Source organism: Ptychodera flava, chromosome 13 (assembly GCF_041260155.1).
Source record: "Ptychodera flava strain L36383 chromosome 13, AS_Pfla_20210202, whole genome shotgun sequence".
Classification (NCBI taxonomy): domain Eukaryota; kingdom Metazoa; phylum Hemichordata; class Enteropneusta; family Ptychoderidae; genus Ptychodera; species Ptychodera flava.
The window spans coordinates 16,442,746-16,553,861 of NC_091940.1; the positions used below are offsets into that span (position 1 = coordinate 16,442,746).

The 111,116-nt window shown below is 37.5% G+C and overlaps 3 protein-coding genes across 18 annotated transcripts; 2 read left to right on the top strand and 1 right to left on the bottom strand.

Annotated features, from left to right (window-relative positions):
* Positions 1-3,774: 3,774 nt before the first annotated feature.
* Positions 3,775-17,240, bottom strand: LOC139147591 (nuclear factor of activated T-cells 5-like). Of its 16 annotated transcripts, none has more exons than XM_070718735.1 (13): positions 15,769-17,240; positions 15,057-15,095; positions 14,836-14,922; positions 12,936-13,509; positions 12,302-12,497; positions 11,997-12,187; positions 11,456-11,631; positions 11,004-11,191; positions 10,642-10,795; positions 7,900-7,977; positions 7,277-7,537; positions 6,640-6,817; positions 3,775-5,590 (listed from the first exon to the last, which is right to left on the bottom strand). In XM_070718735.1, exons 1-12 carry the CDS (start codon positions 15,851-15,853, stop codon positions 6,654-6,656), a joined length of 2,193 nt encoding a protein of 730 aa, XP_070574836.1. In that variant the 5' UTR covers positions 15,854-17,240; the 3' UTR covers positions 3,775-5,590; positions 6,640-6,653. The 16 variants fall into 16 exon arrangements, with proteins under 16 accessions (XP_070574836.1, XP_070574835.1, XP_070574833.1 ...); XM_070718734.1 differs by having other exon boundaries at positions 7,277-7,540; XM_070718732.1 differs by having other exon boundaries at positions 12,302-12,500.
* On the top strand, positions 17,215-27,021 carry LOC139147594 (peroxisomal coenzyme A diphosphatase NUDT7-like). The gene is made up of 2 exons (XM_070718741.1): positions 17,215-17,362; positions 25,272-27,021. The coding sequence occupies exons 1-2, from the start codon at positions 17,358-17,360 to the stop codon at positions 26,005-26,007; spliced, it is 741 nt and encodes a 246-aa protein (XP_070574842.1). The 5' UTR covers positions 17,215-17,357; the 3' UTR covers positions 26,008-27,021.
* Positions 27,022-40,466: 13,445 nt separating this feature from the next.
* Positions 40,467-78,629, top strand: LOC139147596 (SHC SH2 domain-binding protein 1 homolog B-like). Its single transcript, XM_070718743.1, has 9 exons — positions 40,467-40,956; positions 41,951-42,153; positions 43,155-43,247; positions 48,209-48,442; positions 53,416-53,539; positions 58,636-58,783; positions 74,669-74,919; positions 75,769-75,879; positions 76,690-78,629. The coding sequence occupies exons 1-9, from the start codon at positions 40,669-40,671 to the stop codon at positions 76,915-76,917; spliced, it is 1,680 nt and encodes a 559-aa protein (XP_070574844.1). The 5' UTR covers positions 40,467-40,668; the 3' UTR covers positions 76,918-78,629.
* Positions 78,630-111,116: the final 32,487 nt, after the last annotated feature.

Consider the following 111,116-nt stretch of genomic DNA (forward strand, 5'->3'; position numbering starts at 1 on the left):
TGCAAACATATTTATTTACTGGTGGCACGTTGACTACACCTGGAGACGTTGTCACATTGAAGTATCACGTGACACCGAGTAGGGAACGAACAACGTGTCGTACCAGGCCTAGTCGTACCGCGTCGTCATTGTGTCGCATTAATGTTTATCGGATTTTTTTTTCTCAACAGGTAAATTTCTTTAAAAACTTTTATGGTATTGAATTCCTGGTCATTTCGGTTCATATTATGGGATATAACAAATAATCAAAGTCCTTTGATACATTCATGACACTGTCTTTGAGAAAACATGAACTCAGAACTAGAGGTTCTTGACCAAAACGAAAAAGAATTAAAGGTTCTCGACTTATCTATTATGAATAATGTGTCCAACATATCTATCACAACCTGTGATTTAGCAAAGACAGATGTTGCAATACGGGCGTATTCGATGGAGATTTAGGGCCTCAAGCATTTTCCGGGGAAAGGTAGAGGGTGGTGATTCTAACGAACGAGATCACTTAAACAGGTTTCGTAGACTAATACCATCTAAATGGCATTCACGTGCCTTTTTGAAAACAAAACAAAACAGTCAGGAAACGCCAGAGAGTGAAAGAAAACACGAAAAATTGTGATTACCACATCGCATGCCCATATCATAGAGCAAATCTCTATACAAGGTACATGATAGCTCGAAAAAAAAATGAATCAACGATGTCTGTACATTTTGTTCAAAAAGCTTAAAAAACAAACATATTTCGAGTTTTGTTAAATAAAAGAAAAACCTTTCAACATGGGAAAAAGGCAAAAAAATTATTAGCTTTAGACGTCTAATAGTAATCCATACATTGTAATGTTAAACTCATCGCCAAAAGGGATTCTGGGACGTGAAGATGCGAATTTTATTTAAAGCGTCTTATTCCATTTTGACAGCTATCCGTCCTGCACACGCATTTTTGTATGTTTTCATGTTTGTTTTTGTGTCGACAGAAACGACAATACAATCAACTGAAGAATCGCAGAAAGTAGACAACTTCTCATTTTAATGAAATTTTGGGCTGTAACATGTATGAAACCATGGAGCTTGGAAGAAAACTCTAATACCTGCACCAGCAACTCCGGTAGTTTCCCTGACCCCACATGATGCTTCGAATTTTGTGCACATGCATTGGCAAAAGCAGTGAGCCCTCAACGGACGCGTGTAGCAAAAGTCCCCGTTTTCGTTTTAGTAAGATACAGAGCGTGGCACATGCATTCTAAGGGACGTCTCGGATTGTCGCAGAAGTTCAAGAAACGAAATTTCTTCGTTTAGATCAAAACCCCTCCCCCCTCCCCCTAAACGAAACTTCAAAAGTGCGAAATGTCATGTCTGCCTGAGACTTCAATGTTGCATTTTGCTATAGCTACTAAAGACGTATGCCCCTTGCCACATTTCAATTAAAGTAATCGATCAGATTTGAGTGCTAACAGGGCATTTTACCGCATAAAAGTTTCATTTTATTTTATTTTCCTTTTTTGAATCTCTTGTGCTGTTCTTTGTCTTTGTGAACACGCAATTTGTACTTGGTAGGGGCGGTAAATAAGCGAGAAACTTTGACAAGGGAGCCCAGGCATGTTCAATCATATTAAAACGACTATGATCAGGTGCATTACAAGTGAGAATAAAGACATCTAGTGGTTAGAGCAGATGCTTATCAATAGCAGATTTAAAAAAATGATACTTTTGTCTTTGTATAATTTGATGAATGAAAGGTTTAGGATACAATATTACTATCGGTAAATTGTGTTTGTGGCACAAACGAGATGGAAACAGTAACAAAGTTGTTGGCAGAATGCAGTTTTTCTTTAATTTAAAATAAAACACACGAAACTTGTGATCACAAAATAAAAGTGCGAAAGTGAAGTTCACTAATTGAATGGAGGTCAAATCCCCTCCCCCCCCCCCTACACGAATGAATTTCGCTTTTTGAACTTCTGCGACAATCTGAGACTGTCCCTAATATATCACGGTATATTTGTGCAAGGGTAGCCAGGAAACAAACAGAATCACCGAAGGGAACTGCTGTGCACCCAATTTCAAAACACGTTATTTTCAAGCCAGTTACCCTCAATCCAAGTAGCCATGACTATTTGGGTCCCCATAGCTGTGGTGGTTCCCCCCCCCCCCCCCCCCCCCCGTTTTTTACGCCCCGCCACAGTGACAGCGTTAAAAAAAGTCGTCAAAGTCAAAATCAGCATGCAAAAGACATAACAACTAATTCAGCTACTATAACACATACTACATCGTCGCCTCCTATCACATGGGAATACTTACACGTTATGAACCTGAAATCTTAGTTCCACAATATTTTTTGCAAAATCATAAATATTAACATTCTGTGTGAATTGTAAATTTGGTAGTATGCTCTGAAGGTTGTATGCTCTTTAAAAGTGAAAGGCTTAAAACTTTTTCTCAAACTTTCATTATGCAAACTTCAAACCACTCTCTTTCAAAATTGAAAATTAAAATCGGGGTCACGACATGTAAGTTTTGGTACTAGAGAAACAATCTAATGTTTATAATATATATATATATATATATATATATATATATATATATATATATATATATATATATATATTATATATATATATATATATATAAATATTATATAATCATATATATATATATATATAATGTCCCTGTTAGACATTTATGTTGTGTTCAGTTTTCCTGACAAGTGTTTGAAGTCATCCTGTTTCCCAGCCTTTTTATGTGAACGCTGTTTTTCTGTTTTTACGAGATGAAGTTTTCCTGTATTAGAGAAAACGTCAAAACAGCGCCCTCTTTCCCTGAAAGAAAACATACGCACGCACACGTACACATCGAAAAAACCCGTCTACTTCAATATCAGGCGTAATTTTCAGGTTATAAAATTATTCCGCGTCAGAAGGGGAGCATTTGTTTTGAGTTTGTTAGGGGGGAAGTTGAAGAAATCCGAGAATTTTTTTTTTTTTTTTTTGGTGAGGGGTGGGGGTTCTCCCGCCACATCCTTCCAACTTGAAGAATTGCTGTTCACTGCCTTACTACAACACCTGCTTCTTTGTTTTTTATAGCTGTATCACAGAGAGGTTCAGCAAGGCTATATTGGACTATACAGGCAACCCATCTTGTCTTATCATTTTGCGGATATGGGAGTGAAGCTATGCAGATTCACAATATCCATTCTAAGGCATCATCCTTTTGTTCTGGTAAATGGGCTGAAAGGGCATATTCAGGGCTACATTGCACAATGTGGGGCTGGGCATATTCAGGGCTACATTACACAATGTGGGGTTGTCAAAGTGTATGCTTAGTCAGCACCTGATCCCCCTTAGTCAGCACCTGATCCCCCTGCAGTTCACTATTCTTGATCATTCCCATCAGATGAAAGATGTACCAGCAAAACAAAGCATGAAACAAAATGTTGCAGAATCTTTGGTTATGGGTAGGGTAGGTTCACGCTTCTGTGAGGTCCTTTTTTGTTGAAAATTAACCACTCAACATGTCCATTAATATGCCATATGCATATGCATATAGGGGGTTGCCATTCTTCCCTCAGCTACCACCAACAGACAAAGACTTTTACAGTGGAGCAAGTCTTCATCACCAATGTATCAACTCTTTCCTAAACAGACTATTCTTGAAAGACTATACTTCCATACTAAAATTGTGTGGAATATACTTTTGTGTTGAGGGTATATGCCGCTTAAACTGTTCACCAGACTAGCACTCTGGGAACTTCAAATGGGTAAATCAACATACGCAAACTAATAGTTCAATTCAGTTATTTCCTTTATTTCAAATATAACAAGAAAAGACAATCTTGGACCGTACGAAGTCGCTCAGCCAACAGAGGCTGTCACTACGAAGACAACAGACTTGTAGTCAAACCAAATGATCTTGTGTGGAAATTAGGACAGGGGTACACAAGTTTAACATAGATGGTACTTGTTGCATCTCTGAAATGCTTGGCAGCCTTAATACATGCTCACTAAAAAGCTTAATGTTGGCCACCTACATTTTGACAAATATCTAAATAAATATTCACCACCTCAAAAACTCACTAACATAACTAGGCAACTGTGAGTACATGGTATAACTACGTAGGAGATAAATTAACGACATGCCAAATGTTACAGTGCATACCTGTCCAAAGTTCAGCCTCTGTTGGCGAGGCTACACTTCAAATTTTTTAAACTCTTTTCTTAACTTTCACCATATTTATATTTCTTTACAAGCTGCATCAACTGTACACAAGCACAATGTGGGAAGATTTTACAGCTTTTCACATGGCCAAAAAAGGAGGCCAGCAGATTCAGTTATTGGTAGGTTAATTGACCCAAGGATGTAAAACAAAGACCAAACTTGGCCTTGAAACATACCACAAGAAAGATGGCAATCTGTGGAAGTTGGGAGTTTTTCACCTGGGTTAACGCCTTCAACCTTTGGCAATACAACAGCTATGCCCACAATTAAGAGCTTGTGTTCACAATAAATTTTACATAAAACTTATAAACTTTCAATGTGAAAGTTGACCCTACTGTCATTGAATTTACATGACGTAGCACCTTAACTGCCCTGGGTCTTGGATGGCTGCTTATTGAGAAAATTATATTACTAAATGTAGAGTTACATTTCAGAACCTCTAAAAATGTTTGCGAGACCATGAAAATGCTGGCAATGTTTCCTTTTAATTTAACAGACCCATAACCTGATGGGCTAACTCTTAGAAAATGTGGGGTGATCAGATTTAAGTAGTCCCTCATTGTAGTACTGGGCATCATATTTTTCTTTGCTTTTGGACCTTTTTCAAGATGAACCAAAATAAACAATTATTTGGCCTTAGGGCAGTGTATTCCTTATGAACAATTGGTCAGGAGAGTGGAAAATTCCAGTTGCAACAGACAATAGTCTGCTATGCGCCAGCATATCATGTGTTCCATAAACAAAGTAACTATTTCTTGGGAAAATGTACAAAACACTGACAAAAAACAAATAAGAAACCAGCTCCTTTGTACAAAAGTTAAAATATATAGTTTTCCTGTAAATCTTTAAACCATGTTTTTCATTCCATTTCTGGGTAGAAAATGTGGTATAAACTCTTGGTAAATAACTTTTCTTTCACAAAATTACATAAGCCTTGGAGTTGGTCCAAACTTTGAATGACATTTTGTCAAAGTGCATCAAAACTGGGTCTTTTGAATTCATCAAATATAGATGTTTACAACATCACTCTGCAGTTTGCGTTGTTTACAAAGATCAATCTGATTGTACAAAGAAATGAATTGTACATCACAATTTCAAAGTTGGAAAAAATTTCATGTTCCGTTTTCAACAGTCTGGAGCAAGTCCAAACTTTTTTTTTGGTTGTCGAAACTTTTGATGTTTGAGTAGACATCTTTGAAGGAATTGATACGTGTGCACGTTTTTTTTGTGCTTCAGAAAAAATGTCAACAAGACATACAAAAATAAATACTACTATGTACAATATATATACAGGATTCTGGGTAGACAGCTTCCATTGGCTGGAATCTTCACACCATTGGTTATTGCCACAGGAGTGGCCTGTCAAGCTGCTGTCCCAGTGAAGCTGAGGAAACAAGGGAGACAAAAAAGCGTACAAGTTAGTATGGTTGGACGCAACACATATCACATACTGATATGACAAATCCATCCAAGTGCATCTCCAAACTGTAACATGACTTCCACCGTTAAAAACCGCAGTTTTTGCAGCTGTTTGGTTACGCATAAGGAAAATGAGTTTGTTCCCACTTTTCATTTGATTTCAGTTTCACAACAGTAAATTAATCACAAAACTCCGGGAGGAATATTCGTACTACTGTGAAATGGACTAGAACAAAAGGTAAAAAAAATTAACGAAAAAAGAAAAAAGCAAAAAAAAACTTGCTTGGATCTAAGACCAGTTAATCAGATACTCCTTTGGGAGGACAAAAGCATAACCAATGCTGCAAAAACTGCTTGTCAAAATTTTTTATACAGTAAAACCTGTCCACTTGCACTACCAGAGACCATTCAGCTTTGACAGGGTTTGAGAGTTGAAATGCAGAATTGCCTTTACAACAATCACATAGTATTATGGTCCTTGGTGAATATATGTGGAGAGATTTCACTATATAAATACATATGTTGCTTTCAGTAATCCGGAGGTCACGCTCCAGTTTTCTCAACCCCCTCAATCCTGACTATAAGCTAAATCTGACAGAGAGTGGCTACTCCAGAACAGTGATGGCGAGAAGTCACACACTGCCAGCTGTTTACGGCAACCTGGTTCCATGTTTCATGAATGCCCATTTATCTGCTGAGCATGTCAGTTGCTGCAAGAGGAAGAGATTTTGTTTTCATTAGAGTTACACCAGTGATTTCTCTGGCTATGGCGCCCTTCTCACCAGCACTTGAATGCAGTTGTTCAAGCACCCAATCAAAAACAATCACTTGAATTTTTTTTTTTTTTTTCAGCGAGCAAAATAACACCACCCAATTTGCAAAATTATACCATTAATTTGAATTCATTTATCCCAAACGAGCAGCCACTAATCTGTCATGTCAAGGGGGGGTTTGGGTTTTCCCTGCTTCTCTGATTCACTGAAAGGAAAATGTTTCTGCTAGTTATACAAGTACCATCTGCTTCAGTTTCACGACTGTTGAGCCACATCAGAAGCTACTTGCTGTAAAGTATCAAGTATAGCATCAAGATCGTAATCAACACCAGGGACTCCTTGAAGGATGAGCTGTTCTAATGCTGCCTCATTATCTGCTTCATTTATCTCCGCAGAAGCTGTATTTTCAGTTTCAACACCTGTGTCAATGTAAAGTTGGGAACGCAAACTGTTAAAAGCATGTTTATGACTACACATACACACGCAGACATGGAATGCCATTTATTTCATGTTGTTTCCAGGTGACTGGAACACCACATTTCGACATGGTTCCAGGTGATTTCTCTGCCATGTTCGCCTCGCCAGCTTTGTGACCCTAGATATGTTGGGAAAACATGCACAGAATGACCAGGTCTACAGTGCTGGTTGTGTACAACTGTAAATCTATATTTTACTAGATTTTTGAAAAATACCATATGCAACCATGTATTTTCACCCATTTTTTTCACTGTGGATGTCTGGCTAGAGGAACCTAGCCTTACCAAAAGAGGCTGATGCACTTTTCTCTCAAATGGCAAGATAACCACTTGTTCTGGTGGCTCTTTCCAAATATGCTGGAAGGCAAAGTGTATCTTGCTCAAATCACATTGGATGCCTACCTATGTAACTCTGTTGCTGTTTTAATAGCGCTTGCTGCTGCTGTTGTTTCTGCTGTACTTTGTGATGGTTGATAACTGACAGGACTCGCTGGGCAAGGACGTTGCTGTTGTTGGCTTTATTCGTTTGACCAGTTGCGAGAAGTGCTACCAGTTTAAGCTGCTCGGCGAAACTAGACTGACTGGCGGAGGTCTCCTGGGTTGTTTGTGTGGCTACTGCCTCAAGACTGGCTATCTGTTCACGTATAATGGATATGCTCTCTGCTGCTGAGGAAATGCAAAGACATGAGTCAGTTACCCCAACAAACAGGTTTAAAATGTACAGATATTTCATGAACAACAAAATTACATAGCGGAAAGACAACATTTGACATTAAAGAAGTAACGTGAAAATGTGAACAGAACATTTATAAATCATACAACTTGTTATTCAATGAACAGCAGACAAGGGTAAAAAAGCCAACAAAATTCAACACTTCATAATGTAAATGTGAAAATAAACATGAAAGTCATCACATAGCACCTAAAATATGAATCTAAAAAGGCAAAAGACAAGTGGTCAGAGACAAGATAAAAACCTAAACCTACAGCAAACTTAAAAGAGCAAATGTTTGAAATGAACAAACCTTTCGTTGTGCTTGATGTTCCTGATAGACGACATGCCGAAGCTTCTGTTGGCTCGGCTTTCTCTTTCACAGTGGCATCTGAGGAAAGGTGGGAAAGAATCGTCAGAGAAGTGGCCAAGGGAAGGAGGGTGAAGCTTGTATTTGGAAGCAGACGAGTTGCTGTAAAAGAAGTCATTAACAGTGCTTTCTCACAACACTGGCAAGGTTCAGACAAGCCGTCAACCAACCCAACTATATGTATATGCCTGCCAGATGCAAAGAGCTCCACTTTTATAATTTACATACACAGTTGTCAAGATGTAATTAAAGTTTGGAAAAGGACAAACTTTTGTCATATTTTGTGACATGATTTTGTTCAAACGTCCTGAATGCCAGTAAGACATGAAGGGACAAAGTCAACAATTGGCAAAACTGTTGAATTTGTTCATCATCTAAAACCCTTGCAGAGATCAAATTTGCAGGGGTTGTATAACCAAAAGTTCAAGTGAAGCTCTTTCCAGTCTGTGCAGTTTCTGTCAGTTATTCTGGAAAAAACCTCCCCTTCTGAAAAACTCCTCTCCACACCTGACCAGAATGTCTCTTCTTATCACCAACAGCCATCGCATATGCATGTACAACAAATCACCAGTCACTCTCCACTGCCCTGTCAGCCAACTATCTAAAGCCTGAAATGTGACAAATCCTGGAATCCGGCATTCTCTCAACTCTGCCAGTGGATCCTGCAAAACTGACTGCAGTGTCCTACACTGTCAAACCAAAGTGAACAGTCAAATGTTTGTTCTTTGAAAATGACATTTTGGCCAAATTTTAACTTTTTTCCTTTCACAGTGAAAAAGCACCATTTGTGTGTAATTTTGCAGTGGTGTGTTACTCCTTTGTGTGATTGTGGGTCTTCTTCAGACATCTCATCTTAGTGATGTACAGAAAAGGATAGGTTTTTGATAGGAGTATGCATGCTTGTGTAGGTATAAATGAATGTTCGCTCTTCTTTTCCAATTAGGCAACAGCAGCGGCTGCTCTGAAACACAAATGTGTAGGTATGCATGGAAAGACAGATGCATTGCTGATATAACAGAGAAGGTACTAATAATATGCAACAATCACTTCCACACAATGTTTTTCCCTATGAATAGTGCCGAAACTTCCAAAACTGTCCATTCCAAATCATTTTGAACAAGAATGTTTCCATTCTGTCTTGTTTTTTTTTTCTATTTTATGCCATTAAATTTCATTTTTGGTTTCAGGAGCCAAATATGTGCATTATAATTGTCATATCAAGCTATGATTCCCATGCCCTGTGACAAGGATGTGGCGAGTTAATCACTGTCGGCGGTTTGGCCTGAACTTCCTACCTTATCTAGGACCTTTTAAGGAAAAAAGCTTACTGCCTGACTGACTTGCTTATTAAAAATTACAACACATATTGCACAAACATTTTATTGCCAGCAGAAACTAACAACCACAGTTGTCAACACGGGCATAGGACTTACAGCAAATATTAAGTATCAAAGTAGGTTACAAGTACCGCAACTGTGTTCTATTTTTTACCGCCTGAGAGGAGTGTTGGACAGACGTTAATGGCAAAGCCACTTAACGAGTCACCAACGTGCCGGTGACATATGCAAAATGCATCGCTTTCTTTTTATCCTGAAGGTAAAGAAGAGAAGTTTGTGGTGATCTTGAGGGGCCCGTTTCCAATGATGGCCAAGCATTTGAACTCCACAGAAACATTTCAGCAAAAATGAATCTTCTGCTTTTCAGCACCACCTTTGAAATAGTTACCAGTTGACCCACCAGCCCCCCTTCATTAACAGGCAGAAGGCAGCAATTCTTCAACTTCACACATTCACAAATGAATCATGTTTGCAAGTGCACTTCTGTAAATTAGTCAAGTCAATAATTGACAAGGTATTTTTTTTAATTTCATTTCAGTCTTATTGCAAATGGTATTTAAAATTGGCTATTAGAATCCGGAAATTTTTTTGCATCATCTTTGTCTGCCAAATTCCATGGGTCACAAGTGCACTAGCAATTTACAAAATATGGTCTTCTCCCACAAGGATGGAGGAACCTGGTCGCCAAAACACTTTAAAGAAACTGAAGAAACAATCACTGTAAACACAGAATGTTGGTGACATTCTCTTTCCCTCACCCCCAACACGTCTGTTCTTTTCTTCACGACAAGATTCCTCATTGCTCATGGGAGAAACCATAAAAATAATAGTGGAATGGTCAGCAGCAGCCTGGTATGGGTCACACATGAGATCCCCGTTTTATACCCCGCTTTGGCAACCCCGTGAGAAACAGAAATTAAACTGGAGTGTGTTGGGAGTATGGATCTTCAAAGAATTAATGATGCATTCAAGTAGACTTTTTTGTGGTCCCAAAACACTCCTTTTATATTCATCCCAACCAAACTGAGGAAATGTCCCATTTGAGATGGCTAGCAGAGATATTGGTTAGGTATTTGTCATGCAAGCAATTGTTTTTTTCTCCGGAAACTAAGGTTCAAGGCAAAAGAATGGAAAAAGCAACAGATGAAGAAAAACAAATAAAACAAAAAAAAGGCAAAGCCACCCCCGTTAGTGATGAAACTCCACTTAGAACTTGCCTATGAAAAGCATAATGATGAAAATGATGAAACAGGAGAAAATAAAAGTAAAGAGTGTGCATTGGGACATTTCCTTTTATGACCAAAAGCTTACACAGAACTGAAACGTGTGTTCTGGACATTGAACATACCTCCAGCAGGAACTTTAACAGGAGCTTTCGGAATATACGTAAATGATTGCGGATCACTTTCACGACCATTACCAGTGCTAATGACAATGGACACCTGAACAGGTTCGGTAACGTCCTTGCGTTTATAGGCTGGTATTTTACAAACCAAATGGCTCTGAAAAGGCAGCATGAAACAGTTCATGGTCAGATCAAGTTAAATTCAAGCGCAAACAATCTCGAACAAGCATGTTCTATTTGTGAACCTCACCAGAATGACAAATACAGTCTCAATCTTAACAAATACAATATTGTGAAAAGACAGGCAGAGGAATGCTGTAAACGGGTTATCAAATGCACACTAAAATTCATAGGATTGAACAAACCTGTTGGAAATGATCTCTGTCAATTTGGGCCTTCTCTTCCCATACCACTTTCTCACCAGAAAATTGTTGAAACTTCACAACTGTTCCCCTGACAAAGTTTTTACCAAGTATGAACAGTTCCTCACCACCTTCAACTGAACAGGATGTCAAACTTTTCTTGGATATTTCTGGCAGGCCAGTAGGTTGAGCTGCAGTGAAAGAAATGGAGGCAACATATAGGTAATTTCAATGTGGGAATATGTGGAAGACTGCAAAAATACTGTAATGCATGTACTTTTTTCTCCCATGATCAACAGTATGCAAGTGTTCGTGCTCAAAATGAATCAGTCATACATACAAAGTTTATTACATGAAGCAGTAACTTTATGTTGTTCACTTTAATGTAGCACTCAGTATGACAATATTAAGCTACAATTCTTGGAAAAACTTTGCTGAAGAAAACTGTCACTTACTGCAAGAGATTGGGGTTGATGCAACTTGAAGAGTTCGGTAAGTACCATCTGGTTTTGGGAGGTTTACTCTGAAAACCAGCCTAGCTCTGGTACTCCTTTTCTTTGATCTCGGCAGTTCAACTCCTTTGTGCTCCACATCAGCATTTCTAAGCTTCATGATCCCAACACAGTCAACACTAGAAACACAAAAATGATTATAAACCTACGTTAAAAGAGACAACATAAAACTAGTAAAGTATATTGTATTCTTTCGTTAAAAAGAACACTATGATGTAAAAAATTTGATTGGCAATGCACAGGACATATAAAGCTGATCAAGTGTCAATTTCATGTAAAAGAATTGGATACCTGATAAAGCTTATTTTATCCATCGTACGAAACCTTAAGAAAACACATTTGTCATGTGAGATTCAAGGACTTGTGCTAGATCCAATGTAGCATTTTCTGGCAATGAAAACTAAGCAAAATGCAGGATTTCTTCATGGGTGAAATCAGCAGAGGTACCATCATGTAAGCTAGTCGGTAACGTCTTTGTACTCACGTAGCGAGTGGGTCTTCTGAAGGATCAATCTGGATTTCTATCACTGATGTACCGTCGATGGTCTTTTCCTCACTTGGTGTATTATTCCTACCAGATACTTTACTGGCCTGGTAGAATCCATGCGGCTTTACTTTGCCTGTATCATTACCAACAAACACCTGCAAGCGGTACTTTTTATTGTAGCCGGTGAGCTGCAAGTACAAGAGACGGGACATTGATTTTGTTGACGAAATAGACAATTTGTAAAAACTTTGTAAAATAAAAATTGTCTTTCATTTTTGTAATGGATTACGAGTTCAATTTACCTTAACAGTTGGAAAACCATTTTGTGATTCATCCTTCACACATCCTCTGCTACCTTCAGTTTGATAGCGAGCCCTGTGGTGACTTTCTGGCTGTACAACAATTTTTAGCTCCATACCACTTTCCTTGGTTGGATACACTGCATTTAGGCTTGGTTCCTTCATTGGAGCTGCGGGTGGGCTCACATCCATTTCTTGGCTGCTGCGGTTCAGGGAAGAAAATAACATGTCCCAAAAATCAGACTCCATACCCTTACCGTCACTCATGTCTGTTTCTAGACTTGGCCAGCACGAGGACCTTGATTCATGACTGCTTTGATTATCTGGATTCATTACATTCTTGTCGGCCGTATGACCAGGTGTTCTACTGCTTTTGCATGCCTGATAAATTGATGTCGGATCCAGTTCATTACCAACAATACTGTAGAGATGGATTATAAAATGTCAGATACACAATTCTACTTTCCTTGTGCTTTCCTGTCAACAGCACTGTTTCTTCCCTACTCTCATCTTGGTACAAATGAAAATTTGTACAAGGTTTTGACAAGGTTTTGTGAAGAGGACACAGTGGAATGATTTGAACATATACAGATTAACTTTAATGAGAACTTAAACAGCACCTTAATATCCCATTTACCTGGCTTCACTTTCTGCTTTCTCTGAGAAGTTAAAGTCCTTTGGCGAGGCTACCGCTCCATCTGCGTCAAACACAGACCCGGAATCTTCTGATGAAACAGGACTTGAAGGAGATTGGTCCTCTGAACTCTTCCTGGATTTCCTGGGCTGCTCCAATTCCATGATATCAGACATAGATGCCAGGGAGTCCTCATTCAGGCTCATCAGTTCTTGTAGTGACTGCATGCTATTTTCATCAATGGGTTTCAATGGGGATGGGACAAAGTAACCATCTGAGTGGTCCATGAGGGGAGAACTTGGAGCTGGTGACGTCACTGCAGAACTGGCTGTTGACGATCCAATATCAGACAGCTCTGGAAATTGGAACAATCCAATTGGTGCCTCACTTACATTGGGCAAGAGGGGAAATGGACTTACCACCTCATTACTTACCCCTAAGCCTTTGCTTTGGGTCATGTCAATGCTGTCTAAAGCCCCTAAGCCATGTTGATTATTCTCAAAGGCTGGGAAAGTTGTGGTGGTAGTAGTAGACGATAAATATGACGGCTGGTCAAGGTTGGCCTCAAGACTTCGATCTATAGAATCACACACATGAATGAAATAATGAATTAATGGGAAGCCCTTTACTAGGTCCCTATGCTAGCCCCGTCCACACCAACAGCTTGCAACGACTTTCAAGGTCACCTGCGCCTGTGAAATAACAGCTGCACCAGCTCAATGATACTGTAATAAGTTGCTGCAATGTACAATGAACATTTTTCCTTTAAAGTTTTGTGAAATTGGTAAATGCTTTTTGTAGATTTTCTGCATGTCCAGTTAAGTCATGAGCTATTTCCTGCAACACTCGAGACTCATACCATTCACCACTAACAAACGCACAAGCACTTCAGAGATTTAGCTAAGTGTTCATTCAGTAAATTTCTGGAAGACTGTCCAGGCAAAGAGGCATTATCTGCTGTGGTTCATCATGTTAGGAATCTTCCTGAAATTTCCGAGAACGACTCTTACCACTGAAATCCCTTGAATCTTAACGCCAACTTAGGTTATGACATAAGCAAACCAACCTATTCTCCCTTCTCAAGTAGTCAAGAGATGGAAGTACATCTCCCTCAAGATTTCTCATCGAAGACACAAACTGGTAATTGTGACACTCACTGAACTGCTTCAACTTGGGTGTTGGGGGAAAACTTGTTCATTAATAACAGGGGATCAAACAACATACAATATATCTGGATACATCACATGCCTGAAGGCCACTTTCTCAGTTTCTTCCTCTTGGAATGAACATGCATTTTCAGTTTCATGAAAAATGCATATTTATTCAGTATAAAATTTTCTTCCAGGTTCCATTTACTTTAGTGTGTCCTTAGCGCTGCTCCAAATTTCCAATTTTGCTTTATTTAATTTTAATTTTATATTTTTTTGCTTCCAAAAGCCAAAAACGAAAGATAGAAATAGAAAAAGGAACATGAAAAGCTGCCATGACCAATGGGTAGTGAACCTGACTCTGACCTGAACTACAGCAATAATGCTCAATCGTACCAACTATTACACAAAACCACTGTTTCAATAAATACTGCAGATTTAAAATTAATATTATCTTACAATATCTTTGTACCACTTCACAGAACAAAAGGCTTTATATTAGAATTATTGTGGTAATTGAACATTTTTGCTTTAATTCAGGTTAGACCGCACTAAGATAATTGAAACTTCAAAAGTGTGTAATTACTTGTATATCTTCGGAACTAAACTTTTTTCATTTAATGAATTTCATTTAAATTCTTGGGAAGTTGCAGTACTACTTTGAATTCTTCTAGCACAGCCCAATGGTCATGTACGCTAAAGACACATAACAATATTTAGAAGTTTAAAAATTCACATAACACAAGAAAGCATACCATGATTATTCAATGCCTGCTCAATTTTTATCTGGCTCTTATTTTCAGAGAGTCCAAGCTCTTTTGATGACAAAGTGTCCACAGAATCTGTAAAAGAGAGAGAAAATAACCACTGTAAGTATACCATGAAATAACACTATACGGTCACATCAGTAATTCAAAAGCACAATGAAATGAAAATTAAATTTAAATATTTTTCACTTGGATAATGTGACACTTACACAAAAGCTGGTCCCCACTTTGAAGGTTGCAGCGTATATCTGAAAAATAGAACACGCAAAGCACATCTTTAATATTTATGAGAAGTGAACAAGCCCAAGCATGTGACTTCGATCAGTTGTTAGGACAACCTTTCATATGCAAATAAGCCGCTCTGGGGGCCGGCCCGCCACATCCATGACATCAAGGGATAAATTACAAGCAGATAAGCATGCGCGTCACCGGTTCCTGGAACACGTCATCAGTGGCCGCCTAGGCAACTTGGAACGTTGCCAGGTCCTGTCCCCAATTTGTCCCCGGCCCTGTAGGGCTTCTTCGCTCACACACCCGCTGTCATAATTAAAAACAATGCTGCATGTGATTGGGAATATTAAGTAGGGTTGATGGCAAATATCACCAGGACAGAAATTTTAGCGGGCAAAAAGCGGGAATTGACAATATTTCTAGCGGAACATTATCATAATGCTGCAAATGAGTACACGACAACTTAGGGCTAGGTAGAGCAAGTAAAAATAGATTTTAGAATGGAATGCATGTTTCCTTCGACACAACACAATGTAATTGACTGTACATAACAAATATATCCTCACTCTACGGAAAAATACAAGTATAGAATGTGCATTGTAAAATATCGAAGGCTGCTAATTTTAAACGCGAAAACGGCAATGTGATTCGCGCATCACGTGGCAAACGCCTGAACAAAGGCAGACATACCTAATGGGTAGAGACTGTCTGGCGAATTCAGGTCTTCGTAGCTGACGCTTTCAGGTCCAAACGATTCTTTGCATTCAGACTTCATGTTTTACCGATCAATTACCGTAGTTTACCCCTGTTTCAAAAGAATCTATGACAAAATATGAAAAATATTTGAAGATTTTACCGGAACTTCAGGCACAGAAACACAGTCTTCAACGGTCGGCGCCAAACTGAGAGCTTATAGGCTTGCCAACGAAAGAAGATGGGAGGTTCTCTCTACGTCATAATAATACTTGCGTGTGATTGGACAAGAAAAGGTCAGGCCCCTCAGAACAGAATATGCATAATTTTGCTCGGACACACGTGACACGTTTCTCATGTGGACACAGAGAGCGAACCCATAGCACATGCGCGCTCAATACATGCTGTATGCACGATATGCATATATGCAGTGCATGCAAACCATGGAATAAATTAGCACTCGACTATCCTCGGAAAAGATTCGAGACATAGTCTCGACCGATGCATTGACCTCTGCCTGCCTAGTGTCTGATGTCGACGTCGCGTGCTGGCCATCGAGCGAGACCCAAACAATGTCATCTTCCGATTCACGTTTACTCCTCTAGCCTGTGACATATTCGTGCGATTCGACTTGACTTTCGCAAGATTACTTTGGCTTGCTGAGCCTCACAATTTCTTTATTTGAAATATCAAAATAACGATATTTTGTGAAGGTAGGTTATCCAAACCAGTTTGCCAGTCTAAACCTCCATGCCTAGACTAGAGAGGTGGGCTCATTCTTGAGACCTACGGGTTCCCGCGACAGATATTGTGCTCTTGTTGTACAACGGAGTCGTGATCATCTTGAGTAGCGGACGGTGACACGTAGGAACAATCTGGTGGATCGTTGTGGCGTTGTATGTCTTTCATAACACACCACATCCCCTCGAGTCCGACGGTCTATGATCACCAGTGCACACACCCACTCCAGAGATTACACAACTTGAGCCTCTCTACTTCATAGCTCTTGCTCAGACCATTGACATCAATATACATACACCCATATGATCATTATAACGTCCAGGATCTACCTACTGAAAGTTCTGAAATTTTGCGTTTTTGACCCCAAGGTATGTTGTCTGTGCACATGGCTTCTGCTCTTTGAATGGACTTGGAACTTTTGCAACTTCCCGATGCTAATAATATATACACTGTCTGGCATACCTGTACCTAACCTGTACCAAGAGCTACGAGATAACAATGCCATACAAGTACACCTTCAGACTTCGGTGTCAAAGTAGCAAATGATAATATGGTTTACTCCAGACAAACCATGATGACAATGACACTGCCTGGTACTAACTTCTAATGCCACATAAAACATTCCCAGGAGATATTCCAAAATGAAACGTTTGACTAATTTCCAATTTATTTCTGCTTTGATTTTCATTTAGTTTTCTACTCCCAAACTCTTGTTGAAATGCCGGTATTCAGCTTTTCAACAAAGCCTTGAATGCAATTTCCAATTTGTTGTTGTTGACAACTGAACTTTTGTCTGGACTGGACAGTGTGAAGAGCTCATTCATCAATACTGCACATTATACAGAATGAGGTGTGTACTTTGTGTCTAAACATACTTATGGTATTGGAGAAGGAAAATGAAAATGTACCAGTCTTCTTGAACAAAAATATTTAAAATTTTATCAAAAGTTGTGAAAATTTATCCCTTTAGTACATAAAGCGATGATGAACCATGAATCCTTGCTACATTCTATGCATACAATTGAACCAATATACAAGAGACTCCTATATATAGTGATGGTCTACACAGTCAAAGTCTACCAATGTTATGTGCGGCAATGTAGGAGGGAGGGATGTCAGTGGTAGTGTACCAAGTTTTGTTCATCATACACAAATCCCATGTCTGCACTGAAAGGAATTGATTTAACATAAATTACAGCTGTACTGTCACTTCATGTGTTGCCCTGTGAGCTACATGCGAAATCTATACTATGGCTATGAATCTAACACTGACAGAGCCAAAGAGTAGCATCATCTCTGAGATCAAAACCGCACAACAAAGTACATGTAAGAAATCCATTTAGAAGCTGAGGAGCTCCCACACAAGAAATGTAACAAACTAGGCCGATTGTTTTAGTTCATACAACAAAGATGCCAGTTAACCAACATATTTTGGAGACCAGAGTGTAGTCATAGAGAAAGGGAGAGTCATTTTACACCTAATCATAGATCTTTTAAACTTAAATTTTCTCAGAAATTTTTCTAAAGAATAGTCAAAGTTAAACCCCCGCAAAATGTAAATTGCCCAGTAATTTCCTCGTGAATGTGAGGTGATGTAGTTACAGATCCCCTTTTTTACGTTCATTTTGCTGATGTTTATAAATAAACAAGGAAGTAGGTCATCTGATAGCAAGGACATGAGCAGAATACTCTAAATAGACTGTCAACCATTCCTCGTCTATACTCTAAGTAGTAAATGGAATACTGCATGTAGATCTTTGGCAGATGTGTAAATATGGACCAAATTCCCCACAGTATGGTAAGGACCATGGAATACTGGGCCTGTTCTAAAGTGTTGAACAATTTAACACAACCCTGTATGTCTGCATTTCTTCACTTTTGTGTGCACTGCAGTATGCCTGTGCTTAGTCCAGTGAAGAAACCTTGTTGGATGCATGCAGATTGCTAGACAGACGTGGCTATGCAGATAGAAAATGGTACTATCTGTTTAAGATCCAATCTTCTTGTGGTCTGTGCTTGATGTGTTGAATTGTAAGACTATCATTGAGAAATTACTAGTATACTCTGGCTGCTGTGCACTACACATGGTTGGAAGCTGCTATATGTAGCTGCAAAAACGTGACATTCACGGAATGTGTGTTAGCAAGAAAACTACTTTATCCCTGTGAAAATCACCCTAAGACCAGCAGTGAATATACCATCTGGAGGATGTGACCTTGTTTCTCTGGTGTTGCCACATATTCTCAACCAGATATAGTGTGCTAGTTAATTAGTTAATTAGGTAAAAGATATATGCTGATATTGTTTTTTCAAGGACAACAAAACAGTTATCTCACAGTAATATAGTCTATTCCCCTTAAGCTTGGCATTGAAGTAGGATCTCATTTTATTCTACTGCCTGTTGGTGGTTGCTACTTTTAGAAGTTGGCACGTACACGATGTGTAGGATTATTACTGTCATCAGAATGATACTGTGACATCACAGTTATTTTCAACTTCTGCTTCCTTCTGCCTAATTTTATCTGGTAAGAAGTATATTTTTAGAATTGCACTGATGGGGCAGTTTTAGGTTTGTTATGAGATACAGAATTTTATACCTGATATTGACTGCAGCTCAAAGAAATGTTGACATGTGTCATCTTTCTGGCGTGTTCTGTACTTTGTGGCAGGGATCTGTACTACTTGATCCCCTACTGGCATGGTAACGTTTGGAGTGAAAAACTACCAATTTTCTGCAACTCTTGTATGTGTAATTTCTGAAATTGTCCCGACAGGAATTTATGACAAACAGAACTCTGATGTCTTTGGAAACATCCTCAATTCCTGTGAATTTCATAATCTTCAGTGAGTGCTACGCTGATACTCCAACCAGTGAAAAAAATCAATTCTTGTACGGCTATTCTATTGCATAACCTGGCCCATCAATGACTGTCTGTGGCATACAATACATTGTTATGAAAGTATTTCCTTGTAGCTTGCGTCATGGAAAACTTTGGCAGGTGGATTACCCATTTCATTTGCATTGAGCGTCAAGTAAAAACTTGCGTACTGAAACTACGAAACATTGCTTTTTTTCAGTCAGAGACTGTCATGCGACATTTATTTACTGTGCCGGGTACACAAGTGATGGAAACCTGGAATTCATGATTGTAGATTTGAAAACATTCTGTAGTCATCAGTTTGAAATTTTGATGAATATACAGCAATTTTTTTACAGGCCTTAGATTTTTTATATCTCACATATTAAGTACTTAATATACTTTTAAAATATTAAGAAAGTTTTTTCTATGTAAGAAGGATATTTCTATTTGACGGCCAGCTGAACAAAATCAGTACAGTTTCTTTGATCACAAAGGACACTTTTTTAGCAATATGATCAGCCCTGTAGTTGTGTTATATTTTGTTTGTGTCCAGGTTATACCACAACAGGAATACTGAAGCTGAGGATGTGGTCCATGCGTTGGTTTCACTTCCTTTTTCGAAGTATGACAGGTCATGTTTATCTTTTGTCGCCGATTACATCCTTTTACGTGTATATTAGCCGGATCACCCTGGGGTCATTCACTTTAAAAACAGGACCAGGGTAAATGTGAAGGAGTGATCACATAGCTCAAAGGAACAGTGGACTTTGAAGGAAGCCACCGCCAAATGTCATTGACTGAAGGTGTCAATTCCAGAGTTTCCCCATGAACCAAGCCTAACCTCATCCTTGATTTGACCCCCACGGGATAGTAATTTGACAATATGTACCCACAGGGTGGTTTGTATATGCTCCTGAATCGAGATTATATCACCTAACCCAAGATAATTTTACAGATAACATGCATTGGTTCTGGGATGACTTGAAGTTTTAAGAAATTCCCTACTGAACCCACAGAAGTATTTTGATCTGTTCACCCCCAATTCCCTGTGAACAAGTCCAGGATCACCATTGATTAGACAGTGGGTATGGGCCAAGCCATGTCGGTGAAAGGGTTAATAGAACCAGCTCATTGTGAAGCTGCTGCGTCCACGTTCATTAAGCCTGCCATTCTAGTGATTTACATGTCATTATTGGCATAGCCTGGATGTAATTTTGTCCCTTGCAGTAGGAAAATAATTGCAGCCTCAGCAGTTGAAGTCTCAGTGGAATCCCCTTTGTATGACAAACCATTGAAATTTCACTCTTGTGATCACAGTAATGTGTAAAAATATTCTTTTTTCAGAGTTATTCAATGACAGTCTAGCTAGACAAGAAAAAGGGATGCATTATCCCATTCTAATGAAGCAGAATTCCTTTAGTTTGGATAAAATTTTTTGTCTTACCTTGCAAAGTATGTGTAATGAAAGGAATGTTATAACCCGGAATTAAATATTCATTCCCGATGATGAAAGTCCTTTTTTCCTGGAAAAAAATTCTTCCTCCAAGTTTCTGATTTTGAGGAACTTGCTCCCCTGTCACTTTCAACACACGTATTATGCAAATGTCAAGCAGGCATGCCTACGAGAAAACATTTTGTATATCATCATGTGATTCCAAGTAGCCAATGAGCTGTCTGATATATTTAGCCCTAACATGGCACGCCGACTGCTGCATTCCCATCAACTGCTGACAAGCGCATAGATTGCTCTTTGTACAATTCAGGGTCAAACAGAGGTTACCACATGTCTGGTCCCTCAGACAGAACACAATTCAATATATGAGGTCAACAGGAGGGTTCCTTTGTTCCAATTCTACTCAGTCATAAGAAGTTGAAAAATGCATTATTTTTTAGGCTGCCTGACATTGCCATTCCGTATTATACCTTTGTGAGAATATATATTACCGGCAAATGCTCCTTTCTTCAATGTGAATCTCATTTTCATCCCTGCAATCTAAAGCCATTGCTTCCCCACAGGGCAAATATGCTGTCTGCCAACTATGTCTTTTTTTGTACTACAAATATAACACTAGTGCTGTGCTTGGAAAGTTGTCAAGCATCTACCAATCTAAATTGATTGAGATATTGATGGTATTTATGCTATTCATGTCATTAAGTTGAAGGACCAGCAGCTGTAACTTTTTTCACTATTTTTGTCTTGTGCTCTAATTGCAAATTCTCTTTCCTCTCCCCAAAGCATGTTGAAAAACCAACTATTTTTACCTCCCATTTGCCATACATATATGGCAATGGGGAGGTTATATGGTTGAAAAAAGTCTGTATGTGAGATGTCTGTCTGTATGTATGTATGTATGTATGTATGTATGTATGTATGGATGTCTGTCCGTCCAACGCAAAAACTCAAAACCGCTGCACGTATTGAGCTGATTTTTTGTGTAGTGATGCCATACATGATGTAGATGTGCCGTTGTTAAAATGAACTTTTTAGTCCCATAGATATGCTAATGAGGTAGAAAAAAAAGCGAAAATGGTCAAAAATCAATAACTCAGGAACTACTCATCTGATCATTGTCATATTTGGTTTTAGGTACCTTGGGCCCAACTCATTTAAATATATAGATTTGATGTCAATATTTGATGCTTTCTATTTTTAATGAATTTTTCTTTCTTTTTTTGCCAGTTTAGTAAAAATCTTTTCCTCTTAAACCAATGGTTGGATCGCTTTAAAATTTGGTGTGCAGGTACCTTGTGAAAACTCAAAATAGAATTCATCAAAATTATGGCACAATTAGCATATTTGTATTTTTGGGCAATTTTTGCCATTTTTGGTTAAAAAAATCTTCTTTGAAACTGTGTATGCCATTACTTTCTAATTGGGTGTGCAGGTTCCTAGGAGTGACCTGAAGATGACTCTGTGAACTCAAGCTGAAATTTGCAAATTTTGTGGTACTTTTTGTCATGCTTTCAAATTTGGTACATAGGTGAAATGTAGTAGGTCATTCATTCAAAGTCAAGTACTGCCTGTGTGAATGAGCAGATTATGATTGTGCTGTTGCAGGCTGAGGTGCTATTTATAGGAATGATGCAATGTTAGACAGTAATTGATGTTTTAACTGAATTTGACTTACATTGTATGTAACTCTTGTACTGTATAAACCCTATCAATTCACCCAGAAAAAAATAATTAATATGATTTTAAATAATTGAATTAATAAGGAAATCAACAAAGCCAAAATAATTTTAGTGTAGAATTATTAGAAAGTTCAACTTTTTTGACAGTTCATTGTGAAATGCTTACCATCTTGGAGGATTAAAACATGTAAAGGCAACTTTCCTGAATCCCAACTTTGACATATTCTGAACTGTCATATATTGTGCTCTGTATGTTATCTGAAAGAAATTGCTCATAATAGTTTGTCATGATAGGTTGGTCAAATAAATAGAGATAGCAAAAGTTCCAATTTCCATTTATGGTTGACTCTGTAAGGATAAAATAAAATTACTTTTTGAGGAAAAAAATAGAGTGATCAATTAAAAGAGTGGTCAAAGTGATAAGGGTTTTTATGGTAAAGCTGGACTGTAAGATTCCTCATGTGCTATTTATAGCAATTATGCAATCTGTGTAAACAGTGCAATGAAAGTGTTACATGATTCCTTATAATGCTTTTGATGACCTTGAACTTCTTAAGTTGCAAACATTTGTCTCTTCTGTGTGCTTTCTCTGAGTACCTACAGGCTCAACTTATTCAACAGAACTTGCTTGCAATGTTAATTTGAAAGTTAAAATGTGCTTGGTTAATAGGATGAAATACTGATAAAGATAACCAGCTGAAGACTCTTTATAACCTGACAGATATGCTGTTTTTTTATGACGTAAATGTTGATAAGCAAGTCTTGTTTACTTTAATTAGAATGTAATTAACTCTCATTTATATTATTATAAGCAGTAGTATCAAGTTGATCAAGCTAATATTGACAAGTTGGTCGGCTGTTGGAAGTTAAAAGCTGTAAAAATAAATGTATGCATGAATGCATGTCTATCTGTTTGTCTGTCTGTCTGTCTGTCCATAGACCCGTGTTTTTTGGAGGGTCTATGGTCTGCCTGTATGTATGTATGTATGTATGTATGTTAGTTATTATGTGCGGATGTATGTCTGTCAACATTAAAAACTCCTAAATCGCAGCACCTACCATCTTAGTATTTGATGGACAGGTGCATCGAGGGGTGGAGATGTGAATTTGTTGAAATAAACATGTCAAAGTCAAAAATATGCAAATGAAGGGAAAAAAGGAAAAATCCTACAAATTGCTAAAACTTTGTAACCACTGGCCAGATTTGGTTGAAACTTGGTATGCAGGCTCTTTATGGTGACTTAAGTTACATTTCTTCAAATTGTGGTGAAATTTTGAAAGTTGCATTTTTTGGCGATTTTCCCATTTTTTGTCAAAAAATCTTTTCTGAAAGCACTCATCCCATTGCCTTGAAAACTTGTATGTACCGGTATGATCCTAGGGTTGACCTTTGTCAGATTTGTTCAAATTGTGGTGAAATTTTCATATTTGTATTTAGGGGCAATTTTTCCCATTTTTTGTCAAAAAATCATTTTCTCCCAAAGTATTTGTTGGATTGCTGTAAAACATGATAGTCTTGATCCTAGGGTTGTTTTCTGTCAGACGTTTAAAAGTCATTATGAGATGGAGCATTTCATATTGCTGGGGTATAAGATTAATTTGGACTTGCAATGGAATTTTCTTAGTCAACCTGTAAGAATGCAATGTCATGTGTGTACTAGTACTTAGTATCGCTGCAAAATGGGAGGACAGTGTCATTGACACTATTTTTTAACACTTGTTGAGACAGTGCCTATAGGTGTAAAACACATTGTTATTGTTTACATTTGAAACCCCTTATCAACAATAAGGATGCAGTTTACACATGTACATGCTGAGTTGACAAGCCTAACACTGTCTATCTCAACATGCTTTGAGGAGTAGAACAAGCGCATTAAAACAACTAAAGCTGTAAGCAGCGTTGGCGGGGCCGTAGCAGTTGCCATTACTGCGAGGATCAGCTAGCGGAGAGAGGATGACATTCGAATCCAATTTGTTGCCTGTAATTGTTGTGGAGAGATGTGAAAGTAGGTCAAAGGTCATCCAAGGTCAATCTCAAGTCCTTGGAGGAAAATTTTGTGGTGTACTGTCGAATATACAAAAGACCCCAAACTACAAGCTCTTTCAGTTACTGAGATACAGGAAAGAAAGTCAATAGAGATTACATTAAATGGTTTTCGATTCTGCGTTGTCAAAAAAGTTACTTGAGAAGAAGGCTGAATTCATGTAAAAACAATAGAGGCCCAAGCCGAGTTGGCTCAGGCACATAATAACACTGAAAAAAATCATCAAATGTTACAGATACTGGCCCTTCAGATTGAAAAACTTGAACACTAAATTTTGCAATCATCAAGTAGGTCATCAAGCACTAATTGATTTGGTGAAATATCTACCGTATGTAGAAATTCAGGGAACATCTTCATCAGCAAGATAAAGTTGAGCAATTGTTACATATACATAGCTTGCTCTGTGTTGAGAAAAGATTCTATAATTTTTGATTTGTGTATTTTATTGATTTTGCCCGTTCCATCCCAAATTAGAGGGTAGCCTTTTATTGCCAATGTCTATGGTTGCATTTGACCTTGGTGAAATGAAACTTTAAAAGGAAAAGGTTTATCTTGTTTAAATCGGTTTGCATCATTTATACATAAAGCCTTCCAAATACCAACATAGTGATTTGACACCATTGCAATAGATGTACATACTTTCTGAACAGAAAAGGAAATACCATAGCATTACTGATTCAGCAACTTCTAATTTGCCTTTGGGTTTTTTTTGCTTTTTCAGAGGTCTGTTTCAAGCAGAACCATTTGAGATGTTGTCCAAGGAGCAGATTGTGACTAGATTGAAAAAATATGACAGGCCAGATATTGTCGAGGTGTATGGAGAGATACCTTGTCCCAAGGCGGCAATCTTGGTGCCGTTGTTTTTCCGAGATGCAGAACTTCGCGTACTCTTAACTGTGCGATCCCCGAAACTACGCTCTCATGGTGGGGAAGTGGCATGTCCCGGCGGAAAGAAAGACAGCACAGATGCCACGCTTCTCGATACAGCACTGAGAGAATCATGGGAAGAAATAGGTCTCCCGAGGGAGGAAGTGGAAGTAGTCGCACAAGGGGTGCCGTTTTTTACAAAAAGCAAAATTGTCGTGACTCCATTCATTGGCTTCATAGAGGACAATTTTGTGCCCATTGCCAACGAAAGTGAAGTAGATGCTGTCTTCAGTATGCCGCTCATGGAATTCTTGTCCAAAGACAACCACACCTGTCAGAAATTCGAGGGCCATGAAGGCCCTTCATACATTCACTTTTTCTCTCACACAGAAAATGGCCGTACTTACCGACCATGGGGCATAACTGCACTCACCTGTATTGTGATTGCCAATATAATTTATGGCAAAGCTCCAGAGTATCCAATGAATTATGAATACGATTCTAATGAGCCAAACAAACTAGGTCTGACGTGGTACAAAAGAATTGTATCTATGTACAATACAACACAGCTAGAAAACAGCAAGCTGTAAGGCACTAGGTTCAAATACAGTGAACAGATGATACAAATGATTAAATAGTTGAGAGTAGCTCCAAGACCAGTTTCAGTTCAAGACTTGTCGGTACTTGGCTCAAAACAACCTAGGATCAATCATTGAAATTCTTAAAGGTATACTGTCACCTGTTCCAATTTTACCAATTATCATGGAAAGAGAAAATCTAACCAATCACAGACTTTAAGCGGGTGGCCACTTTTTTTAAAAATAGTGCCCTCACATGGGCATTTTTAATATCAAGGAACGCCCCTTTGACCATATATGGGCATATTTAGATTACAGATGACTGTATACCTTTAACACCAAATATCTAACTAAGGGAAGACACAACCAGATTTTAGACTCCAAGCTGTAAATGCCATCAAATTTACCACTTTTTGGAAATTTTAATCCAGACTTACTTTTTTTTTACACCTTGAAGAAGATAAATGTCATACGTGCATAAAAGCATATATGTGAATGCAATTATTCCTCCATTCTTTCCTGATGCCTTAACTTTGTTGACTGATTTAACAACATACTGATTTTCTGTTAGTCATTGCTGGTTTGGTAATTTTGATTGCCAGTACTTCAACTGGTACTTTCAACAGCAGTGATCGTTGAAATTTCTAAAACACACAAGTTCAGGGAAAACTTCAACTGTCATGACTACAGGTCCAACAACTTGTATCATTTCAAAGTATTCACAAGTCACAGAAATTGTGGACTGGATCCATTCTCAGGAATAATGCGATAGGATAGTTTTTAGACAAGAATAGGAATGTTTGAATTCCTTGTCATTTCTGTAAAAATCAGAAATAAGGTGCAATATATATTACTATGAATAAACCTACTGTTCTGTAACTTGCATATCAGATTAAAAAATCACAGAGTACTTCCTCAGGGTATTCATTTACATATTTTAGATGTGGTGTTGGAATATGATTTTTCCCAATAGCTTGCAACCAATTTGTTTTGGCATTAAATCGTTTTTCTGTCACTGTGCAGAAATTTTTTCTATTGTTAGTCTCTTTTTTTTAACAAGATCACTTTTTTCCTCCTTCACTGGGTGACATTCCCCCCCCCCCTTCGAACAATGGTCCACCCCAATCAAATGGTTCTCTCCCTAAGATTGCTGGAACATCTGTTGTTTTATCTAACTTAACAAACTATTCACTCAAAGTTTCTGCACTCTTGCAAAACACTAAGCCCAGTTTTCATCGTGGAATAATGAGCGGTTTATTAAGGGGCCCTCCCACTGTTTTGAAGCAACAAGACCTCCCAGGGTAATGTTCATCGTCCAACTTGGGCACAGTCTTTGTCAGCATTACCAAAAGGTCTTGAAAGGTTGCAACTGTGTCTTATATAGCTCACACGGTTGGCAGGTGAGTGACCTTTCTCCCCCCCCCCCCCCCCCCATGAAGACAGAGAGGAATGAATACTGTTTTGTCATTGTCAGCACTATGTGAATGTCTAGACAGTTCATTAGCTCCAAAACTGCCGCTTTTTAAGGTGGACAAGAGAATCGAAGTCTGTTATGTAAGATTATGTATTCCTTGTGCCTATTAAAAGATAGTTCTATGTGCCACGGCGTACTTTCTTTCAATCCAATATCAAGACGTGTCAAAACTCAACACCCAATCAATTCACATAAAACAAAGATAACTTATTTTGCCATTTTCGGTTTGTTATGAGGATAGAATCATTCTTATTTTTGAATGGATTTGATAATGAAAACAAGTGAAAACCTTTGAGATCTATTTTTGATTGTATCAATGCACAATACGCACTCTGTGACCCTATGCATGCTTGCAGTCAACACCAAAACTTATCCTTCTGCTGTTCAGTTTTATTAGTTATATCTGTAAGCCTTCCATTTCAGGGTGCCCAACAACTGGATATATTGAAATATGCATGGTATATCAGCCACTCCGTCCATTGCAGTGCTCCAACTCTATTGTACCAGTTTAAGGAGTGTGATATGGCACTTCATACTCACAAAAGATTCCTTGTTCAAGTTTTTATTTTATATGAAAATTGCAATTATTCCAATCGCATTGTGTTGCAGAATTCTTGTAACCTTCAACCCTGTTGTATCAGTTCAATCTACCTTCTTAAAACTGTGATTAGATCACCAGGGTGGCAGAGAAATCATATTACAGTGTATATCAGGGGAGGGGTGGGGGCTTGATTGTAAACTAGCGGCCTTTAGCATGGAAAAATGGAGGGGGTGGATTTTAGACCACGCTTCAGTGTGGAAAACAAAATGATAGTGTAATTTATTCTGAAATATGGGTGAAAGGATGTGAGCAGACCAATTTCCTGTCAACTTACAGCTTTGATTTGAATTTTGAAGTGAACTTTCTTGACATGCAAAGTCAACAGAAATTTACATATTTTTTAATCTATATACTTAACTTTAATATTTGTATCACATGAATGTATACTGAAGTTTGTCTTATTAAATGTCAACGTTAAAGAAATATGACATCGTATTTGTCAGCTTTGTGCCATGAAGTGCTGTCATTGTTTTGCCTGTTAGAAGTCTTGACTGCGATTGTGGTTTGTAAATGTGAGGGGCAGTGGATCCAGGTAATTAAAGGAAGTCTTTCACAGACACAGTACTGGCTGATATAGGTGACTCCAAACTCTAAGTTTACAAGCGATTCGTATTTTACCATGAATTGGTTTTTTTTTTCAGATAATGCAAATTCGTTTGTTGCTCTTGTCTAGCATTCACGTGTTGTGTCAGGAAAACCGTTTGTGCTAAATTTTTCAGTCAGTCTTCGTAGCCTGATATTATTTTGATCTCTACTACAGTATAGTTGACTGTGTTTGATTGGTAGATTAAAGTGTTTGGCCAGTAGCCTTTTATTTATTTTGGTTGAGACCGCGGGATCTGCTGCACATTATTCTAAAGCACAATAATGAGACATCGAAGTATATCAAAGTCCGAGTTCTATGGGTGAGAAGCAAAATTGTGCAACGCTAGGTAAAAAGCAAAACAAAAACAGATAACGGAAATAAAACCATGTAAATACATTTTTCTTTGACGGGGTTAGGAAGGAATTATTGATTTATAATACCTTAAACACTTTATTTCAAATTGTTTTCCGTCATTTGCGTGACAACATAACCGTCCGTGGACGGCAAACTAAGACTTTTATGAACGGCGCCCGAGCAAACGAAAATCGCAAAGTTTCTTCTTCATCGTATGGCTATGTGTTTGTACAAGAGAAAGGGTATATAATGCCATTTGACGTTGCCTTGTGGCCGGCACAATATAAAGGGGGTCTGTGTAAGTGTATGGAACTGAATTTAGTTCCTCTTTTTAACAGTGGTTAAAATGCAGAACTCTGTACTAGGTCAAATTGAATTGCCAAAGTCGGTATTCTGTCTCCCTGTGAAATGATGAATGTGCTGAGAGACCTATAACATAGATTGGTCTAAATGCGAAAGGTTGAAGTCTAAAGTGCCACTGGGTCTGGTAACAATTTTTATTGCGTTTGGCCCATGTACCACATCAGATTAGGAATTTATTGATTTCTGGATGAAAAGTAGGTCGCTTATCAGGACTGTTGAACCGTTAAAAATAGAGCAAAGTTATGTTGCCGTTAAAAATGCGCCTGAAGTTGTGGCTTAATAGATCAAAAGACATGCCATGTTCATCGAAAGCTTAAGCCAGCTTGAGAAATCCCTGATTACCATCTAACACGATGACGTTTGTCATCCGATGCATGGTTACCTGTGATGTCTGACATGGTCAGTACTGTGTAGAGATCAGTAAAACGAACACATACGTCTTTAATTTGTGACTGTGAGTGGACAGATGCCAAGATTCCGAACCACGATGTACTTTGTCCCGCATGTATGAGCTCTGTGATGACTTTACACGTAGACTTTACACTCTGATATTCGGTGATGGCAGCAAGGCGAATGAAATGTCTATTTTGAGTGTGATTTATTGAGAGTATACCACATGTCAGTTCAAAGGTGGCTGGACTAGTACTGGACATTACACCACAGTCACTTGTGGTCTATTCCGCTCTGCGTCTAGGCGCCCCATAGACGTGTGTACATATGCCTGACACACATCTATGGGGCGCTTAGACGCAGAGCTGAAAAGACTACAGGTGACTGTGGTGGAGCAGATAGCACAGGGTAGACTTTTGATGCTAATCTTTTCGATAAAAGAACTGTATTCTGTAAAAGATGTCATCTCCCTTTACTCAGACTTGAAATTTTCATTGCAACCTATCGTCTGGGGGTTAATTCAAGAAGTCAACATCCACTTTCTTTCACGGTCATTAGTATATTGCGAGATGTTGATTGACTGATTTCATCCCCTTATTAGCTCAACATGGTATCTCATAAGGCAGTAAGCCTAGTGTTTATGGCTTAGTAGACTCTTATATAGAAAATCCAGTGCTGCGTTGAAAATATCACACATATCATCAAATGCGTACCTAAATTTTGTGCTTTTCCCCGTGGTCAGGGTATGACCTGAATAATTTGACTAGACATAAATACTTTTGACGGAAAAAGCGAAAGGTGATGTTTACATTCTACCAACCTTGTCAGTTTTGGCTCTTATTCAGCTAAAAATAGTTTAGCTTAAATGCCCCTTCAAACTGTGCCACGACAACTAATTGCCAAATGTAAACACAATGTGAGTAGGTCATAATTTCATCTTTCTGTCAGAATTCCACATCTGCAATCAGTTTAAATCTCTTCCAAACAATGGCTTGGAACTGAAATATCAAGATGGCAAACCCAAGGGGGAGTCGTGTCGGATTGTTTTAACAGAGATTTTTAAGATGGAACCTTTGAATAATCAATAAACTGGCGAGTGATGTGCTTTGCTTCACCTTTGACCCATGGCAATTATTCAAATAACTACGACTTTAATGCCTCTTTTCACAGTAACATTTGGTTTAAAACTTCAAAATCAATCAAATACAGATTCAGCCAGTAAAATTCTAGTGGTAGCTTGGAAATTTTACAAATAATTTGTCTCTAATGATAGCGTCAAACCCGATTATGGAAAGATGTTTCCCACTCTGATGAATGAGGGGTTTAGCTGTGCAAAATTTACTTACCATGAACAGCATACAGCTCAGTATTATCGCCATGCCAGGTAAAAGATATGACTGTCTATTTTAACGACTGTGTCTCGTTCCAAATCATGTAAGACGCATAATTTTTAGGGAGAGCCATTGTTCCCAGCCGTAAAAGAAAACCCTTGAAAATATAGCGTTTGTGAAACATTTTGTGAACGCGTTTTCACATGCTGACTGTGAAATAGTGTGTACTAGTAACACAAACATTTAATCAAAATTATGTCGATGATAGTTATATCATTTTGTGACAAATTTAGCTTTCCTCTGCCACTCCAACTTGGTCAGACTGAAGCGGTGTCTATCGATGGATATGTCCGACAGGAAATGACCGTGTAGAGGTCTTTCTGTTAACAAAACGTTGTTCAGAGAATACACCCCATATAGCCACACCCTGGTTGAAAGAACTGATTGACTTACACAGTACATCTAGACCGGATACTGTTTGATTTGAAATTATTCGGAATCCAATAACCGGTAGACATTTCAAGGAAAGTACGGGCAAGTACAATTTATGCGGGTGAGAGAGTTAAAAATAAACCTATTCACGATCACAATTTCTCCTCTGTCTCATTATTGTTCATCTTTAAATGCATCTACCTCCTTCTCAATAGATACTTCGTTCGGAAAGTGCAACATCGCCTAAATGATGTTTGGAATCTTAGCAAAATACACTAAGCCTATCTGCGGCAAAATTACGTGAGACTGTTACACGACATGGTACGGTAAATCCGCTTGGCAAAGAGAAGTGAGCCTGGGTCAATATTTGGAGTGATCAGACAAGCACGTCAAGTAACCGTAATAGCTTCAGGATATTTGTACTGGTAGTCAAGTTGTTCATTCATAAGAGTTATACTTGTTAATTTACAAGTGTGATGATCATATGACCCGAGTCTGAGTACGCCCATTGTACTCAGTTCTTCTGAAAAGAACAGAAAACCAAAGGAATTTTGGAATATACGATTGGAAATATCCCCACAACTGGCCAACCAGCACTTTGTTGGTTATTTATCACCAACTTTCTGTACCAAACGTTATGCCTCCAGCGAGGCCACTAGAAGTTACTGTTCTATTTCTTTGGCCGTTTTTTTTTCTAATTAAATTTGCATTGCATTGTTGATCTTTGCGGACGGTACACGCACCTCGGCCATAAATTCCGCTGTATCATACTATCAAAGCCTCTTAACTATTACCGGTCGGTCCTCGGAAAAATTCCTTTGATGTTAGAGAAGGAAATATGTTGGCATTTTTACAAGAGGCTACATATAATACAACATTTTGTCCTGTAACTGTCTAAGCACACATTTTTTTTCTCCATAAAACACCTTTGGAGGCACATAATCCACGTAACACGCGTTAAATAGGTATCTTTGTTTGAGAAAATGCCAAAGTCCTGTCGTTCAGGTAGTTGTATATCTTGTTACAATGGCACTATTCAGTGACTTCGCCTTAATTTGATATGTTAGAGGTTGTAGAGAGACAAAGCTTTACTGTAAAGCCGTAAGGAAGAAAGACTGACGAATATCTAGGTGTAAATGTACCTTGTTGTCATGGATACATCCCAGGATGGGTACTTGATGTAGATTGGAATTAAGAACTGAATAATTTGAAACGATTTGCTTCAAATTCACTCGTCAAATCATCAAATCACTCACAAGGCAATGTTTTACATTTTTCCATACTTCAAAACAGGGGTAATTTGTTATCCTTAACGGCGTTCAAAAATCCATTTGCCTTCAAAGAGCTAGTTGGTAAGTTTGTTCGTTCAACATACATCGCTGTATTTCTCAGGTGATTTCACGAGCATAACTATAACTTTCTTATTCAAATTGTTTTAAATAAATTATGGTGCTTTTGAGTTAAATGTCTATTATCATGTTTTGTCAATAGAATAATCGTGACATTTATTCATGTGACTTGTCAAAAGAGATAGTAATAAGGCATTTCGTGATATGCTTTGCTGAAAAATACCCTTCAGTCAGTTGACCTTTGTCAATTCTGTCACTTCTGTCATTTTCTATTAATTCTGTTGATAAATGAAATGATATATGGTGCATGACCAGATCGATGATTAAATGACATTTGAATGGGGGTATGATTGGAATGGAGAATGCATGCCTGCGATATACTTACTAAGTTTAAAATACACCATCTCGCCATTATTCCTACTGGATCGTGGAAACCGCTATAGCTGATGATCGGGTTCTAATTTCTCTCTTGTCCCGGTGTCAACATAATTTCTTTGCAGGATCGTGCATTTGAATGTGTCCGGGACCCCCATTTCAATTCATCCTTGAACACGACCTGAAACTTTCCTTTTGATATTTTAGGCGCGCGATAAAATTATTTTGGCTAGTGGATGGGGGAGTTCAACACCTCATTGAATTGCTTATGGAAACAGCAGAGCATCTTTGACAGGCGACGTGAAAATTCATCGACATCCAAGATCTCAGCAAATCCAAAAGTCTCGATGTCCCAAGACATTGTCCCTAAAGCTGAATTGAGTCCTCCAACCCGTATCATTATCAGATTGTCAACATTTGAACCACAGACAATAATCATATCCAGCCATTTGAAACGTCAACTTTAATATCTAATACTTGAAGGCTGCAATTGGAACCCAGTACTCAGACCCATCAATATTGTCGACATTTGAGCTGAAAGGACTGTCATACACGTCAACTTATCTTATTTTGACAGATTGAAAATGTATTCCATATTGCAAATGATAACATGGCGCCAGGTAGCCGTACCATTGTAGTCACCTCAAAAACTGAGACAGAAGAATATGACAGGTGTACATTTTATCTCCATGTTCCTTTGTTTTCTCTTTTCATTGTGCAATCCTTAAAAATTGTCAAATCGGTTCCTATACCAGACGTATCAACGTATATAGGCTGTGACCTCACTACTCGATTTGATGTCAGTGCTCCATGTCGAAAGACAAGTCCTTTTACTCGATTTGATTATTCAAAATCGACATTCATCTTCAATGTATTTTGCATATTTTCTAACTCAATTATTTGACATCTTGTCCTCGCTCAGCAGAAGTTTTTCACTGAGATATTTCAAAAGCATTTATATGTAATTCGAAGTGTTGATTTTACTGTCGATCTAGCGGCCATTCCGTTTTCCGCCCGGCCCCGTCCGGTATGATGAATGGTTTCTTGGGAACGAGTCCAAACTTGTAGGAGTAAAGCAAACAGGATTATCTAAATATCAAGTTCAACGTTTACTTTAGAACATGATTTCCCATGAAGCTGAAACCACTTCCGTATGCCAAGTTCAAAGTTTCCTCAAAGAATCATGATTGCTTCTGCGTGAGTCATGGACGACGTTTGGATAATAATGTAATATCAATTAGTAGGATTTTTACCCACATCCTGCACCAAAATGGCGCGGCCAGTTCATACCAAACATTATAAGTGTGCACATGTGGCGAACCATACCAAACTGAAAGAAATTTAAAGCAATAGGGCCTATACGCGGTTTGTAAAAACACCGCTACCGAGATGGAGGAGGAGACGGGTAGCGTCTTAATCATTTAGAAGCATCGCCTCCCCATTCCTTTGAATCCGTGCAAATTCATTTTTAATTTGTTCAAACCCTCGCTGCCCATAGTCAGAAAATCATTGGCCATTTTGCAGTTCTAATATTGGTGAAATCGGGGCTGAGCTCAACTTTTTAAAAATAATCTCAGCTGCATACTCCGTGTGCACACACCGTCAGCTAGAGCTTCGAATTCAGACCCGATGCTTGGGGGCTCATTGACATTTGGATGTTTAAGACTATAATAGTTCCTCTTTTCAATTACAGAGTAAAAGCAGTCCTTACATGCGTGTCAAGCTGTGGCCTGTCATGTACGCGGTTTTTATGTATACTGTATATAGCACTGAATACCTATAGTAGATTCCACAGGCGCTTGGCACATTGCTGGGATAATAATCGTATTTAATATGTAGAATGTCTATATACGACTTGATTATATCAATAAAAGAATCACTGTACGTGATATTAGTGTAGGCTTATAGGCATTATACCGAGTGGCTATAGCTGCCTGGCTCGGGCCCGGCGAACGCACTGCATAATCATCAATGTGTAGAATGTCTACATGACTTGATTATTTAATAAAGAATAACTGTACGTGATATTACTGTACATGTCGGCTAGCTTAATCGAGTGGCTGTAGAGCTCTGCAGGGCTTGGGCCCGGCTTGGGCCCGTTGTCCACCGCTACACATACAGGATGAAAAGGCCGAAAGCTTTTCACCGCCCGATTTCATAAATCAGCGAAATTCACGAACTCTGAGCGTTTCCGGTGATAAAAACTGGTCAACGGGTCAGATGGTTGCATAAACAATCGATCGACTGACCTCTTTTGCCTAAAATCATACCTTACCCTATGCTACTGGTGAGAAATCGTCCTGAAATCGGCTGGGCACACCAACCCAGCGCCGGCCATTTTGAATCAGCCGCATGCAATGTACGCGTCTGCATACAACCCTTCGCAGATGACGTATTGTCTTTCAATTGCTCTTCTCTCATTGGACGCGTACATTGCATGCAGCTGATTCAAAATGGCCGGCGCTGGGTTGGTGTGCCCAGCCGATTTCAGGACGATTTCTCACCAGTAGCATAGGGTAAGGTATGATTTTAGGCAAAAGAGGTCAGTCGATCGATTGTTTATGCAACCATCTGACCGTTGACCAGTTTTTATCACCGAAACGCTCAGAGTTCGTGAATTTCGCTGATTTATGAAATCGAGCGGTGAAAAGCTTTCTGGCCTTTTCATCTTGTCTGTGCAGCGGTGGACAACGGGCCCAAGCCGGGCCCAAGCCCTGCAGAGCTCTACAGCCGCTTGGTTAAGCTGGCTCACATGTACAGTAATATCACGTACCGTTATCTTTATTAAATAATCAAGTCTTGTAGACATTCTACACATTGATGTTATGCAGTGCGTTCGCCGGGCCCGAGCCAGGCAGCCATTCGTGTATAATGCCAGTCAACATGTAGGCCTATAGGCCTACACTAATATCACGTACAGTGATTCTTTTATTGAATAATCAAGTCGTATATAGATATTCTACATATTAAATACGATATTATCCCAGCAATGTGCCAAGAGCCTGTGGTAGATACAGGTGTTTTTAAACATGCACACACACGTCCTCAGACAGACATAATCATGTGCATTGAATTATTTGAGGATTACTTCGAAGTAGGACTGCCCGCCTTATTCGCGTTTTATTATAAGTTCGAAGTCCGCCACTGATCTCGATTTCAACCCTGCGAGTTCACATGGCGGGCACATTACAAATACAATCCGTGCATTGAGGCGTAACGCTCGAGGAGGTTACTTTCCCAGCTGTCGTAGGAATGGTAGCCATAGAGATGCGGATGGTGAAAAGGTGATGATCGATCAGTCTTGCTTTTCTCCTAAGAAGACACCTTACACTCTCTCCTCTGTATCTACGAAGAGTCAGACCCGGGTTCTGCGACTGAAGGCTACCATAACATTTCAAATTCAGCCTTGTAAGTCTGGTGTCTAGACTGAAGGCAGACATGATACATAAAAACGTGAATACACTGCTAATTCCAATTTGAATAAAAATCGCTTCTTTCTCTGTGTTATACAGACAAACGAGAAGTAATTTGAAGAGGTGAAACTCCACTTCTTGGCGCCAAAATCTGGGCTGACTAGATTCTGAATTCTAAATCTCAATCTCTATGATTCATATTAAATATGTAGAATTGAGGATTACTTCCCAGACAAATACCCCTAGGGCTTACGTTGGGGACAAACGTACACTTCACTTCAGCACTATACAGTTGACCCGTGTCAAACTCTAAGCGAATCGCTGATCCGTTAATTCGGAAAACTAGCGAAACAAATGAACTAGAAACACCGAATTTGCTTGCCAAATTCGTTTACTCTTGCAAGGACCCCCCCCCCCCTCGAAACAATGGCAGTGACTATCATGTGTAGTAGAAGTCTATTGCAAAATTGTCAAAATGACTCTATGAACTTGCGACCCGCGTCAATTTTCTTGTAATTTGCAATGTTAAAACCATGATATGACATGGCACCTTTTCGCAACCTGTCAAACCACATAATATCTTATTGCATAATTTGTGAAGATAATATATAAATCAAGGCTTTTAGTTGTGGGTGAGCAATTTCACTTGGCAAACGTCATCTAGAATTGCATTCCCTGGTGAGAAAAGTATTGATGTAAAATCCTTGAGTTGAAATTTTACTGATGGAACACCTCTGGTTGATTTGCTTCTTCACGTAAACCAGTTAACTCAGCAGTACAGGCGAGACTGGCTTTTGGGTTGAATTGACACAGAGCATAATTTTTTTATGATATTTGAATTGTTACTGTCCCCGCCCCTACCCAACAACAACATTAATGGGGAAGACAACAAAACAGTGTACACATTGTAGAAGTACAGTTCAAAATGGATTTAAAACGAAAAAATATCAACGTCTGTACCGCAAGTATGAATTTTAGGAACTGGAGACAACTGACCACAAGCTTTCGAGGGATAAAGTAAATTAAGTGATATCATGATCACATAAAGAATGACAATAATAATAATAATCGCCACGATCGTCGTTGTCGTCGTCGTCATCACCATTATCATCATCATCATCACCATCATTATCATCGTCATCAGCATCATCATCATCATCATCATTACCACCACCACCATCATCATCATCATCATCATCATCATCATCATCCATCATCATCATCATCATCATCATCATCATCATCATCATCATCATCATCATCATCATCACCATCATTATCATCGTCATCAGCATCATCATCATCATCATCATTACCACCACCACCATCTTCATCACTTTAACGGTGTGGGCACCTCTTCTATTACAAGACTCAGTGTGCAATCTGTCGACAGCAAGATCGTTTTACGATCCAACATTTTTTGCACTCGTTCCCAGTGCAATTGATTTTCCAATGATCATTTTTGCTGCTCTTTAAAATGGTGAGAAAAGCCAGGCGACTAAAATGAGCATGATAAGATGAACTGTGAGTTTTTATCGATTATACCGATAGTATCGGTGTCAGTACCGGTGGTAAACTTCGGACACAAGTACTGTGCTAGACTTGCCCCAAGTCTGTAGGCATACAAATGTAAAACAGGGTAAATAGAAGCAATATCCTCGAGCAGACTGTCGAGTACAGATCGCGAATCGTGGGGTGACAGCGAAACCCCTACGCAAGGAATAGGGCCGGTCTAGTACTAGTTTAAGTAGTTCTGTGCTAATAAGTTAACTCGTCGTTTTTGAAAATTAAAAGAAATATTACGTAAATACAAAGTGTCGTGTACAACTTCATGTTTCGCCCAAATCCCCGAATGTATATCAACTTGACGGTGCGTCCCGTTATGTTGCCAAGTAAAGTTGTATTAATCTGACTTTTGCGTGTTTTGTTTCGAAATATTTGTTCCATCTGCAAATTGCAATGTTTTTTCTTCTCCATTTCGTACTCTTATGCTTACTATTCAGCTTGTCAACAAATCCCGTATGTGTGTCAAATCCAATGTTTATGTTGACAACTGACACTATCTTGTCTGGACTCATTTGTCAACAATGACATCGCACTTGTAAAGACTATACCATGTTTGAAAGGCCAGCTAATCCTTTGTATGTAAACAAAACGCAGGAAGAACAATAAGACAACGCATATGATTTTTTTTATGAAAGAAAATTAATCAAACTTTATCAAAACTTACATCTGTTGTTGCTTTACATTGAAGGCTTTACATCGTGAATGTAAAACGACTAGATCTCCACCCTGTATTTCTCATTACGCATGTGTATGTACCTAGGATGTTGTCTTACTCTTTTGCATATATGGGATTTCATCAGTGTAACACGATTGGAACTAATTTGGGATAAAAGTGGATCTTTGTATTTTTCAATTTCTCAAAAATGTTAGGTGCCCTATAGTTGAATGTTGCGATATTACAGATTACTCATAAAAATAAGTGTGTAACTTAAAAAGAAAAGCAGGTGAGCTTACATTATTTTGCAGATTCAATCGACATTACTTCACCATCCAATTATCCCAAATTAGTTCCAATCGTGTTCGGTGTAACTGTCTCTCAATGTGCGAATGTAAGGTCGTACTGATGGTAATTTTGTTTTATAAAAATAGCAAACGAATTCCAGCTCGGCAAAATACTTGAACGTACCCAACCGATTGAAAATTCCGACCGGGTAATGATTGAAGATAACATGCAGTCGTTTCTTAAAACGGCTCTGGCAGTCATTGGTTGGTGTTTTATATATGGTTGGCATGTTAAGCCTTGTTCGAGGGGCGGAATTCGATCTGGTATTTGCTCGAGGGGAATCTATTTTTAACGCAAACAATAACAACAATAAACATAGCACAGGTAAAACATCAATAGTAACAACAACAAAAACATAGTGATCGCAACTTCTATAGTTACTCTTACAGAAAAACCCAAGCGAGATTGAATCAGCGCTCTTTGTACTAGAAGAAAAGCAATACATCGTAATTCAAACATGATGATCAATGATGACGGGTTGCGCTTTGAAAAGGCGCTAAATACATGTACATAGCTCCTTTCTGTCATTATGACGTAATTCCTAAATTTGGAAGATGACATCATACCTAATTTTTGAAGATGACGTCATCTTTCATTTGTGATGAATATGTATATCTGTTATGAATATGTACAGATGCCATGAATATTTAGAGCCAGGCCCACCCCTGTATTCAAATTTATGTACCAGCTATCAATATCGTGATCGTTGGTGATGACGTCAAAAAGTAGGTCGAGGCCGACGCACAGCTTGTTGAGGTGAACAGTTGAATGCAACGCTAAAGATGCATCGCAAATATGAATGGAAAACCCAAACCCGTTTCAATTATATTCATAACTATCGAAAACTTGTTTTATTTCGAGTCATTTACCTTTTACATGTAGATTAAGATAGCGAGCAACAAGGAAATCGAATATCAGGTATGATATGTGGGTCCAGGTGTGTGAGTGCCACCATGGACATGCAGCAGGAGGGCCTATAGATATACATACAGCATTTACTCTTCATTTCTCAAGTTCAACAGTTTTCTTGTCTTCCTTTTATTTTCGACCACTTTTGCCCCAATAAACAGTTCTTGCTTCATTTTGCAAGTCGCAAAGCCGCAATTTAAACTGAAATTGTAAAAATGGCCATAGCGATTTTTCTCCTCCATCCCCATTGAAGAATAGACTGGTCCGTCCACATGGTCCATGACATCATCAGGTCCTAGGATATTTGCATATATGCAAATATCCAGGAAAAGGCGGCCATTTTGAACGGACAAACGAAACTTTGAAACCGATGAAAGTTTTTCAAATCCTTTACATTACCTCTGCTTTGCGTAATCTATTTTAGTTGCTATTTAATTTCACAACATTTTACCCTTATTAAGCAAGATTAAGAGACATCTCAGCAGTCATTCGGTTAAGGATTGTTTATAACGATTTGAACCGTAGTGATGGATGTGGACAGTCCAAATGAAGAAGTTCAACTTTCAGGTGTTCCTCTGGTTTCCCAGCAACCGCAAGGAGACCGACTTGGAAGAAGCCGTCTGCCCGACGTCTTTGAAACAAGTGGACTGGCTTACGAAGATCGATTTTCGGCGTACTACGACAGAATATTGGAATACAGGAGACCTTGTGACGTAGTTGGTGCTTTCAGGGAGTATATTGAAGAGGAAATCGAACCTGTGGGCTGGCAAGCAATCTGGCGTTCAGAGAAAGTGGACTGTGATGTGTTGGTAGAGGTATAGTGTTTATTCATGCAAGATACTCAGATAGTGTTAGCTTGTCATAGAAGGGGTTAAAGTATTGCTAGACTAAAAATTCATCCCTCTTGAGAATGACAGTTTGTCACATATTGGCTAGATGCTTCAGTCCCATTATACGAGATTATCAATATATACTTTTACATATTTTAAGTTGGCTTATAGAAAGTTGAACGCGATCTTGAATCTCCAGTGCCATTGTCCCTACTAAGTGATGACGTTAAATCTACATTAAAGTAAAACACATGACTTCTGGAGATGTTGCTAGTTTGTTGAGGAAACACCAGTTGAATTTCCAGAGAGACGATGATCATCATCGATGAAGATGCCATGTTGATGATGATGATGATGATGATCATTGACAGCACTGCGACAAGATATGTTGCTTATAATACTTGCGTGAATGCTGACAAGTCCTGCTGATGAATGTTAGAGACATACTTTTTTGTGATGTTACTTACTGGTAGTTATCAAACAAAATACAGATGATTCTCAATTGTGAGGAAATTTCTGTGTTAGGATCAAGAAATGTGAAAAAATGAAACAGATGATGGGAAATTAAGTTTTTCACCACTGTCATTGTTTGAAAATGTATTAATATTGTTGCAGAATGACCTAAGTTTCCTGACACAATTGGGAAATTTAATGCTGCACTCACTCAGCACTGCAGTGCAAGCAGCACATTTGCCCCAGGGTTGCTTTTGTCCTGCTTTTAAAAAGTTTCACAAGATACTTCAATATTTTGTGATTGCATCATAAATGATACTTTTGGTAAATTTTTGACTTTATAAACTTACTAGTGTCAGCATTCAGCGCATTAACAATACAGTATGATTCAGTGAGTGACTCTAAAAAACCTGATTTACTTTATTGTACTTAAATTTTGATATTTCTTTATCTTATTTGATAATAATACTGTCATTCTAGACACAGGAATTTACATTTTATATTCATCTGGTTCTTTTGTCATTAGATCATGGATGTGAGAGCCAATGGCTTCAAAGCTGATGTCAGAATCATGGAACCATTCCAAAGCAATCCCGAGACTGTCACTGAGGAAGGTGTGACGACATACCTGAACGAAGTCAATCATCTGGTGCCACTGGCCGAGATATTTCCAGTGTATGATGAAAGCGGTGACTTTGATAAGACTGCACTGGCCATAGAACATCTCAGGTACAGTTTGTGAATGATATCATCCCACTAAAATCAGAATCAAAGTCAAAATCAAATCAAATCATATCATATCAAATTACATGAAAGACACATCCATCTCCTTGAATCAAGTATTTATATGTAGTTGCCAAAGGGCTGATGCTCATAAACATTGACATATTCAAAATATCATTCCTTAGTCTAATGTAAGGTTAGATCTTGATATATTATTTTTGTGTCAACATTATACAGAGTAGTGCAGTCTATTTTGAAATGATATTCATGATAAGTGAATTTTTGTGGAGGGGTCACACGGAAGTTGATAAAGCCTATGTTACGTTTGTAAGTCTTAATGATTGATGGCCTTTTTAAAAATATGACCTGAGTTACGGTTCTCTACACAACAGTTCTTCTTACTCTTCCTATGGGTCTTTAACACCCTTTCAGTGTCATGGTTTGGCCCAATCTCATTGTTTTCTGTGGCAGAGATGGACCTCTATATAGAGAAACGGGGTGAAAGTATTCATGTAAATGATGTGACTGAAATTTACTTATATGAAATGTTGAAATGCCATTCACAGTATCATGTAATCTGATTACCAGATGTTAATTATTTTAGTAAAAATTGCAAAATCGATTCAACAATCAATTTGACAAATCACTAAAGTGGTGTATAATTGTAATGAGATTGTCCTTGAATCAGTTTAGAAAGACACAACATGACAAAATGACATTTTTTGCATCTACATGTAGTTCATTTTCATATTTTTAAGTTAAATTTCGTGATTTTTTAGTGTAGGTTGCTATGCTGCTTTTCTCCCTCATTCAATCCATCAAGCACACACAACAATTATTGAATGAATTAAAACATATAGTACATTGTTTCCTAGAATTTGTGACTTGATTCTCAGACACCTTGTCTGTGTTCGATTCAACTTGACATGTGATCGGATATACATTTGAAAGACATCTTACTTAGATTCTATGACATGTATAGTAATCATCTACTTGCGGTGTGCCAGGTTCTTCTTCGAACACATTTGGAGAGGATGGGATGAAGATGATGAGGATGACTACATCTATGTTGAGAGACATCTGGAACCAAGACTCAAATTGTAAGTCAGTGGCTGATTCTCCTGTTTTCTTCAGAACCATCAGCCACCTAGCATGGTCTAAAATGCAAAATTTTCGTGTATTTGATGTGAGCTCATGTAGTTTCAGACTGTCTCGTCTAAATGTGTTACCTCTTTATGCCCCCATATGTGATGTATACAAAAGCTGATTCTGGGTAGAGCATACAACTACAGATATGCAGACATTGTATTTCAAGTTCAAATGGTATGCTTTTTAGCTCCCATAGCCATATGTATATATGGCAATGGAAGCTATTCTTATAGGCTAGGAAAATGTCTGTATGTATGTATGTCTGTATGTCTGTATGTCTGTATGTCTGTCCGTCAACATCAAAAACTCCAAAACCACTGCACATTTCATCTTGATATTTGGTGTGTACATGGATGATGGGCTGTAGATGAGATTTTGTTCAAATGAAGTTGTCATTGCCAAAATATGCAAATTAGTGCCAAAAAAGGCGTTTTTGGTAAAAAATCTCCTTCTTCATAACCGCTGGTCAGACAGCTTTGATATTTGGTATACAGGTCCTAGCGATCTACCCAACGTGGATTTGTTCAAATTGTGATGAAATAAGCAAATCTGTATTTTTAAGGAATTTTTTTGTCATTTTTGGTCAAAAATTTATTTCATCAAAACCGCTTGTCTGACAGCTTTGATATTTGGTATACAGGTCCCTAGGGATAGCCCAACTTTGATTTGTTCAAATTGTGATGAAATAAGCAAATCTGTATTTTTAAGGAATTTTTTTGTCATTTTTGGTCAAAAATTTATTTCATCAAAACCGCTCGTCTGACAGCTTTGATATTTGGTATACAGGTCCCTAGGGATAGCCCAACTTGGATTTGTTCAAATTGTGATGAAATAAGCAAATCTGTATTTTTAAGAATTTTTTTGTCATTTTTGGTCAAAAATTTATTTCATCAAAACCGCTCGTCTGACAGCTTTGATATTTGGTATACAGGTTCCTACAGATAAACTAAATATGATATACAGAATATATGATGAAATCTGCAATTTTGTATTTTTGGTGCAATTTTTGCCATTTTTGGTCAAAAAATGTGTTTCTCAAAAACTACTTGTCTGATGCCTTTGATATTTGGTATACAGGTTCCTGGGGGTTCTCTTAGTGTGATATAGTGAAATTTGATGAAATCTTCAATTTTGTATTTTTGGGTCAGTTTTGCCGTTTTTGGTCAAAATATTTGTTTCTAAAAGTTACTCATGTGATAGCTTTGATATTTGGTATACATTTTTATACATAATTATGATGAAATCATCAATTTTGTATTTTTGCAGCTAATTTTGACATTTTAGGTCAGGCCATCCTGAAATGAGCTATCAAAGATCTCAACCTTCTTCATCAATACATATGTCACAAAACGTTGCTCTCTTCATAACACAGCAGAGCTCTGTCGACCATTGGTCGTTTGTTAGCTCCCATAGCCATATGTATATATGTTTACAAGTTTACATTTTATTGAAAATCTCAATAGCCACTGAGCAGATTAGATGAAAAATTAGCATGTAAGTACTTTGGGCTGACCTGAAATGATTGTGCACATCTTGGGTCAGTATCTTGGACTTGCTATTTTTCATGAATTTTTTTGTAATTTTCTCCCATTTTTGGTCAAAAAATCTTCTTCTCTGAAACCACAAGTCTGATTGATTTGAAACTTGGTATGGAAGTGCATAGGAGTGACCTTTCTCAAATCTGGGCAAATCGTGGTGAAATTTGCATATTTGCATTTTTTGGCTATTTTTTTCAGTTTTGATCAAAATTTTTTTTTAACTCTGAAACCACACGTCCGATTGAGTTGAAACTTAGTGTAGAGGTTTTTACGGGTGACGTCAGTAGAAGATTTGATCAAATTCTGGTGAAATTTGTATAATTTTATTTTATTGGGGGAATTGTTTCTATTTGTGATAAAAAATCTTTTAGCTTGATTTTAGCTTTTTTTGATAACTATATGGAGCGACCAGTGACATTGTCACTATTTTTCAGTCTGGAGCATAATTTATTGTGCAAAATTAAATCCTTAGGAAGTACTTTTATTTTTACTTTCCTTTGTAAGTTTACACTAGACTTTGCTGCATAATGTTATGGACACGTTACACCTTGTTCAAAGCTTACAGACCTGTATTGCTCCATGAAAATGTGCAGTAACACCTGTTCAGGTGCTGTGTGTATATTTTACACAACACTGTACAGAGTGGTGATCTTTGTCCTCTACTAGGGATTTTAGGTCACGTGACATTTGTGTTGAACGTACGCGTTCGATGCAGGTCTAGTCCGAACTTTCGTGTTATTCTTAAATAGACCAAATAATCAGAGAAAATGAAACTGTTGTGTTGAAGATTATTATTTTAACTTCATTTGGGAAATTTCACTTTTGTACTACGATAAATGGCAAAACAGCACGACTACAAACTCACGCGTACCGGCGATTTTGGCGTCCATTAGGAGCGTGTGCCGTGACCTCAAATGTCCCGCGAAGGAGATCGAACATATACCCTCTTTGATAGGCTCTCCCGCATGACTTATTCTGATCGCATCACTATTTTTAAGGGTTGGTACGAAAGTAGAGATCATGGGCTTCATTTTAAGGGGGCGAACGTTAAAATCGGCCGAGAAAAACTCAATCTGTGATCAAACTTTGTGTTTCGTTTGTGTTTTTTGAAAGAAAATCTTGATTTCCTTAAATGTTCGGCCCCAAAATTAATTTTATGATAAATATTAATTGTAATTCTGCAATAATTACGAGTCTGACGATGCGAAAAATGATGCTTAAGGCCCTTTTTAGCGAGTATGGTTTCACCCGAACTTTACATCCGGGCACCTCCCCGGAATAACATACAAGTAATCGGCGCTTCGCCGCATGTTCTGTGTCATGTCAGGAGGTCTAAGCTGAGTTCCGACGTTCATGATTTTGCAGCTTGATTTGTCTGATTTCTTATCTACCGCAAAGGATCTAGAGAAATATACTTACCCTTTCAAACGTTATCTTGTTCGAAGTAGTTTACTCCGGGTGATATTTTCGATAGACACTGAGAAGTTGTCAAGCCAGCTGCAGCATTGCACTGCAGTGTAAACCACGGTCGTTTGGAGAGCTATTCAGCGCTGGGACTATTCGCCCCATAGACGAGTGTACAGAAGCGATACACTCGTCTATGGGCGAATAGTCCCAGCGCTGAATAGCTCTCCAAACGACTGTGTGTACAACTGTAGGCATACGCACGTGCACCACACTTTGCCGATACTATACTGAAATTTTAGTTTCGATCTTTAGTTCCCGAGAAGGGGACTATTTTGGTTTTCTCTGAAGAACAAGGCCATAGATCATTAATTTGTTCTTTCCTCATTGATGGTGTCCCTGACTTTGGAAAAGTTGTATTTATACTGGTTTGTATTTCGGACCGCTGACTTCGACATGTTCGAGGGTCTATGTTATTTCGGGGGCAGCTTAACTTTACATCCAGTTAAATGCAGTTGTTCATTCTATAAATGCGTGTTGCTGTTTTACGGCATTGACAAAGGGTTGACAACGAAGTTTTTTTGACTTTTTGGAAAAGTATTGTAATTGTTTTAACTTAAAATCTACATTAATCAGACATATTTCATAATCATTTAATAACAGTTGTAATCACACAAAAAAAATTAAAAAAAATTTCGAAGTTCAAGTGAAAAAAAAACCTAAAAAGAATTTTTTGTTAAATTCAAATCAAGTTCTAAAATGTCACAGGTATCATTTGATTGTTTACAGGTATTGTTGTTTATTTGTTTACCTTGTAAATATAAATCTAAATAACTGTTTTCATATATGCAAAGTAAATATGATGGAATATGATTATCATATTTCTGTTGATGTTCACAATACATAATGCATACAGCGATCATGTCACAGGTATCATTTGATTTTTTACAGGTATTGTTTATTTGTTTACCTAGTAAACAGCATTCTAAATAACCTTTTTCATTTATAAAAATTAAAAACCATTGAACATTTCGTCAGCAATATCCACAAAAATTTCATCAATTTTCCATAAGAAATGCTTGAGTTATTGCAAAAAGCACACGAAATTGCAATTCTAGTTTTCTCAAACGATGTTCAAAATGGGGTCACCTGGTGGTTATGATAACTACAGGTGTCTACCATGGCATAATTTCTAAATGGGAAGAAGTTTTTTATCAAATTCAACAGGACATATCTCTGCATGTACTGAACCGATTTTCATCAAACAAAATGCAATCAATTGGTCTTGAAGAGAGCTTTCTTTTGATATATAATTTATTATTATTGTAGCTGTCTATCAATTTCATGTAAAATCCCTACCTCTACAACCAGTAGCTTTCCTTCAACAGTCCATCAAACGTAGAGCTTCTGTAAAGTGCCATTAGTTTTAACTTTTCATTTCTATTATTTTTTGTACTGTTTGTGAAACAGTTTCTCATTCTGTTCCCAAAGTCATGTCAAAATGCCTGGTGTTCGGCTCTGCCTGGATTTAAGTAACATGCTTCGTTAATGCTGACCACTGTACCGGTATTTTAGCACAGACTAGCAGAAAATAGCTGGCAGGCAGAAAAAATATTGGCTGTTTGCTAAAATTTTCTGGCTGTGAAAATAATTACTTAAACAAAATATCAGGACACTCTGCAGGAACTTAATGTGCTCACACACTACTTTTCACCACCCATACTTTGATTTTTTTCCCCTGTAACCAAAATTTCTACATCTCTTATTAGCATTCATTTGTCAACAGTAGCCTTGCATATTATAAACATTGTTTGCTGTGTTCACAAGGCCAATACTTTAAAATGTCAAATATTTTTGGAAGAATGATAATGAAAATATCATCAAAAGTGACTCAGATTTAATGGAAAGTAAGTTTTTTCAATTCATGGTAGATTTTAGATTTTTTAACACTGCATCACTTTATACTCTAGATACTATGACATCTCAGATGGAACTCTTGCCACAGAGACGGTGAGGAAATACTCCGCTACCTTGGCAGTGTACAAGGAAAAGTATGAAGAGCTGACCGTCATGAGAAAGCAAGTGGAAGGCAGTGATTCAGAGGTAGACCTTGATGAGACCTGCATGATAGAGTTGACACAGAAATACCAACAATTGAAAGTTCTCCAGCAGTCACTTGAGATGATGGAGAATCCCATGATGAGGTCGGTAATAGGAGAATATCAATTTGTGTCTAGATTTCAGTATTATTAAAGGGACATAAGCTGTAACGAGTTGCAAGTTTTCCAGTATTCTGCTTCTGTATATCAACTACCGTGTCTGACCCTAATCCGTTTGTCATGCTGAAATTTTGAGTATTCTTTTTGTCAACACAGCTTGTATGTGTATAGTTATCGTTGTTTATTGTTTGCAAATGAATTCTAGTCTAGACTTGAATACAATTTTCAACAATAACAATGGAGATTATACTCATATAGCGCTGTTCACGGTTACAGTTTGTTACTAAATATAGCTGACATCGAACATGCAGCTTGAAATGCGGACAAATTTTATCAATGTTGTATGCGTGGCTGTTTTTGCAGTTTGTACTCTGAGTCGTGAATATGTTTTAAGTGTTCATTGTTACTCGAGCAGTCGCCGACTGAGATGTATTTTCGTCGGTCTTGCATGGTAATTTTCAAAAGCAAAATCTAAAAATGCGGACAAATATTTTTTTTTGCATATTAATGAGAGAACAGCGACGTGAACTGTGAACGGCCCTATTGGTTGAGTTGATATGCTAAATACTTGGCATTAAATTACAGTTTAGGGATTCAATGCAGAAAATGTAAGGAAACCACAAAACAAAAGTTCTGAAAAAATAGCAAAAGATACAGCTTATGGAGCTTTAACCATTGTGTTCAAGGATGTCACTGGAAAGAATTATTGGCAGAATATGATGGTACGGTCCAATTGGTGGAATTGTGAATGTGTGAATTTTATGGTATTGCGGGGCGTGCCTTGATGCTTTGATCTATATTTGTCGTGATATATATTTATCTTTATATTTATCTATATATATTTATTTATAGATCTATATTTATTTTTATATATCACCATATGTTCACATCTCATTTTTAAGTGCTGTTGTTCATGTGAATCAATCTCTGTATATTGTACAAATGTTTGTTGGCATTCCCTTTGTGATGTGTATTCAGGGTTCAATTTACCGGTCGATATTATTTTGCCGATATATCCATGCTTTTCTTGTCAGGTTTTTAATCAACATGCACCAGCTTATCAGCTATGTGCAGGGTAACTGGTTCACAGTTTATAGATAATATATTCCAAGTCAACCTCCCAATAATTCAACACAAACTCTTCTTTTTTGTGTGCTGGGACTGTATGGATGTGTCTCCGTTTTTGAGCATTTTACATCTATCAGTCAAAGTTTAATGGCAGGGCCATAATTCCACACAAACTCTTCTTTTTGTATTCTTGGACCGTATGGCAGTGTCTTGGGTTTCTAAGCATTTCAAGTCTTTGCTTCAAAATCTGATTGCAGGGCCATGAGTACTTCATATGCAACCGAATTCCGTATTTTGAATTCATTACATCGGTAAAACTTTAATATCTAGATTTTTCTATGAAACATGAATCAAAATAATAATTTGGTGTTTTCAGGTTACCATCTGAATATATATGCTGTGATATTTTCAATATGTACAATGTCCACATTTGTATGACAATCTATCTACTGTAAGGTAACATTGACATTCATAGTCCAATGTGCATTACAGCATTTCTAGCCTTGCCTTTATGATATGACTGCAGTGTGTGCCATTATATCAAGATTTCACCACAAATGGTGTCGTCTTTTGTTAGGATGGCATGATATTCTGTTTTAATTCACTCAATTGCTCTGTCGAGTGGGCAGACTATGAGACCAACCTCAGAAATACAGCTCCCACCTTTATTATGTATCATAATTGGATTCGTCGTGAAATGATAATTAGAAAGGAGCCATTGTTGTGATATGATGACGAGAGAGAAACTAATGTTTGTGAAGAGATGATTGAGAAGCCGATGTTTGTGAGATGTTAATTTGAAAGAAGCCAATTTTTGTGAAATGATACCTAGTAAAGAGCCAATGTTTGTGAAATTTTAATTAGAAAGAAACCCATGTTTTTGAAATGATAACTAGAATGAAACCAATGTTTGTGAAGATATAATTAAGAAGCCAATGTTTGTGAAACGTTAATTAGAAAGAAGCCAATGTTTGTGAAATGAAAACTAGAAAGTGGCCAATATTTGCGAAATGACTGGGAAAAAAGCCAGTGTTCAAAAAATGTGTAGAAGATGGAAATGAAGTCAGTGGTAGGTAATGAAATTTAATTGTACATGATTTGATTGTAATGTTTTACAAAATTAAAACATTCTATTTTTAATCATTTATTTAATTCAGAATTTAATTTGTATCAATGATATTGATTATTGATTATGGCCAAATTAAAAGCGCAATGAAATCAACAAGGACATATCTTATTTCAGGGCTCGAACTTAACTTTTTTACCTACTTGCCCAGCGGGCAAGTTTCCAGAAATTTTACTTGCCCAATGAACAATCTTACTTGCCCGATTTTTTGTCTGTTTACATTGTTTGGGCAGAGATCACGAAGACCAAGCAATCTCAAAATGTGGCCGACAGCATCATATCAATGCAGGTTCTGTTTTGTCTGTATTGATAATCATATTAATTGTTACGATCCATTTGTGTTAGTCTTCGTGATCTCTGCCCACTCGTCCACCAATATGCTAGTGCAGGATTGGGGTCATATAGCTGAAGGGGTGGCCCATCAATCGATATTCACATCAGCAAATCTCTTTTCCAGAAGTTTTGAAACTTCCGTTGTCGTTTCTTTTCATATATATCGCACTTCTGCTTCTTCACTTTACTTTCCACTGAACTCGATGCTGCGACCGCGCCATTAGCTAGCGCTTTATCACTGTCGATTTCTGAGTGGCCAGCCAGTTGAACGTGTACTGTATCCCCTGACACAGATCCTGTTCCGGAATCTGTGACTTTATCAGGCTTGGATTTCAAAAATTTACATGAAAACAGGGTGGTTTGCTTCGCCATGACGTACAGTCTGCGTTGTCTCAGTCAGGTCTCCACGTGCAAAGTGGCTGTTGAAATTACTGACCAACACCCCTGGGAGTCACTAGCGACAAACAAGTGCAAGTTTTACGTTAATGAGATTAGACTTCCAGAGGGAGGAAAGACAACAGCTGGATATCACTCGCTGAATGTTGACGTCCGGCTTGTCGGTTGTGATACCCGCTTCAGTGACTTGAAACTCGATAACAGCGAACATTGTTCAACAAAATTTCTTGAGTTTTTTATTCCCAGAACATGTAAATTTGATCAAAGTTTATCACTTGCCCGACCGGGCAAGTGTAATTTATTTTTACCAGCCCGATGTCAGGTTTTACCTGCCCCGGGCAAGCGGGCAACCGTTAAGTTCGAGCCCTGTATTTTCTTCTTATCAATGTTTTTTGCCTCCAAGTTTTTGTCATTTTATCAACATAATTGGAATATGGCCATAATTACAAATGTCCATCTGAATGTTTATAAAAGCATACCGTCAGTCCCTGAAATGAAACTGGAGATTGACTTCAACTTCATTAACAGTTTACATAATTGAAGTTAGTAAAAGATGTTTTTCCTTCCAATTATTTCCGAAGTGGGGCAAATTTACAGAATTCATTGAGCAATTTTGTTTCATTGATTTTTTCAGTATCTGTTTTCTGCTGTGATTGAGTTAACATTCAGTCTTCAATGTCTTATTACTTGCAGTAATTATATTAGAACTTGATGTGATGCAGCAGACCTATTTTCAGAGTATTGTCAAAATGCATAAGTATAATACTATGTGTGTTCACACTTCCATCTATTTAAGGTAGAATGCACCTCGGGGACAGAAATTCAGGCCTTCAAATTTTATCAATTTTCTTCTGACCTACCACTTGTGGGGGCTTATTTTGAAGCTCTTGGCGAAACAAAAGTTTTCACCGTCTTAGTTTTTCGAAAATCGAAAATTTTATTTTTTCTCCTAGAGTTAACACAGGGATGGCGGCCATTTTGGATTTCAAATATCGAGAAATCACACGTTATTTGTCTCTCTAGTACCAAAGTTTGCACGGTGACCCCTGATTTTTATTCTTGCTTTGGTAAGAGAATGGTTGAAAGTTTCACTGAGGAAAGTTTTAGCAAAAGTTTAAGTCTTTCACTTTCGAGGTGCATATTACCATCTATTTAAATTCCTGCATTTGGATCTTTCTGTCAGATCAAGTGTGGACACTGATGAAGGACAAGTGATTTGTTCAAAACATGTCTGTTTTGCTAATTGTCAGTGGAAGAAGAGAACTTTTCTGTACTTCAATATTAAGTATATTCCACACCGGAAAAATGAACAAATCTATAATTACAAGATGTTACTTGTAGCTTTTAAATTTCATGCCAGAGTTAAAATAGCAATTATTTTTATTTCTGTTTGTGCCGGTAGTAAAGTTTCAATGTCTGCAGCAACTCGAGTCATAATATTATATTTTTATTCTGACACCGGTTTAATATGCAAAACAAGAATACTGGGCTTTTGCTAACATGATCTAATACTTTCCCTTAGGGGAGGGAGTTGTGTTTTTATTTTTTTTGTCACAAAGGCATGCCCCAAGCAAACAGAGATTTATGCCACAAGGAAGATGGCCCCCAATTCTTCTTGACTGCCACTTGGTGTATTTTATCATCCAGCACTGAACAAATCACTGTGAATTAGAAGTGTTGATTCCTCATGTAGGTTATGGGTGCTGAATCGCTGGAACTCTTCGTCTGACATCTTACACTTTAGGGCCAACACGTGTACAATGACACAATGTCTGGCACATACTTGATATTACTTTATTCCAGTTGTCATGGAGAAGAGGATTAGATATTTCACACCTATAACTATTCACCATACATCAATCGACAGAACAAAAATAACCATGACAAGATCCAAAGATTAGAGCGTTATCTCAAGTGTAAAATGTAGACCTTATGCTCATGACCTTGGTGAAACTTGCAGTCCAAGATGAAAGTTGTTAGATTTATATCAATCCTGTGCTATATTCCTGTTTATTTTTCTGTATGTTTTTCAAAGGTTGATGATCAGCCATCATGATTCATTCAGTGGTACATTACCAGGTGAAGCCAAGGGACCACGTCTTGATGGTACCGTCATCACACATATAGTGGCTAAGAGACTTACAGTCAGTATGCTACAGGTAACTCATTCATCTTTCAACCATTTCCAATGGATTTCTGTAATTTTTCCCGCCAAAATTTTAGTGCAACATTTTACCAATTGTCTGTAAATTGTTTTGATAATTTTGGACCAAATGGACATCACTTTTCAATGACTACAGTTTTTTGTCAAAATTTTGGGAAAAATCTAAAAAATATTGACTTGGTTAAGGTTTTATGACTTTGAACTCAAAGGTTTAAGGTTGTATGCGTCTCGAAAATGAAAGACTAAAAAACTCTTCCCCAAACTTTCCCGGTAACCATAAATCATTCCCTTTCTAAGTCAAGAATGAAAATCAGGTGTCACCATGCAAAATTTGGTACTAATGAAACAAATTACCCAATATTTACTGACTCTGAAATTCCAAATATCGACCATCCCTGTATTAACTCTATTGGGAAAAAATTAAATCCTCGATTTTAACAAAAGTAAGCTGGTGAAAACTTTAGTTACAAGATTCAAAATGAGCCCCCACGAATGGTAGGTTGAAAGAGTATTATAAAATTTTGAGAATCTGAATACTTGTCTCTGAGGCGCATTCTGCCTCAAGGAAGAATGTGTCAAAGAGACAGATATTGGGACTCAAATTTTTGTAATGCTTTGTTGTTGTACCGCTTATGCGAATACATTTTGGGGCCTGTGGAGTATAAGGAAGTTTTTCAATTTTAATGTCTTGTGAAAATTGAAATTAAAATTTTCCCATAAGATTTACGCATGGTTTAGCACCGTTTTGAATTTCAAGGTCAGTAAATTTTAGGTATCATGTTTTGTTATCAAAAACTTTGCATGTTAATCCTTGACTTTTATTCTCGATCGTAAGAGAAAATGGTTGAAAGTTGCCTCGAGGAGAGTTTGAACAAAAGTTTCAAACTTGAAGCACACTTATACCTAATTGTATGCAGCCAACAAATAAATACCCAGTAGTCCTTGACCTTGAGCCTTAATAAAATTTACAACATGAAATGTATTAACATAGGGCTACAGTTAAAAACTAGACTTTAGTAATGTTCGATATACAATGTAATTTGATTAATAGTCCAGTCAATCTACGAGATTTTGGCACCTAACCCACCACAAATTGCAACAGAATTTTTTTCTTCAGAATGCATTTCAGAGAGGTACCCAGAACAATATATTAAAAGTTTACTCGAATCCACATTGGGGAAATATGTCTAATTTGCATAAATCAAATATGGCTGCCAGAAATCCGATAAAATAGCATAATTGGCCATACCTCACATATTAAACAAGCTATTTGAGTGATTTCAAAGTCTGACACTAGTTATTTGGCTCAGGGAATCATTTTGGAGGTATAATGTTTTATATGGGCACTTCACTAATTTGCATAATTCCAATATGGCGGCCAACATTCCTACAAAAGACGTTTTCGGTCATATACCACATATTAAACAAGCTCTTTCAGTAATTTTAAAGTTAAAAGTATATTTCTTTGGAATGGACACATGATTTTCGAGATGCAATGATTTGCATAGGTAATTTGTTGATTTGCATAAATCCAATATGGTGGCCAACATACCTACAAAAGAAATTTTCTGTCATGTACCATTTATTAACCCTTTTGGCGCCAAGGTCTATTTTTGTCAACTTTATAAAATGTACCACAGTCATTTTTTCTGCCTTTTTCCAAAATTTTGATAAAAATGTAGCTGATGAAAAATGATATCCATTTGGTCAAAAATTATGAAAAAACGTACAGAAAAGTTCGCAGAAGTTGGTAAAATATTGCATAAACATTTTTGTGTAAAAAATTACATCAGTCAAAGGGTTAAACAAGCTATTTCTGAGATTTCAAAGACAAAAGTGTATTCCTTTGGCATGGACAAACAATTTTCGAGATGCAATGATTTGCATACTTAGGTATTTCGTTAATTTGCAAAAATCCAATAGGGTTGCCAACATACATACAAAAGACATTTTCTGTCATATACCACGTATTAACCCTTTGGCGCCAAAGTCTATTATTGTTAACTATATAAAATGTATCACAGTCAATTTTTCTGCTTTCTGCCAAAATTTTGATAAAAAAATGTAGCTGCTGGAAAATGATATCCATTTGGTCAAAAATTATGAAAAAACGTACAGAAAAGTTCACAGAAATTGGTAAAATATTGCATTAAAATTTTTGTGTAAATAATTACAGCAGTCAAAGGGTTAAACAAGCTTTTTCTGTGATTTCAAAGTTAAAAGTATATTTCTTTGGCATGGATAAATGATTTTTGAGGTGCAATGATTTGCCTTGGCACTTCGTTAATTTGCATAAATCCAATAGGGCGGCCAATATACCCACAAAAGACATTTTCTGTCATATATCATGTATTGAACAATCTATTTCAGCCATTTTGAAGTTTAAATATATTTCTTGAGCATGAAGAAACACCTTTTGCGGTTCAATGTTTTTAAAAGACACTTTGATAAGTTTCAGAAATTAAACATGGCTGCCAAATTAATGACCAAATAGCTTTTTATATAAATAAGGTTCTGTAGAGATTTTAGCAACCGGAATATCAAGAAAAAACTGTTAAGAGGGCACTGCACCCAATGCAGCGTATTTTGCTCAAAATAATTTTTGCAAATATTCATCCAATTTGATTAATTTGTTAACCCAAGATTAAAAATTGGTTAGGCTCACCTTTTAGCTTGGCAAGCAGTCGTAAGTTGCATGCTATAGAAGGGGTAATTTATGCAAATCACCCGATTTTCTGCTTCCCTTTTATCCGAATTTCAAGATTTGCAAAGAATATAACTCTAGTCTGGCTGGGTCAAATTTCCTGAAATTTTCACATTGTTTTTTTAAATGCTATATGACAAAACAACTATTTTGTTATGCAATAAAATTCTGATGCAAAAAATGTCAGACTCTTAAAAACTTGATCAACGCATGAACTCAAAAAATTGAAAATTGCATGCTTAGGAAAGGCTTAAAATTAATTCAAACAACTCATCAGCCCAGCAGAATCCAACTGTTACACGATACAAGCATGTACATCTGGAAAAATGACACTTGGAAAAATGACTCAAGATGTACTTGTTTGTATTGTGTAATAGTTGGATTCTGTTTTGGGATTAATTGTAAGCCTTTGCTAAAGCATGCAGTTTTCAGATTTTTTTGAGTCTATGTGTCCATAAAGTTTTTATGAATCTGACATTGTTTGCAATAGTGCTAAGTTTCAATTTGTGTGTATTATGGCATTTTTTATTTTGGTCATATCATTTTTTCTGTATTTAGCTTTGTTGTGTTTACTGTATTTTTGCTGTTATGTGCGATGACTTCTTGCCTGTCATCTAGGGGATCTTATAAAGATGCACCCATCCATAAGAAGGGGGTTCAGTCTAAATTAAAAACTAAAGATTTTGAACACGTCTTTTTTTAACAGTAAACATTACAGAGTACATGTTTTGACACTGTACAGTGTTAAACACCCATACAAATTTCGAAAACGCCGTACACAGATGAATCCAATGTTATATTCAGAAAGAGAATATATTATTCAGAAGACTTACAGTCATTAACAGTCGTCATATATAGAAAAATCAAAATTTTAAAAATACCGCAATTATACGGTGTCGCTCAATTTTGATCAGAATTGGTACATACCAAAGATCAACAATAAGTGTTGTTTCTATCTGCTCAGTGCAGGAAAATTATACGTTGATGTTATGACAATGATATCTGCACAACCAGAAAAACAACAAGAAATATTTAAACCAGAAAAACAAGAATGACAAAAGTAAATAACGTCTGACACTTAAGGTACTGGAGGTCAACTTTAGCAACATGCATAGCAGAGAATGTTTCAACCATGGATGTACAATAATAGACATCCATGGTTTGAGCAGGTCTGTTAATATGTCACAGTTCATAAACAATCACAGGAAATGAATAATAAGCTGTTTCAGTTACTGCCACCACTCCCGCACATAATAGGTACCCTGCATACAAATAGGTTAAAGGTCAAAAACCTCTTACTCAGATGTGTGCGCTGTTTCAGTTATTGCCACCACTCCTGCACATTTGTAGGATTTCCCCTTTTTCTGACCACATTTGCATATTTTTGACACTGAAACAACGTCACATCTCAACCCCTGCATCTACCTGTACACCAATACTGAGATGGTAGCTTTCGCGGTATGGGAGCCTTTGCATGTGACGGACATACATCCGCACATACATACCTAAAAACATACAGACAGATATACAGACGCCGTAGACTCACCATATAAGCTCTTTTTGGTATTTATATCAATACCAAATATGAGCTAAAAATGAATGTCGAAGGACTTAACAGTTTCTTCTTGATAGTTTCCTAGTGCTAAACACTATACCAAACCCTTATTTATATTAGAAGCTATTAAGCCATAGAGCATTAATATGGCAGCCATATTTAATTTATGCAAATTATCAAAGGTTCTTTGTAAAAATTGAACCACTAAGAGTGTTTCTTCATACCCAAGAAAAATATTAAAAATTTAAAATCACTGAAATAGCTTGTTTAATGCGTGGTATATGACCGACAATGTCCTTTGTAGGTAAGTTGGCCACCATATTGGATTTATGCAAATCAACAAATTACCTATGCAAATCATTGCATCTCGAAAATCATTTGTCCATGCCAAAGAAATATACTTTTAACTTTAAAATCACTGAAATAGCTTGTTTAATACGTGGTATATGACCGAAAATGTCTTTTGTAGGAATGTTGGCCGCCATATTGGAATTATGCAAATTAATGAAGTGCCTATATGAAACATTATACCTCCAAAATGATTCCGTTAGTCTAATAACTAGTGTCAGACTTTGAAATCACTGAAATGGCTTGTTTAACATGTTATATATGGCCAATTATGCTATTTTGTCGGATAGTTGGCCGCCATATTTGATTTATGCAAATTAGTCATATTTCCCCAAGGTGGATTCGAGTAAACTTTTAATATGTTGTTCTGGGTACCTCTCTGAAATGCATTCTGAAGAAAAAAATTCTGTTGCAATTTGTGGTGGGTCTAACCCTATTTTGACTGGACTATTATCAACCCCAGCTATGTTTCCCAATTTCTCAGAATCTGCCGCCAGAGACAGTTATCAAAGAGTATGAAAGCCCCCAGCCAGCACTCAGTAACTGCCATGATGGAGACACTGTCCTGGTATACCCTGGCACCTATCCTGCCGATGGATTCTATGATCTGCAGGACTCTATCACAATCAGAGGTAACGTGAATAAAAAAACTCAAAGCAACACTTGTCTGCCTAGCCCACACAGGCACTTTGATTACCGTACAGAAAATTTTTAAAAAGTACTCCTCAATGTGTGCAAGCTGAAATTCCAGTCTGTAACCATTATTATAATATGCTTGGCTGGAATCCGGCAATCTGATTGGCTGGAGCCGGGGTTTATATTCTCAACAAGAAGACCTGCGCGCCGCGTAACATTTTTGAGCTCGCGCAAATTTCGAACGCCAACTTGAGAGCTCAACGCGCCATAATATCGAACAAGTCTATGGCTTCAGATTGATTTTGATTGTTAAATTTTAGTCTAGTGCAGCTTGACGAACCAACATATGAAGAGTTTCTGTAAGCAGCGGAGGCTATGTAACAACAACATAATTTTTTAAAGTTTTATGAGCGTTTTTTGGAGTAAAATTCTTCAAGTTTGATGTCTAATCGCGATATCGATGCGTTGCATAACCGTATTTTATGAATTCAACTGTGCACGCGCGCGCGTTCTGAAACGTTCTTTTTTCGAGTTTGTATGAGGCTGGGCGCTCCGCTATCCTGAACTCTCGTTCCAACTTCGGCCCTAAATAACGAAATTGTCCACTTGTTTTTAACTTTAGCATATTATAATGAGGTTATAAACGGTGCGCTCGGGTATTTGGTTGCGGATATAAGACCTCTGGGGTGAAAATTAGCATATTTGGGTGAAATAATCACCTCGCTTCGCTCGGTGATTATTTCCCGCCAAATATGCTAATTTTCACCCCAGAGGTCTTATATCCGCAACCAAATACCCTCGCTTGCCGTTTATAACCTCTAATTAGTTTCTCTGCCTAACCATTTGTGCAAAAATCTGAAATGGCACATATTTAGCAGCTTACAGAATCATTTCTTTACAAAGGCAAAATATTTCTTAAAAGATCACCTGTTCAATTCTGTATATATATATATATATATATATATATATATATATATATATATATATATATATATATATATATATATATATATATATATATATATATATATATATATATATACAGTGAACCTATTAAGTGCATGTGTACAGGTCCTTATCAAGAATATTTGATCTAGGCACAACAAGTGAATTTAATTTGACCCATGCACAAAGGACAGGCAAGGACACCACTTACCTCAAGTTGTCAGCTTGTTAGCATTCCGTCTAGACACTACTTCAACCTGGTCAAGGTGAATGGGTCTCTATTCATTTCTTGGTGTCATCACTTTTGCTTTTGTTTAGTGCCATTGTGCAAACTCAAGGTTGACAAACAGTGAAGTGCTTTGATAGGTTGGATTGAATTCTTTATTCAGTTGTTCGGTAAGTTGTGTGATTGGATATCTTGCTTTGTACTTTGAGTGCTGTGATTTTTCCCACCAAAAATTTCAGTGCAACATTTCACCAATTTTCCCGAATTTGTCTGAAATTTTTTTGATAGTTTTGGACCAAATGGACGTACCTTTATATTGGGTACAGTTTTTGATCAATAGTTTTGGAAAAAATCTGAAAAAAATTGTCTAGCTCTGAAAAAAATTGTTGAAGTTCAATATAGGCAAAAGAAATTGACATTGGCACTCAGAGGGTTAACTAGGAATTAATTTATTTTACTTTTTTATTTGGTGTTGAATATTGGTAATTTGGTGTTGCATTTTGACAATTTTAGTGTTGTACTGTCATGGAAATCTACATCTTTGTAGGAACAATTGGTTTTGAAATTACAATGTTACTGGGCTTGCAGGATGTTGACCATTCATAACCTTGTATTGTAAACTTTTTTCACTGACTTCAAATGCCTGTGTGCACATTCTGTCATAGCACATAATGCACCTTTTTCATCACAATGCAGTTACCAGGCTACTTTGAAGTTCAATAGCAGCAAAGTTTGTAAACCAGCGTTTGTGACCGTGGGAATACTTGCTTCAAGTAAACATGAGCCACTGGTCCTTTGTTTCCTATTGTAGCTCTATGACAATGTTTTACTTCATATCAATTTGGACTTGTCTGCCTCTTTCCTGTGAAAAGTTACAGGACATACTGACTGTGAAAGCTTACATACAGTTTGCTGTTATTTTGAATGTTCAGTCGGCACAAAGGTGATTTTGACATCATTGAACATCAATATTAGTGTTATAAACCACTAATTTTTTTTCCAAAAAGAAAACAATCATTTGTGATGTTTATAATTCGATCATGAATAGTATCCGCTAATTTGTACTTGTAATTGTTTTAATTTGGTTTGAAATTCACAACTTTTGATCGTGGAATCCCATCAATTTGTACCCAGTGTTCACATACTGAAAGCCCTAAATTCAGCTTGTTTGTGTAAACAAATTAAGATAGACTTTTGATCTACCATAAGCAGCGACTGGAATTTAAAATAGTTTCTTTTCTCCCCTGAGTGATACATACAGCAAGATAGTTTTGTCTCAGTTTCAACTCCACACGACACCAACTGTCATACCATTGCCTTACAATGAGCCATGATGTGTTGAATTACATCATTCAGGAGTGCAGTCTTTCACATTCTATGACAATTTGATACACCGCATGGCCAGTAATTTGATATACAGACAATGTTGTACATACCAGACAAAACCAAAACTCTGACAGAATTCAAATATGACCAAAAATAGAAATTCAAGTCATTCTTAGTTCATTCATTCTTTCTGAAAAAAGATGCAGCCAGAGTGTAGCTATCAATATTTTTCTGAACAGTTATATTTCAATTTATCACATTTAGATAAATTCAGCAAATGATTCACAGACTTCGTAAGTATTGTAAAAAGACCTTATTCTTTCCCTTCATAAAAAGGTACATGGAATCGTAGTAGTTTATTTTCTAAAAGCAAAACTTGTTCTAATGAAAGACTCAATTATGATCTATGCCAAAGCTGAGAGACTTTTGCGTTTTGTCAAACCAAGCAGATAAAATGATAAAAATGTAAAGTAAATTTTGTAAATTTTGACTTATTTGTTGAAGCAAATACTATACAGTGTCTCATTTATGAACTTTGAGAAAATGTGAAAAAAAGTTAGTTTGATGCCGATCGTCAGTTTGCAATTTATTGACCTATGATGAGATGGAAGTCATCAAATGCATTGACGACACTGAACCAAATACCTTTAATTTGAATGTTTAGACTACGTAGGATTGGAACGTGAAGCCAGGCCACCTCTGCCTGTATTTGTATAAGGTCATGCATACTGTTTCCCATCTAAATTTGTTATGTGTAAACGATACATCTTCTATATTTGGAGTATACCGCAAGTTGTCATGAGTGTGTTTTTCCTGTTCTGTCTGGGTGGGGCCTGAAGGCCAGACGATTGTCAACTCAACAAAAACCTGACAAATCTTGAGCAGGTAAAACACGAATCATCAAGGACCTCTTTGCTTCAAGAATTTCAGACAGTCATTTTGTGGTTTTATGTTTTTGGAGGTTTTTGAAGAGCTGTTAAATGACACTAGACTACAGGAAAACTATCTTGTCATTTGCAAGCTATGTGCATGATAAACTCACTTACAGAGCTTGAAAATCATAAGACAGATTATTATAGACTTTGTTCTTCTGTAGCGTGGCCATGCTGTTCGTCAGTTTTCATAAATCACTTCGGACAGAAACAAGTCACAATAACGAGGAGGAATTTCTCACACGGCAAGAAAAGAGATATTTATACCTCAGCTAGCTTTGCATATAGGTGTTTTATGTTGTCGGGGGCAGATAACTCACTGACCTGCATTCAGAGCTCCATCTTAACCAGCATGTACTGACATTTCTATGAGGGAAGAATATAGCTAGGCAGACATAAACCAGTCATAGGCCACAAAGAATGTTCAGTAATTACTCATTCACCGGCTTGTATTTCACTCAACAGACTTTCATTACGTGAATTCAATGCTGAGTGAATCACGTACCTCTCGCCTTTCCACTGTGTTATCTGAAAACTGATGACCAGAATCTGTCTGGCCTGATTACTTGTAATGTAATGTAAACTCTCTCTACTCGGAGTTCCTCATTGGTGATGCAATGTCATTCTATCTGTCTGCCTGTACTCCGCATCCTCATGTCATTTATGGGCACTCCCAGTTTGGCTGCAAAGTGCTCATGGCCTCACTGAGCCTGACTTCAGAGATAAGAAACTTATTCATTGAATATAAGGGACATGGGAGAATATTCTGTCTTGCGTAGTCATGAATCAGTCATTCAGTCGGTTGACAGAAAAGTGTAATTCTTTCATATTTGAATGTTGATAATATACAGAAAAAAATATTAATATTGAATGTTGGTCATAGAATAATAGAATGATTTGCTAATATTGTAATCATGTCATTTAATTTGGCAAGTTTTCATGAATTTTATATTTGCCATGGAAACCCCAGGAAGTTTAATATTTCTCAGTTATTCTGTGTTTCCTCTGGCTTCTGAAATTTTTTAGTAAATTTACGAATTGGGTTTTGAAACTTTTCGTAAATTTTGAAATTCATAAGTAAACTTAACCGTTCCAATACGGAATATCATTCAGTCAAATTCAAATTAAGTACAAAATGTGCTTAGACAGAACTATTCTGAGGTTTGGGGGCCTTGAGCTCTCAATCAACTAGCTGCTTCTTGCATTCGTTATTTACGAATCAACAATGAATAAAATTAGTAAATCATCTAAAAAATTAGTAATTTTACGAATTTGAGAGTGGCAGAGGAAATACAGTGCAGTTATTTTGAATGTTTATTCTGTGCATAAAGTATATTTTCTTGGTATTCTCGCTGAACCAAATATTAACCCTTTTCCTGCCAAGTCCATATTTCACCACCAGGTCAAGATGGTTAAAATTAATGAAACACAACGTATTCAATATGATGTATTTTAACATAATACTGTACATTTGAAGGCTGTTGAAAACATAATACTGTAAAGTTGATTTTTTTGGGACAAAAGATGCTATAACATACCAAGCCAAGTGGGTGAAAATACGTCATGTTTTGGCTCAATACCGCTTTTTACTGACTTAGCTGATGGGGAAGTGATACAGTTATTACTGTCTGGCAGGAAAAGGGTTTAAGCTAGTCAACACAGAGTATTAAATGTATGGCATTTATTGTTATTGTTGATGATTGCATCAAAGTCCATGCGAAAACTCAGTCGTGAACAATAACAATATGCCTGATGGATGTACAAGGTGACAAGCACCATACTCCATGTGTTGTTAGATGTATACGATGATTCTCGAAGGTTTGTGACCATAGGCAATAGCAGATTCTAGTATGTGTACACTGTATGTATGAACACACTGAGCAAGCGTGCAGCTATTGATATTTTGGCTTTAAGTCTGACATGCATGATAGAGACAGATATAGCATTAAATGTCTTTTTTCAACCAGTCTTGGGTTTTATTTTTGCATATGATTATATCCTGGTATCATGTTGCATGGCAGTGTTGTGAGCACTATGTTTGGTAGCAACGCTGATGTCACAGTACACGATCTCCCTGATTGGTATAGATAGTCATTGATCCTCATTTGATGACTCATTGTAAATTGATTCAGAAGATGACATCTCAGTGACCTAAACAGGGGCTGTTCACAAATGATGTCATTGTTCTCTCATTAATATGCAAAAACAAACATTTGTCTGCATTTTTAGATTACACTTTTGGAGATTACGCATGCAAAAATGATGAAAATACCACTCACTAGGCAACTGCTAGTGTAATAATGAACACTAAGAGACGTATTTACGGCTCAGACGACAAGCTGTAGTAACAGCCATGCACGCGACGTTGACAAAATTTGTCCACATTTCAAGCAGCAGTGTCCATTGTTGCACTTGTGTAAATATATGTAGTTGCAAATTTGCCAGAACTGCAATTATATGTGCAGACATTAACAAATGTTCAAATATAAGTGAAGATAATGTATGGTACGACAGATTCTGTCAGCAGGGGAAAATTCAGTATCAATTTTGATCAAGTTACATTGTAATGAATGTCTGACTGATAGATCCCATTGTTTGTTTAATTTCCTGTTGTAAACCGTCTCCCTCGCTCATTAGATCTGCTAAAGAGGTATTTTGTTGATAGGTGATACGTGTATTTTTTCTGATAGTTGTGACCCATCCACCCTATTTCAACATATAATGGTCCAACTTTGCCATTAAAGAAAGTAATAGAAATTGGGCTCAACCATTGTGGCAACAGGTCAATCTTAGACCATGTCGTCTGTGTAGACTCTAGTATGCAGTGTACTTGAATGATCAAATTCGGTTGAGAAAAGACATACACTTGCATGACAAAAAACAACAAAAGTTCACATTGTAAGGAATTTCAAGTGATGGATGTCTTCCATGTGTAAAATATGTGATTTCTGTTCAATGTTTTGAGTCAGTTCTTAAATTTTTATCTTGAAATAATCTAAGCAATTTATGTGGACAGCTGATTTCCATTCTATATAATTTTTGAAAGAGTTACTGATGTCAAAGATTGTGTTTTTAATTTTAAGCAGAGAGAAATTTCTTTGTAGAATTCATGGCAATCAGCACATTCCATGATGTATCAGCATATTGATTATTCCAAGTATTTTTCATACAGATAAAGAGCAGTAGACTGCCACCTTGCAGATGTATCTAATATGCCATTGTCTGAAAATTTTCGTAAATTCTCCTCATATTGCAGAGTATGTTTTCTTTTAATATTCTGATGGATTTTAGAGCAAAAAGGAGTAATAATGAGAAAGTAGAACATTATGATAAAACTACATGTATAAATTGTGTTCAAGGTGAAAATAACCTGAGTAATAAAATGCTTACATATATATACATGTACCTATCATCATGTTTATTTTGAGACGATGAAAATTGCCTTTATGTAAAGCCTGATGAAAAGTCAATTATTATTTGAGCTTCAGAAAACAAAACAAGAACGCCAGAAATAAACTCCATTTAATTTGTAAATGGGTTTGTCAAAAGGTCACACAGGAACAAATGACATTCCAGGGAATAAATTCCTCCTGGTGTAGTTTGCTGTTGTCCTTGATTCTGTCGCTTATTCAGAGCTCCGGGCTCAACAGACAAAATACTTGCAAAAAGGGGGTGCTGAGGAAACCCAGTATCTATCTGAAGCTTGTTTCCTTTTATTGCTTTGTCTTTATTCTCACATCCAGCAAGCAATATTACCAACATTGTAAGTTTTTTAAAAGTGGCATTTCCATCGATTTTTGTTTCCTCCAATAATTAAATAGAGAAATTCCTAACTGCTGACAATAATGAAAAATGATTTTTTCCTCCCTGTTCCTATTCATTCTCTGAGCTTTCATTTGGCCTGGATGGACAGGTGTGCGCGGCAATGGCTTTACATATTTGAATTATTAACCTCATTTTCATTCATTTCCACATTTTGAATTATTGATTCAGAAACAGGAAATAATTTCTGCAAATTTTTAATTCACATGACGTCAAGCGCCATTCTTCCATTTTATAATACCAAGAAAAGTTTATTTGTAAATCCATATATGTGTCTGTTTGCGGCTCTTCATGATTCAGAGTCCAGAATTGTATGAGCAGAGGATAACCTGTGTTGACAAAGAGAAGGGAAAATCTAAAAATTATCAATATTATTGATTCATCATCGTGTTGTGATTTTTAACGGAAAAAAAAGTAAAAATATTATTGTAGATCCAATCAGGCTGTCTCGGAAGATGTTGAAGTACTGTCAGATATGAAGACCTTGCTGATTTCCTTTTTTGTATTTTTTGTTCAATCTGTTCTCACAGAATAGCACTCCATGTTGTAATCGTATCACAATGCCTGCTGTTTAAGTTGTCGTCACAGCTTCTTTAGGTTGGGCGTAATTGTTGACGCATGAATTTTGATATGACTAGAATTCATTTGTCAACAATTCACATACAGTACACGAAGCACCGTGTGGGAAAAGCTAATACATTGAATTTCAATGTACCTCTAGGCAGAAGAAGAAATAAATAAACTTTGTTTGATAGAAAGAAACTGATGGAAAAAATAATCATAAGTAATAACTACTGTTTCTTTTAATCCTTTGAGTGCTGTAATTTTTCCCACCAAAATTGTAGTGTAACATTTTACCAGTTTTATGAATTTTCTGGTCATATTTTTCATAATTTTGGACTGAGTGGACAGTACATTTCATTTGCTACAGTTTTTTATCAAAATTTTGGCAAAAATCTTGAAAAATTGACTGGGGTATATTTTATGAAGGTGGCAAAAAATTGACTTTGGCAGTCACAGGGTTAAACGTAAAACTGTACACATGTGGCCTTGCTAGACACAGACCAATGTAAAGGTGGATTACATTATGACAGCACAGGCAGAGAAATGCATATCTTCACAAGGGCTGACTCTAATGATGGAATGAAATCAAATTACACCTTTAGAAAACACATTAGGCTGCCCACGTCAGGCATTTCCTTCTCCAATCAAATATCCTTTTCTGCTCATTGCATGATTCATGACCTTTCCATTAATGAATACCGGACGATAAAAGTCGTCATTTAAAGTACAGCTGCAAATTTTAATCTTTTCTTTCCCACTTTCCTGTGTGCTAGTCCCACGACATCATTGAAGATCATGGGATTAAATTAAAATGGTGCCAAAGGAAGCATATTGCATTTCCCGTTTGTGAGAAATTTTAGAAAATTCCAATCTCTCAAGTTTAAGTCAAAATTCCAACATTAGGATGAAAATTGGTTGCTTTTGTGTAATGTTTTGGTATTTAGTGTAAGACTTTACCAACATCCTGTAAGTCTGATGAAGGGCAATTTTTTTGTTTGATTGAAAATAAGTCTGATGAAGAGCAATTTTACTTTCTTTTTTGATTGAAAATAAAAACAGAGTAAACATGTATACCATTGCTTTATTCATGTATAGCCATTGCGTCTGTTCCTGGTTTCAATCTTTGTCAAAATAGTCTCACTTCTGTAAATGGCACAATACTGTGCATATTAGTGCCTGCAAAAATTGCTCGAATTGTTGCTCTTTCTTTTGACACCCTGCTTATTTTTTCATTTCACAACCTGTCTGGGTTTTTTTTGGACAAGTTTTGTTTTCCAAATCAGTTACTTCCTTTTTATGCATCTTTCAACCGCAAATTTCCCCGATTTTTCAATTTCCAACATCCCTTCCTTCATCAATGACAGGAAGAAATATTGCTCAAATTAACCACTCTGTGAAAGGAAATACTTCTCCATGAGATTCACTGTATAGTTCCAGGTCATGTTTTTCAAGTGGCACTAGTAAAGTTACATGATTTTTTCCTTCAACAAGATAATTATATCAGGTAATAGAGTGTCTTTCCAGCCAATATTCCTGTGAATTACCAATAGTTTCTATTATGTGGTCATTCGTGCCAATTAAATTTTGTATTATTATTAAAAGTTACAGAACACAAAACCCGGATGTAGACTCGCTCGCTACGGCATCGCGAGTTTTCTGGCTCTTCTTTTTTTTCGCCTTTTTGTGGCGTTGAACGTTTTTTTTCGTCTTTTTTTTGGCAATTGCCCTGTTGATTGACTATTTGAGCTGTCAAGTCTGTGCGATCTGAGCGGATCTTCTCTCTCCTCGCGGCGATTTTTCTGTCGTTTTCGTTTCTTCGTCGTTGTTAGCTCCGTGAGCTTGTTCTTGACAATGGCCGAAGGTGTTAATCAAGACTTTCAGCAACCACCTGTTGAATGGACAACCGTCGGTCATGGCGGTCAGCCTGAACGTCGTGAGTTCACTGTCTTTATCTTTGAACGATCATTTATTGACTTTGGAGAGTCAAAGAGGAACCCTCTGACTACTGAAGAACTTTATCATAGTTTGATCCAGGATATTCACTTCGAGAATTTGATCTCTGTACAAAAAGTACGCGCTCTGTGGCGTATTTACGTCAGAGACAGGCAATGCCAGCTGCAACTATTGAACAATGGTATCACAATCCGAGGAAAAGCTGTAGACATTCTCGAGCACAACCCGTTTTCTCTCGCAAGCAGAATGCGTGCCTTAGGGGCAACCCGAATCCGAGTGAGAGATCTTCCGCATTCTGTGGATGACAGCGCTCTACGCGACACTCTTATAGAGCAAGGATGTAACATTATGTCGGAAATTGTGCGAGAAAGAATCAGATACAATGGAAAGCTGACAAATTGTTTTAATGGTGACCGTGTGGTATACGTGGAGTTACCGACAGATTTTACACTACCCCGTACGGGGCTGAAAGTCTGCGGTTTTCCGATACGCTGTTTTCATCCTGGGCAGAATGTACCAATCAGAAGACCTGCGTACCCTGAAGATCCACACTCTCCCTATTCGGCACTGGATAACATGTCTACCTCACAACACATTGTGCGAAATAGTAACTCTGGGTTTGATACAAAGCATGCAAAGAACAATGATCTCAATGCGCGGCGTCGCAATGGTAATCATCCGTCTCAACCCGATTCCGACGGCCGTCGAAGCGATGGACAACGTTATCGTCATGCGCAAGGAGTCGAAGAATATCACCGTACTCAAGTGAGTCCAACTACTGAAAGTTTACAAGTGATTGACGATGCCCATCAGCGTTTTGTTGCCTCAACGCATGAAGATTCTACAGACGCTCCGAACATGGACAGCCTATCTACGTCGTCAGGTAGCTCAGAGACTCTGTGTCAAATACCAACAGCCAAAACAGATAATAGTACTGCTACAATAGCTACACCTTATAATACGCAGACTAAAAGTAAGAATGACACTTGTAATGAACCAGAAAGTCAAGCCGCCACCAATACACAAGGTAAAAGAAGTACATATAAAATTCAAAGTTTCTTTAAATCAAGTCAAAAATCGAAAGCAAAAATCAATCAAAATGAAACCAATCTACTCCAAAGGATCATATGCAGACACGTTCAAAATCAAAGAAGTAATTTATGTGTTTTAATTTGTTGCTCTTTATATCTTAGTTCTTTGTGTTTTTACTAGCTTGATATCATGGAAAGCATCAACATATTATCAGTTAATGTCAAGGGTATACGTGATAAATCAAAGCGTACAAAGTTTTTAAAATGGATCAAGCGTCAAAAAGCGACTTGTGTTTATTGCAAGAGACGTATTTAACACCGGAATTAGCAAATCAATTTCAGAAGGAATGGGGTGGAAGTTGCTTTCACTCATTTGCAATAACAAATCACAGTAGAGGTGTTTCTGTTCTTGTTAACCGTAATTTACATTATGAATGTCTTCATGTTGCATCTGACCAGGACGGAAGAGTTCTCCTTGTGAATCTCAAGATTAGTAATTTTTGTCTTTCATTGATCAACATATATGCACCAAATAACCCAAAACAAAGATTGTCATTTTTTACCAACCTTACCACCTGGATTAGTGAACATGATCTTTATAATGTTATTATTGGAGGGGATTTTAATACCGTTTTGAATCCTGAGTTGGACAAAAACGGTGGTAAAAAACCCGATCAAACAGTCTCATGGTATATTCAAAATAGTATGTGTAAGAACTTTCAGCTCATTGATATTTGGAGAGTACAACATCAAAATTGTAAGCAGTATACATGGCGTCAGACTCAACCAGTTGTGGCATGTTGACTAGATTATTTTTTGGTGTCCAAAACCTTAACCTGCAAAACTCTAAAGTCCTCTATAAAATCGTGTTTTCTGTCTGACCACCAGGCGATATTTCTCAACTTATCCACGTGTTCTGTCGAAAGGGGACCAGGACTTTTTCGATTAAATATTTCTGTACTAGACGACTCGGAATATATCAAGGGTGTTAAAAGAGTGGTAGAAGATACAGTGTCTGAATTAAATGATATTTCGAAAAAGCTCCTATGGGACATCATAAAAAAGAGAATTAAACATTTTAGTATACTGTACTCCCAAAATGCATCCGCAAAAAGGAAAAACAGGTACAATGAACTTGAGAAAGAATTGCAGTCGATTGAGGAAAAAATAGATGAAACACTTGACTCCAGCTTACTTGCTGAATATAGTACCCTTAAAACAGAAATCCAAACACTGTATGATAAGCAATTGGAAGGTGCCCGAGTGAGAGCTAGAGCCACCTGGTCAATGCAAGGAGAGAAATGCACTAAATATTCTTGAACTTGGAACGCCGTCGTAATGCACAGAATACGATAGAGTCATTAAAATACAATGGAACATCTGTAAATTCTACTGACCAAATCTTGGACTGCTGCTTGAATTTTTACAAACACTTGTATTGCTCCACCAACATCCCAACCAATGAAATACGGAGCTATCTAGAACGAATTAACACCCCAGAACGTGTAACAGACAATGAAAGGAAAATTTGTGACTTGACACTTTCTTTTCATGAATGCACAAAAGCAGTTGAAAACTTGAAAAATGGCAAAACTCCTGGCCCAGATGGGCTACCAGCGGAATTCTACAAACGTTGCTGGGACTTTGTTGGACCACTTGTCTACAATTCATATGTTGAAGGATTTGAAACAGGTGAATTATCCAGCTCTCAGAGTCGAGCCACAATTCGTCTTTTGCATAAAAAAGATGATCGTGAATCACTGAACAATTGGAGACCAATTAGTCTTTTAAATACTGATTATAAATATTAGCACTTGCACTTGCTCGAAGACTCCAAATTACTTTACCTCATATTATTAATACGGACCAAACTGCATACATAAAAGGCCGCTACATTGGACAAAATATTCGTTTAATCAAAGACATCATTGATTATGCAGACGACGAAGAATTGAATGGAGCTATTTTATTCCTTGATTTCTCAAAAGCCTTCGACTCATTAGAATGGAACTTCTTATTTGAAGTGCTCACTAAATTTGGCTTTGGTACACAGTTTATTCACTATATCAAAACTATTTATTATCGTTGTGAAAGCAGCATCATCAACAATGGATGGAGTACCTCATATTTTAAGTTGAACAGAGGTATCCGACAAGGATGTCCACTTTCTGCACTTCTCTTTCTGCTTACAGTCGAAATTATGGCCTGTCATGTAAGACAAAATACAGAAATACATGGTCTGAGTATCCCAATTAACAGTGTCACTAATTATCCAAACAGAGTAGAGATTAAAATATCTCAAGTTGCCGACGACACCACACTTTTTGTTTCTGATGATACATCAATTCCTGCTTCAATTGCTGTAGTCACACAATTTGGTGAGTTATCGGGTTTGAAACTGAATATCACAAAATCACAAGGTTTATGGCTGGGAAACTGGAAAAATCGGGAAGATAAACCAGCTGGACTTGTTTGGGAAAAGGAACCGATAAAATCATTAGGGATCTACTTCGGATATGACCATGCGAAATTACTTCTTTTAAATTGGGAGAAAAAAATACAGAGACTTAAATCAATATTAGAAGTCTGGGAAATAGAAAATTAACCCTTTATGGCAAAATTACCATCATTAAATCCCTTGCTATACCACAAATACTATTTACCATGACAACACTTGGATGTCCAGACATGTATCTTCAACAAATAAATCGTTTATTGTATAATTTTCTATGGAATGGAGCAAATGACAAAATTAAAAGAAAGACAATGATAGGCGAACTTCAAAAGGGCGGTATGAATATGCCGGATATTTTCAGTTTGCAGCAATCTTTGCTTGCATCATGGGTGAGGAGGTTATTCACCACAGATAACGCCAAGTGGAAAGCAATTCCCTTCAATAGATTTGAACAGTTTGGACCTGATCTTTTGATATTCAAATTTAATTATCGTAGCTATAAAGTCTTTCCTTACCTTGACCATTTAAACCTGAGTTTTACAGACAGATTATCAAAGTATGGCATGAGGCTGGTGGTGGGCAGGAAAACCTGCTCGACCCTACCCATTTAGATATACGCAATCAAATAATATGGGGGAATGAACACATTTTATACAACGGTAAAAGTCTGTTTTTTGAGAGTTGGGTTAAGTCAAATATTATTTATGTAAATGATATTATAGATCATGATATAGGTTTTATAGAAACTGAAAATATTGTTAATAATTTGAGAGATAAAAGAAATTGGATTTCCGAAATAAGCATTGTTAAGAAATCTCTCCCTTCCATTGGAAAACGAAGCTTATAGGGACTCGACTTGACCATTTTCAACGCATCCACAGCTTTCTAGTTGTACATGGAAACAAATTCTTTCTTCCACAAAACCTTTCAAAATTATCTTCGAAGTATTTTTATACAATATTTATATCCAAACGCTTTGTTCCCCCCTATAGAGAAAATGTTTTGAATCAAAAAATTAAAATTTACTCCCTCTCTCAGTGGAAGACAATCTGGATTAATCAAACTGTTGGACTTACAAATGATAGAAAATTGGCTGAATTTAATTTCAAAATCATTCACAACATTTTGCCCAATGGGCCCAACTTACGAAGATGGAGAATTGAAACTTGTGAAAAATGTAAATTTGTAATGTCCCAGACTCGTACGAGCATATGTTTATAAACTGCAAAAAACTAGGGAATTTTTGGGACCGAGTTACATCATTATTACATAGAATTGATATGCGTATTTCTGTAGACCTTCATCTCATTGTTTTTGGATATAAGCCTCTTCAAGACTCAATTTTAATCAGATTTGTCAATTTTATTATCACGCTTGCAAAATATTGTATTTTCTCATCCTGGGTTCATTTTCGAACGAAGAGGGACTGTTGCAAATCAGTACTATCGTACGATTTGTTTTATAAATACTTGTATTTCAGGTATATGATCCACAAAGTAAACAATTACAAAATTTTCCTCCCTCTTTGGAAAAAACTTCTGCAGGATTATTTACAAGAGTAAAACAAAACAGATTGCTACTCGTAATTAAATAGATAATATTCTGAGTGGAAAAGATTGTTCAAACAGAAACATACTTTAATTTACTTAGAAACCTAAGATATTGTAGCTTTTTGTAGCATTTTGATGTATCTGTCACGAAAGCTTTATATTGAACTAAATAAAAAAAAAAAAAAAAAAAAAAAAAAAAAAAAAAAAAAAAAAAGTTACAGAACACGGCAGTTCTCAAAATATACTGATAGAATTTGTGGTTTAGGTGACAGCTGGATTTTTATAACCACATCGTCACATCCTAATTTTCACAGAAATACTGCAGTTGCAGTGATGTACTTTTTCTAATTTTATGAGCTTACAAAATATAAGGAGTGACATTACAACAAGCAACATTTTTACATAATAATTCTGATGTGCAGCAAGATTTTGCTTGTCATGTACTCGCGCCTTAAAACTTGGTCAAAAATGATTTCTTAAACTGTAAATCTGCTCACTCTTTTTGGAATATTTTATTTATGTAATATGTCGCTAGTGATAACTATGAATTCTGAAAAAAATCCAGGTGCAGCTGGTGTCTAGATCCAGCACACATGAGGATGAGGAATGGAAGCCTTGACTTTTTAGACCCAACCTTGATTGTCTGATATCTGATCCATTTAGGGTGTTTTTACAGTTAAGGTGAAATGCGCTTCGAAAAATGAAAGCTATAAACCTTTGTTTAAACTTTCTTCAGTGAAACTCTCAACCTATCTCTTACCAAATCAGAGATCACCATGCAAACTTTGGTACTGGAGAAACAAATTACCATTATTTACAAATATTTGAAATTCAAAATTGCCACCTTCCCTGTGTTAACTGTTTGAGGTAAAAACAAGTTCTGTACTTTTCAGAAAACTCAGATGGGAAAATTTTTCTTACTCCAAGTGAGCCCCCACAAGTGGTAGATCAGAAAAATATTGTAAAAATTTAAGTCTGAATATCTGTCCCAGAGGCGCATTCTGGCTTAATCCAAAAGTTCTCATTCTGACAAGGTGACAAGCAACTGAACCGTTTGTTTATTATTTTTGGCTGAAGGTGTTGGAAACTGCGATGAAATCATCATTGATTGCGGCCAAGGTGGTGATATATCTGTTGACTGTCATGCCACGTGCCTCAATCTAGCCAATCTGACGTTTGTCCAGCATGGTACAGCTGAAGGCGTGATTTGTGTGCGACATGGAACGACAACGGTGGACGGCTGTAAATTTCAGTGTGACGCAAAAGGTGTTGTTGTACGCTGTGGAGCAGAGCTTGTTGTCAGGGACTGTGAAATTTATGGTGCTCAGGTATGACAAAAAACTCAGTTAGGACTCATAGCTTTGTGTGTTGATGTTAACCGTATATATTTCCAGACCAGTGTGTCAATTGTGCAATATTTCCCTTGACTGAATTTTCAAAATCTGGAAAGCTAGTTTGTGAAACACTCTGATATTACAATGTGCAGAGTGAATGGCAAAGTCAGACTAATTGTCACTCGCAGTGTTGGCAAACTCTCAGATGACTGATGTTAGAGGGCGCTGTTCAGTAAAATTTGTTGAGCTCTGTTGCTACTTTTTGCTGATACTACATTTTTAAAGTGGCATGCTGCAACATGTTGACATGAATATGTAAAACATGAGTTTCAGTCCATATAAAATTGCCAAATATGTGACAAAATATTCACTATGAACCCTACAATTTTATTTGAAAGGGACAAGGTTGGCGATTTTTCATGAATTTTGATTGATACAAGATACTACTTACATTGTTTGACATGTTGAAAGATACTGAATAAATGGGTGACCATGCATATGTTTAATATCAGTTTTAGACACAAGACATGAAACCATCACGAAAATGAATTAATGGTCTGACCATTAATTCATTTTCGCGATGGTTTCATGTCATGTCATTTATTCAGTATCTTTCAACATGTCAAACAATATAATTAGTATCTTGTATCAATCAAAATTCATGAAAATTGGCCAACTTTGTCCCTTTAACAATTTTTATGTATTTTGCTACAGAATTACTTCTTTATCATTTATATATACATGTCTTTAGATTGTTAACTGATCAGAAATGACTTTTATCGTACGGATCACACAGACGTTGTGTCTGTCACTGACATTCTGCATAATTTTATTTCTTCTCAGAGTGCTGGAGTTACAATTCATGAAGGCAGCACAGCAGTTGTCTCTAACACTGACATCCATCATTGCGGAAACATGGACGATGGAACTGCACAAGGTGGAATCCTCATAAAGGTAATGATGATTCATACAGCTGTGATAGTACATACGTTTGTCATTAAAGATCTAGCACTGGCACCAAGGTTTTGGAAACTTGAAGTACGGATCATTACACGACACAGTTTTTTATTAATTCAAATTCATGGAGAGATTTTAACCACAGTCACCTGCAACTCTCAGGGCAGCAGGTGTCTTTCAAACAATTTTGGAAAATGTGATGTAATAGTTTGAAAACTGGTACATGACAAAAATGAAGTGCACTGAAATTTTAATAAAGTCTAAGGGTTAAATGTATCCCTTCTATGATCAAGACATGCCGATGCATCTGTGCGAAGTATTACTTATATTGGTAACTTTTTGCTGTTCCCAGGGATATCCTTACACAGCCAGTAGCTGAAACTTTTGATGATTTTCTAGTGTTTGTTTGTAATGTCATCTGCAATGTCTTGTGCTATTCCCCAGAGCATATTGAGATACACAGTATTCAGCTTGTCAACTCAGTCTGAATGCATGTGTAGACAACAAGTGAATTCTGGTCCATGGAATTCAATCATAAGCATTAACTGAGCATTTTGCATGTAAAGATGCTGTGTTGACAAGCTAAACGTTTGCTGTTTCAATATGAAATAAATCAAAATGAATTTAAAAAAAAATTGGATCAATCAAACTTTGCAGTTACTGGCCCTTTAATGGGTAGATTTCACTGCATAGAATGGTTGGCCGATCTGAAAGAATGGTAAAATTGTGAATGGTAAAAGTGAAGACAAAGTCGTATGTACATTTGTAATATTGAATATACTGTTTGTATCTTCCTTTTCAAACGAGGCTGAGGAGACCGATGAAGAAACTGTTGCTAAAGTTAAACTGTCTGGAAACAGAATCCATGATAACTTTGGTTATGGAATAAGTGTACGACGTCATTCAGCTCCTATGGATGGTATCAGCAGCATGGAAATCAGTGGGAAGGACCTGGAAATCACCAAAGGAATAAACCTTGAGCACTTTGACAATATGTTTGCTGGGAATTCCTTCGGATTTCTTGGGCCGATCTGAACATGAACAAAGCTGTCAAGACTTATATCATGATGGTGAACTGGAGTTTGAAAATTCACTGTGTCCTTTCCTTTCCTTAACAATATAGGGATTGTGAAAACAACAGTGTATCCAATTGCTCATAGTTAGTGACGCATGTATGAATACAGCAGAAAGTGCAACATTTACCGATTTTGCAATAGTGGTACCGGTGCAAACAATAATAATTTGCATACAATGCATGAGTTTACATATTATGAAGGTTACCTGAATGCCTTTCAAATTTGTTCACATAATTTAGAATACTTCATTAGATGAGCTAGAATAAACAACATACTATTAGTGTTTAAATACTTATATTTAAATGTGAACTACATAGATTTTGCTATCTGTAGCACTATAAACCAAATTGTGACAACTAGGAAAATTGGAACTCTAAATTTTGTTTACTGCTAATAAAGAAAAACCCATGGTATGTAGCAACTCATTTCATTAATTTTACCGTTTGTTTGCTCAAAAGCCAACACAATCTGACAAAATGTATTGCTTTGTTACATGTTTTTCTCTGAAGTACCATATGATAGCTTCAACCTTTTTCTCCTTATATTTGTCATAAGTTGCATAAAACATCAGTGTACTTGAGAAGGAACTTTTCACTGTTCGTATAATGTACATGCCCAGGGCATTCACATGACTGAATGATCTGACACTTGGGGGCGCTCTATCAAGCCTAAGTAACCAGTCAAGGTACTCCAACACACCACAAGGTGATAGATCATGTGCAAGGCATCGTTAGCCATCTCATGGGAAATGGCTTTCCTTGCTCGCGTACCTTAGTCATAGTGTAACAGAAGCTGTGCTGATAGATGGCCGTAGGACAAAAGCTTGAGGTTGCTGTCATGTGTTGGTGGAAAGTGAAACAACAATTAGGGACCATGCAGGACAGAAATGCCTTGCAAAGATATGTACAATAGAGCTGCAATCATCATCTCTTAATTGTATGCTTAACTGCCATCATCAGTTATCAGTATTTTGAAGTTACAAAAGTAAACAGCAGTATTATAATGCATTTGTGAATGAGCATACACATTTTTAAACATACAAATATGTATACCCATTTACAGTATACTCTGATCTTCTGAGTAGGTAAAGCTGTTCAGACAATTTTACTAAAAACATTTAATTTCTCCCTTTGGTCTGAAAGGCCGTGTTTGAGAAGCTCTAGATCATTTATTTTCTAACATTAGTCAAACATTGCATGGTAACTCAAATATTATGTGAAAAATTTGGCATTTTGCCAAATTATTGCTGTTGTTGCAATATAGAACAGATTTCTATCTGCCAATAAGGAGTTTGAATTCAGGTTTATTTTCTCAAAGTTAAAACCAACAAAAATACCAAGGTAGATACTTACCTTTGACAATTCCTTTTCATTATTTTGAAAGTGACTTTTGTTATAACAGTTCAATGTAAATTAATTCATTTTGAAATCCAATAGACATTTACATAATTTATGCAATGACAACCATCACTGCCAGTGTAGTTTACCTTTTCATGTACTTACTCATAAAGTACAAGACGAGTAATTTTTAAAAAGAACAGTGTGCTGTATGCTTTTGTTATTTACTTGGAAGTACAATAGTCACTATAAAATTATTTTCCCGGATAAATCACAATTTAATGATACATTTTGTGTTCTCTATAAAGAAATAAAGTTGTAATCGCATCACTTCTGGTCTCTGTGTTTTATCCTAGGAAATTGACAAGATAAGATGCAGAGTGTGTGCATTTTTGTTATCTCTTGTCTGTCTTAGATTTTCGTTCACATGGAATCTTCCTCATCAATGGGTCTGTTTTGTATGTGCTGAGATGATGCAAGGTGTGGTGTGTATTATGACTCTGTTAACCCCTGACCACTATCATGGTTTGACCCAATCCCGTTGTTTCTATGGACAGCTGGATCGCTACACCAGAATATAGGAGCAAACAGGTTAGCATTGTTGGAGTACTGGGAGATGAAATATGCATTGGATGATGAGAAATTATGTCACGGTGTCAGAAAGAATCCTAAATGAATGATTAATGACCGTTCAAATGTGGAATTAATAGAATAACCATGTATGTAACTCCAACTCAAACTTTTAGAAATAAGTTTTACATATCCTTTGTACAAATGTACACATATCTGTTCAATTTATTTCACATGGTACTACACAAGTTTTCTCTGCACTGATTGTGAACGATCAGTGATTTTTATTAATTCCCCAAAGTATTATTATAAAAAAGATGAAACGTTATGTACAGAAAACGTATACATATGCTGTGTTTGTCCTGTTATAAATGTTCTCAAAGAGGAACTTCAAAGTAGAATCCTGATGAAAGAAAAAATCTGCTTGATGCAGGGTTCTGCGTGCACATAAACTGGAAGCATGTAAGTTGTCACAAAGGTAATGCCGCCCTCTATAGTTCATTAATCAAACTGGAAACTTGGGATGTGCAGACTGGTATGCCGTGAACTTCACATTGGTTTGAATGAATATCTGCATTGCACCACTTGAAAATTGAGGTTCTTAGAAGGGACGTATCTCCTTATGTCAAGAAGAAACTGAACACCTTAACCAACATTCAAACTAAGATCTGTTGATGATTGACCGATACACTTTGCATGTAACATTCATTGGCTCAGATTGCTGGTTTCAGAAAATTGCTAGTGGAGATCTTTGTGAGAAGATTTAACATTTTAATGTCTCAGACAACTCGCGAAACCACGCATAATATCGTCCTTCAGGGTCATGTTTCTGTTTTGGTTTTGGATTCTCTGACTTCATAAGCAGAAGCACCAATTAAGAAAAGAAACTGAATGCACCGAAGTGGGGGATGGGGAATTTTCCTGGGCTACAAAATAACGAAAACCAGAAAAAACATCTTCAAAAGTTTTAAGTTGGACAAAGCAGAGAGACATTGAGACGAGGATATTAAAGGTATATGCAGATTAATTTATTTCCGAAGTCTTTGGTGTCAAAACGGAAATTACACTGTGTCCTCAGTAAAGAACAGGAATGCAAATAAAACATGTAGAGAAAGATTCAAATCATTCGGAAACTACATGTATACAAAAACCGAGAGTAACATTTCAGAGCAAGACATGATGATCACCGAATCAATGAAACTGGAAGCAGCACAATGGTATGAAGAACGTTTTGAAGGTTACAAGACACAGTTCTATGTATATTAGAAGAAGAGCAAGGTCATGGACAAAAGTTCCCGCCAGTCATGTTTTTGTCAAGACAAAGTATATCTATATAGTGGGAAAGGCTTTTGTTATTGTACACAATAGACTTGAACTCCAGATTTAAATACATTGCAAATAAATGTTTAAACAGACTCCAACGCCAAACCAAAATGTAGTCACCCTGCATTAGAATAATTCTCTATTAGGAGAGCCATTAATTTTGGCTTTGTTAATTACACATAATTTGATAAGCTGTCATAATTATTTCTCAAACACTATTGGAACTAATTTGAGAGAATTAGATATTTTAATTGTTTAAATGTATCAAAAGTGTTAGGTTCCCTATAGTCGTAAGTTGCAATCTTACAAAATACCAACAAGTGTATTGCAAAAAAGAAAATCAGCTGAGCTTACATCTGCAGATTAAAGGTATACTGTCACCTGTTCCAATTTTGCCACAGTTACCATTGAAAGAGAAATCTAACCAATCACAGATTTCAAGCGGGTGGCCGCTTTTTAAAAACAGCGCCCTCAAATGGGCATTTTGAATACCAAGGAACGCCCCTTTGACCATATATGGGCATATTTAGATTACAGGTGACTGTATACCTTTAAACCGACATTACTAAACTATCAAATTATCCCAAATGAGTATCAATCGTGGTCTGATAAGATAAAATACACAAAAATGGTTATTAATTTGTGTTTTACCCTGTCACAGATGTACCCTGACAAAGTACTTGCAAGTAGTAAACCCTTTTCCAGCATTGTGCTAGACAAGCAAAATACGAGTGCAATGCTCGACTAGATAGTTAAATGACCTTTAAATTAAGGTAGTGACACTCTAAGCAGTGAAATACTGGATTACAGGGTTCACAAAGGTCGACAGAAGGTAAATAGCCAGTTAAACATTAAAAAGGCAGTGTAACGCTGAACTACAAAGTTCACACTTAAATACAAAAAAAAAGTTCACATGATCTCACGGAATGATTAAAAAACCCCGGGGTACTCCTGTACATGTACGGGTAAGGGTATGTGCCGCCCAAATGGGTCGATTTTTCATCCGAAAAAAACCTAGACATGGGTCGATAACAAAGCGGATGTCCCATGCTTTAGGAAAACCTTCATATGCAACAGAATACACATGAAAATTCAACAAATCTGTCAAGCAAATCCCTAATAAATGGGTCATATTACAAATATATATTGGTAGATGTTTTCAACTCGGGTGGAACACCCCCGCATAAAAGGAACACACCCTTTACCCCTCCACCCCCCGGGTTAATAACGTCGACTACAAAAGTCAGGTGCAGCCGACGGAGCTATTCATTGAAAAAGCTATTCTGGGAGCAGTTTTTGGGGCAGGGGAAATTTTAATTTTGCTAGGGCAGGGGACATATTTTTAGGTGGCAGGGGAGCAAATTTTAGGTTTTTGTTGGGCAGGGCCGGACAGATATCGGTTGATTGTCCCGGGGACAGGGCTTGGCGAAAACAAGGAGAGAGGGAAGCTACAGGGGGAAGTTGAGCCATGGTGTTTCCGGTAGAAGGCCACTGCAGTATGTGTCTGCATGGGAATGTTAATTTTCATGGAAATTTTTTCACAGGGCAGATGAAAATCGACAGCTAGGTTTTTTCATCTCAGGGTAGGGTAGCTTCATGTCTGCAGGGGAAATGGAATGAGAAATATTGTGGGGGATTTTTTCAAGGGCAGGGGAAATCGGCAAGTTTTTCTCGCCACTTGGCAGGCCGGGGAGCTTCAAAATTGACAGTGGGGAGGGGAAAGGCAAAAATAAGTGGGGAGTGGGTAAAAATAAAGTCTGGGTGCGGATGGTAAGTCTAAAAATGATCAGTGGGAGAGCAAATTATGAACAGCTAATAAATTACCCTCATGACTTACTAGTAAAATTAGTCAATTCACATTACTTGTCATGCACAATATATCTTGTCGTAGTAAAGACCCCTTTAAAAGAGCATTGTTCGTTGGCTGCACCTGAAAGTCGACTACACGAAATGGCCATGGGAAATAAAGGCAGTGACAAAGTGTAAACTTGACTTTACAGTAAACATGACCTTTGAATAATTAACAAACATCGAAAGGCGCCCTTCTCAATTCCAGGTTCTCGCATTAGCGAATGTGTCAACAACTCATTAACAGTTTGTCATTCTTTTGTTTTCCATTGAATATTTATCAAGTAAATAATATTTATATTAGATAAATCTGATAATTGAGTGGGGGCAGTGAAACATGAAAGAAAGTCAGTGACACAATGGACAGCGTAATAAAGGCCTACAAAGTTGACATGACCTTACAGAATAATTAACAAAGGTAAACTACACGAAATGGTCAGTGAAACATTAAACAGTGTAATTCTGTACAATATAATTAACATAACCTAAAGGAAAAAATATCAAACGTTGACTAAACGAAATAGCCATGAAGGCAGTGACATAATCAACAAAGTAAAACTGGACTATATAGTAAACATAATGGCCTGTGAAACGTTACTGTAAATAAAGGCAGTGACAATAAACAGTGTGATACTGGTATGTGATAAATGTAGTTCACATGGCTTAAGGATACGAGCGGTACGCGCGCGTGGAATTTGTCACTTCCCATAGGATTACATTGAAATTTGCTGGAAAATCAATTTCTACTATTGTCATTTTCATAAAAATTTGCACAAAGGTCAGTCTAGAGAAATAAATAATAGTGATCAAATAAAATGACATGGTCACCGCGCTAACTTTTGAGATAAACAGCATTGAATTATTTCGTCCACAGAAAATGCATTGGTGAAAAAATGCTTACTCAGCATTTTTTCTCATAAATGGCACAATTCATGGTCATGTATCTCAAAAACGAGCGCGGTGACCCCTATATTTTATCACACATTTTGATAATACTTACAAAGGAGAATCCAAAAATCGACAATTTAGAGAAATGACATTACTTTTAATTTTACCGATCATACATCCTTAAAGGTATGTGTTGACGCCAGATTGTCTCTTCAGAAAATTTACCCACTAGATAGACTTGGTTCAAGTCGGTGAATTTAAAAAAATTAAATCATTTATAATATTTTATCTTGTGTCCCTCCTATTTCATACGAACTTTTTTTGGAATTTGGCAGCCTAGGCCATGTTTTCATAGCGATTGAACGGGTTACCTTTGAGTGTGCGCAATAGTGAGTTAGTTTCTGTCGGAATTCCTGGAGAAACTCCCCTCCCTGTATAGCGTTCACCTCACTCATCGCGTTCACTCCACTCACACGTTTCACATGAAAACACAAACCATCGCGTTCCCCTACTAAAGCATTTACAAACCACAGACTTGGACCAAGTCTACCCACCAGATTACATTTTCAATGGAAAACAACAGGCTATCACACCTCTTACAAATTAGAACAAGGCGATCCCAGGGATCGCCAAAAGAGCCTTTAACAATTAACAAACGTCAACTGAACGAAATAGCTAATGAAACACTAAATAGTGCAGTTCCAGACTATACAGTTAACATGTGTTTAGTAATTAATTAAAAAGGTCGACAAAATGAAATACGCAGTGAAACATTGAACAGCGACATACTGGTTAACATATCCATACTGAATAATTAACACAGGTCGACTGAACGAATAACCATGGGAAATGAAGGCAGTAACACGAGAGATATGACAGGCATGACAGTGTACTTAGGCAGTACCATCTTCGCTTGGCAAGATCTCTTGTCTGGTCAGCTGGATGCTCCTCTAAGTGCGAGCGGACGATGAGGTAGTACTAACTGCGTCTCTTCTGTACTGGTCCATATCACCTGCATAGCTTTCCTGCAAGAGCAAAATGGAAAACGCATCACTTTGAAATTGTCATTTCAAGTCAATCATTAGCTTTCCTGTATTTCCTGTAACGAACGAGATATATTTTGGCAAATATCTCACCTGTAATATAAGTGACGGTGTTAACTAAGAGGTACCATCTGTTCACTTATTATTTAACATTTTTTTATGTTCGACGTTATACATGTAGTGAATTTATATATATAAAGAAAAATAAAAAATTATATACAAAAAAATATTAATTATTCAGTATCACTAAAGAATCATGGTACATGATATTACTCATGTTACTGTACATCGGCCAGCATAACTGAGTGGCCATGGCTACCGGGCTTGCACCCGGCGAGCGTTAACACGCGTAGTCCACTGCTGCACAGGGCTTTTTTCTGTGCAGCAGAGCAGCGTTTTCGCCGCGAACGGCAGCTACACAGGTGCCTGAAATTGCCAGTGCGGTACGCAGAGAGAGCACACTGGCAATTCCAGGCACCTGTGGGCGGGCGCGGGCCCAAGCCAGGCAGCCATACCCACTCGTTTGTGCCAGCCGACATGTACAGTACTAATATCATATACCGTGATGAATATCAAGTTTCATAGACATTAAATACGATTGTTATCCCAGCAATGTGTCGAACGCCTGTGGCTCGTACTGCGCCCGCGGTCGGTGGCACTCAACTGACATCGTAAGCTATAGAGGTCAGTATGTACAAAGAGTGCTGTGCATGTCAACTCAAAATGACTTAAGAGTCTTTAGGGAGCGTTCAGTTTTTACAGCCTGGGGGGCGGCAAAATCTTGTCGCCGGTGTTCAAAAAATATAGACCCCCTGCATTCTTTGTGAAAAAAAGATGACCCCCCTTTGTCAGACGAAAAAAATTGATGACCCCCCGAAAAATAACCAAAACCCATATGTCAAATTTACCCGCATGGTTGGATTTGAACTCCGGTACGCGGCGCACTTTATTCGTGTAGCAGACATGCCAGTGCACAAACTTCTCAGCCACATCCATTGAAACGTCTGTTAATTAGGACGACTGTAAGGCAATTTTTAACTTCATTTCCATAGACAACTCATGTCCATGGACATTGTATAAAGTAAACTTTATTGGAGTGGTTCGCCAAAGGCAGCCCTCCGGTTAAGAGGGTCATGGGCCATTACGTAAAGTCAACTTTATTCTAGTGGGCCACCGAAGGTGGCCCGCCGGTAAAGAGGGTCGATCATGGCTATTGCATAAAGTAGACTTTACTGGACAGGGCCTCTGAAGGCGCGCGGCCAATACCATTATTCAGTGCGTGATCCCAGGGGTCCCTCAAAATGTTTCTAATACAAGCCGCAGCTTCAATTGGGAATTTTACAGTAAGATTGCCATGGGGTATTACATAAAGTCAATTAATTGTAGTGGGCCACCGCAGGCGGCCCGCCGGTAAAGAGGGTCGGATCATGGCCATTGCATGAAGTAAACCTAATTGGAGTGGGCCGCCAAAGACGTCTTCCCGTTAAGAGGGTCATGGGTAATACATAATGTATATTTATTGTGGTGGGCCGCCAAAGGCGGCCCGCCGGTAAAGAGTGTCGATCATGGCCATGGCATAAAGTGAACTTATTGTTGGTATTATGTTTTTGAAAATGTGGTGACCCCCCCTTTCCTACCAGTGAAAAAAGCGATGACCCCCCTTTGCGGATTCCAAATTACGATGACCCCCCCCCCCTGGATTTTGCCGGGCCCCCCGGCCGTAAAAACTGAACGGTCCCTTATCTAAAAATGAAGATAGGGTGACTTCCATAGGTGTGATTGGATAGTTATTATTTGTGGGCAATAAGTAACCAGGTATTCCACATTTTGCATAAAAAATTAGAATCGTAACAGCCAGCCACATCCGATGCAGGCCGTACATACCAACGAGTGCACACATATTATTGTGATTATGTTAGTTTGACCATTACTCTGACCCCAAGCCGCAAATTAGCCTCGTTCACGGCACAGTTGTTATGCGAATTTATTATAGAGTTTATTTATTTCATTATTGTTTAGAGTTATATTTCAAGGAGCCTTAAATCTTTTCAGTAGTTCTATTGCTTTCGATACAAAGGACACTGCTACAGTCTCTCCCGGTTGAGAGCTCGACAGCCTGAGGCGAATTGAACGGATTGACCACTGCAATACTCGAAACGTGTAGTACAATTAATTCCTTTTCATTTGACGACATATATTGGTTCATCGTTAATGAAACAGTTTGGCAAGAATTTCAGTTTGTGAAAATTGTCGAATACTTTATAAAGAAACGCCGTGTAATCTTACATGCGCGATTGCCCACTTTGCTCGCTGCCGACCACCAGAGGTAAAAATACCTCCATGCTGGAACTAAATTGATGCTTTACGATTTTCACTTCAGATTTTATTTCACGGGCATTGTTTGTCAGCAAGGCTTACAAGGACTGATCATAAAATCCGCCCTTTGATCACATACTGACTGAAGGTGTCAATCGGACAAAACTAACGACCTTTTAAGACTACAACTATATACACACAAAACGGTAACGCCAACGGTAAACATCCTGTCTCAATCTGTCATGCCTGCACACATATATGCCGTTCATACACAGGCCATTGAAACGTCTCTGAAACGGTTCTGGGCCAATACTGACACAGAAGTTATGTGTGGACACTCTGAAGTGGTTCTGAAGCGTTTCAAATTTGAGACGGTTTAGTCGGCCCGACCAAAGCCGTTGTAGGGATTAACTCTATCCGCAAATCGCTGTGTGGACAGACTGAGCCGCTTCAGAAGCGTTTCAAACGCCCTCACGCGACAGGTATTTGTAACATAAAACAAACAACAACCAATATACAATATTCACTTTCGCCATGGCTGCCGAACACAGTACTACATCTTGCGGTATACTGGTCCGACGAAGAGATAAGCTTGCTACCAAAAACCCTCTCAATTCGACCAGAAAAAATTCATTACGATTTGAAAAACGTCGAATTAATAGGAAATTAAAACTGCCGAAATAATTTAGTGGTCGAATTTAATTTGGAACGACGAGGATGAAATTTAAGCGAGACATGTTTGCCATGTTGAGACTGCTTCAAAGCATGGACTGTGAAATTTTGTGAGGTCGACAAATTTCGTAACAAAAAAACCTCAAACGCACGTTGGTGTCACATCAAAATCAAAGTGGCCGCGATTACAAACGGAACAATCTGTGAGACTGCCACCGGCCGCTCGACGGACGACACGTAAGTTGACATCGTGTGCCAGCCCTTGGAAATATATTGTAACTCCTTGACAGGCAGATGAGATAGTCTTATAGCGTTTGATGCATTGAAAGTTTGTAAAAATAATAAAAATGACATCACCAATCATAAGAAACGTGGTGTTGAAGATAATATTTTTAAAAGAAGACTATGACGACCATATTTCTGTAAGTATTATCTAACTTTAGAAAACCAACATCTGAAGATTTACTTCCACCAACACTTTTGGATTTGTTCCACTCTTTATTATAAGATTAGTCGAATTTCTGGAAAGTAGGTGTACATTTTCGATGTCTGTGTATCGCTCTACACCGAAGTCATATCCGAAAGAGTATAATCAGTTCGCGACCGCGTAAACCTCTCTCTCCCTCTCTCTCTCTCTCCGGCATTTCAATGTTTTATATTGTCGACATTTATATATCAGTCTGAAGTTTCAGGTCACTGCTCATTGCAAGTAGTTGATGTCAATTTTTCCGTATCGGGCATGGTCTCTATCGTCACTCTAATTGTTAGTGTTTTCCTGTTATATTCCATATCAAACTCAAAACACAACGTGTACAACGCTGATAATATATTGCATATTTCGTATCAAAAACCGGTAAAGTTCGTAACTGGTGACATGTCACGCCCTGGAGAAAGTTCATCACCATCGATCGAATGTCCGTGGCGCTTTTGCTTCCAAATAGACATATTGAAATGCACAGGGAACTTCGCGGTATGGCAATTATATGAACTTTACCTTGAAGAAAGTCTGTGACTTTAAACTGGCCGTACAACCAACAATAAACATGGCGGAGCAATGATACCGATTTCAGAGACTTCGATTTTGTTTTCATTGCGACCTCGACCACTGGTGAGAGCGAGTCGTCTATTTTTTTCCCACTGGCTATTTGGCTTTGAATTTTCAATTGCCATCTTGCGCTAAGTTAAAGCTAAAAACAAGACGGGCGTTCTCTGTAAATCAATAAGCCTTTTGAATATGAAAAAATCGGACATCTGAACCTCAACACGCAGCTTGAAAGTTGTTCTCCGAATCAGGACAGGGACATCGGCCCGGGACATCGGTGAGGCCGGATTTCACGTAGTAGCTATGGAAACCGACGGCTCTGTCTATGGTTCGTTGTAAGAAACCATGCGATATACGCTCCCTTGGGCCGTGGAATTTCGCCGTATCGCCTCTACAGACTACACCGTCTATTACCTAACCATGCTATTAAACAATCACACGATAGTTCAGTAACATATATCTTCATTAATCTACCGATCATCCACCGTCGAACACTTCGAAAACAATGGTCGCGGTCACGGATTCAAGGACGTTCACAAGAAGAAATTATCAATAAGTGGCGCGTAGAATTATTTTTACTGGTTTTGAGAACTTCTAAAATAACTTGTAATCTGTATATCTTCACACATCGAACCGATATTGTATACCTATCACCGTCGAGAACCGATATTGTATACCTATCACCGTCGAAGTTTATGTCTTTCACTGTAGAGTTCTTTTTATCCAAAACACATATTCAGAAGAGTCCCACAGAGCAGTCAAATGAAAGGATAATTGCTTCAAGCGAATGAAATTGCACGAAAGAATGAAAATCAACAGCACACCATGGACGTGATTTAAAACAATAGAGCTTGTGAATAGGACTTTTTGAGTAAAAAGTGCCGTTTTTCTCTCGCAATTTTAGCAACTGTAACGACCCTTTATTCTTTAATACCTTTCCATAATTGAATTAAACTAGGTTTAGGGCTTATACACGCAGTGTACACTGATGTACAGAACTTTAAAAAGTATTCTGCTGGTAACGAACAGGGGTTTACACTCTAATGGGCGCAGTAAACAATGGTCACGTCCATAGATTCAAGGACGTTCACGGGGAGACACGATGGCAAATAGTGCAGTGTCGTAAAATTGCTTAGACTAGTTTTAAGAACAGTACAATATCGGTCATCGGTGTACCGCTACCTGTGAATCGAAACGACAAGTGTAGACCTATAGCTTCGAAATTTTATGGGAGAGACACCACGACTGAGACCGACAGTAGCATAACAAACTATTCCCAATTGTGCGTCGTGTTTAATACAGACATCTCTGTAGGTGATTCTGGTTTCTCTTGAATCAAAAGTCCGACATTGACAAAATTGACATAAAATAAGTCCGAAAAGTTATGTTTTATTCAACTAACTGATTCATCTCCTTTGATATCCCCTATTAGCTACATGTAAACAGTCCGGAAAGACTGACATCGATGTCTCCCGGGCCCCCATTTCTTCACCGTTTTGCAAAACATCTCATCAGCCGGACGCATGGGCAATATCTTTGTACGTTGGTCAAAACTAATGACAGTATAGTTCAGGATGTAACATCGGTCAAAGTAATATTGAATATGGAAGACGAAAATGCTTTCATTGATTGACAAAAATGAGAGGGAACGAGTCAGTAAATATCGAACCATAAAGGGAGATCGAGACTGCCATCCCCCATGGATTAATCAACTGGGAACAAAATATATATTTCGATCAACAGACTTACACAACCAGAGACAGCATTTTATTCAGCTGTAAAATAAGTCACCGCCTTTCCTATAATAACACCCCGTTTGCGTTTCGATCTACTCTGCTCTGTCTCCAATCAGTATGGCCGTCCGGGTTACGCCTGCCGTACTGACTGATACATGGTTATTTCTTCACATATTTTTTCATCGTTTGGCATAAAATACAGCATCTCTTGGTGCACAAGGCAAATCAACGTTTAGAAGGAAAGTCACAGGAGGTTAGGATATTATATACCGTAGGTGAAATTAGAATGGAATGTTGAAGATGAAAAGACTTTTATCAGTCGACAAAAATTGCCATAAACCGAGAATTGAGATTGTCTATATGATTTATTAATTGGGAACAAAAATATTCGATTGAGTCATTAAGTTTGTGTTTGATTCGTTTTAAAATGTGTTCCTACATTCTTATCCGATTGTTTGTGTTAATAAAAATGTTTGTTTCGCCTCGGATATTTGTAGGGAAGTTTGGATTAGTGTGGACGGTAATGTTTTGTTTGTGTGAGGAAAGCTTATGGCGAGGCGAAACAAACATTTTTATTAACACAAACAATCGGATAAGAATGTAGGAACACAATTTAGAAACGAATAAAACACAAACTCGACACAAAACATTTTGGATAGTTCGGTGGGAGCCTCTTTCACATTCTTTACAGCCAGTACGACGTCGTTCGTTTCAGCCATCTTGTTATGCAGTATGCTTGGCCATACACACCTTTTGAACTCGAGAGGGCGCATTAAGACGTCTTAACTATCAAAACAATGGCTTAATTTTGTGAGTATGGACACGAGCGGACCCAAACTATTAATCCCCTGTGTTTACAAATCACAAATAAAGTCGCTGAAACGTTTCAATTTTTGCCTGTATGAACGAAGTAATACCTTGCTAAAAGCTAATGAATCAGCGATCAGTTGTCTGAGATCCGGTCGGTTTGGGGTCGTTTAGTCCAGAAACCTGCAGAATTCTGTATGATCACCGTTCGGCATTTGGGTGATTTTTTTTGTCAAAGTAATTCAGTAACAATATACGCCAGATTCTTTGTGTTGTTCACTGTCATAAGCGTATACGGACGGTTTTTGATTTAAAACGGTAAAAATATCCAGTGCTCGTAAATGCGTGCAAAGTTTATTCAGTGACTGTTTACGCAGCAGTCGTAAATACGACTAGGATTTACCACCACGTAACAACTGTAAACACCGCATCAATAGTCCATACGAAAATTTTGTGCTGAATCGAGGAGGTAACAATTGCGGTAGGAAAGGTCAGTCCACCATCCGTCAAAGTTGTTGATCGGAAAAAACCTGCACTGTGCACCAACTACATGAGTGGCTGTTAAGGTTGTACACGTAGTTCCATGGGCTTTCCACTGTCCCTTGTTACGAGCTATGTTCAAAGTGCGTCAAGCTACGAATATTTTCATGTATGGAGTTACAGACATTGGTGAAGTACAGGTACATGATTTTGTTCAAAACCACTGCCTGTTTGCTCTCTCGGTTGGCTCTATGTGCGTACAAACATAGCAGTAGGGATTAAGATTTCCTGTATAAATAGATACACTCATAGTTTATTCCGCCTCTGACGCAAAGATACATACTGTTTTACATGTGCCACTCCTAGGCCCTGGGATCGATTTCCATACCTTTAAGTACTGAAACAAATTTCCCACAGAGGTGTTAATAGAAAGACGACCTGAAATAATACACACGACCTAATATCAATTGAGATTTTTCGCTGTAAAATCACATGTTATTTAGTTGTAGGGCACGTAATGTCTCCGAATAATATGCGATTCGCTGTTATTTGACAGGCTTTTCAACATGAGCCAGTGATCATTTCAATCAAAACTAACGGAAAAATCGCCAGAAGATACAGCTTAATTTGACAGCCATGTAGGGCTATTTGTACAGAACAATACTTTAGTTACTGATTAATGGAAGGTAGATGGACACACAAGTATATTTTATAGCCTGAATCTGTCAAAATGTTTACCCAGCAGTTGATGTGTTTGAGGATTAAAATTGCTGCTCCAGGACGACTTATCAGGTGTGGCTGAGTTTTTGCGGAGCGGGTGATAAGTGATTAACTACTGAAAGAAAACTTGGAAGCGGGTGATAAATGATTAAGTACTGAAACAAAACCACAGAGGTGTTAATGGGAAAGACGACCTGAAATCGATTGAGATTATATAAATTAGTGCTGGGATGTGGGTCACCGACAGTAAGGGTGTTAGAAAAACGCAAGATGAACACGTGATTTTCATTCAAGCTCCTAATTGTGTAGCGAGTAACATGTCAAAGGTTTGGCTCCAAAGAAAACCAATTTGACGACCACGATGGCTGCAGCACGTAATCGCTTCCATTTCATGTCTGAAGACGATATTAAGGAAAAAGTGCGTGGAAGAGTGCCACCAGAAGAACCACAAGCTGGAGTGTCCGCGTGTGGAATCAGTGGGCCGAGGCGAGAAATGCTACAGAGGTTTTGGGGAAGCAGCTACAAATTCCCATGGCAGACAATCTGGCAGAGTTTGGCGTTGATGATTTAGATGTGTTCCTGAGCCACTTTGTAATGGAGGTAAGAAACAAAGAAGGTGAACCGTATGCTCCCGACTGTCTCAACTACCTAAGCGCAGGAACCGCAACTGTAACGCCAAGCAGCCTTACTGTGCGTAGTGCAAACTACTCGAAGAAGTTCAAGAAACCTCGCGATTCACACTACCGTCATAAGAACTTCCAGTACAAGGACGTGATATTATCATCAGATTCGGATGTAAATTTTGACCTAAACTTTGATTTTTCAGAGTTAGATGATTGATGATATATGGGTTTCAAAAGGATTTCTGGAGTCATTGACTGTCAGAGACTTAGCTGGAAGGCTATAAGTCGGTCATCACCGGCTTGAAACACATTAGTATTTTGTTCGCAATTTATCCATCGACCGTAGGCTCTATGATTTATTGATAATAAAGAATGAAGATAACTTGATAACCTCAAAAAAGTTGTTATTTTTCATGTGTAGGTGTATGAGTTGTTTATGCATGGTAAATTTTTCCCAAATTGAAACGTGTCAATGTCATTGTGATCTGATGGGCAAGTTACGTGGCCCGAAAACAAAACATTTAAAATCGTAAGCAGTGTGACGCGAGTGATAAACGCAAGATGTGATAAGTCGATGTCATGGTGGTCTGATGGTTGTTTACGTTTCAAGCGGGCGATAACAAATAGCCCTACATGGCTGTCAAATTAAGCTGTATCTTCTGGCGATTTTTCCGTTAGTTTTGATTGAAATGATCACTGGCTCATGTTGAAAAGCCTGTCAAATAACAGCGAATCGCATATTATTCGGAGACATTACGTGCCCTACAACTAAATAACATGTGATTTTACAGCGAAAAATCTCAATTGATATTAGGTCGTGTGTATTATTTCAGGTCGTCTTTCCTATTAACACCTCTGTGGTTTTGTTCAGTACTTAATCATTTATCACCGCTTTCAAGTTTTCTTTCAGTAGTTAATCACTTATCACCCGCTCGCAAAAACTCAGCCACACCTGATAAGTCGTTCTGAGCAACAATTTTAATCCTCAAACACATCAACTGCTGCAGGGTAAACATTTTGACAGATTCAGGCTATAACCTACATAGCCCGGTTCTGTCAAAATGTTTACCCAGAACTTGTCATGCATAATTGTGACCCTTAAAACACAACAATAGTTGCCATTGTTAAATCACGGTCCCTCCACAAAAGGTGGTGGAGGGACTGTGGTTAAATAGCGCTTTATGGTAAGAGATTGCCATAAATCTTGAGATAGATAGTTACTGTAAACAGGCCTACCTCTCCTACTGAATTGAGATTGCAGCCATTGAAACCACGAGTTGGTGCCGATGGCTTTACCATCTGCAATGACATGATATTTTCACGCGTTTTCGGTGATACAACAGAGGTCGTGCTGACTTTTGTGGGAGTGATCGCACTCGACATTTTGTCAACAACGCCATGTGAGTTTTATGCACGTCTCATTTGGGTCAATTGGTAACTTCTCCCAATGTATAAAATTTAGTGATGTCATCTTATGAATAATATATGAGTAAAGAAAAACGTCATCTCACGAATAATTTATAGCAACGCAGATCGTGCAGGAAAGCCAAGTCTGTGATTCCGGGTGAAACTCCGCTGTATAGCGTTCACTCCACTCATCGCGTTCACCCTACTCATCGCGTCCACTCACGCGCGCGTTTCACATGAAAGCAAAATACAAATCATTGCGTTCACTCCACTCAAACATTCACAAATCACAGACTTGAACCAAGTCTACTTAAGAGTCAGTATTCATCAACAATGAGTTAATTAATGTAGCTCATATAAACCGAGCACATCCCCAAGGATCTTAAGACTTCAAAATTTAGAAGCGAACTCGGTCAATTACACTGACATGAGCGATTTACAGAGTAGAATGATTTCCAGTTGCAAGACTAAGAACACTTACTCACCTTATGAAAGGAAACTATTTCCTTTCCTGGTCTATTTAGAAAGTATATGCCATACTCGTAGGAGGGTGTCGTTTTCCGGTGAATTTTTTTGCAACCAAGTTGACTACGGCCGATAGTTTTTCCATTTTTTCTTTTTTCTTTTCTTTTTTTTCCTTTTAATTTTTTCTAAAGATTGAAAAACAAACAAATGAAAACCAACAAAAAGAATATGAATTCAGTACGATGTTCAGGGAGTATTATTTTAGCAACAAAAGATAGTCACAACATGATAGCGAGGTTCTGCTTAATCATAACGTTCAAATTTCGATTAGATTAAATTATGCTTGATGGGTACTTTTGCCATGATATAGTTATATAGAAATTATTAAAAACAAAGGGTTAGGGCAGGTTTCTTTTTTGATCCATCGTTAACTTGAATGCTCTACAAAAAATAAAGGTCGAAACTCAAAGAGATATGAGCATGCGTTTTGCAGTGTCGAGACAAAGTACGCGGCCCGAATTCAGGTATTTTGTAAACACCTCACAGATAATTCTGATTGGCCTAGGAGAGTCGATTTATCTAGCGAAATGCCAAAATTGATATTAGTGCAATTTTGTGAATTTAGAGAACTTAGAGATACTTTGAATACGTTAAAATACATTCTGTTCCTAGTTTAAAAACTTTCCTATGGCATTTTCTCACCGAATGTGTATGCAGACGGATGTAATGTAGTACATTCACATGATGATGTCGAAATACTGCTACCGTTGTCATATATCTTGACAAATTATTTGACAAAACTGACAAAAGCACGAGGAACTTTCTTATCCACTGTAACTTTGGTTCTTGGTGCAGATTCTGCAAATTTCGATCGGATTTCGAACTCACTACCTACCTAATAATTGTCCAGCACAGAGCTGAAGTTTCCAGAATGGTTCATTAGCACACACCCCCTGCAAATCAATTGTTGTGACCCCCCCTCTAGGCAATAATTTTATTATCATATTATCTGGGCTCTAACCACGACAATGTTTTACGTCTGGGATGCGAGACTACTATAAGCCCGACAAGTTTGAAAAGCTCACGTGGAGCATTTATCGAGTACCAATTTGAACAAAAATAATGACGGAAGAAAAAGAATAGGAAAATTTCTCAAGAAAATTCGAATGTTGAATTCTTACCTTTGTCGGTGGAGATGTGCATTGTGCACCGAAACGACACTCTTCATTTTCATACAACTCCATTTGGTCACTAACTCCAAGCAAGCAAGTAAGCAAGTAAAGGATAGATTGCGAAATTTGGTTGGCGTCTTGGCGTATCTAAAATGTGTACAGCAGCTAGGAACAATTTCATTTGACAAAAATTTGGCACCCACTATGATATATATATATATAGTATCCACTTCTAGATTCTGGCGTCGCTCCAAAGTTTGACCCCTTTTGCAGAATGATGTCATAATTGATACATTGCCAAAATGGATGGAATTTGCCATTTTAAGCGTATACGATGTGTCCCGTAAATCAATCGCAGTATATGGTGGCGTGACTGAATGTTTTTGTGACAGTACGAATGGATAATTTGCGATGTGGTTTACAGTAGCAGACAGACGTGGTTATTTGAAAATCGCTTTCAATCAAACGATTGTGCAAACTACAGCGACAATTAGTGGCTATTATACCTGGTCCTAGACTGGCCCCGAGTCGCCTGGCTTTTCTCGGCAGCAGTAACTGGCTGGCCAAGCAGGTTCACCTCACGGTGTACGCAATAGGCTGCCACTTGGCGCACTTAGCACGACAGTTTGCTGAAGTTTAGTCCTTCAATATATTCTGTTTTGATATTTATGTACCCACAAACTTGGAGCAGGTTTAACCTTATCCATAGGGGCAGTTCACATGTCAGTCCCCAGGGGTGGGGTTTGGGGAAGGGGCGCCTTGGTCTCAGCACAGGTTTCTTGTCGCTATCGTTTATGTGATGCTACCAATAAAGATAAAGGGTCTTGGTCTTATAATACTGGTTTCTGAAGATTCCTTGTTGAAGTGGTTCTCCTTATCAATGCTTCACAGTCAAGTATTTGTCCTGTGATAATCTTACGCCATTTTACCATGCGCGTGTGCAAGCAAGTGTAAGTTACTAATCTATTGGCGCTGTCACCAGATTATCACTGGATGAACTTTTACAAAGTCAACAACGAACGAGGGGCAAGGTTATCCTTGGTGGTATCAAAATATAAACAGATATGAACTGAAAGTGCTCACGTGTTTCGTCATATATTGCAGTTGTGTGTGCAAATTTGAACCTTTGCCACATTTTTGCAACTTCATTGAAAGTTTATGATCAACATAATGAACAACATTCACCACAGATTAATTCTCAAGGTCATTAAGCATACAAATATGCAATTAGCTGAAAATAAAAATAAATTTCTTTGATGACTGCTGTCATTGTATCACCACTTTATATAGCAAGTGTAATTGCCTTGGTCAAGTCCTTCAAGCTATATATGCCAAACTGTGAAAGCTCATTAGATATGCAAATTATAAATTAGCTGACATGAAAATGGGAAATGACTTCAATATTGATTTAACCTGGTATTATAAATTTAAATAGCATGTTTCGCCAGCTTTGATTAAGTAAATCTGGGTATATATCCCTAATTAGGAAAATTTATTAAATATGCAAATTAGGAATTGCCTGAAGTGCAATTGACTTTGAATAATGTTGCATGGAAGTATCTTCAATGTACATAGCAAGTTTCGTCAACTTTGGTCGAGTCAATCAAGATATATATCCCTAATCAGGAAAGTTCATTAAATATGCAAATTAGGAATTGGCTGAAATGAAAATGCTTAATGACTTTCAATAATGTTATATCATAGTATCTTCAATATACATAGCAAGTTTCGTCAATTTTGATCTAGTCAATTCAGATATATATCCCTAATTAGGAAAGTTCATTAAATGTACAAATTAGCTATTATCTTTCGTGTCACCCTTTAATAACTTTCACAGCTGATATATCGTGGTGTGATCAACATTTGTAACAAATCTCATCAAATTGTTTGCAGTCGTTCTCAATGTATATCCGTTTTTTCTTAAATCGTTAATTATGCAAATGAGCAAAAAGTAAGCAAGCCACACCCGCCAAAAACAAATCAGTTCTTGCCATTTGCAAACTGAATCTATGTGATGTGTATGATTATCGTCGTAGTCCACGGCCTCTCTACGGCACGTCCAAGTACATTAAGTATACCAGATATGAACTGAAAATGTTCAGCTGTTTCATTATATAAGTTTGACTCTGTTGATCGTCGATCATTCTCTTCATTTTGTGGATCCTTAAATCTTCTCCCTCACCAACAGAATGGGAGATATATGGATGCTTACCAAGCGAAGGGTGGGGCCACATCCTGAGATTTATTTGCAAGTGACCTTTAATTGGGCGTATGGCAGAAGCGTTTGGGCGATAAAGCCGAGGCGTGGAGTTGCTCGTTCAACATATTTCAGTTCTGTATATTCTTTGAGTTAACAGCCTCATTCATTGGCCCAACACTACACATAACAACATATTGTGTCAAATTTTAATGCTCAGGGGATCGCCCCCGACACTGTTAGAATGCACAAACCAGACGAAAAAATCAATGACCGTGTTAGTAACAGTGTATGGACCCTACATAGGCCATTGACGTGACAGCCGCTTCTGTACTTATTCACTTCATCAACTGGTGGAATTTTTATAATGTAATTTTTGTGGGTGGCAACTTCAAGATTTTTGTTCACATTTTCATTTACAATAGCCATGAAATATTGCATTACATACATATTGAGTGATGAACAACTTTTATATAAGCTGTAGCATGACAAAAGTGAACTCATATGTTTGGTATTGTAAAAAAACGCAGCAAACCACAAAATTCAACAATAAGAATCTATCATGCTATATTTCTGACTATTCTAATCCAACTCGACCAAACGACATAAAGAACGGTGGTTTATTTCTGTATCTGCGAATACACAGCAGTGCTGTTCGCCACAGCACCGCTGCGGCGTGGCGATGCTTAATTGTAAATTGGCGGTGTAACATTTAAATTTGAGCTATACTGCCACGCTGAGATATCTTGAACATTGAGTATCGAATCAACATGTGACCTCTCGTGTTCAAACATGTTTAACTTCTTAAAATAGTTAAAAAACTTTGTCATTGTGCCAATTTTTTTTGCTTTATCACGGTCCGGACCGTGGCTATCAAAGTGGTATCAACGCGTGGGTTGCAAATCAATCAAGGTACGAGGGAGGACTTAGGGACTGCTCACTTACTTCGTTCCTTGGATTGGTGGATATGTTTGCGGACATCAAAAATGGCTGATCCCGTCATGGAAAAAACAAAACAGACTGACCACCATTCGAACTTTTGAAAACAGGGTGACCCCTGAGCGAAAGCTGAAATAGGTGTAGCTGTATCTGTAGCTTTTGTCAATTTTTCATGATTTTTATTCTGTATATTAACAACGGAAATGCACAGACTTCAGTTTGTTAACATAGCCTACATATGTATAAAGTGTCGCGTAGTTGTTATAATGCATGAATTTTGTTCTTGACTAAAAAAATTACTTTTTTCCTCTACAGATATGCGGGCTATTTCAACAAGCTAAACACTAGGCATTGCAACATAATGTTTATTTCACGTAACCTGGCGTGTTAATAGATGTGTATGAAACAACAAAACAATGTTGATTGCGTCAATGCGTAGGTTACAAATTAATCAGACTGACTAAACTTTTGCAATGCGGTGACAGTTGTCCAGCAACGTAAAAGGAAACGCGCGCTTGCCATCATGTGCGTGACTGCGTCCTCGTTTTATTCAAGGTACTGACCATGGCAGTTTCTTCGGCCCCGGGGTTGGTTGATATGATTGCAGACATCAAAAAGTGGATGATCCTTTTGAAAACAAGGGTGACGCCCTTAGCGAAAGGTAAAATAGGTGAAATGTTACACAGACAGATAGACAGGCGTACATACATACATACATACATACATACATACATACATACATACATACATACATACATACATACATACATACATACATACATACATACATACATACATACATACATACATACATACATGCCAAAGTATTTCTAAAAGTCATTCTGTATTAGTGTAAGTGTTGGAATGTCAATTATAGTACAGGAATTTTCAACATGGGTTAAAGTGTGAATTAATTTACTTGCTTGTGTTTGTAATAACGTGGTTCAAAATAATATGATTCGATTCCTACCACAGGCCCTCGAGAAAGAGGGTATATGTTCCGACTAGAAAGCAATCCATGTCAAAATTGGAGAAGTCGGAATAGCAGGGTCATTGGAGTAGGCCCTCTAAGACTTATGGTAGAATCAGCTATTAGAGGTTAAATAACACCAGAAATGATTGTTTACCAAAAGAACACCAGGATCAAACAAACGTTCTACAAATATTAATATGCACATCCTGAGGTGAGAGTAGGGGAGTCAACAATGTCAAACCCGTCGAGAAATGGTCTCAACTATGTCACGTGACGTAAGCGCCAACATTGGCGCTTTTTTCCCAAGATGCAACTTTCATCTACTTTTGTTTTGTCCGTATTATAAAAGAACCTGCGAGTTATAAATGGTAAAAACAACAGACTAAAAGCTAGCATATATCAAAAAATCACACGAGGTGAACTTCCCCAGTTTACCTCTTTCTTTTCGTGATGATTGTAACAACTATAGCTCGGTCATTGAACCACTCTTTCAAAGAATGGGGATTCAGCAGCACTTTAAAAGTTGTCCTTGTACCAGCTTCAAATTAAAGGTATTGAATATGAATTTTCTTATCTGTTTTTACCTAAGACTGTTACTTTTTGAATTACAGGTTCAGAAACTTTACAAAAGTAAGTATCACTATTTAGGTTTACAAAGTAGATCACGCTGTTGCCGAAACCATGATGGACGGAAGCCAACAAAAATGGATTTTTACTTGGCTTTTATTACATCTTCTAAGAACCACGGAGAGTTAGTTTTATTAGTTGTAGCCAAATCTGATGATGTGCACAATGTATGAGAGGACCTGTTCTTTTATATCGTTGAAACCATAAAAACACTAATAATGACAAAAAACTGCCTTTATTAACGATTATTTTACTAATGAAAATAAAACATTTTATTTGAAAACCTGTCACAGGAAGGAAAATAGTTTCCCTTTCAGGTGTATCGATGAGAACGAGAATCATCTTGTCATTTTTCCCTTTGTAAAATATGTCACTGTATTAATGTTTAGTGAAATATAAGTGTATTTTGCTTTCTGAGTTCAAATAGAGAAAACAGTAAAGAATCAGGCTTTTGTCATGCTTTGCACTAGTATATAAACTGCAGATTTCATAATAATGAGTATGTAAAACAGACTTTAATTTTGCAATTATCCAGATATTGCTGATATATCTTTCGTACGTTACTCTATACTGAACACTATACGCGCCTTTGAAGTGCCCAAAGCGCGCCGAAAACTGTAACTGAATTATGAAATTTGTGTATGGTATGACTCATTTTATGCAACTGTGAGCTCGCGTGCCTTAATTCAAAAACAAGTTTACCCCCGTTGATCATTTCAAAACCATGGTTATACACAGCACCAAAGTAAAAAAACAGGGTGATGTTAGCAGCTCATAAGGTGGTAGACGGTACTACCTTATGAGCTGCTAACGAGGTATTTGGTCAGGGCGATAAGCCCCCGCGTTGGCGATCGGCAGAACAAATTAATGAAGGGGATTAGGGAGGGCAATTAACAGATATAGACTGTTTTCTTTGAAATACTATCCACAGATAGCTAGGGTAAAGTAATAGGCACACACTAGACACAGGTAAGGCTTGTATAATGAAAAAAAAAGTTTAATACAAGACATTTATTGATCATATTCATAATTTCTAGACGAATATTGCTCGCCGGACCCTGTGATAAGCCCAAAGACCCCTTCGGACCTTCTAGCTTCATCATTTAAAGGATTACAAGTGCAGAGAGGCGCATGCTCTATCCTACTTTATTAAAACAAATCTTTGTAACGTCTTTTCTGTCACATGTAGTACATTTTATAACCTTACTGTCGATTTTCATTTCACTACGCTCTACTCCTAGCCCATGAACGCCATTTATAATATCGATGTGAGCATTTATTGAATCGCAATGTGCATTTACAACATCGTCATACGCATTTAATCACAGTGTGCATTTGTTAAAATGATAGTGTGCATTCAGCAAACCATGCTGGACATAGACTGTATCGTCATGTGCATCTATCATAATATGGTGTGCATCTGTTTGACCATCACGTGCATCTGACACATTGATGTATGCGTTTATCATCATCATAATTATTTCTGTGAGCATTAATTACTTTGACTTGTGCATTTGTCATATCATTACTTGCATTTATCGAATCAGCATGTTCTCGCTGGTCTAAATCATGATGCACGCGATTGGAACTAATTTGGGATGATTGGATAGTGAACCAATTCTATATTCTATATTAAACATGTGCAGGACTTTCAAAGTAAAAGACATATTTTTTGAGTACTGTAGTCAGAGATTTAGAGAATTTATTTCATTTTATTTTTATTTTATTAAACCTTATTTAACGAGGGTAGCCTGGTAAGCTTCAGTAAAGATGCTTAACTTCCCCAGGGCCCTCAAATGAACATACAAACTGATACAAAGCAGAACTACATGAAAAATGACAATCAAAGCTAGCACAATACAATACACAGAAAAAAGGTGGGAAGGAGTGAACCAGCACACAAGAGACAAATGGATGCACACATTGAATGACAAAAACAATAATTCGACAAGAAAACTAAAATTCAAAACACAAAAATTATTCCCAATAAGCTTTAAGGTACGAAGTTTTAAAACTACTTAATGAGTTACTAGATCTAATTTTGTATTATTCCAATGATTGGCACTATTTACAGTAAATCCTCTTCGATAAAAATTCTTATTTGTTACAAGAATCACTGACAATTTTTGCACCTTAGATCTTTTAACTCTTTTATGATGAATTTTATTAAAAAGACTTCATTTATTGCGCCGCAAGATTATTTAAACATTTAAAAACTATAAAAATATTCTTATAAACTTTTCTAGCGGTGGAATAATCAATTCAAACATCACGTATGTAATATAAAATTCAAAAATACATAATATTAAACCGATACAATAGCATTTTAGGGAAATCTTCACTACACATCATATTGCGCTGAACACATTCGGTGAAAAGTTTTTTAAGGTCTGTACCAAAAAAACAAGTTCCTTGCACAAGTGTTACCATCATGCACAGCTGAACATACATTGTTGCATATAGTTGGACCTAATTCGTGCTTTTCTGTAATGAAATATTAATTGGCGGTCCCTTTCATAGATAAGGACATAAGCTTTCCCTTTAATTGTATAATGTTTATGTCATAGGAAAGCAAGTCGGAACGGAAAAAATCCATTTTTTTACAGAGGTTACAAACTAAATCATTCGTATTCAGTAAGGGGGTATTTTTTGACGCTAATTGTGCACTGAGTGTCTGAAGCGAGTATTCCATGTTTTCCTGAGGTCACAAAAAGATAAAAAAGAGCGACTTTGTCCCTTTGTAGTTTTTTTTCATGCATTCATGCATGAGATTTGTTTGAGATGAAGTTGTTTGTGTTGTTTGACTACTTACCGCGCATTACGGAGAATGCTTGTGCTGGACATGGGTATGCTTACCCTCAATCACCTACGGATAAAAGTACTGGAAAACAGAAACGTAAGTAAAGAAACGGTATTGAATATTGACTTTGAGTAAAAGGAGCACGAGAAAGTTGTGAACACATAAAAGTGCGAAAGTTATTCAACGGTGAAAGGGTACAATAGACAAAAGGCGTTTGTGTCGTGTCACTCAGGAACTTTAGCTATTTTATTTTATTTTTCCCCTCACAAGAATAATTACGCAACCGAGAAACAGTTCCATATTTGAGCAATTTAAAAACAACGTTTACAGTTGGTGGCTTTAAATATGACAGCTCAGGTCACGACACACATATTCTGTTTTGTTGGTCTAAGCGTTATTTCATCCACACCAGACACATCGTTAAATTAATAACATGTTGATCAATTATCCAGATTTGTGTTATACCTTCAGCACTTAAAACAAAATTCCACACCATTCTACAATTGTAAATGCGGCTGTGCTTACCACTAATAACATCAGCATTGATATTGGAAATGGATATAAAGCTGAAAAATAAATGTATACAAAGAGAAAGTGCTAAGTGCGTAATACCCCGTCCCAAGCAATGGCGAAGGCAGTGTCCAGTTGATCGCATGTTATGTCTGACCATCAAAGAAAATGTTTCACATAAAACAGGATACAAGTGCAGTCTCACTTCAAAAGATCACTGTGTCACACCATATTATAAAACCATACACTACAAAATCAGTGCCATTACAACTGTTTTCTAAAGGTTCGTAAAAGATGTGAGATCGGTTTGATAAAGTACAATAAAATGCATATATAGGGAGATTAATTTCATCAGGATGTGGAAGCAAGTTAGTTGAAAAGCCACTAGTGGTTGTGTTTTCCATCGAAACAGAATACACTGCCCCTGTCCCTAACGGTAACTGATAAATGCCATCATGAGTAAACAAATCATTCATATTTATACACGAAACTAAGATAATTAACATTTTTCTCTCTTCAAACACACTAAAAAAGTAAACAATTCCGTAAAAGCAACAACTTTTCATTCCAGCAGAGGAAATCATAGTCATCGCCATAAAAAAATAAAAAAATTCTCATAAAAAATTCATTTTTATTTAAATTCCCCTTTTTTAAAGTATCCATCCCTTCTAGAAAGCTGAGCGTCTTAGAGGCCTTCCGGAAATGTAAGCTTCATGAAAGTTCATGTGTATTTACTTCTTCTAAGAGCGAAAATAGCGGACATCCTTCCCTTGTTCACGGCACAGAGAAATACGCTCGTCAAAATTGACCCCCAAGAAGCAGTATATACCTGTGTATCTCCAAATGTCCGACGTAAACATCTTTTTGTTCTATTGATGTATTTCTCTTGCATACGATGTGGCCTTATTTGAACGATCATTCTCTAAGCTTTTTAAAAATGTAAGTTTCGTGGGATTTCATGATCGTTTACTTTATCTTGGAGCTGATACCCCTACCCCTATAGTACAAAACTTTTAGCATGTAGAGCAATACACACAAGTCTAAGGGACTGGTCAGTTTCTTCGGCCTGAGGGAGCACTGGATTATTTTTTGCCGACGTCAAAAAGTGGCTGACCTCCAACCTATTCCAACTATCGAAAACAAGATCACCCCCCTGCGCGCGACAAAAGTAAAACAAAAAATGGAATATGAAATCAATAATTATATATATATATATATATATATATATATATAATATATATATATATATATATATATATATATATATATATATATATATATATATATATATATATAGGGAGTTACGTAAGCAGTCACGCTGTGAAGTGGAAGTTTTTACCGCTCCGCAATTTAGGTGATATTTTCTCTGTCAAAGTTGCGTTACAACTTTGAAAGTTTTCATACATACTGGTAAAGATATAGAGAGGTGAACTGTGCAAAATGGGAACGGATTTGGTGACGTATAGACGAAAAATTGGATGTTTTTCCGGCGGGGATCCGCATACCATTCATCAACTGCCACATGTCACTAGCTATTAAGGTATGTCTAGTTGGACTCTTAGTTGTAGCGGTTAATGTCGAACGAAACCCTGGTCCACCTAAACTCAGAAGCACGGATACAATTTCAAAAGAGGACATTTCTGAGCTGCACGTTAAATTGGACGCAATTTTAGAGGAAACAAAAGTCATGAAAAACAACTTCGGACTCCTACAAACTAGAGTTGATAATATTGAAGAAGACATAACCGATTTAAAGGCGCATCTTCAGGAAGAATCAGAAAGAATAACAGAACTAGAAAAACGCAAATCTGCAACTCATGAATGTACTGGTTATACAGATGGACCAGGAACAAATGACGATATTTCGTTGAAATTGGCAATGGATGACATGAGAAAGGCTATCAACGAAATAAAAAAGGAAAAGGACGACCTCGAAAATAGGATCAGACGGAATAATTTAGTGTTTTTTGGCGTTCCACAAGACCGTGTCAACGAAAGCTGGGAAGAGACGGAGGAAAAAATAAACAGTGTACTTGAAAATCAACTCCAGCAAAGCGACAAAATTAACTTTGAACGTGTCCAGCGCATCACAAACGCGTCTTCTGTTCGTGGTTTCAAACCTATCGTCGCAAAGTTCGCAAGTTATAAAGACAGGCAGCAAGTTCTCCGCAATGCGTTCAAGTTAAAGAACAGTAATATCTCTATTAGCGAAGATTTTTCAAGAAGAGTTCGAGATATTCGGTCGAAATTATGGGATTATCGTCGCTCTCTTCTGGCTAAAAATAGCGAACTGAAAGCCCATTTGCAGTACGACAAACTTATTGTCAAGGACAAGGACGGCAAGCGCGTATTCACTGTGAACGAAGTCACCGGGCAAATTTCTGAACGCACAGTAAGGTACAACACATCTCTATCTCCTAGATAGGGGGATGGCCAAGGCCAAACTTGCAAAAGTTCTAGTCCTATTTCACTGTTAGTGTGGAATATTCGAGGGCTAAAAAGAAATATTTGTAATTTAGAGTTTATCTCACTTTGTCAAAGTTATGACATAATTTGTCTTATTGAAACTTTTTGTTTGAAGGATGACAATGTCAATTTTTTATCTGACTACAATTCTTTTTCTTTCCCTGCTGTAAGAATTTCACAAAGAGGTAGACCAAGTGGTGGTGTGACTATTTATGTCAAAAAATGCATTGAAAATATTACTAGAGTTCATTGTGATGTGGAAAATTGCGTGTTTCTCGAATTTCGTAAAGGGCCTTTTTCTTCAGTTAATAATGTTCTTTTGGGTTGCTGTTATTTTCGTCCTGATAATCCTAGTGAGGAGATTGAAAAACTTGATGAATTTTTAGGAAACGTGTGCTCTGTAAACGCAGACAAATCCGTTATTCTAACAGGTGATTTTAATGCAAGAGTTGGCCATCTTGACGATTTTATTGTTGATGACTCAACTACACATGTTCCTATGTTAGAAAATTTAGATTATGTTTCAGACACATTCTGTATGTTACGTCATTCTAGGGACTCAGCTGTAACACCAGCAGGTAAAGTGTTAATAGATTTGTGTAAAAGAGCTGGTATTCACATTGTGAATGGTAGAACAGGTGGGGATAAGGATGGCGATTATAGTAGTATTTCATATGCCGGTGCAAGTGTAATTGATTACGTCATTTTTTCCATTGACCTATTTGACGCATTGGCTGATTTCAGAGTACTCTCTCGCATTGAATCAGACCACATGCCATTGTCATGTAAAATTTTGGGTGCTGAGTCAGCAAATGTTACTAGTAGCCAAGTTGAGACTGCAGCCGAAGAGAATTCAACAAATACTGTACGTTTTAAATGGAAAGAAAATTTCAGAGATGTATTTTTAAACAACCTTTCTTCATTTCAAGTAAGAGATCTCCTCTCAGATTCTTTTGATAGTCTTCCTGATATAGATACATCTATTGCTAATTTGATAGAAGCGTTGAAATTGGCAGGCAAAGACATGAAGTGTGTGACGTCAGAATTTAAAGATAGACAGCGCCATCAACCTTGTTGGTTTGACAATACTTGCGTTTTACGGAAACGGCGTTTGTGTAATAAGTTAAAAGAATTCAGGAAGACACATTCAAATTTGGATTTGAGAGAGTACATTTCAGCAAAGAAAATTTTCAAGGAAACGTGTCGCAACAAAAAACGTGAATATCAAAATGCTGTTAAAGAAAATCTCTCTAGGGAATTGAGGGACGGGTCATCAGATATTTGGTCTACTTTAAAATCATTATTTCAAATCTTTATATGAGCAGTGTGCTGATAACAGGGCTGGTGAAAACAATTTTACACAAACCGTAGAAGAGCTTTTACAGAGTGTTGATACTTCTTCTGACAGGGCTCGAAATTAGCGGTAGTCCCGCGTCCACAGACTACCAACTCTTCCCTTGGGCTACCAAAACCCATGAAATGGTAGCCCACACGGACTGCCAAAGCCTGAGATAGGAAATTACTTAGTGGAAGAAATAATGTTGATCGCTGTTAGATGAGCGACGCTCATACGGTCAACCCAGCTGGACACAGAAAGGCCAAACTATGACTTTGTTATGCAAAGTAAAAGGCGACAGTGCAGTTGAATTTGTTGCGACAAACTTTCAATAAAATATCATTATCTGAACTGATGTACTTGGATGACAGGCTCGGGAAATGATGGCCAATAAAATTCATTTTCATAGTTATTTAATCACAATTAAACACAAAATTATTCAACCTGCAAAGAAAAAGCTGTCGGGCCATCCACAAATTACGCTTTCCGAAGTGTACGAGATCATCCCATGATAGTGTACTATGGTGGAGAAATATAGCCAAATAAATTGCCACGAAAGTATTAGGAACATGACTGTACCAATTTGTTATACTGAAATTCATAGCCAATCTATCTTTAGCCATGTTATGTTTACACGTGCTGAGTAAAAATTCGTTGTCATGGCGAACATCAAAATTTGTGTATAAGCTATGCGTATGTGTGAATTGGTCGTCAAACTTTGAGGCGTCACCTTTATCCATTACACATGCTATACCGTTCTCCTAAGGCTATGATCTGCAGGTATTGATGTCAAATGACTAGAAAATTCACTTCCTGGACAGAATCATGCAAAATAAATCTTTCTTTGTCTAGATATAAATAAAATATCCTTTACAAAAAAACCATGCATGGGCTACCAGACTTTGTCACTTGGCTACCAACTTCAGAAACTGGTAGCCCAATGCGACTACCTGGGAAAAAAGTTAATTTCGAGCCCTGGAATTCTGTTAGTTACAAGAAGATGATATTTTGAATAAGAGTATTTCGAGAGAAGAAATCTCACTAAGTCTGAAAAGGTTAAAGTCATGTAAATCACCAGGGATCGATGGTATTCCTGGTGAATTTTTTAAATTTTCTGCAGATACTATTATCCCCTTTCTACATACTTAATTTAATTCTATTTTTGAATCCGGTAATTTCCGGAAGAATGGGCTATCGGAGTTATCATCCCTCTATTTAAAAACGGCAGCACAAATGACGTAAGCAACTATAGGGGCATTTCCCTTTTAAATGTTTTCGGTAAGATTTTCACTTCAATTCTAAATGAGCGTTTGACTGTGTCACACCTGAGAGTTGACAAAAATTTGTTTAAGTTGTGCCAGGCGTGACTATAAGAAAATATATTGTCAAACGGCATGAAAGTCCGTGCCTAAACTGACAATTAAAATGTACCTCACTTTCGTTCCACTGAGACCTCTTAACCTGGTCGCGATAGTTCGCTCAGATAGGTGGTATTTACTTCTAAATGTACAATAGAAAGCTATCTCACAATTATATCAGTTGGCATAACAGTTCCGCCAACAACAATATTTATTACTAAAGAATAAATCAACAACAACAGCGGGTATTCGCAGATACCCCTGTATCTTACAAGGATTGACAACTCGCTAACAACTATAGCAAAGACTGACAGAAACACACCAAAGAAACTGTTTCCGTGATGTCACCAACTTGTTGTAGTAACACTGAAAATATGATAGCTATGTGCTAGTACGCCTTAATGTCTTTAAACTGGCTTTACTCATAACACATAGAAATACACCAGTTCTCTGTTCATATGGTGTGCACTCAAAACAAACTCAGCAGTCTAATAGTGACAACTCTACAGTATTTCCGGTCACTATGGCAAATAAAAGTTATCTCAAACTTTGAACACACTGTAGTAATTTTACAAGTGTACAGAAAATAACAGTAGCTTTAACTCTAAACTGATACTCGAACAATGCAACAGTTCAGTAAAATTCAGTAAACACTAAACGTCAACCTGAACTCAGTTGTAGTTCTATCAAACTAATACAACAATATTTCAGTGTCAGACAACTTGTACAAACACTCATACTATTCTAAGCCTTCTTGTAGGGAAATAACAATCGCCCACTTTTCGAACCAATTTCACCCACGATCCAAACTATAAACGTCCCTCCAAGCGGCAAAGAATCACTTATACAAAATCGACTTACACTTGTGTGTGTGTGATTATTAAAGCACGATTTCGATTCCGCCGAAAGCTCGGATTTGTGGGCAAAGTTTACACAGTTCAAAGCACGAGAATCTTTGTTGTCCTACAAGCGTGTATATCTACTAAACCTGATCGTTACTGTTCCTGACGTCCGGTCCGGTGGCGCGGCGTAACGTTGAAGGTGCATAGAAGTTCCATATACAGGCTGGTGAGTTCCCACTCGCGCCGAAGCTTCCGGTCTGCCCTTTCACTCGTAGCTACGTCACTCGCCACACGTGGTCGGGCTCGATGGATCGTTCTGTCAGAAATTGTCTCTCTTACCACATATGAATGTTCTCTAAATGTTCCTGAGTCTCACCCGTACTAGACGGTGTGATGGTTGAGTCAGTTCCGACGTTCACAACGTCGGAACAGAAAGTTTGAAATTCGACTGTACACAAGTCGCGTCCGGCCCCATGCCGTCTTCCAGCTTCTTCTTCTACGTCACCAGACATGTGACATAGTATACGTCATAGCCCGCCAATCATTGGCGTTTAGCTGCTCAAACTTCCTAGGCTAGTGTTCTGTTCGCTGGCTACCGCACAAGACCAGCAATAAGTTTTTGAATTCGTCGTCTCTGTCCAAAGATACGAAGATTTATAGAGTCTCTGTCTCCAACAATATAACATCGCGTAACCTCCGAACAGTCTGATCATTATTGTGTAAGTGTACTGAGTGCACAAAACACATTCACTCAATCATACGTGTAGAAATTGTCTGACAACATATGAAAGTTACTTTTTCTCTATTAAATAAAAATGAGTGAAATCACACATGTGATACCTGCATGGGCTGAGCACAACGAATTGAGATCTGATTGTCAAGCAGGGTTCCGTAAAGACCACAGCACGGTTGATCACATTTTTGTTTTGCATGCCATAATACAAAATATTTGAGTGTTAGGGGAGGTAAATTCTATTGTCTCTTTGTGGATTTTTCAAAAGCATTTGATCGTGTGAATCATTCTCTGCTTTTGTACAAACTCTTTCATCTTGGTATTTCTAGTAAAATGTTTAACATCTTAAGTTCTATGTACCAATGTAAAGTCGTGTGTTAAGTCTGGTTCCAAGCTTTCAAATTATTTTGATTGTCCAGTTGGGGTGAGACAGGGTTGTATGTTAAGTCCTGTATTATTTACTTTCTTCATTGAAGAGTTGAACGTCATGTTGATTAATTCTGGCGAAATTGGAATTCAGTTAACACAGGATATTTATAATTTATTTGCATTGCTGTACGCTGACGATGTCACAATATTTGCCGACTCTGTTGTAAATTTGCAGAGGTTGATCAATATTTTAGGGGAATTTTGCAGAAAATGGGAGATGAGTGTAAATGTAAATAAGACAAAAGTTATTGTATTTCGGAATGGGGGTCATAGAGCACGATCAGAAAAGTGGGTTTTAAATGGTCGATATTTAGAAGTTGTAACTTATTATAAATATTTAGGGCTTATATTGTCATCAAGAAATAGATGGGGCAAAGCGGTCTGCACGCTTGCAGAGCAAGCTAACAAAGCATTGTCTGTTTTATCTGCCGCCAGTAAAAAAGTTGGGGGGTTTTCTTTTCATACACATTTTATGCTATTTGATTCAACGATCTTGCCA

What these genes read in the sequence shown, in the direction of transcription:
- LOC139147591 (XM_070718725.1), bottom strand. Translation starts at nt 15,853, where the DNA reads ATGAAGTCTGAATGCAAAGAATCGTTTGGACCTGAAAGCGTCAGCTAC. An exon ending in AAGTGGGGACCAGCTTTTGT is followed by an intron (nt 14,923 to 15,056) that starts GTAAGTGTCACA and finishes TCTCTTTTACAG; the next exon opens with ATTCTGTGGACACTTTGTCA. An exon ending in TGTTAAAGTTCCTGCTGGAG is followed by an intron (nt 7,978 to 10,641) that starts GTATGTTCAATG and finishes ACCTTTCCTCAG; the next exon opens with ATGCCACTGTGAAAGAGAAA.
- LOC139147596 (XM_070718743.1), top strand. Translation starts at nt 40,669, where the DNA reads ATGGATGTGGACAGTCCAAATGAAGAAGTTCAACTTTCAGGTGTTCCT. An exon ending in ATGGAGAATCCCATGATGAG is followed by an intron (nt 48,443 to 53,415) that starts GTCGGTAATAGG and finishes TGTTTTTCAAAG; the next exon opens with GTTGATGATCAGCCATCATG. An exon ending in AAGGTGGAATCCTCATAAAG is followed by an intron (nt 75,880 to 76,689) that starts GTAATGATGATT and finishes TTTTCAAACGAG; the next exon opens with GCTGAGGAGACCGATGAAGA.